The following is a 144,179-nucleotide window of genomic DNA, read 5'->3' on the forward strand; positions in this document are numbered from 1 at the left end:
AGAGAGATACAACGTAGGTTTTAAATCTAGGATCGAGCACGTTGGCCAAAATGTAGTGCTCTGATGTCAACAGATTGACCACCCGTGAATCCTGGTTAAGCGAATTAAGGGCTCCATCCACAAGTCCCACATGCCTAGCGGAATCGCTCTGTTTTAGCTGCTCCTTCAATGTCTCCAGCTTCTTCTGCAAAAGCCTGATGAGGGGAATGACCTGACTCAGGCTGGCAGTGTCTGAACTGACTTCACGTGTGGCAAGTTCAAAGGGTTGCTGAACCTTGCACAACGTTGAAATCATTCTCCACTGAGCTTGAGTCAGGTGCATTCCCCCTCCTTTGCCTATATTGTGAGAAGATGTATAGGCTTGAATGGCCTTTTGCTGCTCCTCCATCCTCTGAAGCATATAGAGGGTTGAATTCCACCTCGTTACCACCTCTTGCTTCAGATGATGGCAGGGCAGGTTCAGGAATGTTTGGTGGTGCTCCAGTCTTCGGCACGCGGTGGCTGAATGCCGAAATTGGTCCACAATTCTTCAGGCCACCGACAGCATCTCTTGCACACCCCTGTCGTTTTTTAAATAATTCTGCACCACCAAATTCAATGTATGTGCAAAACATGGGACGTGCTAGAATTTGCCCAGATGTAATGCACGCACAATATTGGTGGCGTTGTCCGATGTCACAAATCCCCAGGAGAGTCCAATTGGGGTAAGCCATTCTGCGATGATGTTCCTCAGTTTCCGTAAGAGGTTGTCAACTGTGTGCCTCTTATGGAAAGCGGTGATACAAAGCGTAGCCTGCCTAGGAACGAGTTGGCATTTGCGAGATGCTGCTACTGGTGCCGCCGCTGCTGTTCTTGCTGTGGGAGGCAATACATCTACCCAGTGGGCTGTCACAGTCATATAGTCCTGAGTCTGCCCTGCTCCACTTGTCCACATGTCCGTGGTTAAGTGGACATTGGGTACAACTGCATTTTTTAGGACACTGGTGACTCTTTTTCTGACATCTGTGTACATTTTCGGTATCGCCTGCCTAGAGAAATGGAACCTAGATGGTATTTGGTACCGGGGACACAGTACCTCAATCAAGTCTCTAGTTGCCTCTGAATTAACGATGGATACCGGAATCACGTTTCTCACCACCCAGGCTGACAAGACCTGAGTTATCCGCTTTGCAGCATGATGACTGCTGTGATATTTCATGTTCCTCGCAAAGGACTGTTGGACAGTCAATTGCTTACTGGAAGTAGTACAAGTGGTCTTCCGACTTCCCCTCTGGGATGACGATCGACTCCCAGCAGCTACAACAGCAGCGCCAGCAGCAGTAGGCGTTACACTCAAGGATGCATCGGAGGAATCCCAGGCAGGAGAGGACTCGTCAGACTTGCCAGTGACATGGCCTGCAGGACTATTGGCTTTCCTGTGTAAGGAGGAAATTGACACTGAGGGAGTAGGTGGTGTGTTTTGCAGGAGCTTGGTTACAAGAGGAAGGGATTTAGTGGTCAGTGGACTGCTTCCGCTGTCATCCAAAGTTTTTGAACTTGTCACTGACTTATGATGAATGCGCTGCAGGTGACGTATAAGGGAGGATGTTCCGAGGTGGCTAACGTCCTTACCCCTACTTATTACAGCTTGACAAAGGCAACACACGGCTTGACACCTGTTGTCCGCATTTGTGTTGAAATACATCCACACCAAAGAGCTGATTTTTTTTGTATTTTGACCAGGCATGTCAATGGCCATATTCGTCCCACGGACAACAGGTGTCTCCCTGGGTGCCTGATTTAAACAAACCACCTCACCATCAGAATCCTCCTTGTCAATTTCCTCCCCAGCGCCAGCAACACCCATATCCTCATCCTGGTGTACTTCAACAGTGACATGTTCAATTTGACTATCAGGAACTGGACTGCGGGTGCTCCTTCCAGCACTTGCAGGGGGCGTGCAAATGGTGGAAGGTGCAAGCTCTTCCCGTCCAGTGTTGGGAAGGTCAGGCATCGCAACCGACACAATTGGACTCTCCTTGGGGATTTGTGATTTAGAAGAACGCACAGTTCTTTGCTGTGCTTTTGCCAGCTTAAGTCTTTTCATTTTTCTAGCGAGAGGATGAGTGCTTCCATCCTCATGTGAAGCTGAACCACTAGCCATGAACATAGGCCAGGGCCTCAGCCGTTCCTTGCCACTCCGTGTCGTAAATGGCATATTGGCAAGTTTACGCTTCTCATCAGACGCTTTCAATTTTGATTTTTGGGTCATTTTACTGAACTTTTGTTTTTTGGATTTTACATGCTCTCTACTATGACATTGGGCATCGGCCTTGGCAGACGACGTTGATGGCATTTCATCGTCTCGGCCATGACTAGTGGCAGCAGCTTCAGCACGAGGTGGAAGTGGATCTTGATATTTCCCTATTTTTTTAACCTCCACATTTTTGTTCTCCATTTTTGAATGTGTGGAATTATATGCCAGTATCAATAGCAATGGCCTACTACTATATATAATGCGCACAACTGAAATGCACCACAGGTATAGAATGTAGATGTATAGTATACTTGACGACACAGAGGTAGGTACAGCAGTGGCCTTCCGTACCGTACTGCTATATATACTGGTGGTCTCTGTCAGCAAACTGCAAAACTAAAATGCACCACAGGTATAGAATGTAGATGGATAGTATACTTGACGACACAGAGGTAGGTACAGCAGTGGCCTTCCGTACCGTACTGCTATATATACTGGTGGTCACTGTGTCAGCAAAATGCAAAACTAAAATGCACCACAGGTATAGAATGTAGATGGATAGTATACTTGACGACATAGGGGTAGGTACAGCAGTGGCCTTCCGTACTGTACTGCTTTATATACTGGTGGTCACTGTCAGCAAACTGCAAAACTAAAATGCACCACAGGTATAGAATGTAGATGGATAGTATACTTGACGACACAGAGGTAGGTACAGCAGTGGCCTTCCGTACCGTACTGCTATATATACTGGTGGTCACTGTGTCAGCAAACTGCAAAACTAAAATGCACCACAGGTACAGAATGTAGATGGATAGTATACTTGACGACACAGAGGTAGGTACAGCAGTGGCCTTCTGTACCGTACTGCTATATATACTGGTGGTCACTGTGTCAGCACACTGCACAACTGAAATGCACCACAGGTATAGAATCTAGATGGATAGTATACTTGACGACACAGAGGTAGGTACAGCAGTGGCCTTCCGTACCGTACTGCTATATATACTGGTGGTCACTGTCAGCAAAATGCTAAACTTAAATGCACCACAGGTATAGAATGTAGATGGATAATATACTTGATGACACAGAGGTAGGTACAGCAGTGGCCTTCCGTACCGTACTGCTATATATACTGGTGGTCACTGTGTCAGCAAACTGCAAAACTAAAATGCACCACAGGTATAGAATGTAGATGGAAAATATACTTGATGACACAGAGGTAGGTACAGCAGTGGCCTTCCGTACCGTACTGCTATATATACTGGTGGTCACTGTGTCAGCAAATTGCACAACTGAAATGCACCACAGGTATAGAATCTAGATGGATAGTATACTTGAGGACACAGAGGTAGGTACAGCAGTGGCCTTCCGTACCGTACTGCTATATATACTGGTGGTCACTGTCAGTAAACTGCAAAACTAAAATGCACCACAGGTATAGAATGTAGATGGATAGTATACTTAATGACGACACAGAGGTAGGTACAGCAGTGGCCTTCCGTACCGTACTGCTATATATACTGGTGGTCACTGTGTCAGCAAACTGCACAACTGAAATGCACCACAGGTATAGAATCTAGATGGATAGTATACTTGACGACACAGAGGTAGGTACAGCAGTGGCCTTCCGTACCGTACTGCTATATATACTGGTGGTCACTTTCAGCAAACTGCAAAACTAAAATGCACCACAGGTATAGAATGTAGATGGATAGTATACTTGACGAAACAGAGGTAGGTACAGCAGTGGCCTTCTGTACCGTACTGCTATATATACTGGTGGTCACTGTGTCAGCAAACTGCACAACTGAAATGCACCACAGGTATAGAATCTAGATGGTTAGTATATTTGACAACACAGAGGTAGGTACAGCAGTGGCCTACTGTACCGTAATGCTATATATTATATACTGGAGGTCAGCAAACTGTGCAAAACTGAAATGCACCACAGGTATGGATGGATAGTATACTTGATGACACAGAGGTAGGTACAGCAGTGGCCTACTGTACCGTAATGCTATATATTATATACTGGTGGTCAGCAAACTGTGCAAAACTTAAATGCACCACAGGTATGGATGGATAGTATACTTGACGACACAGAGGTAGGTGCAGCAGTGGCCTTCTGTACCGTACTCCTATATATTATATACTGGTGGTCAGCAAAATTATGCACTGTACTCCTACTATATACTAGTGATGAGCGGGTTCGGTTTCTCGGAAACCGAACCCCCCCGAACTTCACGCTTTTTACACGGGTCCGAGGCAGACTCGGATCTTCCCGCCTTGCTCGGTTAACCCGAGCGCGCCCGAACGTCATCATCCCGCTGTCGGATTCTCGCGAGACTCGGATTCTATATAAGGAGCCGCGCATCGCCGCCATTTTCACACGTGCATTGAGATTGATAGGGAGAGGACGTGGCTGGCGTCCTCTCCGTTTAGAGTAGACTAGAGAGTAGTAGAGACACTTGATTTACTAATTTTGGGGAGCATATTAGGAGTACTACTTGCTGATAGTGTGACCAGTGACCACCAGTTTAATTAATCCGTTCTCTGCCTGAAAAAAAACGATACACAGTGTGACACAGTCACATACCATATCTGTGCTCAGCCTCAGTGTGCCCTCAGTGTGCTGCATCATCTATGTAATACTGTATATCTGACTGTGCTGAGTGCTCACTGCTCACACAGCTTAATTGTGGGGGAGACTGGGGAGCAGTTATAGCAGGAGTACATATTTTAACAGTGCACACTTTTGCTGCCAGAGTGCCACTGCCAGTGTGACTGACCAGTGACCACTGACCACCAGTATATTGTGATTGTCTGCCTGAAAAAGTTAAACACTCGTCGTGTGGTGTTTTTATTCTATAAACGCATTCTGCTGACAGTGTCCAGCAGGTCCGTCATTATATAATATATACCTGTCCGGCTGCAGTAGTGATATATATATATTTTTTATATCATTATCATCCAGTCTATATTAGCACTGCAGCAGACGCAGTACGGTAGTCCACGGCTGTAGCTACCTTTGTGTCGGCAGTCGCTCGTCCATCCATAATTGTATACCACCTACCCGTGGTGTTTTTTTTTCTTCTATCTTCTTGATACTAGTAGCTTACTTTAGGAGTCTGCAGTGCTGAGCTGACAGTGTCCAGCAGGTCCGTCATTATATAATATATACCTGTCCGGCTGCAGTAGTGATATATATATATTTTATATCTCATTATCATCCAGTCTATATTAGCAGCAGACGCAGTACGGTAGTCCACGGCTGTAGCTACCTCTGTGTCAGCAGTCGCTCGTCCATCCATAATTGTATACCACCTACCCGTGGTGTTTTTTTTTTTCTATCTTCTTGATACTAGTAGCTTACTTTAGGAGTCTGCAGTGCTGAGCTGACAGTGTCCAGCAGGTCCGTCATTATATAATATATACCTGTCCGGCTGCAGTAGTGATATATATATATATTTTATATCTCATTATCATCCAGTCTATATTAGCAGCAGACGCAGTACGGTAGTCCACGGCTGTAGCTACCTCTGTGTCGGCAGTCGCTCGTCCATCCATAATTGTATACCACCTACCTGTGGTGTTTTTTTTTTTCTATCTTCTTGATACTACTAGTAGCTTACTTTAGGAGTCTGCAGTGCTGAGCTGACAGTGTCCAGCAGGTCCGTCATTATATAATATATACCTGTCCGGCTGCAGTAGTGATATATATATATTTTATATCTCATTATCATCCAGTCTATATTAGCAGCAGACGCAGTACGGTAGTCCACGGCTATAGCTACCTCTGTGTCGGCAGTCGCTCGTCCATCCATAATTGTATACCACCTACCCGTGGTGTTTTTTTTTTTTCTATCTTCTTGATACTAGTAGCTTACTTTAGGAGTCTGCAGTGCTGAGCTGTCAGTGTCCAGCAGGTCCGTCATTATATAATATATACCTGTCCGGCTGCAGTAGTGATATATATATATTTTATATCACATTATCATCCAGTCTATATTAGCAGCAGACGCAGTACGGTAGTCCATGGCTGTAGCTACCTCCGTGTCGGCAGTCGCTCGTCCATCCATAATTGTATACCACCTACCCGTGGTGTTTTTTTTTTTTCTATCTTCTTGATACTAGTAGCTTAGTTTAGGAGTCTGCAGTGCTGAGCTGACAGTGTCCAGCAGGTCCGTCATTATATAATATATACCTGTCCGGCTGCAGTAGTGATATATATATATTTTATATCTCATTATCATCCAGTCTATATTAGCAGCAGACGCAGTACGGTAGTCCACGGCTGTAGCTACCTCTGTGCCGGCAGTCGCTCATCCATCCATAATTGTATACCACCTACCCGTGGTGTTTTTTTTTTTTTCTATCTTCTTGATACTAGTAGCTTACTTTAGGAGTCTGCAGTGCTGAGCTGACAGTGTCCAGCAGGTCCGTCATTATATAATATATACCTGTCCGGCTGCAGTAGTGATATATATATATATATTTTTTATATCATTATCATCCAGTCTATATTAGCAGCAGACGCAGTACGGTAGTCCACGGCTGTAGCTACCTCTGTGTCGGCAGTCGCTCGTCCATCCATAAGTATACTAGTATCCATCCATCTCCATTGTTTACCTGAGGTGCCTTTTAGTTGTGCCTATTAAAATATGGAGAACAAAAATGTTGAGGTTCCAAAAATAGGGAAAGATCAAGATCGACTTCCACCTCGTGCTGAAGCTGCTGCCACTAGTCATGGCCGAGACGATGAAATGCCAGCAACGTCGTCTGCCAAGGCCGATGCCCAATGTCATAGTACAGAGCATGTAAAATCCAAAACACCAAATATCAGTAAAAAAAGGACTCAAAAATCTAAAATAAAATTGTCGTCGGAGATGCGTAAACTTGCCAATATGCCATTTACCACACGGAGTGGAAAGGAACGGCTGAGGCCCTGGCCTATGTTCATGGCTAGTGGTTCAGCTTCACATGAGGATGGAAGCACTCAGCCTCTCGCTAGAAAAATGAAAAGACTCAAGCTGGCAAAAGCACAGCAAAGAACTGTGCGTTCTTCGAAATCACAAATCCACAAGGAGAGTCCAATTGTGTCGTTTGCGATGCCTGACCTTCCCAACACTGGACGTGAAGAGCATGCGCCTTCCACCATTTGCACGCCCCCTGCAAGTGCTGGAAGGAGCACCCGCAGTCCAGTTCCTGATAGTCAGATTGAAGATGTCAGTGTTGAAGTACACCAGGATGAGGAGGATATGGGTGTTGCTGGCGCTGGGGAGGAAATTGACCAGGAGGATTCTGATGGTGAGGTGGTTTGTTTAAGTCAGGCACCCGGGGAGACACCTGTTGTCCGTGGGAGGAATAGGGCCATTGACATGCCTGGTGAAAATACCAAAAAAATCAGCTCTTCGGTGTGGAAGTATTTCAACAGAAATGCGGACAACATTTGTCAAGCCGTGTATTGTCTTTGTCAAGCTGTAATAAGTAGGGGTAAGGACGTTAACCACCTCGGAACATCCTCCCTTATACGTCACCTGCAGCGCATTCATCATAAGTCAGTGACAAGTTCAAAAACTTTGGGCGACAGCGGAAGCAGTCCACTGACCAGTAAATCGCTTCCTCTTGTAACCAAGCTCACGCAAACCACCCCACCAACTCCCTCAGTGTTAATTTCCTCCTTCCCCAGGAATGCCAATAGTCCTGCAGGCCATGTCACTGGCAATTATGACGAGTCCTCTCCTGCCTGGGATTCCTCCGATGCATCCTTGCGTGTAACGCCTACTGCTGCTGGCGCTGCTGTTGTTGCTGCTGGGAGTCGATGGTCATCCCAGAGGGGAAGTCGTACTCGTAAGACCACTTTTACTACTTCCACCAAGCAATTGACTGTCCAACAGTCCTTTGCGAGGAAGATGAAATATCACAGCAGTCATCCTGCTGCAAAGCGGATAACTGAGGCCTTGGCATCCTGGGCGGTGAGAAACGTGGTTCCGGTATCCATCATTACTGCAGAGGCAACTAGAGACTTGTTGGAGGTACTGTGTCCCCGGTACCAAATACCATCTAGGTTCCATTTCTCTAGGCAGGCGATACCGAAAATGTACACAGACCTCAGAAAAAGACTCACCAGTGTCCTAAAAAATGCAGTTGTACCCAATGTCCACTTAACCACGGACATGTGGACAAGTGGAGCAGGGCAGGGTCAGGACTATATGACTGTGACAGCCCACTGGGTAGATGTATGGACTCCCGCCGCAAGAACAGCAGCGGCGGCACCAGTAGCAGCATCTCGCAAACGCCAACTCTTTCCTAGGCAGGCTACGCTTTGTATCACCGCTTTCCAGAATACGCACACAGCTAAAAAATTCTTACGGCAACTGAGGAAGATCATCGCAGAATGGCTTACCCCAATTGGACTCTCCTGTGGATTTGTGGCATCTGACAACGCCAGCAATATTGTGTGTGCATTAAATCTGGGCAAATTCCAGCACGTCCCATGTTTTGCACATACAGTGAATTTGGTGGTGCAGAATTATTTAAAAAACGAGACGGGCGTGCAAGAGATGCTGTCGGTGGCCAGAAGAATTGCGGGACACTTTCGGCGTACAGGCACCACGTACAGAAGACTGGAGCACCACCAAAAACGCCTGAACCTGCCCTGCCATCATCTGAAGCAAGAAGTGGTAACGAGGTGGAATTCAACCCTCTATATGCTTCAGAGGTTGGAGGAGCAGCAAAAGGCCATTCAAGCCTATACAACTGAGCACGATATAGGAGGTGGAATGCACCTGTCTCAAGCGCAGTGGAGAATGATTTCAACGTTGTGCAAGGTTCTGCAACCTTTTGAACTTGCCACACGTGAAGTCAGTTCAGACACTGCCAGCCTGAGTCAGGTCATTCCCCTCATCAGGCTTTTGCAGAAGAAGCTGGAGACATTGAAGGAGGAGCTAACACAGAGCGATTCCGCTAGGCATGTGGGACTTGTGGATGGAGCCCTTAATTCGCTTAACAAGGATTCACGGGTGGTCAATCTGTTGAAATCAGAGCACTACATTTTGGCCACCGTGCTCGATCCTAGATTTAAAACCTACCTTGGATCTCTCTTTCCGGCAGACACAAGTCTGCTGGGGTTCAAAGAACTGCTGGTGACAAAATTGTCAAGTCAAGCGGAACGCGACCTGACAACATCTCCTCCTTCACATTCTCCCGCAACTGGGGGTGCGAGGAAAAGGCTCAGAATTCCGAGCCCACCCGCTGGCGGTGATGCAGGGCAGTCTGGAGCGACTGCTGATGCTGACATCTGGTCCGGACTGAAGGACCTGACAACGATTACGGACATGTCGTCTACTGTCACTGCATATGATTCTCTCCCCATTGAAAGAATGGTGGAGGATTATATGAGTGACCGCATCCAAGTAGGCACGTCAGACAGTCCGTACTTATGCTGGCAGGAAAAAGAGGCAATTTGGAGGCCCTTGCACAAACTGGCTTTATTCTACCTAAGTTGCCCTCCCACAAGTGTGTACTCCGAAAGAGTGTTTAGTGCCGCCGCTCACCTTGTCAGCAATCGGCGTACGAGGTTACATCCAGAAAATGTGGAGAAGATGATGTTCATTAAAATGAATTATAATCAATTCCTCCGTGGAGACATTCACCAGCAGCAATTGCCTCCACAAAGTACACAGGGAGCTGAGATGGTGGATTCCAGTGGGGACGAATTGATAATCTGTGAGGAGGGGGATGTACACGGTGATATATCGGAGGATGATGATGAGGTGGACATCTTGCCTCTGTAGAGCCAGTTTGTGCAAGGAGAGATTAATTGCTTCTTTTTTGGTGGGGGTCCAAACCAACCCGTCATTTCAGTCACAGTCGTGTGGCAGACCCTGTCACTGAAATGATGGGTTGGTTAAAGTGTGCATGTCCTGTTTATACAACATAAGGGTGGGTGGGAGGGCCCAAGGACAATTCCATCTTGCACCTCTTTTTTCTTTCATTTTTCTTTGCGTCATGTGCTGTTTGGGGGGTGTTTTTTGGAAGGGCCATCCTGCGTGACACTGCAGTGCCACTCCTAGATGGGCCAGGTGTTTGTGTCGGCCACTAGGGTCGCTTAGCTTACTCACACAGCTACCTCATTGCGCCTCTTTTTTTCTTTGCGTCATGTGCTGTTTGGGGAGTGTTTTTTGGATGGGCCATCCTGCGTGACACTGCAGTGCCACTCCTAGATGGGCCAGGTGTTTGTGTCGGCCACTAGGGTCGCTTAGCTTACTCCCACAGCTACCTCATTGCACCTCTTTTTTTCTTTGCGTCATGTGCTGTTTGGGGAGTGTTTTTTGGAAGGGCCATCCTGCGTGACACTGCAGTGCCACTCCTAGATGGGCCAGGTATTTGTGTCGGCCACTAGGGTCGCTTAGCTTACTCACACAGCTACCTCATTGCGCCTCTTTTTTTCTTTGCGTCATGTGCTGTTTGGGGAGTGTTTTTTGGAAGGGCCATCCTGCGTGACACTGCAGTGCCACTCCTAGATGGGCCAGGTGTTTGTGTCGGCCACTTGGGTCGCTTAGCTTAGCCATCCAGCGACCTCGGTGCAAATTTTAGGACTAAAAATAATATTGTGAGGTGTGAGGTGTTCAGAATAGACTGAAAATGAGTGGAAATTATGGTTATTGAGGTTAATAATACTTTGGGATCAAAATGACCCCCAAATTCTATGATTTAAGCTGTTTTTTAGGGTTTTTTGAAAAAAACACCCGGATCCAAAACACACCCGAATCCGACAAAAAAAATTCGGTGAGGTTTTGCCAAAACGCGTTCGAACCCAAAACACGGCCGCGGAACCGAACCCAAAACCAAAACACAAAACCCGAAAAATTTCCGGTGCTCATCACTACTATATACTACACAATGCAGCACAGATATGGAGTGTTTTTCAGGCAGATAACGTATACTGGTGGTCACTGGTCAGCAAAACTCTGCACTGTACTCCTCCTATATAATATTATACTGTTGGTCCCCAGTCCCCACAATAAAGCAGTGTGAGCACAGATATATGCAGCACACTGAGCACAGATATGGAGTGTTTTTCAGGCAGACAACGTATACTGGTGGTCACTGTCAGCAGAACTCTGCACTGTACTCCTCCTATATAATACAGCTGCTCCCCAGTCCCCACAATTAAGCAGTGTGAGCACAGATATATGCAGCACACTGAGCACAGATAAGGAGCTTTCATTTCAGGCAGAGAACGGATAAAACTGGTGGTCACTGATCAGCAAAACTCTGCACTGTACTCCTCCTATATTAATATACAGCTGCTCCCCATTCCCCACAATTAAGATATAAGCAAGCACAAATATTTGCATCAACGATAAATAAACGGAGAGGACGCCAGCCACGTCCTCTCCCTAACATTTCCAATGCACGAGTGAAAATGGCGGCGACGCGCGGCTGCTTATATAGAATCCGAATCTCGCGAGAATCCGACAGCGGGATGATGATGTTCGGGCGCGCTCGGGTTAACCGAGCCATACGGGAGAATCCGAGTATGCCTCGGACCCGTGTAAAATGGGTGAAGTTCGGGGGGGTTCGGTTTCCGAGTAACCGAACCCGCTCATCACTACTATAAACATAGTATGACATCAACCTTTAAGTTTAGGTGAGTACAGATACCTTTTTTTCTGAGTATTGGTTCCTTTTTCATGCAATTTTATTTTTTAAAAGCTCTGATTAGTCTTAAACATTAGTGCCACAAATAACCAATTCGTACACAATATATTATTATAATTAAATGTCTGAACAGATATTAATATAAGTGAAAGACATATTTACCATGTAAAATACACTTAAATGAAGACAGAAACACACTTATACTGTAAAACTACAAATTAATTTCAATTAAATACAAACAACCATTGTCTTTCATTTAAAAAATCAAAGACGGTTATTCTCAGCTGATGTGTTGTGAATACAAGTATCAATGAATTCATGCAAATATATCAGTGTTTTATATACATGTCAATCTTTATACATTACTCCCTCATCTAGCACAGGCAGGCGGTAGTTTTTATGGTGCGACTGAGGGTAGCAACTCAAGACACACCAAGCAGGATTGTTTGCTCTAAAGATGCACAAAGTGGGCATCTCAGTCCTTGCACATTCATATGGCACAACTGTACACCGGGGTAAGGGCTATTACAAGTATTAGTATAAAGTCGCAGACGTGACTGTTGCAAAAGAGATTGTGACTCTGAATCAGCACCAATAAATGCTGATTTGATTTACAGACCTAATTCAGAGATGCACAAAAACCCAACGTACAATTATAAGAAAAGCCTTCTTCGGCTTTTGCATTTTTTAGTCAGCTGCTGCATACAAAGATGCAACTGCTGTGCTATAGCATGTGTCTCTGAATCAGCCCCAGAGCACCATTCCTGCTGGGATGGGACAACATGGGACATTTGATTTGCTATCCCCTTAGGTTTAAACAAGCCTAAATAAATGTTTTTAAATACAGTATTAAGGCCTCCATATAATACCAGTGCTTATTATCAGTGGCAAATTTTAGTCCACCCCCACCTAGTAAAATTTGCCACTCCCCTGTAAGCCCCCAGTACTGCAGTATGTGTAGCAGTGGTTTCTCCCCCTGTGTATGCCAGTCAGAACTGCCAGTAGCACAAAGCACTTCCAATGGGAAGCTGCGTCTGCTTTCATTACAGCAGTCTATTTTGGATTCTAGGGGCTGCAGCCCCTAGCCGGTGCCATTTTTCTGTACATGCATCAATTTTTATTGTGGGTTTTTCCCCTGTGCTTTTGTTGTACATGCGCAAAGGAAAGGGACCACGTGCCACCACTGTTGAGCCAATGGACTGCAGCCCGTGCAGCCCCCTTGTAGTAAAAAGGTAAGAGTCACCTGTGGCATATTTTGTTCAGTTTCACTATAATGCTAACGCATGTACCACCGGTTTGTAACATAGCTGACCTCTCTGGAGAAGTCTAGCAATGTCATCCTTCTTGATGGCCTCCACTCTGTTGCTGGCAGCCTATCACTACCAGTGATGGGCTGCTGTGTAATGCACATGTGTCACAGCAATCTGTGCATGCGTATTGCACTTTCACCTGGCATGGGCTCAGCAAAGGCTTTAGAGTAGTTGGAAATGCTTTTGCTAGGTACCCATTCCCGGCAGCCGTGCCTATACCACTACTGTTATCTGTAAATGGTGCAAGTGGTAAAGTGGTAACTAAGATTACTGCTGCCTGATAAGCACATAACAATAGCTCTTTTTATTGATTGCTCATTGTTAAGTGGATCCAAGATTCCAAGGAACCAAGACATGTTCGAACAGTTGGCCTACAGCATGATCAACATGTCAACAGTGATCATGTTGACATTCATCATGTCTACCCAGATGATATGTCAACATGAGTTGTCAGCAAACCATTGTTGGTGGTCTAGTGTCCTCTCACCTTCTAGCGGTGGCAGCAATGGGCCCAGCAAATTTTTCTGTGACCCAGAGGTGCTGTCACAGTAACTTCCTGCATGGACCTATGAGCCGAAAGCATTCAGATATTTATTTATTTATTTATTTATTATGTATTAACAGTTTCTTATATAGCGCAGCATATTTCATTATGCTCTACAATTTTATTATTATTTATTTATTATCAGTTATTTATATAGCGCACACATATTCCGCAGTGCTTTACAGAGAATCAGAGCCGGCCCTAGACATAGGAAAACAAGGCAAATGCCTAGGGCATATGGAATGCCTAGGGGCATAAGCAGCTTCTGCTGATTAAAATTATATGCAGCATGCCTATATTCTGTGTGTGACTGCCGCTTTATCTGCATACGAAATGGTACGTTACAGTATATTCCTGGAAAACACCGTAATGTAGCATTTCATATGTAGAGACAGCCACAGTTGCAAACAGCATATAGGCATGTTGCATATCATTTTAATAAGCAGAAGCTGCTTGTGCATCCTAGTCACATAGTAATGCAAATAAGACGCATTTTCATCAAAAAAAGGCACCCAACGTTAGCAGAGCTGCCAGCTGACTCATACCAGGTATCTCCTGCTACATGGCATATTGAGGCAAGATGTATGAGGACACATCTGTATGCAAGCAAAGGCAGAGGTCACAGTGTTAGTGGCTGTGTGAGTGCTGTGTGCAGGAAGGTTGGTTGTGCAATAGTGTACAGCATATGTGTAAGGGACATTATGGGGTAAATTTACTAAGATGGGAGTTCTATTTAAGATGGGATGTTGCCCATAGCAACCAATCACATTTCAGGTTTTATCTTCTAGAAGGTGCTAGATAAATGAGAAGTAGAGTCTGATTGGTTGCTATGGGCAACATCCCATCTTAAATAGAACTCCCATCTTAGTAAATTTACCCCTATGTGTGTCATTATGTGTATAAGGGCATTAATAATGTGCGACATATGTGAAAGGGACATTATGTGTGTCATGTGTATAATGGCGTTAATAATGTGCGACTTATGTGTAAGGGACATTATGTGTATAACAGCATTAATAAAGGTTGGCATATTGTGTAAGGTGCATTATGTTTATAAGGACATTAATAATGTGTGTAAGGGGCATTACTGTGATATTATGTGTATAAATGCATTACTAATGGATGACATTATGTGTATAAGGTACACTACTGTGTGGCGTAACATATAGAAAGGGCACTGTGTGGTATTATGTGAATAAAGAGCAATATTGTATGGTGTAATGTGAATAAGGAGCAATCCAGTGTGATGTAATGTTAATAAGGGGCAATACTGTGAGGAGTAGCATATATCTGGTAAAGTGATACTACTGTGTGATGTAACATGAATTAGGGACACTCTCGCATGATAAAATGTGAATATAGTTGGTACTGTGTGGTGTAATTTGAATTGGGGGTACTATTGTGTGGCCATGCCCCTTCAAAGCAAGAACCCTTTTTTGGGCTGTGCACTGAATATGCGCACTGTACCTATTTAAAATATAGGGGGTAGGAGCACCAAAATGAGGACTGCTGTGGATGAGGGATGATGGTGCTGGGAAAGGGGTGCAGGGTCAGAGGCGGAACTAGCGGCGGTGCTAGGGGGCACCAGCCAAAATCTTGCCTAGGGCATCATATTGGTTAGGGCCGGCTCTGCAGAGAATACTTGGCCATTCACATCAGTGCCTGCCCCAGAGGAGCCAATTAACCTACCAGTATATTTTTAGACTATGGGAGGAAACCGGAGTACTCGGAAGAAACACACGCAAGCACAGGGAGAACATACAAACTACACACAATTCGAGCCATGATGGGAATCGATCCCATGTCCTCAGTACTGTGAGGCAGTAATGCTAACCATTACACCATCCATACTGCCCAAAACAACAGTGATAAAAACAAAACTGGGTAATAACAGACAGTCACAGAAGTAGGAAAGCACTGCTCACAAGCTTACAATCTATAGTGAATTACATTGATATTGACACACAAGGATAGGTGCTATCTAAAAAATAATACTCCAGCCAGATTGCAGAGTCTCTTGGTGGGCTGCATGATACAGTCACACAGCAATGTTAACCAGGTGTCAGGAGGATGTCAGATTGAAGAAAAGAAAATATGTAGGGATATGTGAGGACTAACCAGTGGAGATGTAATTAGATATGAATGTTTATGAAGGTAATATTTGTAAATCTGGAATTTGATAAGCTTGCCTGAAGAGATGAGTTTTCAGGGAATGTTGGAGGTTTGGAGACTAGAGGAGAGCTTTATTGTGCGTGGAGGGTTAATCCACAGAGTGGGTGCAGCCCGAATTAAGTCCTGCAGTCGTGATTGGGAGCGAGTAAAGAATGTCATTGAGTTGGGAGATATTGTATATTGATATAAGGAAACAGATGTATGTTGGCGTAGCTTGGTTAATAGCCTTATATGTAAGTAAAAGTATTTGACATTGAATATGGTAGAATACAGGCAACCAGTGGAGGGACTAACAGAGAGGATCAGCAGATGATAAACATCTAGCAAGGAAGATCAACCTTGCAGCTGCATTCAAAATGGATTGCAGTGGTGAGAGTCTGTTTTTGGTAAAACCAGTAAGGAGACTTTTGCAATAATCAATGCGGGAGAAAATGAGAACATGGAGTTTTTGTTGTGTCTTTTGTAAGGTATAGTAATATTTTGGATATGTTTCTTAGATGTACATATGTAACATGATTTAGAGACAGATTAAATGTGGGGAACAAAGGACAGGCCAGAGACAGCAAGCTTGTGGGGTAGACTTGATTGTGAAGTTACAGTATCAACAGTGATAGAGAGATCCGGTTGGTAACTACTTTTGGCCAAAGGGAATAAATTAATTCTGCTTTGGAAATATTAAGTTTGAAGTGGCGAGATGACATCCAAAATGATACAGCAGAAAGACATACAGTGACGCGTGCCAATACTGATGGTAACAAATGTGGGGAGGATAGGGAGACTTGAGTGTTATCCGCATACACATGAAAATGAAATCCAAACATGCTGATTAGTCACAGCTCAACTATTGCCTCCCATGCTCCCATCTTGCTCCATTCCTATCTGTTCTCAGCTCCGCAGCTCGAAATATCTTCATCTCCTGACGCTCCACATCTGCCACTCCCCTTTATCAAAACTTGCAATGGCTCCCATTCCCCTATACTGTAGTATCTTCCTCAAACTCCTCACCCACCCTGGCATACAAGGTCCTCTCTAACTCCACTGCTCCCAACATCTCCAACCTCATCTCCCTACATACTCCCTCCCGCCCTCCCACCCACTCCGGTCAGCCAATGACCATCACCTCTCCTCTACCCTGGTCACTGCATCTTATGCGCAAGTGGTGCCCCCTTCACTTGAATGAGCTCCCTCACTTTATTAGACGTTCCCCAACCTTGTAAAGCTTCAAATGGGGACTGAAAACGCACCTGTTCATCAAAGCGTACCCTTCTGCATAACCTCATGCCTTGGCCATCTATGCCTTGCTTACTTCCTACCATCAGGCTGCCTTTTGCTTGTTTGCACCTCATGTCACTTGTCTGTCTCTCCCCACCCCCTAGATTGTGACCTTCATGGAGCAGGGCCCTCTGGCCTCCTGTTCTCATAACCCTCTTCTCTCACACTTCAATTACAGGTCTCTCATACGTAGTGAATGTATATACCTGCATCTCCTCTCATTTATTATTGTTTATCTCTTCCAGTGGCTGCCTGCCCCCAATAGTATGCTGACTATTCCTTTGCTTGCTTTCATCCTGGCTGTAGTGTGTTCTGAGAATTGTGTCGCTAATTGTTAACTTTGATCTGTTTTAGTGTTTCTATTACTGTAATGTTAAGTTCTGTGTACCCTGTATTGTTCTAATGTCTAGTACAAAAAGGACCAAAAGGAGAAATTTGGAAAAAAGACTCTTTTGTGGGAGCACTCTATTTCAGAGGTTATTAGTATAGTTTGTGAATTATTAATAAAAACAATTTAATTAGCGAAAGTCAGATTCTGGGAGTGACTGTATGTGAAAACAGTAGCTTAGCGAAAATATTAATCAATTAAATTATTCGTGATCTCCAAATTCACGATTTACAAATTGCCAGGAGTAAAATTCTGTGATGCTTGTGTCACCATAATTCTGCATAATATATCTTATGAAATGTATGACCATCATTCATTCTGCTAATATCCATTACGGATTTTTATAGATGCAGAGAATAAAATCATTGGTCATGCGAATCCCAATATTGGATGACATAAAGTTGAGTGCCACTGTGTCCAATAGCCAATTTATTGCAGTACCAGGGTGTTCAAAGGAGGTCTCCCTTCCTCACACTGACTCGGCCTTTCACTGCTTAGCTTCCAAGTTCAGAAGAGATTGGGCATCTCCAGTGAAGTGTGACCACAATTATTGGACTCCTCTCTTTGGTCACTCCAAATATATGCCAAGAGGCTACTATATGTTGGGAATGGAGAGTATATGTGATTCGTAACAAATGGGTTACAAATGAAAAAGATTACATGCAATCAGCTGATTAGTCAGCATGTGACACAACGATCACTGAGGTTAATTATATATATATAATCACTTAGATATGTGGAAAGAATTCAAATGTACCACATATAAGAAAATATGTGACACGGCGGTCACAAAAAAGAGGAAAAAAAATGCGTACAATCACAAATATTCAACAGCTGATGAATCAGTATGCGACATGGCGGTCACAGAAGAATGATCATAAGTGCAATCCCTAAATTTATACAGCATGTGGCTAAATTTTTAATTAACGTGCAGTCAGCTGATAGATAAATATGTGACACAGCGGCCACAAAAAAAAAAGGATTAGATGCGTACAATCACCTTAACAATCACCAGCTGATTAATCAGCATATGACACAGTGGTCACAAAGAGATAATTATAAATATAATCCCTCAATTATACAGCATGTGACATGGCAGTCACAGAAAAAATATAAATAGGTTATTAGGAATAATATATGTGGGAAAATTCATAAACGCCACATATCATCACTAATTGGTTAATCTTATATCTGAGCTTAGAACAGGTCACCAGTACGGCCGTACCAATTAGCTTAAGTGCCTAATTCAATTTATGCTGTAGAAGACAGCGTGAAATTATGGCAAAATAGCAGACAAACGGACACATATCAAACGGATACCAGCTCTTTGTGGTGGACCCCTCTGGGTCACAGAAGGGAAGGGAGGGAAAGGGGAGAGGGGGGGGGTGGGGGGGAGGAGGAGGAAGGAAAGGGGGAAGGGGAAAATATATGTATCACAGCAGGTTATATATGAACCTGCAGGGAATGCTGCAATGAACAATTAATTCTTGAATAGAAGATAGAGGCTGAACATATATAGGATGTCTCTAATATTCAGAGTTCTATTTGAAAGATGTTTGCAGGAGAGGATAAGAAACAAATGGCTGTTCAGTCAGTCAGTTGCAGCCTTGCAAATTTAAACTATAGAGTGAATAGGTTTCACATTGGTGTGGGGTATATACGATACCAGTGCTGGTGTATATGCTGTCCGTTCCGCTTTTGGCCGTGTAGAAGCTCCGGAGACTGCAGCGGCGCGTGTCCGTAATAGCACTCCAAGAGAGCGGTGGTTTGGGGCCGTTGCCGTGGAGATACTCCGGAAGCTGCAGCGGCGTGTGTCTGTGGTCTCGCTCTCGGAGAGCGATGGCTTGGGGCCGTTGCCTGGTGATAGTCTAAGCGCTCCGGCTAGCGTGGTCACGTGTGTGCATCACGTGATCGCTATGATCGCCCTGTGACCAAGCTTATCTTGCGAAACGTACGTCAGGAATAGCGATCACGTGATGCGCACACGTGACCGAGCTCCAACTCTATGTTTCATGGACACGCACGACTGTCAGCAAATTAACTGCATCCCAGCAGTGTTTGTATGAGAAGCGAGTGGTCAACAGTGTCAAATGCAACAAAGATCTAGAGATCTAGAAGAATAAAAAGTGAGCAATGGTCCTTATATTTCATGGTGACCAGATCATTCACTACTTTAGTAAATGCTATCTCGTTTATGTGAAGTGTTGGGAACGAAAGCCTGACTGAAGTGGATCCAGTAGGTGTTCATGTTAAGAAAGTGTGTGAGGTGAGTGTAGACAAGTATCTGAAGTATCTTGTAGGTGCATGGGAGCTGAGAGATGGGATAGAAATTTGGGAGAGAGTTTGGGTCAGAATTTAGTTTTTTCAGAATGGGAGTTATCACTGCAAGCTTGAACAGTGAAGGAAAGATACCAGTAAAGAGAGAGAGTGAGAGAGAGAGAGAGAGAGAGAGAGTACATATTTAAGGTTGGGATGAGCACAGGAGACAGATTTACTGATTTCTGAGGGTATAGGCTCAAGAGGAGAGGTAGTGGAGTAGGAGGATGAGAAAAGATTTTATAATTCATCTTCATTTGTGGGATCAAATGAAGAGAAGGTGCCAGAGGGTTCTGGTAGGGAATTGAGAAAGTCACTGGCTGAGGAAGAGCATACCATTTCATTTTGGATACTGTCAAGCTTGTCTGTTAAGTAGGAAGCAGGTTCTTGTGCAATGTCACTGGTGGATTGGGTGAGGGAGGGTTAAGTGATTTAAATGTTTTAAAACGTTTCTTTAGGTTATTGGCTTGAGCAGAGATGAGTGATTGGAAATATGTTTGTTTGGCAGTGTCCAGGGCATTATGATAGAGTGGTACTGTAGATAGTCTTATACATGATGAAGTTGTTTGGAGTAACAGATTTACACCACTGATGTCCAACTTTACGTGAATTTTTGTAGGTGTCTTATTAATTTATAGTTCCATGGTTGACATCAAGGCCTAGTGGAGTGTGATGGGTAGCTGGAGCCATTTCATCAGGGCTAGTTCCAGAGTCTGGTTCAGGCGTGATACAGCCAACTCAGGAGAAAAGAATCAAGAAATACTGTAGGTGGGTGCACTTGTTGCAAAAAGGTGGAAAGTTCTTGAAAATTAATAGCATTAATATTTCTGGTGATTTGAGGAGTCTTGGAAGATTTCCGTGACAATGAGTTTGAAGTAAATGGAGGAGAGCATGCAGGTGAAGAGGTTGTGATCTGAGAGAGGGAAAGGACTGTTAGCTAATTAAAAAACTGAACATAGGGGGTCATTCCGAGTTGAATGCTCGCTACGGATTTTCGCAGCGCAGCGATTATGGCAGAATGGGGCTAATCTGCGCATGCGTATGCACCGCAATGCGCAGGCGCGTCGTACAAGTACAAAGAGCTTTGTGGTTTTGCACAGGTTCTAGCAACGCTTCCAGTCGCACTAGCAGATGCAAAGAGACTGACAGGAAGTGGGAGTTTCTGGGTGTCAACTGACCATTTTCTGTGAGTGTCTTGAAAAACGCAGGTGTGGCCGGGCGTTTGCTGGGCGGGTATCTGACGTCAATACCGGGACCTTTGCAGCAGCAATCATCGCACAGAATAAGTAACTACAGGGCTGGTCTTGTTCTGTACAAAATGTGTTTTTCTGCCGCTCGGCTGCACAGGCATTCGCACTCCTACAAAGCGAAAATACACTCCCCCATAGGCAGCGACTATGTGTTTGCATGGCTGCTAAAAGTAGCTAGCGAGCGATCATCTCGGAATGAGGGCCATAGTCTGGCGAAAAAAAGATCAAGGTAGTGGCCCTACTGATTAGTACAGGAGTCAGTTTATTTGGAGAGGCTGAGAGAGGAGGTTAGAGAGAGTAGTTTGGAGGCATGAGAAGATTTAGGACTATCGATATTGAAATCAACCATGAAGATGGTGGAATTGTCAGAGGATAAGAGCTGAGGGATTTAAACAGAAAAATCTTCCTGAAATTGTTTCCCAACTGCAACAGATAGCTGCAACATGCAGAGACAGGAGTTGAGATAGGTTAGTATTTCTTACCTATCTCTAAACTTAATCCCTAGCCCTAATGCTAACCTTTCACCCAGTGCCTAATCCTAACCCCCCACTCCCCGCAGCCTAACCCTAACTGTCCCTCCTGCAGCCTAACCATCAGCATCCTGAAACTGCTTACACTTGACATGCTGACATTTCAGATATCCACTCTGTGAAGAGTTTGAGGATGTTGACCTGATGCTTGTTGACAGTTTAAGCCATATCAAAGTTCTAATGTGGGCAGTGTGGTATAGGATTTATGAACATCAACTGGGGCATTTGCCATGGCCGTCGCTTCCATTGGGCTTAATGTTTAGGTGCCCAAGGGCTACAGCATTGTAAGAGCCTAAAAGAAGGCCCCTCCATTGCTGGACAGCCACCATTGAAAGCACCCTTAACCCCCCCCCCCCCCCCCCTTAACTTCTCATTTGCCAACATGGATAGCATTCAAATCCCCCTCTTAGTAGAAAACTGAACCCGCTGCTGACAGCACCTCCCAGCGCCTGGATATTACTGCCACTGATAGCACTCCCCAGACATCACAGCCACAGCTGTGGCACCAGTAGCACCTCCCTTTCCCCCTGGACATCACCAGTACCACCACAGTAGGCACCAGTTGGTGCCCCGGTGCATTGCTTTGCCCAGGGACATTCTCTGCTGTAAAGATGGCCCTGGCACTTGCCCCACCTGCCCCCCATTACCCGGGACTCTTGCTGTGCTTATAATATTATAAACAAGCAAAATGAAAATCTGCCAATGCTAGCTGACAATTGTTGGTTAGAATTTTTTTTAAAGTAACATGAATAACATGGTAATAGTCAAGTATATCGTAAGAACACAAAGGATTAGTTAAGGTTGTCAGGGAACATTGATCTTCGTCACTTATGTGAAAAGCCATCATAGTTTTGTTTGTAAGAAACCAGGAGGACCTGACAAACCAGATGCCACTAACTAAAATAAAAATGAACATGTTAATTATACAGTGCAGCAATTGTTTTCCTTACTGGTTGTGATGAGAGACACACTGATTTACGTTTTCATTTTTTTAATGGGACTGAAGCTGCACATGATGAAAATTGTAAAGCACAAACAGTAAGTTTCCAGTCATTGTCATTTAGTTTTACTGTATCAAAGTTAGTGATCACTACCGGGAGCATTATGCAGAAGGAAAAAATGCAGTAGGACACATCCTAATGAGGTAAAACTGCAGAAATACAGAAAAAAATATCTACAGTAAAAGTTCTGTGTGAAAGAAAATGAGGTTGAAGCGTTATCCATAAGTCACCCATAACTTTATTGTGACACACTTAAACATATATATACTTCAACTAGCTTAGCACTAAGAAATAATGACATGGACACCACCTGCTAGATTTAAAAAGGTCAACAGGCATTTATTGTTTGATGACCTAATTTTAACTATGTATTGGAGGATGGCAAAGAATGGCGCTACAAACTCACCAGCACTAGTCAACTAGAATAATACCAAATAACCTTGGACGGGACTTACCACCGCCTCCTACCAACATAACCCGCATTGTGTAGGACTCACCACCCTTACTCTAGCAGAGCAATGGATGATACCACATGGGAACATCCGTAGTCTACCCGCAGGGGGAGGACACACTCGCCGTCTTACCAAAAGGGGGTGACGCACAATGACCACTTATGCAAGCTTTTGTCCGCTGGCTGGTAGCGACTTTCTGCCCATCTAGCTGTCAAAGCCAACTACGATAATGAAATAGAAGCCAAAATAGCGAACCAAATATCAAAGTGTAAAAATTGCCGGGTGGATGGGAGAGGCTTCCAAAATGGCAAAGAGAAAGATGGCCCCCAGGACCTGCTTAAAAGTACTGTATCATACACTCCTCCTGCAATCTCCCTAATAGGCAGACAAGAGCAACTGACCCAATATGACATCACTAAGCTAGCACTGTCATGTCTTTAACCCATTAGTCACAAAAACTAGGTCGCTCATGTGGCTTCAGGCTTAGGCAGCCCTCATCTTGCTTAAGTCGCCCATAACTTTATTGTGACACACTTAAACAAATATACATAAACTAGCTTAGCACTAAGAAATAACGACACAGACACCAAGTGCTAGATTTAAAAGGTCAACAGGCATTTATTGTTTGATGACCAAATTTTAACTACTGTATGTATTGGAGGATGGCAAAGAAAGGTGCTACTAACTATCCAGCACTAGTCAACTAGAATAATACCAAATAACCTTGGAGGGGACTTACCACCGCCTCCTACCAACATAACCCACATTGTGTAGGACTAACCACCCTAGCAGAGCAATGGACAAAAATGCACGGGAACGCACTGGCCGTCTTACCAAAAGGGGGTGCCCCACAATGACCACTTATGTAAGCTTTTGACCACTGGCTGGTAGCGACATTCCGCCACAACAAGGTTTTCCTAAACCGCAGACGTCATACAAACAAAAGAAAACAAAAAAAATCCAAAACTAACTATCCAAACAGTTTATTTATTTTTTATTATTATTACCAGTTATTTATATAGTGCACACATATTCTGCATCGCTTTACAGAGAATATTTTGCCCATTCACATCAGTGCCTGCGCCAGTGGAGCTTACAATCTATATTCCCTATCACATGTACACACAGACACATTCCCGCCAGGGTTAATTTTTTTATTATTATTATTTTTTTTTTTTTTTTTTTGGGAGCCAATTAACCTGCCACTATATTTTTGGGATTGTGGGAGGAAACCAGAGTACCCCAGAGGAAACCCACGCAAGTACGGGGAGAATAAACAAACTCTGCACAGGTAGGGGCATGGCGGGAAACGAACCCATGACCTCAGTGCTGTGAGGCAGTAATGCTAACCATTACACCATCCGTACTGCCCAACAGTTAAAAATGCTGTCCAAAAACACACTAATGCCTGCCGGGGAAAGGTGAACACCATCCTCCCTATAAAAATGGCAGTTACAAAGAACCATCAGGGGATGCCGAACTACCAAAACACCCATGGCCTTCACATACACAGACACCGCAGAATTCACCTTCTTACAAGCCTTTTCTATGGCAGAGAAGCGAACAGCACCCCGCCAGTGAAAACGAGGTACAATATCTGACCACACCACTCTCACTTGAGGCCAAGGGGCTCGCAAAGCCACCAAATCCGTCTTGACACTTAGGATGAGGTTGATGCCCTTAACTCGACCCAAGTCATTCCCGCCAAGGTGAATGACGATCCAGTCGGGCCGGCCCCACCTTCGTTCATGTTGAAAAAGAAGCCGAAGCAAACCTACCCAAACTTCTCACACCTAACCATCGGTCTACCCTGTCACCAAAAAAGTCAGATGTTTGTCCTGACATAGGATGCCTCTTCGCCCAAAAAATGTATGAATTGCCAACTAGCCAAATCTGTTCCGAAGTATCCAATGCTGCTAAAAGAGAAACCCTAGCATCAGCAACAATTCAAACTTAGACAAGTACAACAACAACAGAAAGGAACCCAAGTGAAGGAGAAAACTCAAAAACCTCCTGTGGACCATAAGAGTGCCAATTGTAATAATGCCCCTTTGGAGGAAAATTTTAAAATTCACTTCACACCCTCAATTAATGAATGCTAGCCATTCAAAAACTAACAGGTAAACTACGTTTTTAGGTTAGTACAACAGGAGCAACAAACATAATCAACATATAGAAAACATTGAAGCCGAACATTTCCAGCGGCCAGGCCCCTGAATAGCCGACGCTGGAATACCTCTGATGCAGCCAGAGCAGCTGCCCCCATCTGCAAGGAATATGCCCCACTCTCTGCAGCACTGAAACTAAAGAAATAAAATGAACCCAAACTGCGAGGCCCAGATTAATAGTCAGCAGCCAGCGCCCTCAGCTGGACCCCGGCGATCCAGGCTGGATCGAGTCGCCCCGTATCTGTGGCCAACAGAGAAAAACCCCGCAAACTACACAACACGCCCCTAATAGTTTACCCAGAAAACGACTCGATGATCCGAGGAAAGTTGGGCACCGCAAACCAAAAGCCTCCGTCTCCGGAACAAGCTCTCGAAACCTTGCAAACTCAAAATGGGAAAGAGAGTCCTCTATCCCATTGTCAACTCCAGGGACATGTTGAACCGTGAAATGAATATTGTGCCTCAGGCACTTGTGCACCAAATGCCGAAGCAAGCGCAAAGCTTGGGGAGAGGAGGAGCACTGGTTATTAACAGCATGCACGACCCCCAAGTTATCACAGCAAAAAAACAATATTCCGGTCGGACAAACGAGCAGACCACAATTCCACCACCACGATTAACGAGAATAGTTCCAGGAGAAGCAAGTTCTTAGTAAAGCCGTGCGCTATCCATGAAACAGGCCAAGGAACCACACACCACTCGTTCCTAAAGAAAGCACCAAAACCAGAACTACCGGCAGCAACCGTAAAAAGTTGAAGGCAACTATTAAAACAACGCTCGCCCAGCCATAACACCTCACGATTGAAGGAAACCAGGAACATAGACCAGACCCGCAAATCATCCCTGATCTCACGGGACAAGTATACAGTATGATGAGGTTTAGAAACGCCAGCCGTGGACCTCTCAAGCTTATGGAAAAAAACAAGCCCCATGGGGATGAAACTACACACAAAGTTGAAAGAACCCAGCAACGATTGGACCTGTTTAAGCCGGACCCTATGTTTATTCAAACACTCATCAATAAGACCCAGGAGTTTCTGAACCTTGCCAGCAGGCAGGCGACAACAACCGGCAGCATTATCTATTTCAATCCCCAAATAACTGAGACAGCAGGTGGGACCCTCGGTCTTATCAAAGACTACGGGGACCCCCAGTGATCTGAACAAACTACTCGCGATGCCCAAAAACTCACTACAAACTGAACTGCCACCTGGACCGACAAAGAAAAAACCATCCAAGTAATCAGCAACCCCACTGGACATACCAATGCAATAAAGAGCTGAATAAAGGTGCAAGAGACCGAACACCCCATTGGCAAGCACCTATCAACGTAAAACCCCACTCCCAAACGGAAACCCAGAAACCGCAGGGGATCGGGGTGAATTGGTAGAAGGTATGATGGCCAATCCCGGGATCGGGATAGGCGGGATTCAATCCCAGGATTGGAAGCTTCAATCCCGGGGATTGAGGGATCAGCGTTGAGCATCCACAGGATGCTCAGACGCTGCCCAGCTTCCTTGTTCTGGCTCCCCAGCGCAGCGAGAGTGGTCACGCTGCGCCATCAGCTGCTGCTGGGCGCCGCCAGCAGCGATCAGAATTTGTTCCCCACCTGCCCGAACCCAGAATATGGTGAGTTATGTGTGCGGGGCGGGGTGGGCCGAGGGGGCAGCCACATAGCTAAAAGCCAATCCCGGGTATCCCGGGAATTCCAGGATTAACCATTTTTCAATCCCGATACCTGGGATTAAAAAAATGGCCCGGGATTGGCTTCCTAAGTAGAAGGCAAAAAGCAGACACAATGTCCAGCTTGGCCATCAGAGCCCTGGGTCCAAAACCATGAACGACCTGCAGAGCCTCGTCAAAAGATTGGTATCGAACCCTACAGGCGTCTTCCGTGATAGCGTCGAGAACCAAACCCCCACGTGGGTGGGACAAGTGCTGAATGAGGCGGAATTGTTAGGGTCTCCTGCCCTGTGCTGCCACGTCGTCATGGCAACCGGGAGACAAGTGCTAGCGGAGTAACCTGAGCGCAGCTGATACTCCGGTTCGGGTCTTTTGCTGTGCAGTGGTTACAGGCATGGGATCCGGTGCTGGTTTTTGTGCTCACAGTCTGTGAGGTCTGAGGGGGGCGTGGACAGCACCTGCTTTATAAGGCCTCTTCTCAGGTTAAGCAGATGCTGCTGAATCTTTGTTGGTTAGTCAGTTCCTGAAAGTTAGCCAGTACTGTGTAGCTTTGTATTTTGTTGTTGCTTACTGCAAATAGGCCTGGGCATTTGGTACTACACTCTGCCAATCCAGACCTAGCAGTAAGACTGGAGTCAGTCGTTTAGCCTGCTGAGGTTCTTTTGCTATCCTGTGAACCCAGCAGGTTTGTGGCTGTACTTTCAGACCTGCCTGCATAATCCTCTCTCACTGTGCAGGGCGTCCATGTGTCAGTTTAGTGGCAGTAAGCTGAACCTGTGCCCTGCAAGTGAGAATTAGGATTGTGGAGACTCTCCTTGTGTCTATTATTCCATCTCTGACCAAGGAGTTTACTGCCACACCCGTTGGTAACCCTTTAGGGTTTTGCTGTTGCCCTTAGCAACTGCATTTCGGGTTCTCTACGTATTAAAACACAACATCTTGCTTTTTCCATCTGAGCATTTCTAATACTAGGGAGACACCCAGTTTCTTAGCCTCTGGGCTTCTCTGTTCACTCTGTGTTGGTTTTGTTACCCTATCACCTTCTGTGTACGTTATGTCATATTTCCCAGTCTGTCTGTGAGTTCATTTGTTTTGCATCCCTCTCTGTTCAGACACCAGTACATTCCTGCAGGCACTGGTGTGTATAACAGTTCAAACACCAGTACATTCCTGCAGGCACTGGTGTGCATAACAGGAATTTACCCGGGGCCTTTTTGGGAACCATCCCCGGAGGGGAAACACACAAACAAGGCAAAGGGGGGTAAGGGAAAGGGCCGCACATGTGACACAAAAGGACCTCCAATTCAACCTTCTGGGCGACTATGTGAGGGAAACCCCGAGCGGATCTTAAATTGCGACAACGGTAACAGGACCAAAAAAAAACTAAACGAAAACCCTCCAATAAAACCTTCCCGAAACTTCATCCAGATAAGAATGCACCCACTTAACCAACTCAAAAACCTTAATGGGGGAAAAATGCCTTACTTGCTACTTCCGGGTAGAACGGGCGTATCGCAGGTTCTAACACCTGCAGCGGAAGTGCACTCTTTAGCCAGATGCCCCCCCCACCACCACCACCACCACCACCACCACCACAAACTTTACAGGAGTGGAGAAAATGACAACTGCTACCACGGGTGCATTTACTGTCATTATAGGCAAAACCCTTACCATTAGCCACCAGGGTCGCACCCAGGCGGACTCCCAGGGTAGGTTTCTTGCCATAGAACTCTGCCGGGGGCTTACCATGTGGAGTGACCTCAAGCCACACTTTAACATCTTTAAAACCCATGGGCAATGGCAGGTTACCATCTTGATTCTGCCGAAACATCTTCTTGTAATCCCGCCAAGCGTAACCCTTGGAGTTCAAGTACATATCGTGTACGAGAAATAAATACTTGATCGCATTATGATATTCGGACGGTCTAGTATCCACGTAGCATGCCGAAAAGACCACAAACCACGGAGCCACTGGTGAAAATTGCGATAAGCATTTTCCCAAATGCCCCCAACTTTCTTAGCCTCATCAAACGCTTTTATCATGTCGTCCGTAAGGGTAAACATGTCAACGTATTTGCCCTTCCTAATTTTGTTCTCGTTTTCTTATGCAAGCCCCTAGTAACTGCCGTGTTGGCACAATGGACCAATTCCGTTAACAAAGGAGGGTCAGCTGCAACGGCACTGCCCTGCCCTTTGGCCTTCCTATCCTTCTTGTGTATGCGGTGCACTATGAGCCTAGCCAACTTAAGCGGGCGCCTGGGGGATCCAGACGACACAGAATCGGAAGAAGAACTAAAAGAAGAACTGGCAGAAGAGGAATAAGTAACAATATGCTCACCAGTCCCAGAAGGGCCTGTGACATCTTCGGCCCCAGCCACAGCTCCCGGCAATCCTCTTCAAGGACCCTGGATCCCCCAGACATGGCAGTCCCAGAAAGCCCGGTCCTCAGCGTCGACGACACACCCTCATGTCACTAGAAACAAGATCAGCTACAAGCTCGGAAGAAACAACAGGAGGTGAAACACTAACAACGACACCGATGCCCGAGGGGGAGTCAAAGAGGAGGGGGAGGAACCCTGACAGATGCGGAGGGGGGGAGGGGAGGCAGGTGGCATGGGGGGAGTGGGGTCTGACTAGGCAAAATTTGAAGAAGGGGCTTGTGTGCCCGGAGCAGCCACATTCGGCAATCTGACAGCTGCGTAGGCGGTCAGCCAGGGGGGTCGGGCAATATAACTCGGAGGCAGGGAATTAGGAGCAGAAGCAAAAGGTGACTGCCAATATGGCGCCTGCTGAAGAGAAGCATGCGCAAAACCCCCAGGGTAAGACCCTGTAAACGAGGCCGTGGGAACCGACACAGGAGTTATCGCGTCAGATCACGAGGGCTGCACCCCTTGCGTAGAAGATACCAACGCAGAGAAATAAGGGGAAAACACAGAGGACCTAGGCACAGGAAAAATGGGCGTAATGGCTGTACTCATGATAGGGCCCAGCTGGGCCCCAGACCAAGCCCCAGACACCATAGTAACTGAAAACAAACCCGGGGAAACCGGGTGAGAAACATTGCCCGGCACTGTAAAAGTGGTGGAAAGAGCACTTTGAGCAGAAACTACATGCAATATTCCGGGCTGGCCAGCAGATGGCGCACCAAGCCCATGCAACAAACCCCTCAAAACAGGCAGCACAATCTGGGAAACAGGAAATGTAGTAAGACCATCCCCAAGGGACTGTTGGGCCGGGAAAGGGGAGGACACAAGCGAGGTAGGGGCAGTATTAGAAGAGCCTGCGCGGAAAACTAACGGGTCGGAAACGCCGCTGCCAGACTGCACCAGGCCACAAACACCAGCCGGTATTGTGGCCGTAACCACAGAGGGGAAGTAAAACTAGTCCCCCAACACTCCAGGCACCCGCATGGGAGCCCATGTGACCCACGCAAGCAGCGGCCCCAGTACTCAGCGTGCCACCCACGGCACTGCCCAGGCTTGCCACTGGAACCACTAGAGGAGATGATGCCCCCGCCTCCCGAGCCCCTTCCACAGCACGCATGGCAGCGACACCGCAGCCACTGCCGGATGGAGTAGTCAGAGGAGGGGAGCGGACGTCAGCGGAGGGCTCCAACAGAGACCAAGAGGTAACAGCGGGCGAGGCGGGAGGGGAGGCAACCACCCGAACACAGGGACGCCTATAGTCTGCAGCTGCAAGTGGGTGAGCCACATCAGCCAGACGGCAGGGGGGATGTAGATGTGCTAAATTTAGCACATCTATGATCAGGTCTGAATTAGCCCCCATGTGCACTGCAGGTGTGGCAGATATAACATTTGCAGAGAGAGTTAGAATTGGGTGGGTTATTTTGTTTCTGTGCAGGGTAAATACTGTCTGCTTTATTTTTTCACTGCAATTTAGATTTCAGTTTGAACACACCACACCCAAATCTAACTCTCTCTGCACATGTTATATCTGCCCCCCTGCAGTGGACTCTAGCATTGCCTTCTTGGTGCTGGTGAGACCGGGGAAGCCTGCACTAAGACTTCACAAGGAGGCTCCCTCCTCTCTTAGGGGTATATTTACTATGATGTGGGTTTTTAGAAGTGGAGATGTTGCCAATAGCAACCAATCAGATTTTACTTATCATTTATCTAGCACCTTCTAGAAGATAATAGCTAGAATCTGTTTAGTTGCAGTGGGCAACATCTCCACTTCTAAAAACCAACACCTTAATAAATATAACCCTTAGACCTACCCTGGTTGTAAATCACTTGACAGTGATGCATGATTGCCCTAATATGCAGTCTGATGAGGCACTTTTCATATTTAAGAGATTATGGGGGCATTCGATTTGGTGCAAGTTTGATTCCCTAAGGAGAATTCTTAACAAATTTGCATTACGAATTACAACTTTTTCAGAGTATGTGTAAAAGTAGGGAAATCATTATTTTAAGGTAAAAATGTTGGGACTTGCTTTAGAACCCTTTGGGTACCCCATCTCACCCCCCTTCCCTCTCTGATGACAAGTTAGACATTTGAAAGTTTTTAATTAGCTTAATTGGGCAATTAATTACAGTACATGTAATTTTTGGAGTAGAAAAAAAAATAGCTTCAAATTATTCCAATACTAACCTTTTTGTTCATTTCTGCATGTGAGAATTAATGAAATTATGTATATCAATGAAAAATAATTGCTGTACTGTAGCTACAGTATGTTACCCCTGCTCAAAGAATTTACATTTACTGTCTTGTTGTATGTTAACATATCTTGTCTTGTTGGGTCTCCTCACTGTAACTGTCCCCTGCCTGTTTGGTTTTGCAGAATTGGTAGTGCCTTAGAAATAAACATTCATTATGATGAATTATAACCAAAATAGGTGGTCAACATATTGAAACATAAATATCAGATTACAGTAAGATTTCCAAGTCTCCCGAGGGAGCAGAAAATTCTACAGGATGCTGCCTGTCTACAAGACAGTCAGGATCATATGATGATGTCTATGTAGATGCAATTTGTGTCTTCAAGCTCATCAATCTTAGAAATCACTGATTGGACAGATGCAGTATAACAAAATAATCCTCTTGTATGTCTTATCTGATCCATTTGATTATGCTGATAACATCACGTCCAACTCTTCTTTCCATACCTTGCCGTGCTGACACACCACCTAAAGTTTAATAAGTTTATCTTGATATGAGGCAACCATTTGTTGGTCAACCAGCTCTACTTATCAAACTCTATACATATTGTAATACTGCACAAAAGCTTTAATCCTGTTTGCATAGTAATATCAGATATTATTTACCATAAAGCTTTTCCGACCATTTCCATACTGTGTATCAGGGCCGTAACTAGGTGTGTGTCTGAGGTGCCTTGCATACAGCACATATGCTCTGTGGGCGCATCACCCAGCACCACCCACAGGGCTGCTCACCACCGCTAGATGCTGCACTGCCCGCTGTCATGTGTGTATTGGTGCTCTCGGATTCTTCTCTGCCGAGCGCACCACTACATACAAGACAATGGGCAGTGCTGCAGATTTCACCTGTTTGCTCCACCCCCATTCAGCATGAAGAGGATGTAGCCACTATCGAAATGGGAGCGCAATGCCAAGAGTACTGACTGTGACGCCTGCTTGGCTTCACAGTCTGTGACTCACAGAGAATCACATGTGAGAATGGCAGTCAGAGAAGGAAGGGGAGGAAGGGACGACAGTTGCTGAGTGACACAGTGTGACAGAGGGGTAAAGTGTTGCTGAGTGACACAGAGTGTTGGGGGGGTTTGCTGACAGACACATAATGGGGTAAATGTATGAAGCAGTGATAAGAGTGGAGAAGTGAGCCAGTGGAGAAGATTGGCAACCAATCAGCTGCTCTGTATAATTTTATAGTATGCAAATTAGAAATGTTACTTGAATGCTGATTGGTCGCCATGGGCAACTTCTCCAGTGACTCACTTCTCAACTCTTATCACTGCTACATACATTTACCCCAGAGTGAGGGGAGGTGGGAGGTTTGCTAAACTAGCTGAGAGACACATAGTGATGGCAGGGATGTTGCTGAGAGACACTGAGAGATGGGGGTGGCGGGAGGGTCCCTGAGAGACACAGAGTGATGGGAGTGGTGGTAGAGTTGCTGAGACACTCACAGTAATGGGATGTTTTGCTGAGAGACATAGAGTGAGGGGGGGGTGTTGCTGAGAGACACAGAGGGACGGGGGTGGTGGGAGGGTTACTGAGAGACACAGAGTGATAGGGGTGGTGAGAGGGTTGCTAAGAGACCCACAGTGGCAGGGGGAGGGTTGCTGAGAGACACAGAGTGACAGAGGTGGTGGGAGTGCTGCTGGGAAACTCACAGGAGGAGGGTTGTTGAGAGACACAGAGTGGTAGTGGGGGAGGGTTGCTGAGAGATACAGAGTAGAAAGGACAGGTAGAGAGAGTGACACAGAGTGATGGGGGGCAGGCAGGTTGAGGGACAGTGAAGGGTATGAGGCTGAGAAACAGAGTGAGAGGGCAGGCTGGGAGACACAGAATGAGAGTGGCAGGCTGAGAGAGTGACACAGAGGGAGGCGGGGGCAGGTTTAGAGACAGTTAAGGGTATGAAGGGGAGGAGGCTGAGAGACACAAAAGGGGCTCTAGCTAGTGTAATGTGTGGTGTAATTTGAATATCTGTCACTACTGTGTGGTGTAAAGTGAATTAGAACTATACTGTTCCTTTCTTGTGAAGTCACACCTCTACATTTTGGATGCGCATCTTCACCGCGCACGGTCCCATTTTAGATTAAAGAGGGGTGGGGGTACCAATTCTCTTCCTGGCACAAGGCACCAAAATGTCTAATTACAGCCTTGCTGTACATCATACAATATATTACACCATCATCTCAAATAAATGACCTCCATACTGTTCTTTCTATAGGGTATCCTTGCAAACACCACACACTGGGAATTTTTCCATAAGTGTAAGCAAATGCTTTGTTTTGTTGAGCTTTTAGTCTCATACCAAATAAACAAACACTTGTATTGCCCAACAGTTTTGTGTTTGTACATTTTGTTACCTTGTAAGCAAAAGGCAGGTTTCTACTATTTGCCTCTGTAATCCAACATTCTCAAGGAAAAGAAAGACAGAGCTCCTGTTCAGACAGGCACACCCAACAACACTAGGAAGAAAAGGTATATTTAATAAGAGAAAATGTATCTCTTGTGCAGCACTTCATGTGGGATGAAAGTATAAAACATACTCTAATAACAACTTGTATTTTGCATTGTGATAAAATTGTATATTGTAAAAAAAAATCTATATAATGCTATTTGTGTATTAGGGGGGAATTCAATTCTATTAGATAGGAAAAAACAGACTCCCAACAGACTTTTCAAACAATTGAATACCCCCCTTATTGTCTATGTCTAAATTAAATGGGCTATGGTGGTCATTCCAAGTTGTTCGCTTGCTGCCGTTTTTAGCAGAATAGCGATCAGGCTAAAAACCGGCAGTTATGCGCATGCGTATGGGCCGCAGAGCGCACGCGCTAAGTATTTTCACACAAAACTATGCAATTTTACACAGGTCCGAGCAACGCTTTTCAGTCGCACTGCTGATCGGTGAGTGATTGAAAGGAAGTGGGTGTTTCTGGGCGGAAACTGACTGTTTTCCAGGAGTGTGCTAAAAAACGCAGGCATGTCAGGCTAAAAGGCAGGAGTGGCTGGAGAAATGGGGGAGTGGCTGGCTGAACGCAGGGCGTGTTTGTGACGTCAAACCAGGAACTAAACGGACTGAGGTGATCGCAATATAGGAGTAGGTCTGGAGCTACTCAGAAACTGCAGGGAAATATTTAATAGCAGAACTGCTAATCTTTCGTTCGCAATTCTGCTAAGCTAAGATACACTCCCAGAGGGAGGCGGCTTAGTGTGTGCACTGCTGCTAAAAGCAGCTAGCGAGCGATCAACTCGGAATGAGGGCCTATATGTGTTTCCGAAGTAATACTTATTCCAACAATCACAAAACAATAAATTATAGAGCTACAGCATAAATAAATAAATAAAAAAATGCAAATTGTAATAATGGCATGGAAAAAAACATTACATTGATGATGACTGAGTTTTTTAAATCTCCATGCACAAATAATGCTTTAGTTAGTAAATTATTGAAAAGATCTCAAATGCAGTACACAATACTGTTCAGTTTGCTGATTACAGAAAATTTGTTTTAAAGCAAGATCTGTCCCATCAGTGTTCTTCTAACCATTGCTGAACATCATTTAGTACAAGTGTTCCGATGTAACTTGTGCAAACAACTGATGAGACATTTGGAAAAGGCCATCAGACCTGTATTTGTTACATGAGTCATCATCATACACGAGTCATCATCATATATTTGAATTACTTTATTAAAACAAAATGCACCCATAAAAATAGTTTTCTGTATAAAGCATGCCTGAAAGGTATAGAACACATTTGATTTAAAGTATAGTCTAGGGCAGTGGTACCCACATGCGGTCCTCAAGGCACCCCATCAGTCCAGGTTTTAGGGATATCCCTGTTTGTGTAAAGATAGTATAATCAAACTCACTGAGGAAGTGACTTGTGCCTAAGAGTACATTTTAAATGTGCAGAGATATGTACAGTTGGAAAGGGGTGTGTTCTATCTCAATTCTATATTTCAGTGTTACTGTAAACAAGGCCGAAACTAGGATTTTCGTTACCTGGGGCAAGGCAGTAATTTGATGGCCACCCCCACCCCAAAAAACAACAAACAAACCTTGTCTGGCTTCAATAATCAAATTATTAAAAATGTCAAAAAAAAAGTGGATACTATTGGACAATATTCACCTACAGTATGTGTCCTAAATGCCCTAAGTGTCACATGCCTCCACGGCAGCGTGTTCCACTACATGTGACTCTGTGTGTACCCATACATTGCAGTATATCACTGCATTATGGGGGTAATTCAGACCTGATCGCAGCAGCAAATATGTTAGCAGTTGGGCAAAACCATGTGCACTGCAGGGGGGGCAGATATAACATTTGCAGAGCGAGTTAGATTTGGGTGGGCTATTTTGTTTCTGTGCAGAGTAAATACTTCCTGCTTTATTTTTACACTGCAATTTAGATTTCAGTTTGAACACAGCCCACCCAAATCTATCTGTCTCTGCACATGTTATATCTGCCCACCCTGCAGTGCACATGGTTTTGCCCAACTGCTAACAAATTTGCTGCTACAATCAGGTCTGAATTACCCCCTATATCATAACACTTCATCACTGCACTACATTCCCCTATACACTGCACTACATCACTACACTTCATCCCCCTACATGCTGAACTACGTCACTACACTACATGCCCCTATATACTGCACTACATACCCTTTATGCTACACTACATAACTACACTACATCCCCTTATATGCTACACCACATCAGTGCACTACATGCCCCTATATACTTCAATACATTACTACACTACATAGAATATATGGTACAATACATCACTACACTACAACCCCCTATAAGCTACACCAAATCCTGCCATCTGGGAGGCAAAGTGGAGGTTGATACTGCTAACTGGGAGCACAGTGCAATAATAATGTCTGTCTTCAAACTCACCACAAAGCTACTGTAGTGATACTCGGTGAGAGTTGGAGGTTGTCCAGGCTCTTAGTTGTGGTGTGTAGCCGGCAGCTTGTTATTGGTTGGTGCTTTGCAGGCAGCCGGGATCATAGCCTGCTGAAAAACACATCAACAACAGCTCGCTTCTATAGCTTGCATGGTGCACCGCATGCTAGTTGCTGCACTGCATGGCAAAGAAGAGAGTTTAAGACAGTAGCCGGTATAGGAGAGATTCCAGGTACTGGAGCTCACCTGCACAGCATTGGAAGCAGCTGCAGGCAGACAGGTGGGTCAGAGACACTGCCCCGGGAGCCATCTGCTATCTCGCTGGAGCAGCACAGCACTGCTGGTAAAATAAAAACCTGCTCCTCTGTAACTCCTCGGCGCCCCCTCAAATCCTGCACCTGGGACACATGCCCCCTTATGGCCCCCCCAGGTTGCGGCCCTGCTGTAAAGAAATGTGAAAAAAAATGTGCTAATGTACATGCAAAAGCAGTTATGGTGGGGAAGATATACTATAGGGGTACTTATTGTACTGCTACAACTCTTTCTGCTTCATCTCTAGGTGAAGCAGGAAGCAATAACACTGAAATGTATTAACGGGATCAGGTCAGTATCCCAGCGGTTGTAATGCTGACATTGGCATCCTGAATGGGGACACGAATCTGGCACCACAATCCCAAACAAGCATGTGTCGGCCCACCTGACAGGTAAGCTGCTGGGGGTGAGGGAGGTTAAGTTTAGGTTGCGGGGGGAGGGTTAGGCGGTGGGGAGGGGGGATTAGGTTTAGGCTGAGGGGACGATTAGTTTATACACTCTCGGGGAGGGTTAGAGTTAGGCTGCAGGGGGGGCGGGGTTTGGTTTAGGCTGCAGGATGGGGGGGTTAGGTTTAGGCACCACCAGGGAGGATTATGGCTAGGGTGCCAGGTGAAGACTGGGGTGGTTAGGTTCAGGATGCTAGGAATAAGGGTTAGGGGGGCACTGGAGGGAGGTAAGTATAATTACATTCCCCCTGTCAGGATTTTCAACATCGGGATGTTGCCGTCGGTATTCTGACCACTGACATTTCAATCCTAACCTGTATTAACATCTCAGCCACCAGAGTGAGGGAGCGAAAACTCCCCCCTCCCATGATTTGTGCAAGACCCAGAGCGCAACTGCTTTCATATATACCAAGGTTTTATATATATAAGTATAAAAAATCTCTGGTTATAGCACATTTGGCACTTACAGTACCACCTTTTATTACATATCCCCCTATGTTCCTTGCAGGCAAAATAGTAAATGCATTTACACCCCTTGTATTAAAACATTGTTTATCTAGGAGCAAGTTTATCCTATTTTGCACTGTCTATTTACTTGCTCTAGACGAAGAACCAGGCAAATTGTAAGACTACTGTCAGGGCCGGATTAAGCCTTGGGGTTGCCCAGGGCACTTAAGACAAGGGGGCCCCCGGTGGAAGGCAGGGGAGTGTATTTTAGATTGTACATACCCCCCAACATGACCCATTCCAGGAGGGATAAAATGCTGTTTACCTGGACTTCCTTCTTAATATATGATTGGTGTAACCTGTGTTGAACTGTTTCATAGATATGAAAGGTGTTTCAACACACATTATTGCAATCATAACTTAATATACAGTAGCATCTTATCCCTCCAGGACTGAGTCATGTTAGGATGTATAGATTGTGTATACTAAATTTAATCCAATGGGGTATATTAGATATAAACTAATAGTTGAATAATGCCAGGTTACATAGGACCCAGACACCCAGGCAGGGAGAAGGAGAAGATGGTATCCCTATGTCACTTACAGCTCTCTCCACCCTCCTATCTCTCCTCTGGTTGGAAAGCTCAATCGGTAGCTCATAAAACCTGATACTCTGCCTGCAGTGCATACTGCCCTGCTGGCATTCTGGCTGTCTGGTTCTGCTACTGCGTGAGAGGGAAAGCTAGCGATGTTGGTGTGCTCTGCATTGGGGGCCCCCTAACAAAAGGGGGCCTAGGGTACTGTATGCCCTGCGACCCCCCCTTAATCTGGCTATGGCTACTGTAGTATGCAGTTAGGCAGGTATAGCTGATACACCACCTTCTATCAGATTAACGTTTCATTATGTTAAACTATATTTCATCAGTCATTTTGATTGAAAAAATTGTGTAAGATTTTAGCAACATGTTTCAACCTTATCAAAACATATTAACCCTTGAAAAACGATTATGCATCATGGAACAAAACCTTGTGCAATGGATGTAAACACAATGAAGCAGATAAACTGTGTGTAGGAAGAGATGCATAAAAAGCAAACTCACATATTGTGTTGGATGCATCACAAGCAGCAGCACCGAGAGGGGTGGGCAGTGGGTATTAATTGCCCCACCTTGGGCTTGTTGGAGGGACCCAGAAGGGGTTTTGGTCCTCCCACACACACACACACACACACACACACACACACACTCACACACACACTCTCTCTTCTTACCTGTCAGTGGGAGCAGACCCTAGGCCCAGCACATGTTGCCGGTGAGCAGCAGCAATCTTCTCGGCCTGCTTGATGTGGCGATTGCTCCCCACTCCAGGATCTGCCCCTTGCTGAGGGTTGCACAGTATTCCTATGTGCAGTGCAACTTACTGTTTTGTTTTGTTTTTTCCATATGTATTTATTTTTTAGTACAGGGGTGTGACGCCTCTACAATGATGTCATGCCCCTACAATGCCTGAGCCCAGCTCTAAGATCCTGATAACAAGATGGAACTCAAAAACTGTGATTTATTTTTCCCATTACTGTACTCTGCTTATACTGTACTTGCCTGAACGTACTGTCCCATTCTGCCTCTCCAGGCATAATGAGATAAAAGACAACAATACACATTTTTGGTGCTGTAAGGAACTGTGTATCATAAGTTTAAAAAAAATACTGTATGTACATCCCCCTGTAAAGGGCTGATTTGGATATATTATAACACTTTCTGTGTAATTGAGAGTCTTTTAACTTACACAGTCACGGTGTGCTATGGCAACTCCAAATTTGCGGATTGTGGCTCTCTAAATAGAGTAATTAAAGCTGCAGAGAGAGTCATTGGTCAACATTTGCCAAGGATGGCTGACATATTTCTTAAGAGGAGTTTAGCTAAGGCAAACAGGATAATCGCTGACCCTAGCCACTCATGTAATTCATTTTTTTCTCTTTTGCCATCCAAGAACTGTTATACGTGTCTAGGTTACCAAACAAGCAGGGTGTGGAACAGCTTTTTAACTTCTGTAATTGTTAGTTTGAATTCTTAACTATGTTGTTTTAAATGTGTAGTTATTACTGGAGTATGTAGTGACAATAAAACATTTTAATTGAATTGAATAAAAAAAACTTATTTCTTATTTAAATTATTATTATTTCAATAATTATTATATTATTAGATACTATTTTAGCATGGCATTTATCGAGTGTCTATTGCCAGGTGAGTAGCTATTGTAATAGTAAAGTGATAGTGTAGGTTTACTTTAGGAAGAACTTAATTTCATAAAATAAAACATGTTCTTCCTTTCTATGTTCCATTTTCTGGAAACACAGGTGTCTCTGATAAATCTAACAGTTCCATGCTACACTTTACTCTCACCCACGTGTCTGTCATCTATGAAATTACTATTCACCTGTAAAATAAAATGCTCATTCTAGAGCCTCAGCTGTTGTCCATTGAATAATGAGAATGCTTATGAATAGATGGTAGACAAAAAAAGGCACTATAGATTCAGCATGTAGCATTGAAGGGCTTCTTTAATGTCACTAAGCCAATATCTTGACTAATATTTCATGTCTTTTTTTGCTGGAAAGATGGCTAGTTCTTTTCAAGAACAATGAGGCTCTCAATTCCATTAGAGGGAACCATTGCAAAAAGATTTGATTAAAACTCTACTACGGATATATAAAACAACCATCATTCCACAACTACTTATCACCCTTCTTCAGGAAGAGCCAAGATGACACTCAGACATTCATTAAGTAAAAAAAACAAAAAACAGCCTGGATAGGATTTTAGTAAACATCTTTAAGAAAATTCATGACATTAGGATTGTTGAAAAATGTGAATTATTTCTGCTACAGTATTGTAGCAAGTTGTTATCTGTGGCTAACATAGTGATACAGGCTAGTGGGGATTTTGACAAACAAATGCACAGAGTATTTGTCAATCACAAAATTCAAATTAAAGCAAGACTTTAATTGTCTGACTTGAGTGCTTATATCTTTTCCATATTGCAGCAAAATCTACACAATACACTTCCAACATGTCAGATGGTAGAAATTTACCAACAGAAGTGGCTTTGAAAGCTGTATAAGGGAGGACTGTTGTATAGTACTAAAGTCAGTAGAGGGATAAAATACTGACAATATTAGTACAATTGTCATGAAGTAATATATGTAAGCTTTTAAATTCTGGTGTTTGACACATAATCCAAAACAGATGGTCAGGTAAAGAGGAACAGCTTGACTGAGGAACACAAAGTAGTACTTCAAAGACAGCATTAACAACATCTTGAAAAGTGTCAAGTTGCTAATTTCAATTTACACCAAATGACCCAAAATAGGGAACAATGGGGAAGAATTCTGTTTAAAAGATCAGCATAGTACGAGAAAGATCTCCATTGTTTGGCCTTTTCTGTCCTGTGTGTTATCTTGTTACCTTGCCCTGCAACCTTGGCTGTAACTTGCAGTTAATGCTTGGATTTCCATATCTATGTTATCTATTCATGGAAGAGAGGGACTGGGGGCATGACCAGCAGCTCACAGAGCGCTGGCTATGCCCCCTCTGCAGCAGATTGGCCACAGGGGAAGGTCCCGCTGGGCTGGGCCCATGCCTCCTTCCAGGCGGGCTACCAGGCCAGCTCACACTGAGAAAAAAATGTATTGAGAGTTTGTCCTGATTCTTCTCACCGTGAAGTCTGATTTGAGGAATAAATTCCACACAACTACAATAAAATACAGGTTGAGTATCCCTTATCCAAAATGCTTGGGACCAGAGGTATTTTGGATAACGGATTTTTCCGTATTTTGGAATAATTAGATACCATAATGAGATATCATGGTGATGGGACCTAAATCTAAGCACAGAATGCATTTATGTTTCATATTCACCTTATACACACAGCCTGAAGGTCATTTTAGCCAATATTTTTTATAACTTTGTGCATTAAACAAAGTGTGTCTACATTCACACAATTCATTTATGTTTCATATACACCTTATATACACAACCTGAAGGTCATTTAATACAATATTATTAATAACTTTGTGTATTAAACAAAGTTTGTGTAAACTGAGCCATCAAAAAACAAAGATTTCACTATCCCACTCTCACTCAAAAAAGTCCGTATTTTGGAATATTCCGTATTTCGGAATATATGGATATGGGATACTCAACCTGTATTTAAAAAATATATACTTGTTGTGTATTTATTTATTTTACATAATATACTGCAAATTGTAACAATGTTTTAAACTCTTTGTAAACAGTTACAATAATGTCAATGTCATGTACGGTTAACTACATCAAATATAAGACAAATATTTCTCTCAACTGACTGTCCCTATATGGGTATTTCATGCTATATATTTAATCTCTTGCTCCAAACAATGCAGACTTCCAGTCTCACAAATGCTTTGTATAAACTGAAGATAGAAAAGTTAGTGTTCCTCTGTAAAGTGCTGCAGCACTAAAGTTCATATGGAATTACTAGAATGAAAGGAAAAGTTTCTTTTGTGTCCAGAATGCTCAAATAACAGAACTGGAAGTGTCTGTAGTTTTCCAGGTGTTACAATTAAGTGTGTTCTTTCATACTCACAGAAAGCCTCAGCCTGCTTATTTATAGATTGTCCAGATCTTTCCTCACTGCACTTCTACCAATATACCTGTAATCCGGTCGGAAAGATGGCGGCAGGCCCAGCAGGAGGCAACCGAAATTTCTGCTATCAGTGATCACAATTTCTGCTTGATGCCGGGGAGAGGTGGCGGTCAGCATGATGGGCGGCCTTGCCCCGCGATGGGCGGTCCTCAGCATGTGATCCCATGAATTGCAAATTCTGCTACTTAGAATTTGCAATCAAACCTGAATCAGGCCCTATAGGCAGTTCCGGATCCCAACTCAGATGACGATATAAGTGGCTGGCTGTAAGTCCGCTTGGGGTGTTACCATATAGCAGGCCACAGGCAGCCTGCATGACTGACCTGGGTGTTCTGCTGTGCTGACGGACCACTGTAGGCAAAGTGGTGATCCACAGTGTAAGCACAGGTGAGCGACCTCTAATTGGTCTCAGTACGTTCCAACTTCCAAGGCTTACATTCCAAGGCTGAAAATATGGGATACAACTGGAATATCCTGAGATAATGCTGGGTCGGAAAATAAAGTGGGGTTTCTTTCTCTTACGTGTTTCACTCCAAAGTACTAGGAGCTTTTTCAAAGAGCTAATATTGGCAGAAACCACGATCAGAGCTCAGCTCTAACCAGACAGCACAGCGGGCAGTGGCAGGTTCTGCACATGCACAGAAGCTCCATGTGCACTGAAGTAAGGTGGCTACAGGGGGTTTGCTGCCAGAGCCGGATTAAGGGGGGGGGGGGTATGTACCCCGGGCCCCCTTTTATAAAAGGGCCCCCCCGCCACCCGCACACAGATCGTACATCCGATCTGCGGCGCTGCGCTCCTCCGGCGGCTCCCTACAGATTGTCCTGGCAACCAAACAACAGCGGCTCCAGCGCCGCATAGAAGTTCAGGACAGCTGAGCGATGACTCAGCTGTCCAATGGTGTAAAGGTGCACTAAGCCTCCCCCCGCTCACCACCCGCCCGGGACAACCTCTTCTTCCGCGTCTCAGACCAGCATATTATAGATTCATAGGGCATCGCAAAAGCCCTTTCTGCAAGAGCCCTCCCCCTGCGCTGCGTAGTGTGTCTGAGCCCCGCTGCACCGGATGATGTCACACACAGTTGCTGGCGAGCGCTGGATCCTATGTGTGCCATTGACACAGTTGCTGACTGAAGAAACGACCCTGTATCCTGACTATCACAGCGCCGGGAGCACCCAAACTGTACTGATGGCAGCAGCCAAGTTTGACCTGCCAGCTCATGTCGGTGAGGAGAAGACCCGCAGAAATGGAAGACTGAATGGGGAGCCGAGACAGAGGAACAAAGAAGAGAAAAAAGGGTAAGTAAACTACAGTACTCTGATGGAGAGAGTAAAACATAAAGGACACACACTCAAACTCAGTAATGGACACAGATTTGTTGGGGGGGGGGTGAGACTAATGGACACATGAGGAAGAAGGGGGAAGAGAATATAGATATGGAGATATGGATGCAGAGGAGAGGAAGGTGGACATCATAATGGACACACAACACACAGGAGGTGGTGGGAGAGAACACCACAATGGACACACGGGGGGGGGGTGCACACAATAATGGTTACTACAGAGAAGAGGGGATAAACATAATAATGGACAGTGGGGGTTGTAAGGGAATACCAAAATAGAGACATAGGAGGAGCAGGGGAGGGAGAGAGGACAATAATGGATACAATGGAGGGAGAGGGAATATAATAAAGGACATAGATTATCAGGAGAAGGTGGTACAAAAGCATAAAAATGAACACAGAGGAGAAGAAAGGAGAGAGAAACACAATAACTGACAGAGAAGTGGGGAAGAGATCATAACAATGGACACAGATGAAGAAGGGCAGGGGGTGAGAGCACAATACTGGGCACAAATGAGGAGGAAATTGGGACACAATTGTGAAAATGGATATAACAGTGGACAGACACAGATGAAGAGAAGGGGTAAGGGAGGTACACAACACAGAACAGATGAGAAGAAAGGGGACATTAATGGAAATACAGATGAAAGTGGGAAGAGCACAATACAGTATTTACAAATGAGGAGGTACTGTAGCATAATATAAAACATACAAGGGACAGGGAAAGCAATACTGGTAAAAGAGTGAAAGCAACACACAACAAATAGACATAGAGGGAAGCAATCAGACAAATGAAAGGACAGAGGACACGTAAAAAAAAAATGTCAGCAGTAGTAACATTAGTATAAAGGCTTCATGTCAGTGGATCAGGGAGTGTTTGAGAGATGTTATCTAATCATTGTAAAAAGTTCTGGATACAACACAGATTGATGGGCAAGAGGTATTTCAATGGGTGGTAGGTGAAGTACTGTAGTGTAGTGTATTAAAGGCAGCAACACATGTGCATGAACAAAGGTGATGTAATATATGACCACCCCATGGGTAACAAATATTGGCCTACCAAAATGTGTGTGTGGTTAACAGGGCCTTTTATATGTGAAGAGGTGAGGGAGGTTGCGATGGTTGAACCTCACCCCTACAGCACTGGTCGCACCCGCTGCTGCACACAATAGGCTCTTCTTAAGTTTCAGCTCCAGGCCCATGTGGACCTTAACCTGGCACTGAGTAGAGTGTGGAGCCAGCGTGCATGGAAGAGCAAGCTCCCTTGTGTCACAAGCAGCGTGCCAGCTGCAGAGAAAAACAGTAAGCTGGCTGTATTTTTTTTTTTTAATCATCATGCTGTCATAATGTTGTTTTTTTATTATGCTGCTGTTTATAAAATTGGCTCTGTGTGTGTGTGTGTGTGTGTGTGTGTGTGTGTGTGTATATATATATATATATATATATATATATATATATATAAAATTGCCTGCCCAATTCTTAGGGGCCCCGCTGTTTGAAGTGCCCCGGGCCCCCCATAGCCTTAATCCGGCTCTGTTTGCTGCGCATGCCCTGCCGCATGCAGCTCCACCCTAGGTACTTTGCGGGGCTCATAAATCATACCACATGCTTCCACCTCCAGCAGGCAGCAGCCACCAAGTCTTGTCTCCTGCAAAAGTGCTTTCTGCATCACAGGAGCCGGGATAAGCAGGTGCATCCACAGCTATAATTTACAGTAAGTGCGTTACAGCCTGGTCCTGGTCCTGATATGAAGTGTAAACAATATGTAGTTCACTGTGAGTAATATGTAACATACTGTAAGTGATAAACAGTATAATTAATATTCAGTGCGCTGCAAATAATATGCAGTGTAGTTGATGTACAGTGTACTGTAAGTGCAGTGTATGTGATATGCAACATAAGTGATATGCAGTGTAAATTGTATAAGATTGATATGCAGTGTAAATGATTTGCAGTGTAAGTGATGTGCAGTGTAAATGATATGCATTGTAGTTTAAGCAATGTGTAGTGTAAATAATATGCAGTGTAGTGTAAGCGATGTGTAGTGTAAATGATGTGCAGTGTAGTGTAAATGCTATGCAGTGTAGCTTAAGCAATGTGTAGTGTAAATGATATGCAGTGTAGTATATGCAATGTGTAGTGAAAATGAAATGCAGTGTAGTGTAAGCAATGTGTATTGTATGCAGAAAAGGATTAGGCTGGAAATTTCCAGGTATCAGTAGTAGTTGGAAGCAGGGTTGCTTTGCAAAGTAACTGGCTCTAGTTGCAGGCATTAAGCTAACCAGCCATGCTCCCTTTACTGTACACACAGTACCAACCCTAACTACCACTTCCCCCTCCCCCCACCCCTCTCCCCCCTCAGAACCAGTGTGCATCACACAAAGCATGATTGCAACATCTGTAGACACTGACAGTGGGTGTCTCAGTCCTTGCATATTTGGAGGCATAAATGTACACGGGGGAAGAGCAGTGTAGCGGCATTAACATAAAGTCGCATACACAACTCTATCCAATGGGGCCCGGATGGAGGAGACTGAACACAGACCTCCTCCTCTAATAAAACTCCTCCTCTATTAAAACCATTCGGACAGAGAGCCCTGGTCTCAAGAGTTTACGTTCTAGAAGGGAAAGGGAGGGAGTGGTGGTTTAGGGGAGATACAAGGGTTAGCGATGTGGGAGAGAAGGTCGAATTAGTCAGAGATCCGGCAAGCAACTGTGATTAAGTGAGTTTGGAGGGAGTGTTTGAAGCAAGGAATATTAATCTGTCCAAGTCTAGCCTAGTGATTTTCCTTTTTTTTTGTTTTTCCATTAATATATTTTATGTGTTCGAACTTGTGAATAATAGCTTAATTAAGATATCACTTTACAAAAAGTAATGAAGGTTATTATTTAAAAGATCATGTTCATACTATATAGTACAATATACTGTCATTAAATAAAGTATAAACCACTTAAAAAATGCTTTTTACAGCTTATTAACCACATCATAAATGATGATATGCCTAAAAGCCATTTTATTTATAGTATATTAATTATCATTTATGAGATTTTTCCCATTGGTACCTGCACATACAGTATACAGTGTTTATAGATAAATAGTCCAATATGTTACAGACTTAAATAAAAATGACAGAATATTTATCCCTTAATAAATTACTTTATTAAGTGAATTGAGTCTATATGAATGAAAGACATATAAAGCAAAATCAGAAATCACAGATTTTGTGGTTGCCAGATAGCAATTAAAGGTATAAGCAAATCCTGAAGACAAACCTAAATGAAACAAGTGTGTTTTAGTTCACTGGTGTACCTTACATACTGTAATCTAAAAAAAAAAATGCTATATTCAATAGTTTATAATGTATACATGCTCATATCATGCTAAATGTCCATTAAATTCTCCAACACACTGTACTGAGGTGTATCATACAGTGGAAGGTGCATAGCTCATGTGCATTGTGCATAATGTAAATGTGCAGTGGAAGCAGAGGTGGGAGGGTGGGGGCATTGCAGAGATAACGAGGTGGAGTTGTATGTAAAATGACACTTACACATTAAACCCTCTCTTGCTGGGAAGGGCTTGAAGGCTGAGTCAAAAGCCAAGAAATCTCCTTGTTTACGCCCATTTCCCTGCTTCTAGCAATCTGACTAATAGTAATCTGAGCTAACAAGAAAGACTAGAAAGAGTGGAATGAGAATAGAGAAACTGACACAGGCTACATCTGCAGCTCAGTGCAAGTGTCACAAACATTTATTTGCTGCAAAGCAGCTGGGCGAGAGTTAAACTCCAAGTAATGTCAGGATAGTCTGGGTATCTGCTCAGAATTTTAACTAAGAAAAAGAATACGTGGTACTGGAGAAGCTGCCGTGCAGTGTACCAGAGCAGCAACAAACCATATAGAGGGATCGTTAGTGGGAGCTACAGCTGATATCAGGGATCGAGGTGGATGTGTTGGAGCTTGCACCAAAGTTAATTTTGAGATGTCAGTGTTTATCCCTGTGAAAGGGCTTGCTTTCATAGAAGACGAATACCAGTCAGATTGTTGGGACTTGTATAACATCTGATCTGATCTTGCTGATTTTAGCTCTTCACAGGTAAGACTGTATCCCAGTTCATTTGACTATAGTGGAAAATGAAAGCTAAAGAGTAAGGTTTATATTTGCAGTTGTGCATGAATCACTTATATCATATTCTATTTTGTTGCTGTACATGTTGAGTTCTGACAATTATTAAGGATCTATCCTAACATTTCAGGATCTGACTTTTATTAAATGCATTTTTGTGTTGAGGTACCTACCTGTACGTTTTGACAGCATTGTTATGTTGTACACTAAGTATGCTTTCTACATGTACTGCAACATCTGAATAGGTTAGTAGTTGTGTGTTGTTACAGTTAGAGTAACCTTTTCCTTATGCAGCTAGAAATCTCAATGCAATAGTTGTGATTAAAGTAGGAATTATACGTTTTAGTTAGATCTTGTTGTAGATATATAAAATATAGATGTTTATGCCCAAATAAAGTCTTTCTATAACTTGTTTCCCCACATATTTATAGTTTACAGAGTTCAAGTACCCCTGCATAATGTAAATATTGGTTTAAATTGTTGTGTACACTGTATTAGCCACACACAGTTATTATATAAATATGGTGGATTTTGGTAAGTCTTTAGCTTGTTGTTGCACTTTTTAACATATGAAGAGTAACCTTTAGAGACAATTAACATTGAAGTAGTAAAATGGTGCTAATTGCAGTGTTCTAGATTAATATAATGTTACTGTAATGACTTATTACAGTTCTAGCCATTACTTTTATATTGTTTTTATTAGTGCATGCATTATACTGCAAACAAAAATGACAATACTACTTCTGATCAGAATGCATTTAGTTAGTGTTTATACATACTATATCCTGTGTATACATACTGTAACTATTGTTTATAGTTTTGTAAAATTGTATTTATTACTTTTGTTGACTATGTGTCTCTTTTCACAAAACATCTGCTGAACTTTAATTCAAATCATAGATTTTTTTGTAAACTGAAAAGTCCATTCTAATTTTGAGACATTTCCAAGAATCGTACAGACACATTTTCTCCATTTGCATAAACCACTTTTATTTCAAACTCCCAAGATGTACTGTTAATAATTAGTACAGTGAAAAATCTCTTTTAATTCCTGGCATCTGTTATGAGTTTAGTACTGTACTCTGGCTAATTTTGACTTAATAGTCTTGTCTTCTTTGCATGATTTATAAAACTCTAACTTAAAGTAAACAACCAAAGTGCAGAAGATTTAGGATTTAAAAAGTATTATGAACTAATGCCATCATTTGGTAGACATTTAAACTGATTTAAGAACATGACTTATAAATAGCTGTGTATGTATGTCCTACATATAGAAGAGCTCTGAGCAAAAAATGATAGCAAATTAAAAAAAGTTAATTAGCACAATATGTCCACTTTTTTTTAATATGCATAATTTGAAATTCATGTTGTGTTTTCTGGGATTCTATCTGGTCATTGTGTCAATTATGATATGCATTTTCTGATAGGTACAAAAATTCACCAATAATTGTTACATATTTGGGTACCGTCTTCTGATAGGACAGATAAGTGCTCTACTAATTACTTACAGTAAATGGATGTTTGAGACAATGCTGTATTAATGCTTTTCTAAAAGCATATTGTAATGCAGCAGGAAAATAAGGGTCATCACAATGGACTGTGTGCTTGCAATAAACAGACAATGATAATTAAGCTGGCTTGATATGGATAAATGATCTTTATTAAGAAATGATCATTGATTAGTATTGCTACTGCAGTACAATCTCAACAAAGGTCACCAGCAGCAGTAGTAAAGTATATTGAGGAAGTTAAAGTCAATGTGGAAAAGATTGAAAACTAAGATGTTAGATGGCATTTGTGGACATTTTATTAAATGATAGATAACTGATGTAAAGGGTTTATTTTACAGTGTGAATTACAGTTTAGATTTTACTGCGGTTACACTATCTAACAAAATGTATCTTGCATTGCCTGTATCCGACAATGATCCATTTCTGTGGGATCACATGAAATCTTCTGCCTAAATCCAGCCATTTACAACATCTTTGCATTTGAAATAAACAGCTCAAATAAGTTTTCACTTCAACATATATTGACAGTCAAATATGTTATAGAGAATGATGGCTTGCATGAAGAAAAGAAAGGTGCCATGTCCCAGCAGGGATAAACAGAAAAGTGCATCAGAAAATACAATTAAACGACAGTGAGGATTAGGATGATAGGGACAAAGAACTGGTAAATGTGCTCAGGTAACCCTACAATGCTAAATACATCATACAACAAAAAAAGTAAGACTAGCAGTGTAATGACAAACGTGAATTTGATGAAGTAATGAAGAAGTCAGTGATATATACTCATGATCTCATGTCAACAGACACATTATTTCCTGTTTACTCAAGCATTTCCATAGTGTCGCTTTTAGTATCTTCATGCTTCTGTATTTTATGAAAATGTACTTCATTATTTTCTGTACTATATTATGCTATGTATCTGTTAAGCGCCTTGAGTCCTATTGGAGAAAGAGTGCTATATAAATAAAATTATTATTATTATTATTATTATTAGTAGTATTATTATAGGCATCAAAAATATATGCATGCACTACAGACTGCATCCAAGAAGCTCCACCTCTTAAAAAGTAATTATAAAGGCACAGAAATTTTTCTTAGCACACAGTAAGGGAAACCTCAAATGCAGTGCCAGGCTTTGCCAGTTACTCATTGCCCACAATCATCACCTACAAAGAAGTCCAAAGAATACAAGAATGTTGGGAATCATCCAATGTAGAGAAAGGCGTTATAGTTTCTTTTGGAGGAACAACACCACACCTGAAAATCCAGTTGATAGTACAAATATTGTACATCATGTTGTTAGTCTTGCTGTTGGTGATAAGATTGATGATGTAAATGTTAATCACTATGGGAAAAAGAATACACCTGATAACAATTCTGAAATGTGAACTATAGGATTGCAGACATTGCAAAATCATGTTTGTAATTATTTTACTGAAAAATCCCAGTCCAGCCACCATAACTAATGTATAAGGTAAAGAAAAAAATGTAAGTAGGATGCATCATAGAGTGCTCTTTGTAAATGCACAAGAAACTAGTATGGTAGCTTCAGACAGAATGCTTCTCAAGTTTGTTACATCGGCATCATTTCCGTCAGTAACATCTTGTGCTGAACAGAAGTGGCAAATCCATATTATTTAAAAAAAAAAAAGCCATGTCAGCTTTATGTGCTAATATTGTGGTCTTCATAGAATGACAAGGGTCAATGTATGTCTAAATTCAATGGGTGATTCTAGAGTGTCCAAAATAAGGTCAAGCAATAGGTTCTTCAAAGTTAGATTCATCATCATCTACATCATCACTGTAATTGGCAGAATACAAAATGCTGCCTTGAAAACAACAAAATGTTCTTTGCTTACCTTCAAGAGAATTTGGAAATATCTCTCAATAGTTTCATTATGTTGCAGGGCAAAGGCCACACATCCCAGTTGTGCACAAGTGCTTGATATAATAATATAGAGTCTTGCCAATAAATGTAAAGCAATAGAATGTTATGGAATATGAATGCCAATGCTAACAGCTATACATTGTCAGTGACATAACAGGGCTCTAGAGTGCACTGTGAAGGCACCGGGAAGTGTAGCACTCCCCAGAGCACCCTGAGGATGCGTCAAACAGCTGCACAGACTGCAGGATAACTGCCTGGAGCTTCCACAGGAAAGGTTTGTGCAGTTTCATCCACCCTGCTTAAAGCTCCACCTGCATTGAAGCCTTTAGTTATGCACCAGTCCTACACTCAGTAACAGAAGGGACATAAAACTGATCCCCTTTATTCTCTTTCACTCTAGTAAGGAGCAGGACACAAGAAACTAGAGAAAGACTTAACTACTACAGGAGTCAACATGTCTGTGACACTGGTAAATCCTCTGGAACTCTGCTCCATGTAGGCCCCATACTCCACAATATATTAGGTTATAGACATGGGATGATTGTTCAGTTGATGCTTGTTTTTTGATCTCTTTACGTGCAGTGTACTGTCTTTTTGGTAATGATTCCAGTATTGTCTAGGGTTCATGCCGGGTTAACATCTATTCTTTATTTCAAAAATTACATAATTGCCATACTTGCCAAATGCTGGTAAAATAGGGTGTGGTATAAAATATCTACAGTTACTATTCCTAATCATAGTCCACGTGAATGGTAAATCAAGCAAAAGTTGAAAAATATGTGAAAAAAAACCCCAAACCATATGTGTGTTGACCATTGTCATGTCAATGTTTGGAATATGCCAATCTTCCTGTCTGGTCTGAGCTCACAGAAGAGCTATTGTAGCTCAAATTCTAAGAAGCTAATGTTGGTTATGATAGAAAGGTTTCAGTACACACAGTGCATCACAGCTTGCTGTGTATGGAACTGGATAGCCACAGACCGGTTATAACACACATGCAGACTCCTACTGTAGCTACTGCTTAAAGTGCCTGCAATGGGACATGTTTATAAACACTGGACTATGAAGCAATGGAAGAAGATGGCCTGGTCTGATGACTCATGTTTTTTTTTTACAATATGTGGATGGCCAGGGGCATCCGAGAGAAGAGATGGCACCATGATGCACTATGGGAAGAAGGCAAGCTGTTGGATGCTCTGGGCAATGTTCTGCATGGAAACCTTGGGTCCTGGCATTCAAATAAATGTTACTTTGATACACACTACCTACAGTACCTAAACATTGTTGCAAACCTAGCACACCCCTTCATGGCAACTGAATTCCCTAATGGCAGTGGCATTTTCAGCAGGATAAAACACCCTGCCACACTGAGGAATGGTTTGAAAAACATGACAAAGAGTTCAAGGTGTTGATTTGGTCTTCAAGATTACCAGATCTCAATCTGATTGAACTCTAAACCATGGAGGCTCCTCCTCACAATTTACAGGACTTAAGGGATCTTCTGCTAATGTCTTGGAGCAAGATACCTCAGAACACCTTCAGAGGTCTTGCGGAGTCCATGCCTCATTGGGTCAGTGCTGATATGGAAGCAAGAGGAAGTTCTACATAATATTAGGCAGACGGTTTTAATGTAATTTCTGATCGGTATAAATATAGTATCTATCTACCTCAAAAATCTGATGTTTCAATATTTACAAAGATTTTCCTCAGGGATACAAAAAATGTGACATGTGCGCAATGTGCTAAACATACTATCATTCCTCAGACTTCTGGGTAGTGGATGTTATTCACTATCTCTCCGGTATTTGTTGCCAGGTGATGTGAAGACTCAAAACACTGCAGGTTCTCTTCCACCAACCTTTCAGGCACCTTTATTTCCTGTACATGTCTCTAACGGCAGACATAAAGTCTTGTTTGAAAGAGGGCTTCCACCTAATCCATATAACAAGGTTATACTTACCTACAATTTTCTTTGTCCTTCCAGTTGAGTTTCCAGAGTAAAAATGTAGGTGACCATTGTATGTTTGGATTTGTGTGTGCATGCATGCTTGTGAGGTAGTGTGTGTAGAGGGAGATCATGGAACTGGCCTCACCCCATGGAGCAGAACTTGTGGATGCACACAATGATATTATAGCACAATTCACTGAGAATCGCATCGTCATGCACCTTGTTCCACCCATTTTACTAGTAAGTTAGTGAGATGCAGGAGGGTGACCTAGACTCTGGCGAATCCATGGGAAGTCTCATGGAGAGTTTGGGCCATTAAGCAAGAATAATCAAGTGACAGGTGATTGCTGTCTCATATCGATTAAGTGAGATGATTAGCTCAGGTCTACATCTTGCCCTCTGCCTACAGACTTTAAATGCTGGGTCTGCTGCACCATGAGGAGCTTTCCTGCTATATCTCTGATCCTAAGTGACAAAATCTATGTCTATCTGTCCAGTTTACTAGCCACTGAATAGTCCAGTATGATAACATCTGCACAGGCTCTTGTGTTTGTGTTTCCGATATCACATTTTGCAGAGATGCGAGCAAGACTATACTTTCAGAAAGTCGGAAGCCTAGATTAGCAGCAACCAAATCTCACAAGGACCGGCAACTCGTAAATCCCATTTAGCTGTGCTTTCAGACACAAATAGGCAAATCTGAGTCAAACTAAGGCTCAAGTTGGATATATAAACCCCAGTTTGTCTGATTAACCTGAATCTGAACTCCTAGAGGTGACACATCTTGTATGGATTGTTTCTCAGAAATGATGTATTATTCATGATATCAAGGACAGTAGTTCTATTTCGTTCAGAACAATCCAACCATTTGTTATTATAAATTCCAGCAGGCTATGTATACTTAGCTTAAAGACATTTAAGGATTGAATACTTGTGATAGCCACATATCCAAGTGTGTGCTAATTACAGTATGTCAATCTCTCCTCCAGTGAGAAAAATGTGGGTCTTAATACCTGAAGGTTCATGCTGTATTTACAATTAAGAGTTATTATCCTTTGTAACAGAAAGGAGATCAGTCTCATTTAATAAGAGTAATAAGGAATTTTCATTTCTGCTCACTCTTTATGGCAATGGAAATGATAGAGTCCAAACGGGATGCAGTTCATTGTTGCATGCAAATCATGCAAATCTAAATTAATATCATCTGCTTTTTATGACTGACAGACTTGAATAAACAATGAAAGTACTGTATCTGTGTTAGTGAGAAATGGGACTTTAAAAAGAATGAGGTATAGTCATGAAGTATATTCAATAGAATGGATGCTGTGTTAGTAATATTTTGCATATGTTCATGGTAAGGTGTTTTGAAGCGGAAGTCACAACTGGAACATACGTGATAATACTTTAGAATATGTATTGATAAAATAGAATAGAGTGAAATTGTGAAAGGAAAAACATTTGGAGCCCAACAACACTTTTGGGAACCACTTGTGAGCGCTGAACCTCAAGATTGATTTTGATGTGAAGCTAGAGAGTGCTACTGTACATACTCCATATTGGATTCTTCAGGGATGTTTCAATCCCAAATTATAATGTCTGCCGACCTTAGTTCTGTGCATGTGCGGTGCCATCTTGTCACTGCGTCAGAACACCACAGTGGGAGATGGACATCTTCCACTTAACTCAAAGAGAGACGCTGTAAGTTAACGTGAACCACAAAGCTAGAGATGCAGGTACCACTTGCATCCTACACTGCTACCCACATACTTTCACTGGCTGGTGACCTATATGCTCTGCTCAAGGTCCGCTCCATGCGTCTGTATTAGCATAACTGTGAGTACAGCTGTACAATTCACATTACTGCACATTAATAATTAAGTACTGGGCTGTTCGTTGACTGGGGCCATCCGTTGGTGTGAACCTACACTCTCAATTTTTTAAGCTTGAAAATGACATTAAAACTAGACACAGCTTAATGCAGTGCTTCTCGAAGCCTGGCCTCGTGACACACTACCAGCATAGGCATGCATAGGTATGCGCAACACATTTTATTAGGGTGTGCACTGTTGGAGGGGTGTGTCTAGAATGACCTACTGGGTGTGTCTAGCATTACCTATTGGGTGTGTCTGGCACAGCCTATAGGGTGTGTTTACCACCGCCTATTAGGTGTGTCTAGCAGAAAAGAATAAGAGTGCAAAAAATAGGGGGGACACAGAATGGGATGGGTAGAAGGGACTGACTCTAACTATGTCATTCTCAGAAAGCAGGCACTGGCACGTGAACAAGATTAACAACATAAAAAAGGGTGGTATTGCTGGAAGGGGGCGTGTCCACACAGTTGTACCCCCAATTCAAATTCTGCCCCACAGTAGCGCCCTTTAGTCACATCACACCACACATTAGTGCCCATAAATCATGTTACGTCATACAGTAGTGCCCCTTATTCACGATATACCACAAAGTAGTGCTATTCATGTTACGTCACACAGTAGTGCCCGTTCTACACATTATCATCAAACTAAAATCTATACCTGTGCACTGAGAAAAATATATAGGTGATAATAAGTGAGCAGCTGATGAGGGTAGCCCAACCTTAAATGTTATATTAAATATAGATGAACTATCTGAATACCTGTGCTTCGCTACGGAATTTCAAGTATAATCACAAAGAGATGAAAAGTGCTGGTATTTAAGCAAATTTAATACTGATTTTAACATAGGCTCACTTGTGGTAGGATGTTGTTGAGAACTTTAAGCATCTAAGTGCCCCTCCTTAAAACCGCCCATGAACAAACCAAAACAATAAATGGATTTTATTGTACAGGTATCTGTAGTCTCTGTGTCTTATTTTCTGGACAAAGGGATATACTTAAGTTAACTGGTTAGTTTATCACAGAAGATCAGCAATTAGACTTACAACAGGACATGCTCCACCCGCCGCTGCCAATCTTTGCCAGGCTTTCCCTCGGAGTGATGCTGTCAAAAGGCTGGCAATGAGGAGAATAATCCGCCTCATTCTCTGCCTAATCCTGCCTCTGATGCTGCCCTGCTCAGTGCTGTAAATGCTGGGACAACAGGCCAAGCTCCGCCTGCTGTATGTTAAATATGTAAGGTTTTCAGGGATAGTCTGACTCTACTCCAAGGGCCCTAGGTCTCCTTGCTTAGCTTCTCATTCTCCTTAGGGTTCCTCCTTTGGGATAAAAAGGTAATTTTTGTTGCACAGCACTGAAGGTCACTGGGAGAGCCGTCTCCTTTTTACAAATCAGATAAGCTTTCCTTTAATGCATTTAAGAGTCAAAATATCTATCTCTGCTATCCTCCTATTGCTTTTTGAGAGGTTGACCTCTGATAATTGAGACACTATCCCCTCCTGACTGGAAACGGGTCGGTTAAGTACTTATATCTGATATATATATATATATATATATATATATATATATTAGGCATTTTTAGGTGTTACAAATGAATAATTTTACTAGTTTGATTTAGAGCAGGGGTTCTCAACTCCAGTCCTCCTCTTCCGCAGACTGGTCATATTTTTTGGATATTTCAGATGCATAGGTGAGTTAATGTACTTTGTTGGGTTAGTAGTTATCCTACATGTTTCCACATGCAAAAAATTCAAACAAGACCTGTTGGGAAAACGTGAGGGTTGAGGTTGAGAAGCACTAAGACTGAGGGGGTAATTCAGATCTGATCGCAGCAGCAACTTTGTTAGATAGTAGGCAAATCCATGTGCACTGCAGGAGGGGGGGGGGGCAGATATAACATGTGCAGAGATAGTTAGATTTGTGTAGGTTATATTGTTTCTGTGCAGGGTAAATACTGTCTGCTTTATTTTTACACTGCAATTTAGATTTCAGTTTGAACACACCCCACCCAAATCTAGCTCTCTATGCACATGTTATATCTGCCTCATCTGCAGTGCATTACGAGTTGATTGCTCGCTAGCAACTTTTTGCAGCAGTGCGATCAGAAAGTCGCCGCCTATGGGGGAGTGTATTTTAGCTTTGCAAGTGTGCAAATGCTTTTGCAGCCGACAGCACAAAAAAGTTTTTTTGCAGTTTCTGAGTAGCTCTGGACTAAGCCGCTGCGATCACTTCAGTCTTTTTGGTCTCGGAATTGACGTCAGACACCCGCCCTGCAAGCGCTTGGACATGCCTGCGTTTTTCCAAACACTTCCAGAAAACGGTCAGTTGACATCAACAAACACTCTCTTTCTGTCAATCACCTTGCGATCAGCTGTGCGAATGGATTCTTCATTAAATCCATCGCCCAGCACGATCCTCTCTGTACCCGTACGACGCGTCTGTGTATTGCGGTGCATAAGCATGCATAGTTTTGCCGAGATTTAACCTGATCGCAGCGCTGCAAAAAGTTGCAAGCCAGCGATCAACTCGGAATGACCCCCATGGTTTTGCCCATTAGCTAACAAATTTGCTGCTGCGATCAGATCTGTATTAGGCCCCCACTATTGAGTACTACACTGATGAGAGTAGCAAATACAATATTGTCCTTGACATTTAAGTTTTATTTGCAGCGTAGATTACAGTATTGCGTGATATGATGAAATACAGAAAGCATTTCACAATACAACTAATTCATAAGCAAACACTGTAATTAAAGTCACGGATTACTTTACAGCAAGGCCATGCCTTTTTTGAAGTGTTATTACAGGTGACAGTTTCAGTACCATATAACACCTGTTTAAAGGGAATGACTGGAGGGTTTTTTTGTTTTGTTTTTATCTGGAATTGTGTAAGACAGTCTAAAAACCAATATGAACCTACGTAGTTAAGTTTAAAAAAAACATGATGTAAATTTGAACTCAGTTTACATATACTGTAGAAAAATGTTTGACAGATCAGTGGGAACACAGTCACAATTTTATATATTAATATTGTGACTATTCTGTAGAGCATGTCTTTCTTGTTTCTTCACCACAAATGCTCCGTAAATGAGCGCCCACTAGTATGGAAGATGCAGAGTTGTATGCACTTCAACACCATAACACTTATGACTGTAGTGCAGTGGTGGAATTAAGGGTCAGGCTACCTCTAGGGACAGCATTATTGCCGCCCCCCCCCCCCCCTCCCCCCTCCATCTCCCCGCAGGTGCTGTTATTGCTATATAAAAAAGATACGCAGATGCTATGACACAGAGGTGGGGATGAAACAGGGCCGAATCTAGGATTTCTGTCACACAGGGCAAGGAAGTAATTTAGCGGCCTCACCCCCTGCATTGTGTGGGCCCTGCCATCACCAGCGCTATTTACCCGTTTTATATGTCATGATCCCACCAATAAGATCCCTCCTTCTATTAAAGCTACACCCCTCTTTTGAGCACCAATATTTTGTATGTTTTATTACAGTGTGTGTGTGTGTGTGTGTGTGTGTGTGAGTGTGTGTGTGTGTGTGTGTGTGTGTGTGTGTGTGTGTGTGTGTTGGGCAGTGAGGGAGGTATTGCGCACAGCGGTTGGAGGCTGCTGGCTTATTATGTTGCTGGGGATTGCATGCTAGCAATTGGAATAAACAAGTTATAATTACATTGTGTCACCTTGTAAGGGGCACAGCCAGCAGAATAACCATTGCAAGCTCCTGTGCTGCCCCAGCCTACCTTACATGTGATATTGAGAATGAGTATAAAATGAAGGTATAATAATTAGAGATGTGCGGTGGGCACTTTTCGTGTTTTGTGTTTTGGTTCTGGTTCCATCCTCATGATTTGGATCTAGATTGGTTTTGCCAAAACCACCCTTTCGTGTTTTGGTTTTGGATCTGGATGATTTTTGAAAAAAAAAGATAAAACAGCTAAAATCACAGAATTTGGGGGTAATTCTGATCCTATGGTATTAACCTCAATAACATTAATTTCCAATCATTTTTTATATCGAGGGGCGTGGCTTGGCTGGAGAAGAGAGCAGACGCGTGTCTGCTGCTTTCCTCTCTCCAGTGCTCTATATTAGTGTTTTCTGGGTGCTCACCCACTGGATATCCTCTCTGGGGGCTCCCCATCCCTCCCTGTGGGTCCCCTCAGCCCTGTAGCATTTGCTGCGGAGCCGGGGAGTGGTTTTCACTGCTCATGTAGGTTGAGGCCCTCGCCCATACGGAAGCCGGGGACTCACGTACTCCCGGCGCCCGCGTCTTGAGCTCCACGGCGGGAGGGAGCGCTGCCCCGGGAAGCGGCGCGGACCCCGCACTCAAGCTCCGGATCATACAGGGGCCCTCCCCTGACCTCCAGGGTGGACAACCCCCGAGGCAGAGGATCGGAGGGAAGCCTGGCAGCGGGAGACGGAGGTGAAACAGACAGCCAGGGAGATGCGGCGGCCATCTTAAGTCCTTCTGGTGGAGCTGGAATTGAGGTAGCAGGGTGCTCTTGCAGCTGTGGGAGTCTCTGGATTGGGGCTACCTTGAATCTGGTGGCCCTCTGGTATTGATCCCTCCCTGCTCTTGCTTTAGGGTCCCTGTAGTGGGATTTGTGCATATACCTATAAGTGCAGAAATAGACTTACACTTGGCACTATTCTTTTCTACTGCACGTGCCCCACCTGGTAGCCTCTAGCTGCAATAGCCCACATTTCCCTCTCAGTGTGCTGGATATATAATACATAGTGTTCTGCAGACTTCATTGGACTGCAGATTTCCCGGCTCCCGCCGAGACGAGCGGCCGCGATGTCCACATGGCTGAATAACATTATGTTCTGATTGCTCTGAGAAGGCCCCGCCTGCGCCCGAATGCTTTTATGACATGATATGACAGCCCGACAAGACTGTGGATCCTTCCTCGACTGATGCTCCAGACGCCTCTTGCCTCTAGTTCCTCTACCTTTGTCATGCAGCGTTGCAATGCCTCCCAAGAAAGATAAGGCTGCTAAAACTGTTTCCCAGGTGGCGTTCTTTAAACCTTCTCCCCAGGCCGCTAAAGCAAAGGACACACGGGGTGGCGCCTCTAAACCCGCTGCTCTTGTGTCCTCACCACTTAGAGATACGCCGTCCCTGCAACTACACACGTCTGCTCCATTGCTGACAGCGAAGCGCTTACGGTGGGTGCTATGAAGCAGCTCCTAACGCAATTTAAGGATGAAGTCGCTGCAGAATTTAGAGCGACTATGAAGGAATTCCAGCGATCTATTGACGACATCGGAGGTCGCACCGATCACCTAGAAACAAAAATGGGTGAAGTTGTGTCGTCGCACAACGACCTAATCTCTTCACATGAACTGCTCCAAACTGAGGTCACGGCGCTGAGACAAAATCTCGGATATAGAAGACAGATCGAGGCGTAATAACTTAAAGCAACGGGGTGTTCAGGAAACTGTCGCTAATAGCGCTTTAAACGACTTTGCAGTTGACCTCTTTAGCAAACTCCTTCCTTCGAACCGCCCCATGGACTTCCTAATTGATCGTATCAATAGGCTTCCAAAAGCCAGGAATGCTCCCGATGGTGTCCCCCGGGATGTCCTTATGAGGCTACACTATTACCATGTGAAGGAGGCAATCTTAAAAGCTGCTAGACCCTCGGATGCTGCGTCAGAGGCTTTGGGTTCACTTCAAATTTTCGGAGACTTGTCCCCTGCTACTTTAGCGAAACGGCGCTCTCTTTACCCCATCACATCAGTGCTACGGAAAGAGAACATTTTATACAGATGGGGATTTCCTACGAAGCTGCTCATCTCTCGAGAGGGGTCCACAGTTGTTATAACGAACGTCGAGGAGGGTAAAAAGATCCTAGCATCATGGAACTCTGCAAGTTCTCCTACACACACCTCTCCCGAACGGGGCCTTCAGCGGGACTGGGCCTCCTCGGCTGCAGAACTTTGAGTATTTTTTGATTTACTATACTTGCATTGTTTTCATGTTTCCTAATCAGTTTGTCATGTCGTATATTCCTACGTTGCATCAACTCCTTGGCGATTATCTGAGGAGGTTGTTTATGTGATTTGTGAGTGTTTCTAGAATGTCTTTCAGTGTTACCTCATCACCGGTATTTCTCTGTTTACTGTCTGTCTCTGCTGCCCCGACTGCCATCCACATTTCTTTGTTGGCTGGGAATTCTACCTGAGTTTCCTTCATTTTCGGTGGCTGTCGGGGGCCCAGAGCTAGGGTGATGAGGGACTACTTTTAGTTAAATTTAGGTTCGGGTACGGGCGGATTGCCACTACCCCCCACTGTTTAACTCTGAGACGCCATGGTTAGGCGTCCAAATGTGCCCCCGAGAGGGGTTAATGTTCTGGGGTTTTTTTCTGTTTTTCTTTCTGTATTTCTTCTTCTCATTTGTCCTTTTTTCCCCCTTTCCTCTCCTTTTGTCCGGGTATGTTCCACACACTTTTTACCTGCCAGTTGGTTGTTGATAGATACGCATTCCCCGACAGTTTTACATTATGGTTAACATTGTCTCTATAAATGCAAAAGGGATTCCCCACACAAGAGGAGATTAGCGCTTAATTATTTTCATAAACTTAAAGCTCAAATCACTGGAGTCCAAGAGACTCATTTTATTAAATCCGCCCCTCCACGGTTTACTAATGGGAGATTCCCCCATTGCTATTTGGCTAACGGGCCGGCTAAGAAGTCGGGAGTGGCAATCTTGATATCTCAGCACTGCGCGTTCTCCCTCACCTCGCAATATTGTGACCATGAGGGGAGAATCCTCATTCTAGTTGGTACTCTTGAAAACAAAGAGGTGACATTAGTTTCTTGCTATGCCCCTAACACCAAGCAACTAGCATTTTGCAGGAAACTCTGTGCTAAGGTGCAACAATTGGCTAAGGGTGCTTTACTCTTAATGGGGGACTTTAATTTGACTCTGGACCCTTTAGTTGATAACTCTGGCAAGTGACCCTCACTCTCCAGTCAGCTCCATAGGAATGCACAGGGCTTTAGTCAGCTACTGGCGGAATATGATCTTTTAGACCTCTGGCGCGTTAAGCATCCAATGGATAGAGATTACACATTTTATTCCTCAGTACACGCATCCTACTCTAGAATAGATCTAGGATTAGCAGATAAGTGGACTCTACAGTCCATTCGTAAAATCTCCATCCTTCCCATGTCCTGGTCGGATCACTCCCCACTATTCATCGAATGGGATGTAAATAATAGAAAGGTTACGCCGGCCCCCTGGCGTTTGGGTAAACTCAATCTTCTTCAGCCGGAGACCATGCAGGCGATCCAATCCACCTTGGATTATTATCTTTCTGAGAATTCTCCTCAGGAGACGTCTATCTTCACATTCTGGTGCGCCCTCAAAGCAGTGACACGAGGGACGGCAATTCAAACAGCGGCTAAACTTAAACGGGCATATCGCAAAAAATTTGAACAGGCTGAGCTTACAGTCGCCTCCCTGGAGAGTTCTCACAAGGCACATCCGCACGATAAAGCCCTTCTTAAGTCATTAAAAGAAGCAAGGGAGGCGGTGAATGTTTTCTATCTAGCAGAGGTTCAACGCAACCTACATAGACTGAAACAAAAATTTTATGTTTCTGGTAATAGGGCGGGTAGACTGCTGGCGAGGAAGCTGAGGGGTAAGAAGGCTAAGGAAAAAATCCACATTGTCCATTCGGATAGGGGTAAAAGAGTCTACGATCCTGATGAAATTGCAGATGTCTTTGCATCCTATTACTCCAAACTATACAACCTGAAAGGGGACTCTTCTGCCTTTCAACCTAAAGACGTAGATGTTCAGAATTTTCTATGCAACCTTCCTCTCCCCTCGCTATCGTTGGAGTCGTGTAGCTCTCTAAGTGCGCCTTGGACTTTAGCTGAAGTCAAAAAGGCTATTGACTCCCTCCCAGCAGATAAGGCCCCAGGTCCCGACGGTTATCCTGCCGGTTTCTATAAATCCTTTAGGGAGAGCTTGGCCCCGGTGCTCTTGTCGGTGTTCAATGAAGCCTCAGAGGCAGGCCACTTCCCTAAAGAGATGCTGGAAGCTAAAATCATTACCATTCCCAAACCAGGAAGAAACCCCTCCTCCGTCCAAAACTTTAGACCAATCGCTTTACTAAATACGGATTTAAACATTTATGCCAAATTAATTGCCAACCGTATCAGCCCTCTGCTCCCCTCTCTTATCAACTCTGATCAAGTGGGTTTCGTATTGAACAGACAGGCCCCGGATAATACCCGCCGGGTGATTAATGTGATTGAGCATTCTGCCGGTAAAAGAGAACCCCTCCTAGTCTTGTCTCTTGATGCCGAAAAGGCGTTCGATAGATTGAATTGGGATTTTATGAGATTAACTCTGGACAAATTTGGCTTCTCTGGAAGTATCTTGGACTCTATCTTGGCCCTTTATTCCTCTCCTAGTGCACGGGTCTTTGTTAATGGATGCCTTTCATCACCTTTCAATATCTCGAATGGCACGCGTCAGGGATTCCCGCTATCCCCTCTTATTTTTGCGTTGGCGATAGAACCCCTGGTTGCTTGCATTAGATCTCGGGATGCGATTAGTGGACCTATTATAGGGGGCATTTCTCACAAAATTAGCTTGTTTGCGGACGATATTCTGCTATGTCTAACTGACCCCGAAGCTTCCTTGCCAGTTTTGCATGAGGTCCTTTAAAGCTATTCAGATGTTTCTTTTTATAAGTTAAATACAAATAAAACTGAAGCCCTCCCACTCCATATACCTCAGAATGTGGTCTCTAAGTTGAAGGATTTGTATAAATATGCCTTGAAGTCCTGCTCCTTGAGATACCTGGCTATAAACTTAACCAGGGAAGATAACTTGATTGAGTGTAATTATGCCCCGTTGTTAAAAGCGTTTACTGAGCTGACCGGAGAGTGGATGTTGCAGGAGGTGTCTTGGTTGGGTAGGATTGCTGCTGCTAAGATGGTTCTATTGCCAAAATTAATGTACCTGTTTCGCGCCATACCAAGGCCAATTCCCAGACTCTTCTATAATAAATTTAACCAGTTCCTGACCAGATATGTGTGGGGAGGATCTAGACCGAAAATTGCTAAGAAGACTCTTGTTCGGCCTAAACTGTCTGGGGGGGTTGCTTTCCAAGATATAGAAAAGTACCATGCAGCATGTCTGATAAGTCAGTCTAGGGACTGCTTTGACACCTCAAGTCTGAGTTATTCTGGAAGCCTCATGCTTGGACGTGGTTTCTCTCCCTGGTTTGTTTTGGTTACCACTGCATGCTGCTCGGTGTAGGGCCGAATCCTGCAAGTCTATTAAAACGACCATAGATTCCTGACATAAATCAGTACTCTCTTCAGAAGAGCTTAATTTACCCGCCCCCTGCCTGTCGTTAACTGCTCTTATGTCATGTATTGTTTTTAGGGCAAAAGGTTGCACCGAGGTGGCTGGATGACTAAGCTAAGTGACACAAGTGTGTGGCAGACAGGATGGCAGATTTAAAAAATAGTCTCCAAACAGCACATGATGCAAAAAAGAAAAAGAGGTGCAATGAGGTAGCTGTATGACTAAGCTAAGTGACACAAGTGTGCAGCACAAACACCTGGCCTATCTAGGAGTGGCACTGCAGTTACAGACAGGATGGCACTTAAAAAAAAGGCCCCAAACAGCACATCATGCAAAGAAGTAAAAGAGGTGCAATGAGGTAGCTGTATGACTTTGCTAAGCGACACAAGTCTGTGGCATAAACAACATGGGGCATGCTAGAATTTGCCCAGGTGTAATACACACACAATATTGGTGGCACAGGAGAGCGTACCACCAAATCACACACACACACACACACACACACACACACACACACACACACACACACACACACACCAAGCCTGTAAAATTAATTTGGATAATAATAACCCTTTTATTTGGAGCTATTATAATAATATGCAGCACAGGCGAGCGTACCCCTACACCACACGGGGCAAACCCTGTAAAAATGATTTGGATAATAATATAAGTAATGTATATAACCCTTTTATTTGGAGTAAATAATATACAGCACAGGACACCACCACTTGACTTATGGCAGCACAAGACACCACCACTGAACTTAAGCAGCACAAGACAGCACAACGGGACTGGACTTATACCCCTGAACTTATACGACAGTACCCCTGGAGTTGTATGGCAGTGTCAGACAGGATTGTACTTTAAAAAACTAGTCCCCAAACAGCACATGATGCAAAGAAGAAATAGAGGTGCAAGATGGAATTGTCCTTGAGCCCTCCCACCCACCCTTATGTTGTATAAACAGGACATGCACACTTTAACAAACCAATCAATTCAGCGACAGTGTCTGCCACACGACTGTGGCTGAAATGACTGGTTTGTTTGGGCCCCCACCAAAAAAGAAGCAATCAATATCTCCTTGCACAAACTGGCCCTACAGAGGCAAGATGTCGACCTCATCCACCGATTCCTCAACCCTTTCAGTATGTACATCCCCCTCCTCACAGAGTATTAATTCATCCCCACTGGAATCCACCATCACAGGTCCCTGTGTACTTTCTGTAGGCAATTGCTGGTAAAGGTCTTCCCGGAGGAAATTGTAATTCATTTTGATGAACATCAAAATCTCCACATTTTGTAGAAGTAACCTTCTACGCTGATCGCAGACAAGGTTGCCAGCTGCACTAAACAGTCTTTCGGAGTACACACTAGAGGGGGGGAAACTGTCAGTAATCGTTGGCTGGTCCTTCAGTCTGGACCAGATGTCATTACTCGCTCCTGACTGCCCTGCATTTCTGCCAGCGGGTGGGCTAGGAAATCTTATCTTTTTCCTTGCAGCCCCAGTTGTTGGAGAAAGTGAAGGAGGAGCTGTTGACTGGTCACATTCCACTTGACTTGACAATTTTCTCACCAGCAGGTCTTTGCACCTCTGAAGACTTTGTGTCTGCTGGAAAGAGAGAGAGAACATAGGCTTTAAACCTAGGATCGAACACGGTGGCCAAAATGTAGTGCTCTGATTTCAACAGATTGACCACCCTTGAATCCTGGCAAAGCGAATGAAGGGCTCCATCCACAAGTCCCACATACTTTGCAGAATCGCTCCGTCTTAGCTCCTCCTTCAATTTCTCCAGATGCTTCTGCAAAAGCCTGATGTGGGGAATGACCTGACTCAAGCTGGCAGTGTCTGAACTGACTTCACGTGTGGCAAGTTTGAAGGGTTGGAGAACCTTGCACAAGATGGAAATCTTTCTCCACTGCACTTGATTCAGGTGCATTCCCCCTCCTTTGCCTGTCGTAGGTGGATGTATAGGCTTGAATGACCTTTTGCTGCTTCTCCATCCTCTGAAGCATATAGAGTGTTGAATTCCACCTCGTTACCACCTCTTGCTTCAGGTGACGCAGTGGCTGAATGTCGAAAGTGGCACAGAATTTTTCGTGCCATGGACAGCATCTCCTGCATGCCCCTGTCATTTTTCAAAAAGCTCTGCTCCACCAAATTAATTGTATGTGCAAAACATGGGACGTGCTGGAATTTGCCCACAATATTGGTGGCGTTGTCTGATATCACAAATACCCAGGAGAGTCTAATTGGGGAAAGCAATTCTGTGATGACGTCCCTCAGTTTCCATAAGAGGTTGTCAGCTGTGTGCCTCTTTCGGACAGCGGTGATATATAGCGTAGCCTGCCTAGGAATGAGTTGGCATTTACGAGATGCTGCTACTGGTTCCGATGCTGTTGTTATTGTTGCGGGAGGCAATACATCTACCCAGTGGGCTGTCACACTCATATAGTCCTTAGTCTGCCCTGTTCCACTTGCCCACATGTCCGTGGTTAAGTGGACAGTGGGTACAACTGCATTTTTTAGGACACTGTGGACACTTTTTCTGACATCTCTGTACATTCTCGGAATCGCCTGCCTAGTGAAGTGGAACCTAGATTTGTTACCGGGGGGACACTGCCTCAAACAATTCTCTAAGTCCCACTGAACTAATGGTGGATAACGGACTCATGTCTAACACTAACATAGCTGTCAAGGCCTCAGTTAGCCGCTTTGCAACAGGATGATTTTTGTCATATTTCATCTTCTTCACAAAGGACTGTTGGACAATCAATTGCTTACTGTAATACAAGTGGTCATTTGACTTCCCCGCTGGGATGACGATTGACTCCCAGCAGCAACAACAGCAGCGGCAGCAACAGCAGCAGTAGGCGTACCACTCAAGGATCCTCTGGAGGAATCCCAGTTAGGAGAAGACTCCTCAATATTGCTAGTGACATAGCCTGCAGGACTACTAATGTTCCTGACTGAGGAGGAAGTTGACACTGAGGGAGTTGGTGGTGTGGCTTGCAGGAGCTTGGGTACAAGAGGAAGAAGGGATTTAAGTGTCAGTGGACTGCTTACGCTCTTACTCAAAGTTTCACAACTTGACACTGACTTCTGATGAATGCACTGCAGATGATGTATAAGGGAGGATGTTCCGAGGTGGTTACTTTATACTTATTCTATTATGGTAAACAAAAATATTAAAATTCATCCTCTCACTACTCGTTAAAAACAGCTTAGCCGTGTTTTGCATGTTGTGCCAAATTTAACAAAATAGCAAAGATGTAAGTGGACACATCTGCAGCACAAGGACACCACCACTGGACTGATGCAGGATAACACAGCACCACTGCAATGGACTGGACTTATACAGCAGCACTGGACATATGGCAACAGAGGACACCACTACTGTGACTGGACTGATGCAGCACAAGACACTACCATTGTACTGATGCAGCACAACACAGCACCACTGCAATGGACTGGACTTATACAGCAGCACGGCACATATGGCAGCAGAGGACACAACCACTGTGACTTGACTGATGCAGCACAAGACACTACCACTGAACTGATGCAGGACACTGGGGATGGAGACATGTCCTCTCGCTACATTCTCCAATGCCAGAGTGAAAATGGTGGCAATGTGCGGCTCCATATATGGAATCCAAACCCCCGCAAGATTCTGAAAGCGGGATGATGACGTTTTTCCTCGTTCTGGTTTCTGAGTCAGGTGGGGAAACTCGAGCCAGGCTCGGATCCGGGCTCAGGTAGTGACGTTCGGTAGGGTTCAGTATTCTGAGAACCGAACCCTCATCTCTAATTTTAGCTGTGCAAGTGTGCAAACGCATGTGTAGCCGAGCTGTACAAAAAGATCTTTTGCCGTTTCTGAGCTGCCCAGGACTTACTCAGCCGCTGTGAACACTTCAGCCTGTCCATTCCCGAACTTGACGTCAGACACCCGCATTGTAAACGCTTGGACATGCCTGCGTTTTTCCAGCCACTCCCAGAAAATGGTCAGTTGACACCCACAAATGCCCTCTTCGTGTCAATCTCTTCGCCTGGGCGAATGGACTCTTTGTTAAACCCATCGCACAGCAACGATCTGCTTTGTACCCATGTGGCCCGCCTGTGCATTGCGGTGCATGCACAGTTCTGACCTGATCGCAGCGCAGCGAAAAAACCTAGCATGTGATCAGGTCTGAATGACCCCGTAGTGCATAGGAGTTTATAAGTCATTACACCATCTGTCCCAGTGGGAAAAATTGAAATAGCCTCAATATATGCGGACTATATCAGTGTCTGTTTTTTTTTATAAATTTTTAAAAATGTGGATTATAACGGCAGCTGGCGTTTGTTTTATTAATGTGTTGTATTAATTTGTATTTAATAATAGTAAAAAAAACCTAATAATAAAAATATATATATAGATATATATATATATATATCCTATTGGCAGTGTCTTTCTGTGTATGTCTAGTTTGTTAAATTCAGGGAAGAGTATTGTCCTACAATAGACAGCTGCAGATAGGGGATTGGTGTTGGAAATTATTATTTTCACACACATAAGTATTTCCCATTATCTGTGGGTGCAGAGTCTTCTTTTTTTTTTGTCGTCCCATGTTTTGCACACACAATTAATTTGGTGGTGCAGAATTTTTTGAAAAATGACAGTAGTGTGCAGGAGATGCTATCAGTGGCCCGAAAAATTGCGGGCCACTTACGACATTCAGCGAATGCGTGCCGAAGACTGGAATGCCAGCAAACACTCTTGAACCTGCCTTGCCATCACCTGAAGCAAGAGGTAGTAACGAGATGGAATTCAACACTATGTGCTTCAGAGGATGGAGGAGCAGCAAAAGGACATTCAAGCCTATACATCCACCTATGACATAGACAAAGGAGGGGAAATGCACCTGAATCAAGCAAAGTGGAGAATAATTTCCGTGTTGTGAAAGGTTCTCCAACCCTTCAAACTTGCCACACGTGAAGTCAGTTCAGACACTGCCAGCTTGAGTCAGGTCATTCCCCTCATCAGGATTTTGAAGAAGCAGCTGGAGAAATTAAAGGAGGAGCTAAGACGGTGCTATCCTGCTAAGTATGTGGGACTTGTGGATGGAGCCCTTCATTCACTTTGCCAGGATTCAAGGGTGGTCAATCTGTTGAAATCAGATTACTACATTTTGGCTACCGTGCTCAATCCTAGGTTTAAAGCCTACATTATATCTCTCTTTCCAGCGAACACAAGTCTGCAGATGTGCAAAGACCTGCTGGTGAGAAAATTGTCAGCTCAAGTGGAACGTGACACATCAACAGCTTCTCCTTCATTTTCTCCCGCAACTGGGGCTGCAAGGAAAATAATAAAATATCCTTGTCAACCCGCTGGCGGTGATGCAGGGCAGTCAGAAGCAAGTTTGGACATCTGGTCCAAACTGAAGGAGCTGCCAACAATTACTGACATGTCTACTGTCACTGTATTTGATGATGTCAGAATGCTATTGAAAGAATAGTGGAGGATTATATCAGTGACATCATCCAAGTGACAGTCTGTATGTATACTGGTACGAAAAAGAGGCTTTATTTTATGGCTATTTTATGATTTTATTTTACCTAAGTTGCCCCCCCTCCAGTATGTACTCCAAAAGAGTGTTTAGTGTAGCCGGTAACCTTGTCAGCAATCGGCGTAGGAGGTTATGTCCACAAGTAATTTCAGCCACAGTCGTGTGGCAGACCCTGTCGCTGAAATGATTGGTTTGTTAAAGTGTGGATGTCCTTTTATACAACACTACTTTTTATTCTTTGCATCATGTGCTGTTTGGGGACTGTTTTTTTAAAGTGACAACCTGTCTGACACTACCATACAGGTCCAGGGGTACTACCGTATAAGTCCAAGAGTACTGCCATGTAAGTCCAGTCCAGTGGTGCTGCCTTGTGCTGCATCAGTCCATTGGTGGTGTCTTGTGCTACCATAAGTCCAGTGGTAGTGTCCTGTGCTGTATATTATTTACTCCAAATAAAAGGGTTATATACATTACTTATATTATTATACAAATAATTTTTACACGGTTTGCCCTGTGTGGTGTAGGGGTACGCTCACCTGTGCTGCATATTTTTATAATAGCTTCAAATAAAAGGGTTATTATTATCCAAATTAATTTTACAGGCTTTGCCGTATGTGTGTTTAGGGGTACGCTATCCTGTGCCACCAATATTGTGCGTGTATTACATATGGGCAAATTCCAGCACGTCCCATATTGTTTGTGCCGCACACTTGTGTCGCTTAGCTTAGTTATACAGCTCCCTAATTGCACCTCTTTTTCATCTTTGCATGATGTGCTGTTTGGGGCCTTTTTTAATATCTGCCCTCCTGTCTGACACTGCAGTGCCACTCCTAGATGGGCCAATTGTTTTTGTCGCTTAGCAGAGGCGTCACCGGGTGTGGTGACACCCGGTGCACACTACTGATCTCCTTCTGTGCTCGCAGCAAAAAGAGATGTGGTCTTACACATATGGGGCGTGGCTTCACGGGGATCCCGGAATTGTCACTCTGGTGGCATGCCCAGCATCTCCGGAGATGCTGGGCTTCCCCCAGAGACAGTCTCCGTGTGCTGACGGCTCCTCTTCTATGACAGGAGCTGGGTGCTGTAGGAGACTTTCTCACTGCAGCACCTGGCTCCTGACACTGCGAAGGAGCTGACATTTGGTGTCACCCCCCTTCCGGTGTCACACCCGGGGGCGGGCTGCACCCCCCTCACCCACCTTGTGACGCCACTGACGCTTAGCTTAACCATACACCTACCTCACTGCACCTCTTTTACTTCTTTGCATGATGTGCTGCTGGGGCCTAGTTTTTTTAAGTGCCATCCTGTCTGCAACTGCAGTGCCACTCCTAGATGGGCCAGGTATTTGTGCCGCACACTTGTTTCGCTTAGCTTAGTCATACAGCGACCTCGGTGCAACTTTTAGGCCTAAAAACAATATTATGACGTGTGAGATGTTCAGAATAGACTGGAAATTAATGTTATTGAAGTTAATAATAGTATAATCAAAATCACCCCCAAATTATGTGATTGTAGCTGTTTTTATGTTTTTTCAGAAATCATCTAGATGCAAAACCAAAACACGAAAGGGTGGTTTTGGCAAAACCTACCCAAAACCATAACACGAGCGGCCAAAAACAAAACACAAAACACGAAAAGTGCCCGCTGCACATCTCTAGCTACAATACACTCCCCTGTAGGCGGCGACTATCTGAACTCAGTGCTGCAAAAAATGCTAGTGAGCGATCAGTTCTGAATTAGGCCCTACATTTCTTGTGCATTAGCAAGCACCAAAGTCCCACAACAGTCCTTCGTCCTGGTCAGGACTTTAGTTTAATTAAAACTGTCGGCATGTGCCAACTCACTTCCACCTGAGAGGTCCTGATATCTCCCGCCTCCTTCTGGATTCAATTCAGTCACCTGGTGAGGTAAATATTTCAGGAGTATTCTCCTCAGCATGCATGATATGTTGTCGGCTTGTAAAAATGATCAATATAGGGGTCCTATTTAATAATAGTAAAACAAGGGAAATGTTTGGCCAGATGTAATGCTCGCACAATATTAGTGGCGTTGTCAAATATCACAAATCCCCAGGAGAGTTTAAGTGGGGTAAGCCATTGTGCATGATGTCCCTCAGTTTCTGTAAGAGGTTCTCAGTGGTATGCCCCTTACGGAAGCCAGTGATATACAGCGTAGTCTGCCTAGGAACGAATTGGCTTCTGTAGGATGCTGCTGCTGGTGCCGCTGATGTTGTTGCTGCAGAAGGCAATACATCTACCTAGTGGGCTGCCTTAGTCCTTAGTTTGCTCTGCTCCACTTGTCCAAATGTCCGTGGTTAAGTAGACAGTGGGTACAACCACATTTTTTAAGACACTGAGGACACTTTTCTTAATGTCCCTGTACAGTCCGGGAATCGCTTGCCTAGTAAAGTGGAATCTATAAAGCATTTGGTACCGGGGACACAGTACGTCCCATCAACCGTCTAAATCCCACTGCACTAATGACAGATACTGGACGCACTTCTAACACCAGCATAGTTGTTATGGCCTCAGTAATCAACTTTGCAACAAGGTGACTGCTGTTATATTTAATTTTCCTCTCAAAGGACTGTTGGACAGTCAATTGCTTAGTTAAAGTAGTACAAGTTGTCTTCCCACTTCCTCTCTGGGATGACGATCAACTCCCAGCAGCAACAACAGTAGTGGCAGCAGTAGGCATAGCACTCAAGGATCCTCTGGAGGAATCCCAAATAGCAGAGGACGCGTCAGTCATTCCAGTGACATGGCCTACAGGACTACTTCCGATCCTGATTGAAGAGGAAATTGACAAGGAGGGAGTTAGTGATGTGGATTGTAGGAGCTTGGATACAACTGGAAAAAGGGAATTAGGTGTCAGTGGACTATTTACACTCTCACCCAAAGTTTCTGAACTTGACAATGACTTCTGATAAATGCGCTGCAGGTGACATAGATCGTTAACGTCCTTACCCTTACTTATTATGGAATGACAAAGGCAACACATGGCTTGACACCTGTTGTCCGGATTTGTGGAGAAATAATTTCACATTAAAGAGGTGTTTTTTTTTATGTTTTGCCCAGGCATGACAAACGTTTTTTTCATCTGATGGACAACAATGGTCTGCCTTATTCAAACAAACAACATCACCATCAGAATCTTCATCGTCAACTTCCTCCTCAGCGCCAGCTACACCAATATCCTCCTCATCCTGGTGTACTTCTACAGTGACATCCTCAATCTCAATATCAGCAACAACGACTGGCGGTGCTCCTCCCTGCACTTGCAGAGGGCATGTAAATTATTAGAACAGGAAAGAAATGGGTAATACACTATATAGGGCACCAAATGACAATGAATATCAATGTTGCGTAAATGTATACCAATTATAACAATAAATCAATTAGTTTAATACATCCCTTGACAATACTTGAGTTCAAGCATGTATGGAGTTCTCTGAATTCCTCATATGTAGAAGGACTTTCACAGCAGGACCTCAATCAACGGTGTCATATGGAACAAGAAAATATGGAATATCTCGTGTAACACAGTTTTATTCCTTCACATAGAACTTCATACAAATTTAATAAAAGGTGTCTCATTCAGATAAAATCAAAATCCAGATAAAACAATGTTCCATATTACAACATAGAGCTCATGCAGCATAAGTGATGATCCCCAGGCTGTGTGTAAAGGTACAAAATTACCGGATGGTCTGAGGATAAAATAATCCTCAAACAAGCATGTTCTTAATACCAGGCAACCTCCCGGGAAATGGCGTCCTGGATTCTCCGGCAATCCTCCTTCCACAACCAGCAGGGAGACACCTTTAGCTGTACCGACGCGTTTCAGGCCTTTCTAGGCCCTTTTTCAAGGCTAATGTGCTCCACATAAAAACCAGAATGCTTTTATTTCCAAAATCACCAATAGCAGCATTGATTAAATATAAATGATAAAAACCTGTGCAAAGCATGGCCACCTCCATATGTTTACTCCTATTACCATGGCCACCACTTCCTGTTAAATACCCCACAATTCCCCTGGAGATAAAGGGAATCTAGATAAAGTCTCTATTAGACAGCATTGTCTCCTCCTAATTAGTCTCATTCACTGTAAATGGGCAGCATTCACTGAGATTTCAATCGGCCGCTATTGTGAGTCCAATCATAGCCAGTCTCCGCCAATCATAATTTGCAGGTCCCTCCGGTTGCTAAGTGACGGTCCGAGTCCGTTACTATGAACAGGACGTCACTTCCGCCCTCAGAGTCCGCTCTCCTGGACAGAACGTCATTTCCGCCCTTAACTTTATTACACACCAGTGTGAAAAGACGTCACGGGGTGGTGCTTCTTCTACGTCCTGGGTCTCCTTTCGATGTTGATGCGGGTTGTTATAGTGATGAACGTCCTTTATAATTTTAACCACATTTAAAGATGCAGTCCATATAATGTGAATAATGTCCATTTAAAGATCTATAGTGAAACCTAGTAATCAAAAACTGGTACTTTAATATACAGCCCTCATCATGGGGATAAACTAAATAATAAAGCAAAAAAAGCATCCTATATTGTACTTCCTTACACCTTAATGGAATACAAAGCATACATGGACAGAATACAAAAGGAGAATGGAAGAATGGATCCAAAGTAATACAAATTCATAAAAACCACTTAACCTCGAAATCTGAATTAAGGCCCCTAGGTATCAATGTATTGCATTTGTAAATTAGCTGCATTTCCATCTTAGCTAATAATTTAGGAGTATTTTTCTGGCGGTGGTTTGCTTCTACCCGTTTAATGCCTACAAAACGTAAGATATGTCCTGGATCACAGTTATGATTTTTTTTTTAAAGTGATTAGATAATGCATGGGTTTCCAGGCCTTTCTTTATATTTCTCAAATGTTCGCCTATGCAAACTTTTAAAGGCCTGGATGTCCTGCCTATGTAGAACATATGGCAAGAACATTCTACAACATACACAACATTTTTAACGTTGCATGTGATAAAATCAGATATTTGATGTGTCTGTCCGTTAATATCTAATTTTTCTAGTTTCTTTCCACTGTCTGTTTTCACTGTACTGCATCCTAAGCATGACCGGTGAAAACCTTTAGTATTAATCTGTCCCTCTTTTTTTAAAACTGGTAGGTCGCTTCTAACAAGACTAGTTCTTAAGTTAGGTGCCTTTTTATAGACTGGCGGTGCTCCTCCCAGCACTTGCAGAGGGCATGTAAATTATTGATAGTAGCGTCCTATTCTCATACAGTGTTGGGAAGGTCAGGCCTAGACATCGCAACTGCAGACACACTTGGACTCTCTGGATATCTCTGAGTCTGAACGCAGAGTTGTTTTTTTACTGTGCTTTAACAAGCTTTATTTTTTTAATTTTTAGAGAGGGACCACCAGTCATGAACAGAGGCCAAGGCCTTAGCCTTTCCTTGCCCTTTGTGTCGTGAATGGCATATTGCCAATTTTACATTTCTAATTTTTAATTTTTGCTTCTTGGATTTGACATGCCTTCTATGACATTGGGTATCCACCTTAGCAGACCACGTTGATGGAATTACATCATCAATGTCATGACTGGTGGCAGCAGCAGCTCCAGCACTAGTACTAGGAAATGGTTCCTGATCTTTCTCTATTTTTTCCTCCAAATTATTGTTCTCCATTTGACAGGACAGTGCCCCTTTATTATAACAGCACACAGAACAGTGCCCCTTTATTTTTACAGTAAACAGAACAGTGCCCCTTTATATTTGCACGAGAATCCGAGAGTGGAACGATGACGTTTTGCCTCATGCTGGGATCCGAGTCTGGTGGGAACTCCCGAGCCGGGCTCGGATCCGAGCTCGGATCCTGAAGTCCAGAGGGGTTCGGATCTCAGAGTTTCAAACCCATTCATCTCTACTGCAGAGTCACCCAGTAGCTGCTACAGCTTGTCTCCTGACCCCATTTCTTAGTGTCTTACTAGCCACTTTCTGTCTCAGCAACTCCAGCCCCCTTCAGACATTACAGGTGCTTTTTATCTCTCCAGAACATACAGAGGACAGCATGAGCCCAGCAGTCAGGTCATACAGTACAGAGGGCATATATTTATATACCCTGCCCAAACTGCACAAAAAACGGACAAAGCCTCCGGGACGTCCAATTGTTTCTGCTCGTAATTCCATATTTTACCAGGTAGCAAGATACTTAGATACTAAGACCATTACCTGCAACCAGTGATTCAGAATGAGCAGACATATTTGAAGGACACGTCAACTTTTTTGTGTAAACTGCGTAATCTTGACCCTATTACTTTAGAGACATGGTTGTGTACAGCTGACGTTGTAAGTTTATACAATTGGTTCTCACACGTAACTACTTCCTATTCAACAAGGAATATTACTTACAAACTCTTGGCTGTGCCATGGGGTCTCCGGTCGCACCGGCGAATGCCAATGCCTTTATGTTCAAAGTTGAACATGATCTGTTCTTTGGTAAACCTGAATATGCAAGCAAAATCATTTTCTACACCAGGTACATAGATGACGTGTTCCTCCTTTGCGAGGCACGAGGTGTGAGTCTTTGAGCATCATGGCTTACATTAATACCCAAGATAACAATATCAAATTCACTTTTGATATTCAGGAGAAAGATATACATTTTCTTGATGTACTTGTGAGTCGAGATGGTGAGGTGTTAAGTACCTCTCTTTACACTAAGCCTACTGACTGTAACAATTTATTATTAGCTTCAAGCCATCATCCTGCTCCACTTAAAAAGGGTCTATCGTACTCTCAGTTCTTGAGAGTACATCGCATCTGTAGTAATTTTGATGATGAATGTAAACAGCTTGATATGATGACCACTAAGTTCCTAGAAAGGGGATATTCCAACAATGCACTGACCAGTGCTAGGAAAAAGGCGCTCGCAGCGCCAAAGGTTAAAAAAACAGACATTTCTAGTCAGAGCCGCATAACAAATACTATGATTTATGTAAATCAGTATACAACTGCCAGTACTAGATTAATGTCAAAGGCGAAGGGTATTTGGCCTATTGTTCAAACTGACCCTGACCTACCATCTTTATCCAAGAAACTGATAATACCTTGTTATAAACAAGGACGTAGTATTCGTGACATGATTGTGCACAGTGACATTTCTGATTTTGACTCCCAGGCACCCCAACATTTTCTTACCAAAAAAACGGGTAATTATAAAAGTTTAGGGTGTACCACTTGCACATACCTAAAACAGAAGACACTATAGTACATCCACACTCTGGCAAACGAATCAAACTGCAACATTGTTTCACATGTACCTCACGCTATGTGGTGTATTGTATCATTTGCCCCTGTGGATTATACTACATAGGGAAGACCACATGCATGTTTAAAGTACGCATGGCCCAACACAGGAGCACTATTAAATCCGCGCTTGAAGGCAAACCAGCCGAACAACCTGTTTCTAAACATTTTAAGTTACGAGGACACACTTTGTCTTCATTAAAATACAAATTGGTAGACATGGTCCCGGAAAGCAGGAGACGTGGTGACAGATCTAGGCTCCTGCTACAAAGCGAAGCACAGTGGATTGACAGGCTCAACACTAACACCTAAGGGGTTAAATGAAACACATTCTTACAGCAGTTTTCTGTGATGTTTTTCTTCATCTCTACATGTTGTTTTCATTGATTGATCTAATTGATTCCCCCTGGTTAACCATTTAAGTCAATTGTGATGTGGTGTTGTATAATCGCCCGATTGCTATACTCATATATAATCTTTGATATAACTTGTTGCATTTTATCCTGTGTATGATCATTGTATTTACAAAGTATCGTTTGAATATTATACGTCTTTCATTCATTTCCATGTCTGTAGTGTGGTGAAGGGTTAACACTCTCTTGTTACATAATTAGTCCATGCTGCATGACATCAGCTGGAAGTCTAACTCTGGGGCTTCCTGGACTGCACTGCACCTGGTGATTTCATTTGTTATATAGTAAAGACTTTCTCTGTTGTATGTATATACCTGACGAAGGTTTGTGATTAAAACCGAAACGTTGCACATCAAAATCGGGAGACTGGACCCGTTTATTTGAATTAAGTCCTGGAGTGCCGCTTCATTGTGCTTATATATATATATATATATATATATATATATACACACACACACACACGTAGTTAGTTGCATGGCAGGGGTTTGCAGACATCACATGCTCTATGTACATGTTCTCTCACATCAGTAATGAGTGAGAGTCAATGGGTGTATCTTACCTGCAGTCTGCACAATTGCTGCCCAGTAACAGGCAAATGCTGTTTGTCCCATCCTTTAAATTATAGGCACTTTCATATAGACACAGGATATAGGGCATAATTGAGACCTGATTGCAGCAGCAAATTTGTGAACTAATGGGCAAAACCATGTGCACTGCAGGAAGGGGCAGATATAACGTGCAGAGAGAGTTAGATTTGGGTGGGGTATGTTCAAACTGAAATCTAGATTGCAGTGTAAAAATAAAGCAGCCTGCACAGAAACAATATGCCCCGCTCAAATCTAACTCTCTCTGCACATGTTATATCTGCCCCCCCCCCCTGCAGTGCACATGGTTTTGCCCATTGGCTAACAAATTTGCTGCTGCGATCAGGTCTGAATTAGGCCCGTAGACGTTATCAACCGAGTACAGGTCCAGACTACTTCATTTGTATGATCACCTGCCACTGATCCCCGTAATGAATTAGCTATAAGAAAATCACATTTGCATAGCTACTGATTAATGTCACATATCACCACATAAATGAATCTAGTCCATAGAGTGGCTACAAATGTGGGGATTTGACACTCTGACAAAGGGGTCTAACTACAACTTTTTGGAAATTTGATTGGCTATCCCATCCTCGGGTGTGCCTGTGTTGAATAGTCCTGGTTTTTAGGACAATAAAAGAGGTCTATGTATGTTTTAATAATACCATCTATGGTTATCTTATGCACTGGGGTTATTGTACCTATGTTTATACACGATGTATCTTTTTGAGACAAGTTTCTAACTCAAAGGTAGTAGAAACTTAATCATTACGGAGTGGAGTATCAGTTATTTTTCGGTTACTAATTAAGCATATATTGATTCCTCCTTTTTAGAGGAGTGAGATCAGTCAATTGTGTCCACCCATACCCAATAAATTAATTCTATTTGTGATTCTGTATACATGGTTCACAGTAGTAATAATCATTTGAAATATTTATTATTTTGTCTGCAATTTTCCCTCACTTACAGTTCTTATGAATATAATCACAAGAGACAGTGTATCTATTATCTGATCTCTTGTATGAATTGTTGTGTCAGCCATATATTTGTTGCGAGCTGGTGGACATAACTTTGTATCAATTTACATCTGCACTGTTACTGCAGTCTTGAACAGTAGACTGGTGTAAAAGATGGCTTTATGTTACAATACTTTCACACTATCCTTTTAGGTACAAGCCTCGTTTGAAAACAATTAGTGTCCTAAGAATCATAGAGACTACTAACGTACTGAGTCTCCCTAATTAAAATTCCTTGAATTAATAGCCTATCAGCAATAATAGTTTTGGAGTAATAATTCACTTATCTTAAATAATTTTATTTAATATTTTTGTATTTTTATAATTCTCTTGCCCTAACCATATTGTATAATCATATATCATCAAGGTACTTTGATTTTAGGGCAATTACTTCATTATTTCGCACTCTCAGGCTATCAGATGATTTGCTTTGCCTGGTTATAGAGATTTATTTTAAAAAGATTGAATAAAAGTTATGTTTTAATACTGTATTAACATTTCAAAAGAGTGCGCCACACACTAAGCCTTCCTTTTAGTGATAAACCCACTAGTAGTTTACACTAATAACTTCCAGAAAAACACTGATCCCCGTAAGCCCTGCCCAAAAACCATCTGCTTATGTTGTCCCTCACCTGTTTGTGCAGTCAGACTCTGCCCCTCCCTCTGTCATTGGCCCTCCATCACACTGGCCAATTGAACTGCAAGCTTTTACCCTCCAGTGTGCCGCCTACTCTCTTTGCTCTTGATGTGAGAATATTTATGTCAGTGGCAGCAAGGCAAAGTTGACTGGGGTAGAGAGAGAAGCGGAAAACGCTGATCAATGCTTATTGAGTTGAACATGCCTGCACCCTGCTGATTACTGCAGCAATGCAGAAAGCTGTTAGTGATTACTTTATCACTTTATCGTGCCGCCCCAGCTGGTGGTCCCCCTAGGCACATGCCTTATGTGCCTAGTGGGAAATAATGCCACAGCTGTAGTGGGATACATATGAAATCTCGGCAGACTGGATGCCGGCTGTCACTATACCAACAGAGATATCCTGTCTTCTGGAGTCCAGGCAGCGAGTCCCCTCTCCACGCATCGGGCCTGTTGGCTCGCATAGCTCACCATCCCACTTGGTTGGTGACTTGGACCCACCAACCAAGTGGGAATAGTGGATGGGTATCGGGATTCAGAGCATCACTAATATGCCAGCTGTCAGTATTCCAGCGTCGGTCTCCAGGTCTCCAGAACAGCTGGTATATTGACCCGCTGTAGTGGCATAACTGGATTGGAACAGGTCATCTTCAAATAGGTGAGCTTGAGTAAAGGCCCGTACACACTGGTTGATACATCGCGGGACCGTCGGCCAGTGTGTACGGGCGATACGTCTGTGAACTCCGTCGTTCACAGACGTATCGCGTCGGCCGCGCAGCACAGCCGACAGCCAATATATCTAACGATATATTGGCCCGTCGCTGTGTGTGTACGGGGCGGTCGTCCGACCGCCCGTACACATGCTGCGGCGGCCAACGGTGATTGACAGGTGAACTGGGCGGGCGCGAGCGCCCGCCCGCCCAGTTCATGACGTCAGTCTCCCGACGGATCGGGCTGTGTGTATGCACAGCACACTGCCCGATCCGTACATAGATATATCTGCAGATCAATTGATCTGCAGATATATCTAATAGTGTGTACCCACCTTAAGGGTGTGCAGATCTGGACGTAGGACACTGGCTTATTTCCATGCACATCTGTTTTCACATAAAGAGTTGTATGTACTGTACCATTATTCTACAAACAGACCTTTAGTTTCCAGTTTTGCATTTGCAAATTTTGCCTGCTTTTTCTTTTTGCATTTTATTATATTTTTGTTGCTTTTGGCTCTAAGCATGTGATAACTGTGCATACACTAAGCTTACAGTGTGTTTATATATATATATACATATATATATATATGTGCACCGGACATTTTTCGGGTTTTGTGTTTTGGTTTTGGATTCGGTTCCGTGCCCATGTTTTGGATTCGTACGCATTTTGGCAAAACCTTCCTGAAATTTTTTTGTCGGATTCGGGTGTGTTTTGGATTCGGGTGTTTTTTTTCCAAAAACCCCTCAAAAACAGCTTAAATCATAGAATTTGGGGGTAATTTTGATCCTATAGTATTATTAACCTCAATAACCACAATTTCCACTAATTTCCAGTCTATTCTGAACACCTCACACCTCACAATTCTATTTTTAGTCCTAAAATTTGCTGGATGACTAAGCAAAGCGACCCAAGAGGGCGGCACAAACACCTGGCCCATCTAGGAGTGGCACTGCAGTGTCAGACAGGATGGCACTTTAAAAAATTGGCCCCAAACAGCACATGATGCAAAGAAAAGAGAAAAAGAGGTGCACTGTGGTCACTGGACGGCTAAGCTAAGTGACACAAACAACTCAATATCACAGGAATTATTCGTTCTAATCAATGGTATTATTGGTCCAAATCACTGGAAGAAAATGACAAAATCACTGGAATTATTCGTTCTAATCAATGGTATTATTGGTCCAAATCACTGGAAGAAAATGACAAAATCACTGGAATTATTCGTTCTAATCAATGGTATTATTGGTCCAAATCACTGGAAGAAAATGACAAAATCACTGGAATTATTTGTTCTAATCCATGGTATTATTGGTCCAAATCACTGGAAGAAAATGACAAAATCACTGGAATTATTTGTTCTAATCAATGGTATTATTGGTCCAAATCACTGGAAGAAAATGACAAAATCACTGGAATTATTCATTCTAATCAATGGTATTATTGGTCCAAATCACTGGAAGAAAATTGAATGGATGGATACTTGCAGTGACACAGAGCTGCAAGATACAGCAATGGCCTACTGTACAACTATATACTGTTAGTCACCAAAATGCTGCACTGTAATACTAGAAGCTATAGAAAAGTATATATATTATTGTATATATCAGTACAGACAGAGCGGTGTAATTGTGACACGTGTCCTGTAAAGCAGTACAGAAGCTATAGAAAAGTACATATATTATTGTATATCAGTACAGAGCAGTGTAACTGTGACCCATGTGTCCTGATAAGCAGTATAAAAGCTATAGAAAAGTATATATAATATTACTGTATATCAGTACAGAGTGGTGTAACTGTGACACATGTGCCCTGACAAGCAGTATAGAAGCTATAGAAAAGTATATATATTACTGTATATCAGTACAGAGCGGTGTAACTGTGACACATGTGTCCTGACAAGCAGTATAGAAGCTATAGAAATGTATATATAATATTACTGTATATCAGTACAGAGTGGTGTAACTGTGACCCTTGTGTCCTGACAAGCAGTATAGAAGCTATAGAAAAGTATATATAATATTACTGTATATCAGTACAGAGCGGTGTAACTGTGACACATGTGTCCTGACAAGCAGTATAGAAGCTATAGAAAAGTATATATAATATTACTGTATATCAGTACAGAGCGGTGTAACTGTGAGACATGTGTCCTGACAAGCAGTATAGAAGCTATAGAAAAGTATATATATTATTGTATTTATCAGTACAGAGCTGTGTAACTGTGACCCATGTGTGTCCTGACAAGCAGTATAGAAGCTATAGAAAAGTATATATTATATACTGGTGGTCCCCAGTCCCCACAATGCAGCACACTGATCAGATATTTGCAGCACACTGAGCACAGATATGGAGCGTTTTCAGGCAGAGAACGTAGATATTTTCAGCACACTGAGCACAGATTATTTGTAGCACACTGAACACAGATATTTTCAGCACACTGAGCACAGATTACGGAGCTTTTCAGGGAGAGAATGCTGCCATGTCCTCTCCGTTCAATCTCCAAAGCATGAGTGAAAATGGCGGCGACGCGCGGCTCCTTATATAGAATACAAATCTCGCGAGAATCCGACAGCGGGATGATGACGTTCGGGCGCGTTCTGGTTAACCGAGCAAGGCGGGAAGATCCAAGGCTGCCTCGGAAACGTGTAAAATGGGTGAAGTTCGGGGGGGGTTCGGATCCCGAGGAACCGAACCCGCTCATCTCTAATATATATATATGTATATAAATGTGCATATATATTGGGGAAAGATGGCCCAGACTGCACACCCTAGCTACTTATAATGGGGTTTGCTAGCTAGCTGAGGCTTAATACTACAACATAGAAAAAGAGAGCAGGTGCACCATACAACCATTGATTTATAATAAGTGTAATAATTTTACATCATATCTGAGCTTTTTGGCCATAAAATTGGCCAACATTATGAGCCTGCCCACCAATCATCAAGGTGACCTCATCAGGCGGTTCCCTAACATTATATGGTGCAGTGCACCCCCAAACCCACTCCAGGGCACCACACAAATAAACGATAATCGACTCCATCGCAGGCATGCACTCCCAGCGTGACTAGGCAATCCGTCCACCTAATAATGCTGGGAGTGCACAGAGGCGCGCTCCCATTCACTAGAATAGGGCGCGTCTCCATCAACATCTCCATCATGGACGCACGTGCGACGGGGACGCTCTCATTGTTAGGGCGCACCCAGGCACAGATGGAGCCATATTAGCGTGACACCATGTGTATCCAGGGCCGGCCTGAGCTTAATTTTTTTGGTAAGCGAGTTTAGACTTTGGCACCCCTTCATGGGATCAAATTTTAAAAGGGGTGCAGTGATCGCGCTGAGCCCCCAAAAAAGTGGGTCCCGCGGACCCCTCACTTTTAAAAATTGGGGTCCTATCTGTCCTTTTCTGGGTCCCATCGGAATGAAGGTTCATATTAATCTTATTAATTATTCAAATCTAAAAACAGACTTGATTTGGACACTACAAAAGTATTGCGAGGGGGAGGATGAGGTGACAGTGCTGCTGGGCTGTGTAGCATACAGGACACTCTGCCCCAGAGCTGTAACTAGACATTTCAGTGCCCTTTGGCAGAAAGTATATTGGTGCTCCCCCTGCCATACATTTAAACCACGGACAGTGCGCGCCAAAGGCGCGCACCCAAAAATTAGGGTCTTCATGGGGAAAGAGCACGGCCACATAACAGTACCAATTCACATTACACTACACAGGTAGAGCACGTTATATACACATTGCGCCAGGTAGAGCACGTTATACACACTGCGCCAGGTAGAACACATTACACAGATTGTGCCAGGTAGAGCACGTTACACAGATTGCGCCAGGTAGAGCACGTTACACAGATTGCACCAGGCATGAAGGGTGAGGGGGCATGGGGAGAGGGGCATGGAGAGGGGGGGCATGGGGAGAGAGAGAGGCATGGGGGAGATAGAGAGAGGGGCATTGGAGGGAGGGGGCATGGGGGAGATAGAGGGGCGTTGGAGGGAGGGAGCATGGGGGGAGATAGAGAGAGGGGCATTCGAGGGAGGGAGTGGGAGAGCAGTTTACCTGGAAGTTGAGAGGAGGCTCCATGGACCTTCCAGTCAGGCGCTTTGGGGGGAAGTAGTCTCCGGTGGGGTCACTGCTGCAGCCGGGAGGAGGGAGGGAAATCAGAGACGCAGGAGCCCCTCCTCCTGCATCTTAAACTCTGTATCGGTAAATCCGCGCTGCCAGTAGCGGATTTACCGGTATGCTTGCTGACCTTGTGGGACGCGCAGCTGGAGGAGCTCTCAGCTCAGGCAGTCTGGGCAGCGGGCTTCTCTCTTACATTGTACTGCATAAACCGCTGCATCTCTGCTTACCCCCCTCGATAACTGCAGAGACACGGTGGCAGCTGATGCAGTACGGTGTAAGAGAGAAGCCCGCTGCCCAGACTGCCTGAGCTGAGAGCTCCTCCAGCTGCGCGTCCTGATACTGGCAGCGCGGGATAGGAGTCAGGAAGGACTGAGCAGCAGGCGTAGCGTGTGGGGGTGCTGGACATTAGGGCATGCCAGTGCCCCCGTGCGCACGCCTATGCTTACAACTATGCCCGGCTGCATGGGGACCCAACCAGCCTATCACTCACCGTCACACAGTCCCCCTCACCAGCTGGCGCTTCTCACGCTGGTCTCTGCCAGGAGCCACCACTGGAAAGCTATGTGTGTATGCAGCTTGAGCTTCCGCTTCCGGGTAGCCATAATCCACTCCAGGCTGCCGGCGGCGGCGCCCTGCTCACTGTGGCACCTTACTCGGCCGAGTAACCCGCGTAACGGGCGGGTCGGCCCTATGTGTATCTGCCCTTGTATAGAATGCTAGAGAATTGCACGTTGCTGCAGGGCAGATCTATGTAGTGTGTGGCTGCACACTGCATGGATCTACTTGACTATGTGTGTGTGTGTGTGTGTGTGTGTGTGTATGGGAAGGGGCATCATAGTAGCATGGGCTTTTTCTGGGGTCAATTTTGTCATGCCTCTTCCCCTGTGACGCGTGTGCTTTATGTCCCTACTGGAAAAATGGGGGATGGAGGATGGGGCGCAAATTCTCTTTCTAGCACAGGGCACCAAAAAGTCTAGTTACGGCTCTGGCGCTGATAAGGTAAGTGAAATCAATGGGCCCACATCCAGCTGTACAATGCAATAAACATAGCAGTGTAAAACAGAGGTAGGGCCATGATAACAGCATCACGTTCCCACACCACCAACTTTGCTGTGGACCACCCCCACACACTTTGCCACCTCCCTCAGTGCAACTCAGCTTTACACCAACCTGTGCACTGCTGATATGGCTAACCAATACCAGAAGGAGCAGCCCAAGAGTTGGCAAGGATGACATTACTTTAACAAGAGACAAAGGGGGTCATTCCGAACCATTCGCATGCTGCAGTTTGTCGCACTGGTGCAAACGGATCAGAACTGCGCTTGCGCGGCGGTCGCATTGCGACGCTGCCAGAGGAAAAAGTGATCTCAGTGACGACCGCAAGAAGTCTGACAGGCGGGAAGCAAACCGGGGCGTCAACTAACCGTTTTCCAGGCATGGTGAGGTAACACAGACGTGTCCAGGCATTTGGAGGGCGGATGTCTGATGTCAATTCCGGGACCTTCGTCGCTGGATCCGTCGCACAGGGTAAGTAAGTCTGACCCTGGTCTTTTTTTGCAGGAAACTTTTTTAGCATAGCAGGTCAGCACAAGCGATCGCAGCCCTGCTATGCTAAAATACACTCCCCCATAGGTGACGTCTAGTTGATCGCACAAGCAGCAAAAAGATGCTACGTGTGATCAACTTGGAATGACCCCCCAAATCTGCACTTAGAGTACATCAAAGTTTAACCCTACACGTAACCCAAATCAAAGTCCAAAACCTTGGTTCTAGCTCTAATATTTTTTTTACATATCACGCAGACTAACTTGCGCTAGTGGATATGTTTTTGCTCTCAAGAAAACGTACTCATATTTTTAAAAGAAGAAAGCTTCACCTCATGCTTTGCAAATTGGTTACTTTTATTCTAGGCTCACTAATATCTTAATGCAGCCAAGAGTGTATCATTATCCATTTCTTGTTAATATTCACTTACCAGTCACCTGTGTCACATCTTGGCCTTTTGTATCCATAATTCTGCAATCTTAATGGTTCGTAATTATGTCTCATCTAGACAGCTATATTTTGTAACCAGTAAGAGTTTAAAACCAATTTGTAAACCCCAATTAAATTATCACTTTCCTTTAATCCCTTGGTTATTTTGGAGGTTTAGATTATTTCATGATTTCCCAGGAATAAGATTTGAGTGCATACTTGCAGCATTAATGTTGAATGACACTGTAGGTTACACAATGATGTGTGCCTAAGGTGGCAGTCTTATTTGGCTGTTTACAATATTCCACCTAAATGACCAGATTGAAAAATCCAATTAACACTAATGAGCAATTTACATGTGTTAAAACAAGAACAGAAATAAGACATTCCAGCAAAAATGACCTCAATAGCACATTATATATATTTTGCACATATGGAGATTTTACATGTTTACCAAAGAGACCAAGCTTTCTCTTCCAAGTCAATATAGTGGAGCAGATGGGAAATAAGAACTGGTTTCAAGGTGAAAATTAACTAGTATTCTGAAATGTTACAGTAACCAAATAAAGCAGAGGTCAAAACAGAAAACAATTAAATGAACCACACATACTATAGAGGCAGTTTGTAAGATGTGTATACCCATATATTCCTGCACTGGGTTAGATTTATTGACACTTTACCCTCTTTATCCAAATAACTGATTCTTCCAAAATGTATCTATAAGTAACTAAATGGATTTGCTGTTATTCACTTGTTAAATAGACATACATTATGGACCTTATTCATCAGTTGCAGTTTTGGTAAATTAGCAAAACTGCTACCACTTGCATGCTGGGGTCCCATCAGCACAGGGCAAGGCCACCTAGCATGCAAGTTCCTGCAAGCGATGTGATTGCAATTCAATTGCGATTTCATAGTTGAATAAAGGGATACCCCTGTCTGCGAAGCCTGGCTGTGAAGGCAGACGCAGAGGAGCCATGTTTACTGATGCATAGGCCACATGGGACATCACACGGCTGCCCCGAAAACGACCCAGACCAACTACCATTTTCACCCACCACCCCGCAATGCTGCGTCGCCACCCCACAAACAGCTTCGCCTGTCATAAAGGCAGTGGTGTTTGCATCGCTGAGATGCAAATTCATCTTCCCGGTCATGCACACGTGGAACAAGTGCCCCGTTTGAGATCTGGAACAAAAATCGTTAGTATGTGATCCATACTGAATAGGGTACTATATACACAAAAAAGAAAATAGTGTAAAAAACAAGCGCACTTGAGGGTTGACATATAATAATAATAATAATTATTATTATTATTATTATTATTATTATTATTATTATGTAAAAAAATAATAATACTGTATTAGTGATTTCTATTAGTTGGAGATCTGACCAATAACATTTATTTCCAGTCATTTGCTGCTAATTTTGCCCACTTCACCGTACACTCTCCTAAGTGAAATGGCACCTCAAATCATGAGGGATTTCAAATCTTAGTTCAAATTCAAGGGAAGTCCTGATTCGAGACTTGGTCCACTTCAGTCCCCAAAATTGATCTGAGCCGGACTCGGTTCTACTAGAATCCCCCGGGTGTGTTCAGCTTTAAACAGCATTGCCCCTGTAGTTGTGCCTCCTGCAGATTTGCCCCCAGTAGATGTGTCCCTGTAGTTATGCCCCATGTAGATTTGCCCCCAGTAGATGTGCCCCCAGTAGTTATGCCACCAGTAGATGTGCCCCCAGTAGAAGTTCCCCTGTAGTTATGCCCCCTTAGATGTGCCCCCAGTAATTATGCCCCTAGTAGATGTGCCCCCTTAGATGTGCCCCCAGTAGAGATGCCCCCTGTAGATTTGCCCCCATTAGATGTGCCACCAGTATAGATGCCCCTGTTGTTATGCCCCCTTGTAGCGCTGCTTACAAACACAAAACAAACAAAAAATACTCAACAGCCCCGCTTCTGTTTCCCGACCGCTTTTGCTGCTGCTGCTCATCTCTGGCTGCCGCTGGCTCCTCTATATGGGAGAGACGTCATAACATCTCTCCCATAGTGCCGCACAGACACTAGAGGTCAATTATGATCTCTAGTGTCTGTCTGACAATGGAGCCGTCTGTAGCGGGCACCCACACTGCCCACAGCGCTTGTTGCAGCTGGAGTGTGGGATGCGGGGTGCAGGTGGGTGCCTGTGGGGTGACTGCGGCCGTGCCCGCGGGCCGCAGCGACCCGGGCACCCGCCCTGCTTGCCCGTGCCTAGATCCTCTCCTGACACTATGCCAATATTTTCGATTTATTAATAGTAATGTGTAGGTGTTATTATGTTCTTACTATTTTATACATATGTGGGGAAATTATATGATAACACACATTCTTCTGTATTAGTTTCACTATTCTTTACTATTTCTTCAAATATTTAACTCTGACGGTCAGATACAACTAATTGGATTTTAAGGAATCACTAATAAAGTATATGATTTCAAATAATTATTATTATATGATTTCAAATAATTATTATTATATATGTCAATCCTCAAGTGCACCTGTTATTGAAACTTGTCTTTTTTTGCGTAGTTAAAGATGTGTTCACCCCACAGCAAAAATCAACAGGTGAGGAGTGCCTCCTTGCTGCATGATCAGCAGTGTTTGGCTATATGGCAGGAACTCAGGGAGGGTACCAGATATCAGAGTTTCGGGAGGTTCTTGTGAGATTGGCAGCTGCTGGAAAATTATCTTGCTAGGTGACCTGGAAAGTGAGAACTGTTTGGGGTCCTGGGGACCGAATTTGAGTACCACTGTAACAGAAAATAGAGTATTTTTATATATAATGTACTGTATGAGGAGAATTAAATAATACTGATCAAAAATGGTAACAGTTGACTTTTGCTTCAAAAAATGTTTAGCTACAGTACAAAGATAGACTTTCACATAGGTCTAATGCAGTGGATTCCAAACTTTTTTGAATCACGGCGCCCTAGAATATCAGAATTTTTTTTCACGGCACCCCTAGGCCAAAAATTTCTTATTGAGAAATTTAGAAAGAAATATTACATTAAGTAGATTGCGTTTATATGTCATTCTTAGGGTCAGTTGTGTGGTGAGGGACAAGATTTGCTTCTGTTTGGCCACATATTTTATGACTGGCAGCCACCAGCACTGGTTTTGCCTATTATATTGACCAGGAATAATTTGAATTGGTCCTGGACCACCAACCCAGGGCACCCCTGCAAGTGTTCCAAGGCACACACAGTTTGGGAACTTCTGGTCTAATGGTTTTCTGGTTTCTACAGCTTACAAAGGTGGGTAATGATACAAATCTATCTAGGTTATTTAAGTAAGAAGTATACAAAATAAGGAGTGAATTTAGGGATAAGGTCACCATTATGCACAACATTTTGGTCGCCTCCTATCACATCACTGCCACCTTCCATTTCAAAGCCGGTTGTGATGCTTCAAGACTGCAAAATATAAAAGTTAGGCCCTCATTCCGAGTCGTTCGCTCGGTATATTTCATCGCATCGCAGTGAAATTCCGCTTAGTACGCATGCGCAATATTCGCACTGCGACTGCGCCAAGTAATTTAACAATGAAGATAGTATTTTTACTCACGGCTTTTTCTTTGCTCCGGCGATCGTAATGTGATTGACAGGAAATGGGTGTTACTGGGCGGAAACACGGCGTTTCAGGGGCGTGTGGTTAAAAACGCTACCGTTTCCGGAAAAAACACAGGAGTGGCCGGAGAAACGGAGGAGTGTCTGGGCGAACGCTGGGTGTGTTTGTGACGTCAAACCAGGAACGACAAGCACTGAACTGATCGCAGATGCCGAGTAAGTCTGAAGCTACTCTGAAACTGCTAAGTAGTTTGTAATCGCAATATTGCGAATACATCGGTCGCAATTTTAAGAAGCTAAGATTCACTCCCAGTAGGCGGCGGCTTAGCGTGTGTAACTCTGCTAAAATCGCCTTGCGAGCGATCAACTCGGAATGAGGGCCAAAGTTGTTAAAAAAGAAAGAATCACCTGGCCTCAGTCGCCTACAAGGGCTCCCATGCAGGGGAGCATGCTGTACCTCCCCAGCAAGTGTCACCCTAGACACGTGCCTCACATATATGCATACGCATAGGTGCCCATATAGTTATACCAACCAGTGGCATGTACTGAAATATAAATTGTCATATAGGCTTACAAAAATAAATAACAGCCAAAGGAGCCCACATATTTCATATTAAACAACACAATATTATGCAGACCAGCCACAATTACACATATTACTTATCATTAGCCACTTATGAATATCTATGAGCCATAGATACAAAACTTAGTATGCACCATGCCTGATATTCTTGTTTAAATATTTATTAGGCAGCAGAGATGTTAAATAGAAGAAAACATTTCCTACTATATTGAGTTATGCTTTAACATCAGTCCTCCAATATGTCCAAGGAGGGTTGGGTCATACAGTAGGATGGGTAAAAAGGTGTGTGAGTTTGTTGCTATAAATCATGTAATCATAGTCCCTCGTAAGGTGATGCAATGTTGTGAATCATGGTGGTGTGAGTATGGGACGTTAATGACGTGTTATCTATTACACAATTCATAGCAATTCAGTGCCCCCCACCCATGGGAGAAGTGGGTACAGTGAGGGAGAATTTCCTTTTTCCCTAATAGCCAGGAGAATTCTTGCAAACTTGTGACTCTCAGGAGAGGTGTAAAAATTGTCGATAATTAAAATTGGCAGTAATTAAACTCACAAGCAAGCAACTGAACACACAAGTGCTGTGAATGAACAATGTATTACTGAATCCAAGTATACAATATAATGTATATGTTTGGCTAAGGAGTTTAATGCATTTATCTGGAAAATATTCTCATTGGGTTACTAAACCTATTTTCTGTACACCAAGAACGTATAACACTATGACAAAAACTTATAATGTTAACCATTTGACACATAAGTATATTACTTTTTTATTCTAGTAGTAATTGTGCTTCAAATTTTGCCTGAAATGAGTGGTTTACATAGGCCATAGGTTCCCAAACTTAGTCCTCAAGGCACCCCAAAAGTGCAGGCTTTAAGCATATCCATGGTTGAGCACAGATTGATAAAGCAAATTGACTGAGGTACTAATTAAATCACCTGAGACTGTTAAGATGCCTTGAAATTTGGAAATGTCTGTCATAGGCTGAGAGTCATAATTACCTACATTATGGACTTCTCTCTGGGGTAGTGAGGTAGGGTGGCCTACTTGCCTGTGAGACAGGAAGACCCTCCCAGGAGAGTAGGCAAGTATGCTGAGAATTGCAAATAGCTAGTTATGGGTTTTATAGTCAAATATCTTCAAAAACAAAGCTAAATCCTGTGTTAGTTATTTTTACTTTAGCTCTTATGCATCTTGTACCTAAAAGGATTTATTTTACTGTTTTCAGTAATGTCATGTACTTTCTGTTCTTCTGCCAGTAACATTTCAAATTCATATAGTTCTTTGTAGTAATCTACAATGGAGTATCAGATGTTCTCTTTGCTTCTTTTGATTAATAACAGTTTTTGAACTTACTTCATGGGGGTGTTATTCTATACATCCCAAATGTAGAGAAATCTAACAGTTAATTTTCTCTGATAAAAATAGTTTCTGTAAGATTTATTAAAATTCAGTTATGTAACAGTTTTTTTTATTTAAATAACATCTGTTAAGACATATTCACCTCTGGTGTGAAATTTATAACACTTTTAATGATAAATTTTGCTGTCACTTTTAAAAGTGAGCATCCCTGTTGCTACTTTGTTAACAGCAGGAGGGCATTACATAGACAGCATTGAAATGTGTGATCTTTGTTTCAGATGTCACACGACAGCTAGCCATTCGTAAAATGTTACAAAGGATGAGGTATATAAAAGTACAGCTCCTGGAAAGTTAATGCTGCAATATAAAAGTCTGCTCTCATTAACAGTATTTCCGTGGTTAGTAATATTTTTCCACAATGCCATTCAATTTTTTGTAAAGTACAACTAATTAAAATAAATATAATTATTGTCCATTCAGTTAAGAAACATGAACCAATTTCTATTATAAAATAAGGTTGGTTAACCACTAGTGCCAGTGATGCTGTCAAATATAATAACGTTTCATATGTGAGTGTCGGTGACATGTGTTTGCTCCTGTGGTGGGTGGAGTGTCAGAGAATGCAAGCAAATAAATCAGGTCATGTCAAAATCAATGGCTCTGTGTTGCTACCACTACCAACAACAAACACAAGTGCAGGTGGCTAGCGGGTTATTATAAGGTCACTATCCAATATAGTCAATAACCATACCTGTTTAAATGCTTGCACTAGTATAAAAAAAAATTAACTCAAGGGGACTAAGACAGTTTACTACTGTAGCAATAGCAAGCAATTAGCATAAACAGAAAACTCAAGTATTTGAATATATAAGATTTCCTAGTTGGGATTGAAAAGCCGGTGGTTGGGATGCCGACAGTCAGAATACCGACCTTTGCATCCCGATAATCAAAACTCCTGACAGTGGAAAGTAAGTATACTTATTTTCCCCCACTGTCCCACTAACCCTAACCATAACCCTTCTTTCCAGCAGCCTAAACCTAACCCTCCTCCCCTGCAGCCTAAACCTGACCCCCCTGGGCCGCAGCCTAATCCTCCCCCCACGCGGTTTACCTCTCCGGCGGGCCCGTGAATGCTCATTTGGGATCCTGGCACTGGGCTGGTGACCCTTTTCAGGATTCCAGTGTCGCATTCCAAGTAGTGTCAGGATTCTGGCGTCGGTATTCTGACTGCCAGGATCCTAACCAGATCCGAGAATTCCTTGTTATTTAACAATTGAGCTAAAATCCCAACATAAAATTATAACAAACCAAAAAATCAACTTGGTACTAGAGATGAGCGCCGGAAATTTTTCGGGTTTTGTGTTTTGGTTTTGGGTTCGGTTCCGCGGCCGTGTTTTGGGTTCGATCGCGTTTTGGCAAAACCTCACCGAATTTTTTTTGTCGGATTCGGGTGTGTTTTGGATTCGGGTGTTTTTTTCCAAAAAACCTAAAAAACAGCTTAAATCATAGAATTTGGCGGTCATTTTGATCCCAAAGTATTATTAACCTCAAAAACCATAATTTCCACTCATTTTCAGTCTATTCTGAATACCTCACACCTCACAATATTATTTTTAGTCCTAAAATTTGCACCGAGGTCGCTGTGTGAGTAAGATAAGCGACCCTAGTGGCCGACACAAACACCGGGCCCATCTAGGAGTGGCACTGCAGTGTCACGCAGGATGGCCCTTCCAAAAAACCCTCCCCAAACAGCACATGACGCAAAGAAAAAAAGAGGCGCAATGAGGTAGCTGTGTGAGTAAGATTAGCGACCCTAGTGGCCGACACAAACACCGGGCCCATCTAGGAGTGGCACTGCAGTGTCACGCAGGATGTCCCTTCCAAAAAACCCTCCCCAAACAGCACATGACGCAAAGAAAAAAAGAGGCGCAATGAGGTAGCTGTGTGAGTAAGATAAGCGACCCTAGTGGCCGACACAAACACCGGGCCCATCTAGGAGTGTCACTGCAGTGTCACGCAGGATGTCCCTTCCAAAAAACCCTCCCCAAACAGCACATGACGCAAAGAAAAAAAGAGGCGCAATGAGGTAGCTGTGTGAGTAAGATAAGCGACCCTAGTGGCCGACACAAACACCAGGCCCATCTAGGAGTGGCACTGCAGTGTCACGCAGGATGTCCCTTCCAAAAAACCCTCCCCAAACAGCACATGACGCAAAGAAAAAGAAAAGAAAAAAGAGGTGCAAGATGGAATTGTCCTTGGGCCCTCCCACCCACCCTTATGTTGTATAAACAGGACATGCACACTTTAACCAACCCATCATTTCAGTGACAGGGTCTGCCACACGACTGTGACTGATATGACGGGTTGGTTTGGACCCCCACCAAAAAAGAAGCAATTAATCTCTCCTTGCACAAACTGGCTCTACAGAGGCAAGATGTCCACCTCATCATCATCCTCCGATATATCACCGTGTACATCCCCCTCCTCACAGATTATCAATTCGTCCCCACTGGAATCCACCATCTCAGCTCCCTGTGTACTTTGTGGAGGCAATTGCTGCTGGTCAATGTCTCCACGGAGGAATTGATTATAATTCATTTTGATGAACATCATCTTCTCCACATTTTCTGGATGTAACCTCGTACGCTGATTGCTGACAAGGTGAGCGGCGGCACTAAACACTCTTTCGGAGTACACACTTGTGGGAGGGCAACTTAGGTAGAATAAAGCCAGTTTGTGCAAGGGCCTCCAAATTGCCTCTTTTTCCTGCCAGTATAAGTACGGACTGTGTGACGTGCCTACTTGGATGCGGTCACTCATATAATCCTCCACCATTCTTTCAATGGGGAGAGAATCATATGCAGTGACAGTAGACGACATGTCCGTAATCGTTGTCAGGTCCTTCAGTCCGGACCAGATGTCAGCATCAGCAGTCGCTCCAGACTGCCCTGCATCACCGCCAGCGGGTGGGCTCGGAATTCTGAGCCTTTTCCTCGCACCCCCAGTTGCGGGAGAATGTGAAGGAGGAGATGTTGTTGACAGGTCGCGTTCCGCTTGACTTGACAATTTACTCACCAGCAGGTGTTTGAACCCCAGCAGACTTGTGTCTGCCGGAAAGAGAGATCCAAGGTAGGCTTTAAATCTAGGATCGAGCACGGTGGCCAAAATGTAGTGCTCTGATTTCAACAGATTGACCACCCGTGAATCCTTGCTAAGCGAATTAAGGGCTCCATCCACAAGTCCCACATGCCTAGCGGAATCGCTCCGTGTTAGCTCCTCCTTCAATGTCTCCAGCTTCTTCTGCAAAAGCCTGATGAGGGGAATGACCTGACTCAGGCTGGCAGTGTCTGAACTGACTTCACGTGTGGCAAGTTCAAAGGGCATCAGAACCTTGCACAACGTTGAAATCATTCTCCACTGCGCTTGAGACAGGTGCATCCCACCTCCTATATCGTGCTCAATTGTATAGGCTTGAATGGCCTTTTGCTGCTCCTCCAACCTCTGAAGCATATACAGGGTTGAATTCCACCTCGTTACCACTTCTTGCTTCAGATGATGGCAGGGCAGGTTCAGTAGTTTTTGGTGGTGCTCCAGTTTTCTGTACGTGGTGCCTGTACGCCGAAAGTGTCCCGCAATTCTTCTGGCCACCGACAGCATCTCTTGCACGCCCCTGTCGTTTTTTAAAAAATTCTGCACCACCAAATTCAAGGTATGTGCAAAACATGGGACGTGCTGGAATTCGCCCAGATTTAATGCACACACAATATTGCTGGCGTTGTCCGATGCCACAAATCCACAGGAGAGTCCAATTGGGGTAAGCCATTCCGCGATGATCTTCCTCAGTTGCCGTAAGAGGTTTTCAGCTGTGTGCGTATTCTGGAAACCGGTGATACAAAGCGTAGCCTGCCTAGGAAAGAGTTGGCGTTTGCGAGATGCTGCTACTGGTGCCGCCGCTGCTGTTCTTGCGGCGGGAGTCCATACATCTACCCAGTGGGCTGTCACAGTCATATAGTCCTGACCCTGCCCTGCTCCACTTGTCCACATGTCCGTGGTTAAGTGGACATTGGGTACAGCTGCATTTTTTAGGACACTGGTGACTCTTTTTCTGAGGTCTGTGTACATTTTCGGTATCGCCTGCCTAGAGAAATGGAACCTAGATGGTATTTGGTACCGGGGACACAGTACCTCCAACAAGTCTCTAGTTGGCTCTGCAGTAATGATGGATACCGGAACCACGTTTCTCACCACCCAGGATGTCAAGGCCTCAGTTATCCGCTTTGCAGTAGGATGACTGCTGTGATATTTCATCTTCCTCGCAAAGGACTGTTGGACAGTCAATTGCTTGGTGGAAGTAGTAAAAGTGGTCTTACGATGACCATCGACTCCCAGCAGCAACAACAGCAGCGCCAGCAGCAGTAGGCGTTACACGCAAGGATGCATCGGAGGAATCCCAGGCAGGAGAGGACTCATCAGAATTGCCAGTGACATGGCCTGCAGGACTATTGGCATTCCTGGGGAAGGAGGAAATTGACACTGAGGGAGTTGGTGGGGTGGTTTGCGTGAGCTTGGTTACAAGAGGAAGGGATTTACTGGTCAGTGGACTGCTTCCGCTGTCGGCCCAAGTTTTTGAACTTGTCACTGACTTATTATGAATGCGCTGCAGGTGACGTATAAGGGAGGATGTTCCGAGGTGGTTAACGTCCTTACCCCTACTTATTACAGCTTGACAAAGGGAACACACGGCTTGACACCTGTTGTCCGCATTTCTGGTGAAATACTTCCACACCGAAGAGCTGATTTTTTTGGTGTTTTCACCAGGCATGTCAACGGCCATATTCCTACCACGGACAACAGGTGTCTCCCCGGGTGCCTGACTTAAACAAACCACCTCACCATCAGAATCCTCCTGGTCAATTTCCTCCCCAGCGCCAGCAACACCCATATCCTCCTCATCCTGGTGTACTTCAACACTGACATCTTCAATCTGACTATCAGGAACTGGACTGCGGGTGCTCCTTCCATCACTTGCAGGGGGCGTGCAAATGGTGGAAGGCGCATGCTCTTCACGTCCAGTGTTGGGAAGGTCAGGCATCGCAACCGACACAATTGGAGTCGGACTCTCCTTGTGGATTTGGGATTTCGAAGAACGCACAGTTCTTTGCGGTGCTACTGCTTTTGCCAGCTTTAGTCTTTTCATTTTTCTAGCGAGAGGCTGAGTGCTTCCATCCTCATGTGAAGCTGAACCACTAGCCATGAACATAGGCCAGGGCCTCAGCCGTTCCTTGCCACTCCGTGTGGTAAATGGCATATTGGCAAGTTTACGCTTCTCCTCCGACAATTTTATTTTAGGTTTTGGAGTCCTTTTTTTACTGATATTTGGTGTTTTGGATTTGACATGCTCTGTACTATGACATTGGGCATCGGCCTTGGCAGACGACGTTGCTGGCATTTCATCGTCTCGGCCATGACTAGTGGCAGCAGCTTCAGCACGAGGTGGAAGTGGATCTTGATCTTTCCCTAATTTTGGAACCTCAACATTTTTGTTCTCCATATTTTAATAGGCACAACTAAAAGGCACCTCAGGTAAACAATGGAGATGGATGGATTGGATACTAGTATACAATTATGGACGGGCTGCCGAGTGCCGACACAGAGGTAGCCACAGCCGTGAACTACCGCACTGTACTGTGTCTGCTGCTAATATATAGACTGGTTGATAAAGAGATAGTATACTCGTAACTAGTATGTATGTATAAAGAAAGAAAAAAAAACCACGGTTAGGTGGTATATACAATTATGGACGGGCTGCCGAGTGCCGACACAGAGGTAGCCACAGCCGTGAACTACCGCACTGTACTGTGTCTGCTGCTAATATAGACTGGTTGATAAAGAGATAGTATACTCGTAACTAGTATGTATGTATAAAGAAAGAAGAAAAAAAAACGGTTAGGTGGTATATACAATTATGGACGGGCTGCCGAGTGCCGACACAGAGGTAGCCACAGCCGTGAACTACCGCACTGTACTGTGTCTGCTGCTAATATATAGACTGGTTGATAAAGAGATAGTATACTCGTAACTAGTATGTATGTATAAAGAAAGAAAAAAAAACCACGGTTAGGTGGTATATACAATTATGGACGGGCTGCCGAGTGCCGACACAGAGGTAGCCACAGCCGTGAACTACCGCACTGTACTGTGTCTGCTGCTAATATATAGACTGGTTGATAAAGAGATAGTATACTCGTAACTAGTATGTATGTATAAAGAAAGAAAAAAAAACCACGGTTAGGTGGTATATACAATTATGGACGGGCTGCCGAGTGCCGACACAGAGGTAGCCACAGCCGTGTGAACTACCGCACTGTACTGTGTCTGCTGCTAATATAGACTGGTTGATAAAGAGATAGTATACTCGTAACTAGTATGTATGTATAAAGAAAGAAAAAAAAACCACGGTTAGGTGGTATATACAATTATGGACGGGCTGCCGAGTGCCGACACAGAGGTAGCCACAGCCGTGAACTACCGCACTGTACTGTGTCTGCTGCTAATATAGACTGGTTGATAAAGAGATAGTATACTCGTAACTAGTATGACTATAAAGAAAGAAAAAAAAACCACGGTTAGGTGGTATATACAATTATGGACGGGCTGCCGAGTGCCGACACAGAGGTAGCCACAGCCGTGAACTACCGCACTGTACTGTGTCTGCTGCTAATATATAGACTGGTTGATAAAGAGATAGTATACTCGTAACTAGTATGTATGTATAAAGAAAGAAAAAAAAACCACGGTTAGGTGGTATATACAATTATGGACGGGCTGCCGAGTGCCGACACAGAGGTAGCCACAGCCGTGAACTACCGCACTGTACTGTGTCTGCTGCTAATATAGACTGGTTGATAAAGAGATAGTATACTCGTAACTAATATGTATGTATAAAGAAAGAAAAAAAAAACCACGGTTAGGTGGTATATACAATTATGGACGGGCTGCCGAGTGCCGACACAGAGGTAGCCACAGCCGTGAACTACCGCACTGTACTGTGTCTGCTGCTAATATATAGACTGGTTGATAAAGAGATAGTATACTCGTAACTAGTATGTATGTATAAAGAAAGAAAAAAAAACCACGGTTAGGTGGTATATACAATTATGGACGGGCTGCCGAGTGCCGACACTGAGGTAGCCACAGCCGTGAACTACCGCACTGTACTGTGTCTGCTGCTAATATATAGACTGGTTGATAAAGAGATAGTATACTCGTAACTAGTATGTATGTATAAAGAAAGAAAAAAAACCCACGGTTAGGTGGTATATACAATTATGGACGGGCTGCCGAGTGCCGACACAGAGGTAGCCACAGCCGTGAACTACCGCACTGTACTGTGTCTGCTGCTAATATAGACTGGTTGATAAAGAGATAGTATACTCGTAACTAGTATGTATGTATAAAGAAAGAAAAAAAAACCACGGTTAGGTGGTATATACAATTATGGACGGGCTGCCGAGTGCCGACACAGAGGTAGCCACAGCCGTGAACTACCGCACTGTACTGTGTCTGCTGCTAATATAGACTGGTTGATAAAGAGATAGTATACTCGTAACTAGTATGACTATAAAGAAAGAAAAAAAAACCACGGTTAGGTGGTATATACAATTATGGACGGGCTGCCGAGTGCCGACACAGAGGTAGCCACAGCCGTGAACTACCGCACTGTACTGTGTCTGCTGCTAATATATAGACTGGTTGATAAAGAGATAGTATACTCGTAACTAGTATGTATGTATAAAGAAAGAAAAAAAAAACCACGGTTAGGTGGTATATACAATTATGGACGGGCTGCCGAGTGCCGACACAGAGGTAGCCACAGCCGTGAACTACCGCACTGTACTGTGTCTGCTGCTAATATAGACTGGTTGATAAAGAGATAGTATACTCGTAACTAGTATGTATGTATAAAGAAAGAAAAAAAAACCACGGTTAGGTGGTATATACAATTATGGACGGGCTGCCGAGTGCCGACACAGAGGTAGCCACAGCCGTGAACTACCGCACTGTACTGTGTCTGCTGCTAATATATAGACTGGTTGATAAAGAGATAGTATACTCGTAACTAGTATGTATGTATAAAGAAAGAAAAAAAAACCACGGTTAGGTGGTATATACAATTATGGACGGGCTGCCGAGTGCCGACACAGAGGTAGCCACAGCCGTGAACTACCGCACTGTACTGTGTCTGCTGCTAATATATAGACTGGTTGATAAAGAGATAGTATACTCGTAACTAGTATGTATGTATAAAGAAAGAAAAAAAAACCACGGTTAGGTGGTATATACAATTATGGACGGGCTGCCGAGTGCCGACACAGAGGTAGCCACAGCCGTGAACTACCGCACTGTACTGTGTCTGCTGCTAATATAGACTGGTTGATAAAGAGATAGTATACTCGTAACTAGTATGTATGTATAAAGAAAGAAAAAAAAACCACGGTTAGGTGGTATATACAATTATGGACGGGCTGCCGAGTGCCGACACAGAGGTAGCCACAGCCGTGAACTACCGCACTGTACTGTGTCTGCTGCTAATATAGACTGGTTGATAAAGAGATAGTATACTACTAATATTATATATACTGGTGGTCAGGTCACTGGTCACTAGTCACACTGGCAGTGGCACTCCTGCAGCAAAAGTGTGCACTGTTTAATTTTAATATAATATTATGTACTCCTGGCTCCTGCTATAACCTATAACTGGCACTGCAGTGCTCCCCAGTCTCCCCCACAATTATAAGCTGTGTGAGCTGAGCACAGTCAGATATATATATACATTGATGCAGCACACTGGGCTGAGCAGTGCACACAGATATGGTATGTGACTGAGTCACTGTGTGTATCGTTTTTTTCAGGCAGAGAACGGATATATTAAATAAAACAAACAACTGCACTGTCTGGTGGTCACTGTGGTCGTCAGTCACTAAACTCTGCACTCTCTTCTACAGTATCACAGCCTCAGGTCAATCTCTCTCTCTCTCTCTCAACCCTAATCTAAATAGAGAGGACGCCAGCCACGTCCTCTCCCTATCAATCTCAATGCACGTGTGAAAATGGCGGCGACGCGCGGCTCCTTATATAGAATCCGAGTCTCGCGAGAATCCGACAGCGTCATGATGACGTTCGGGCGCGCTCGGGTTAACCGAGCAAGGCGGGAGGATCCGAGTCTGCTCGGACCCGTAAAAAAAACATGAAGTTCGTGCGGGTTCGGATTCAGAGAAACCGAACCCGCTCATCTCTACTTGGTACTGTATCTTGACCTCACTATAGCAAATTACAAATATGTATGTTCTCTCTAGAAGTGCTGCTTTATTACCACTAAACATCTTCAAAGATATCAGAAGGCAGGCTTTACCAACATAACAGGAGTGCAGGAAGCAGGTAGAAAAGACCTGTCCCGAGTCTGGACTGCTGAAATGTTGTACACATATTTCCAACATTACAGGGTCCAAAATGTGAAGAGGGGGGATTGCAGGAGGGCAAAGCAATATTTGGAATAAGGCGCATGTGTACTAGTCTCTTCAGCTCATGTGCTACTATGGAAAAATAGACGTGGTACAATTTTAAAAAAACATGCAGGGATTTTCTATAAAAAAGACCTATAATCAATTAACCTCATCTAACTGTTTTGCAGTAATTCACATATTTTTATTGTACATTTACTCATCGTTATTGTTAACAAATGTATAAAATTTTAAAGTTACTGTAGAGAAAGTAACTCAGAAGGTACACAATTAAAGAGGGCTGTGCCCATGCAGAGTTTTTTTCAGGCAATTTCCATTGAACATTACCCCTGGAGGCTTTCTTTAAACAGAACAAACTGCACAACACCATAATCCTTCCATATAAACTAGCATGGATATACCTTATTGCTAAAACAGAACAGAATAATGTAACAAGTTTTATTATTTTCAAGTTGAGTGATGATACAGCTGCAGCAATAGCTCTATCTTCTAACATCTTGTCCATTAGTGAGCTACAGTATATAGGACCATACTGCCATTGACTAGGTGCATAGAGAATTAGTCTATGGTTTTATGATAGCAAGGGGAGAAAATAAGAGTGCCATGCTGTATTTATAAATAATAAGGCTCATCCATAGCCATATTTAGGTTATTTGGGGCCCTAGACAGTATACAAACTGTTCTACTTCCCATCCTTTCATCCATTCCTCTCAACACCTTTCTCATGGCATTCCTATGAAACTGAACAACAATCCAATTACTGCCCTCCCTTCTCCACAAATAAATAATAATTGTCAAATAACTTGAAAGTTCTTCCAAAGGAGTTAGTGAGGGAGCCCACTCTATTGAACCACCAATTTTTCATTTACCAGCGTAAGCTTAAAAGTTTAGTGCTGGTTATCAATTTGTGGAGGGGACATGCATTTTCTTTTTAAATTCAGTTTTTCACAAAATAAATAATACATATTTAAATACAGTATTTATAGCTGCATGCATAGATTCTAGGGATCTGTGTAGCGCTTAACCTACAGTTACACGTCTCTCACAGAAAATACATTTTTGGTTACAGCTTAGTAAAGCTGGTGGTTTGCAACCTTATGTATGATTTGTATATATATTTATGGTGAGTGAAATACTTTTTCGTGGTTTTGTAGTTAGTGGGACTGCGTTCCATTGGAAAAACACTGCAATTGTGCTGAAATTGAAAAAGTGACACATACTATACTAAATTGACAGTACAGTTGAACAATTTAAAAAAAAGGACATTTCTGGCAAGAAAGCATTTCTGTGACAAATCTATTGATATTTTAAATCTGAGACTGTCAATGAAAATTAGGTGCAGATGACAAATACTGTATGATTTAAGAAGTATAATATACAGGTTGAGTATCCCATATCCAAATATTCCGAAATACGGAATATTCCGAAATACGGACTTTTTTGAGTGAGATAGTGAAACCTTTGTTTTTTGATGGCTCAATGTACACAAACTTTGTTTAATACACAAAGTTATTAAAAATATTGTATTAAATGACCTTCAGGCTCTGTATATGAGGTGTATATGAAACATAAATGAATTGTGTGAATGTACACACACTTTGTTTAATGCACAAAGTTATAAAAAATATTGGCTAAAATGACCTTCAGGCTGTGTGTATAAGGTGTATATGAAACATAAATGCATTATGTGCTTAGATTTAGGTCCCATCGCCATGATATCTCATTATGGTATGCAATTATTCCAAAATACGGAAAAATCCGATATCCAAAATACCTCTGGTCCCAAGCATTTTGGATAAGGGAGACTCAACCTGTATATAGCATGTATAGATTTTATTTTATAATTATTATGTAATCTATAGTAAAAACAAGTGGCAACATTTTAAGTATGTCTATGACTATAGGGCATTTCCCATAAACTGGAAGTTAAATATGTCAGCAAATTATGCAATGCATAATGAAACTGTCGCTTATGCATATGTGGATTTACAGAGAAATTAAATCCTCAGGCTCATTCATCCTTAGAAACTCACTTGTCCCCACGTGTGTCTCAGACAAAAATTATTATCACTATTATTATTAGCATTTTATTTTAGTGTGAATGCCTGAAGATGTTCTACTTTCTATACATTTTGATATTTAGGTGGAATATGTTTCTAAGAAGAGCAATATTAAAGAAAGAGAACATAATGGTTTATGTTATTTTTAATTTTTTTACTAGTACGTTTCTGTAATAATGAATTTACACAATAATAACTTTGTTTTGTTCTGTCTGTTTTATAATATATATATATATATATATATATATATATATCAGGTTTGGCCGGTTTAAACAGCCTCGCTTTATACCAAATAGTTGGAAAAAAAACCACTCTGGGTTTTTTATTATGCTGTGACTACAGTCTGGATGCTGCAACTTCTTAAAAGGAGCCTATTACACTAACACATTGTATTTTTTATTCAAAACGTTAAATGCCAGTGGCATGCCTAGTGCTAATTTTTAACTACCGTGTGTGTGTGTGTTTCTCTGAAAAGTGCTTTTGCATATTCCATTTTGTATTACTATTCAGATGTATTTACTTATTATAAGTAATAAGTAATACTAATGCTTAACATTAACTTGTTTTTATTTTCAATTGCATCTATTTCTGAGTGTACATAGTATGTAGTAATACAGGTATGTTTAGTCAGGATGCGGTTATGTTACCACTGATTGGGATCCCGGTGGTCAGCATGAAGATGCCTGAATACTGAACACTCTGAATACCGCCAGATGCAATGCTAACCCACAGTGACTATTCCCACTTGTGGGTTTCCATGACACCCATAGAGTGGGAATAGAACCTGTGGTCAGTGTAGCGAGCCACCGAGCGGCTTGTTGTGCTCGACCCCACACCGGTATTCTGCGGCCAGGATCCTGGTGTCGGTATCCTGAACGCAGGGAACCCAGCCACCGGTCTCCCCTACCCAACCCGTTTAGCCTATCTACATATATTCAGATGTAATAGGAATAATACGCTGTAAAAAAAAATTATTGAAAGATGTAAAAAACATCAAATCAAAGCCTAATAACATACTTAATGTTAGAAAGCATTAAAACAGGGTTGATCAAGGTTTCTAATATATGATTCAATTTTTTTTTTCATTGTTAAAAAAAGAAACCCTGGCTTAAAAAGAAAAAAAAAACAGTTAAAACTAAAAAAAGCATTTTGTTTTATATCAAACTTATATATACATATATTTGTATTCTGCATACAGTATACTGTCCTGTCTCCATTTACATTTATCCATGCATGCATAAAATGATAACACAAGAAATCACATTAGTGGTTCAATTTTTCTAGAAGCACATTTCCTATTTCATGAACATAACAAAATAATTGAAACATTGTCATACATATATAGTTAGAATCAAATTTTGTACAGTTGCGGGAAAAACTAAAAATACTCGGAATTAACTTGAGCATGCAGATTTGTAAATGCACAATTATCCATTCAAACAGAAGAATATATTTAGAACAATATAAATGGGTTTTTGCAGAAAAAATGGTTGTCCTGTGTTATCAGATGAGAAATTATTGGGGTGTTATATAATTAAAAGCTGTAGGCCAAAGTCTTCTGATATCCAACCTTACTAAAACAGTAAAACATTATTTTATATCAATCTTCATAACAGTAACACACCAGAGATCATAATAACCAAGCCAGCACTATGCTTACTTGATAATGACAAAGTGTCACTCAAATGTGTTATATAATTGTAAATTTATCATAGATACCCACACATTTATACGGTATCTTAATGATAGATAGACAGTGTCAAGTTAGACAATCATAGATAGACACCATATGTTATACAGACATTAGGTCGACAGGGTCAAAAGCTCAACAGGGTCAAAAGGTCGACATAAAAAGGTAAACAGTACAAAAGGTCAACATGGTCAAAAGGTCGACGTGAAAATGACATATACGAGGAGAAATGTTTTTTTTGTACATGTTTTTGTAATTTTTCATACCTTCTATATCCTTGTCGGCTTAGAGTTGGTTATAAACCTTGTGGTGAGCACAGCGAGCCACCAAGACCGAAGAATGGTTAGTGAATGCCATTCTGCAATTGGGGGTCCCAGATGACAAAACTATTCACACAAATCCAAAAATGCAAAAAAGTTGTCTACTTTTTTATGTTAACCATTTTCATGTCGACCTTTTGACCCTGTCTACCTTTAGGCTCTGTCGACCTTTTGTACTGTCTACTTTTTTCATGTCAACCTTTTGACTGTCCAACATGTGGTGTCTTTCTATTGAATATCCAACTAGACACTGTCTATCTATTATACCACACTCCATTTATACACTATCTAGCAGTTCATGAATAATTAGTTAACAGCCAAAAGTTATCACAGTACTATATACTGTACAAGATGGCAACATGATTATATATACTCATTAGAGTTACCCAAATGATAACTTTATAGCCAACAAAAATACAAACTTGATGTATATCAACCAAAAGAGTATCCATAATATTACACATCTGGCAGCACTGATACCTACATCATGATATAGCATCCAGAAGGTTCCAGTATTTTCAAGCCCCTTTTCTACTATAGTAAATGGTCTTGTCACACTAGCTAGAGTAAGGAATATCCCCATAGTCATGACAATATATGCCCACCTACCATAAAAATCCCACTACCGTGAAGCCACTATGATTAAAATTTGCCAAATTAGTTATGGTTGGTTTCTTGCAAAGCTGCTGTATTTATCCCACAGATTAAATAAGAAACAGGATGGCCTCCAAACAAGATACTTCCCTCAGGTTCAAGTCTGACCAGCAAGGTTTAAGTGGAACTATGCTGGTGGGGGGAGTAATAATTTTACAGTAATTACATTAACCAAATTGTGATATTTATTATTTCTGAAAAGGAAAACATTGAATAGGTGGTGCTCCCTAGAGTCAGATATCAGGTATCTTAATGTATCCCACTCATCCAAACATTAAAGATAGTTTCAATGTTGATTTAAAGATAGGGCAATTATTAAAACAACTCAGCTTCTAGACAATAAACAGGGATTCCAATGTTGCAGCCATTGGTTATAATCTGCAGCTTTCATACATTGCCCTTACTGTAGAAAGTACACTGATCCAAGTTAGCTAATGAATTCTAATAACTATCTACAACTTACGAATAGAAATTCTAGATTATATTTATATGTTGTACTAATAATGTAACAGAATGTATTTAAGCTATTATTCATTTTTTAAAATGTCTTGCATGGTTTGACAGTTATAATGTTAATGTAGTATGCATTCATGCTAACTGCAATTTATAATATATTTACCATAACAATACAATACATATTTTTTATGTTTAATTTAAACTATGTATACTAGCTGAATCTTTATTAAATTGTTCCTTTTCTATTTCAGGAAGAAGCTATTTTTGACAATATGAATGCCTTAGTTGTCCTGCTATACTTATTTCTATTTCTTATATCATCAAGGAGAACAACAAGTGAATTGCTGGGATCATGTACAAATATGTGCTTGTGTGAGGAAAAAGATGGTTCATTGTTTGTGAATTGTGAGGAAAAGGGTATCACAAAATTGGCAGAGATAGAGATACCTCCATCTCAGTACTTAGAACTTAATCTCTTGAATAATGGATTATATAAACTACATGTGAATGACTTTTTAGATTTCAATAATTTAATATCTTTACATCTTGGTTTTAATAATATTGTGGCAATTGAACCAGGAGCATTCAATGATCTCCGCATGCTTAAGAAACTTCATATTAATCACAACTCTTTGGAAATACTAAGAGAAAATACTTTTATGGGACTGGAGAAACTGGAATTTCTTCAAGCAGACAACAATTTTATTACTACGATTGAAGCAAATACATTTAGTAAACTTAACAGATTGAAAGTTCTTATTCTCAATGATAATGCAATCGATTTCATACCTGACAATATTTTTCGTTTTGTACCTCTTACTCACTTGGATTTAAGAGGAAACCAGTTGCAAACTCTTTCATATGTTGGATTTTTAGAACACATTGGAAGAATAATAGAACTTCAATTAGAAGATAATAAATGGGTTTGCAACTGTGATTTGTTACAGCTGAAAATCTGGCTGGAGAACATGCCTCAACAATCCACAATAGGTGATGTTGTTTGCTATAACCCACCAGATTTGAAAGGTGCTGTTCTCCGAAAATTAAAAAAAGAAATGTTCTGCATCACAACCCCCAGCAGTGATCTTGAAGAACCTTCAGTACCACTATCATTGTTGGGTACTGCATCAATAAGTGATGGTAGAGTACCAACAAAGATAACATCACTTCAAATACCAACCAAGGAAACATTTGTTCTCACAAAATCAACAACTCTACTTCCAGGCTTTTATTGTCCAGTTCCATGCCATTGTTCTAGTTACAGTTTCTCTGGAACCTTGATTCACTGCCAAGAGCGGAACATTGAAAGTGTATCTGACCTGGAACCTCCACCTCTAAATCCAAGAAAGCTAATTTTGGCAGGAAACATTATTCATAGAATATATAAATCGGATTTTACAGAATATGGAAGCCTAGAAATGCTTCATTTAGGTAACAATCAAATTGAGATAATTGAAGAACAATCTTTCCAGAATTTGACTAAACTACAGAAGTTGTATTTGAATGGAAATCATTTAAAAAGTTTAAACCCTGGCATATTCTTTGGAATGACAAATATTGAGTACTTATACTTGGAATACAATGCAATTACTGAAATTTCATCTGGAACATTTTCTGTAATGCCGAAACTGAAAGTTCTTTATTTAAATAATAACCTTTTAAAAACATTACCAGAACATATATTTTCTGGAGTTCCATTAACAAAGGTAAATCTTAAAAATAACCAGTTTGTAAATATTCCAATTAAAACAGTTTTAGAAGAATTGAACTTGGTGACACAAATTGAAATTCAGGATAATCCTTGGGACTGTACATGCAGTATAATTGGGCTTAAACACTGGATCCAACAGCATAAAACTGTGGTTGTTGGGGAGATTCTTTGCTACTCTCCCAGAGAGCGGGTAAAAATGGAATTAAGGTCCCTTGACAGTGAAGATTTGTGCCCTGAACTAATAAATTTTAAAGATTTTGCCACACAACCAAATTTCAACAATCTTACACCAACATTCACATCCACAAATAAAGTTGATACTATATTAAAATCACTTTCTGATTACATACCACTTTCTGTTTTAATTCTTGGTCTCCTGATTGTGTTAATTACAGCTGTGCTTTGTTCTGCAGGAATTATAGTTCTTGTTTTGCACAGGAGACGCAGGTATAAAAAGAAACAGGAAAATGGACAAATAAGAGAAAATAGTCCTGTTCATATTCAATACAGTATCTATGGTCACAAAACAACGCACCATACAACAGAAAGACCAGGATCAGCTATGTTTGAACAACGGATAATAAATCCGGTTGTTCAGGTTTACCAAACACCTCCATTTACACCAAAACATTCAGAACAAGACCAGGAGGAAGACCAGGAGCTCAACGATTCAAAGAAACTGTGTAGAGGACTCATAGAAAAGGAGATTAATTCATTGCAAGCACCTTCAAACATAAAATTCAAAGATCCATCTACCGAATTTATTTCTTTTCAGGACGCAAGTTACCTTTATAGAAATCTCATTGAAAAGGAACAAGAAATTCAACAGCTTGGAATTGCTGAGTATTTGAGAAAAAACATAGTTCACTTGCAGCCAGGTATAGAGGTGCATTATCCTGGGACTCATGAAGAGTTAAAATTGATGGAATCCCTTATGTATAGTAAGTCAAGGAAGGTTCTTGTTGAACAAACCAAAAATGAATATTTTGAGCTAAAAGCCAATCTTCATTCAGAGCCTGACTACTTGGAAGTTTTAGAACAACAGACGTGAGCTACCATTATTCAGAATAAACAATACAAAATACTGAATTATGAACTCAAATGTATTATCTGCTGTTATAATATGAAGTGCCTCACTAAACTGTCTTAATAAAAAAACCAAGCAAAGCACACTCATAATTGTATATAAACTCAGGGACATATAAATTTAAGATAAGCGTGTAAAAAAAAAAAAAAAGATTCCATGTTATAAAGATGTAAATATGATGTTGATAAAAATGCAATTAAAACATTATTTATATTTTGTAACAAGAAAAATCAATAAAAAAATATTAATGTACAGATTTGTCCACTTACATCTTTGCTGTTTTGCTCAATTTGGCACAACATGCAAAACACGGCTAAGCTGTTTTTCATGAGTAGCGAGTGGATGGATTTTAACATTTTTGTTTGCCATAATAGAATACAGTATGTATAAAGTAAAATATTAAAAAAGTAAATTAAGAAAAATCACAAGGCATGGCTAAATCTCTGAGTCTATGGCATGCAAAACCGTGCTATACATGGCGAGATATAGCAAAGATGTATGTGGACACTTCCGTACATTGGAAATTGACTTTATGAATACAATACACTTGTATAACATATGACACCACAAGGTCATTTCAGATAAACTGCAACGTGACATCTGGTGGCATAGAGAAAATGTGTTTGTCATAACATATTATCTCCATGTACTCTATACAGTAAATTATATATGGGTGTTTATAAGCGTGCTTGGAGCACTGTGTTCTTCATGTTACAAATGCCTGATCAAGCCACTTGCTTGCAATAAACATGCTTCATCTGTAGTTTAGTTGACAATGTGCCATGGGGGGAATTTACTAAAATATTTAATATTGGATTATGGCATGTTTGTGACTTACTTCATTTGCAGTCTTATAAGTAACTTTATAATTTAAACAACAACTGTGCAACCTAGTGAGTTATGTATGTACTATTTCACTTCACAAGTTGCATATGTGTGTCAGTATATTTTGTATATACAGTATATATATATGTATATATTTATGATTTCCAGAATCATTGTAATAATTCTTCATATTTAAGCTTGGGAACTGTACAGTTATATAAAAGCTCTAGACAGCTGTTTGTTGCAGATGTTTAGAATTAATATGTTTTAACCCCTAGCGGTAACAGCAAAATCACTGAAAAAATAATATTTAGGGGCAGATTCAATTAGCTGCGGAATTTACCCCACAGCTATTTGTCAGCCCTGAGCTATTCAATTATGGGCCACTAACCTGAGTGTTAAGTCCCAGATGGTGCACTTAATGCAGGTTTTTCCTTGTATCCTCAAGAGCTGCAAGGAAAAATCTGCATTAAATGCACCTTCCGGAATTGAATGTGTGGGGTAACTCATAGGTCAGCACATAACGTAGAATCTATGGGTTAATGTGTGTTACCCATCAGGTTTACTGCACAGATAAAGTAACTAATAATTGAATAGCTAGGGAGTTAAATACGGAACATTTCCTATGTGGTAAACGATGCGGGTAATTAAATCTGCCCCTTAAAATGAATAAAAAAGGAACAAAAGTCTGTGACTCATTAAAAATGTAAGCATAGAACAATAAGGGAGAATATCTATCTTAGGGAGTCATATCTGCTTAAGGGATTGTGTCTAAAACAATTTAGAATAGTACACCTACTTAATTCACCCAATATAAAATTCACACTGAGAACCATCAGTCAAGTAAATTAACCACTAATGACTATAATCTCTAAAAAAAAAAAAAAAAAAAAAAAAAAGTTTATACTGTACATAAATAAGTGGCAGTGAAATTAATGAATATAATGAATAATGTATTTTAATTTACCTATAAGTTCTAACGAGTACACTTCACAGACTTTAAATCTTTCTTATTAATACTGATAACAGTTATTGCTTATCTATATTAAAATCTCCCTTTGTTTTGTCAGTGATTTAGTACAGGTAATTATTACACTTGTAAATACTAAATGTCTGTTTGGAATTTAAAAATGTAACACACATGTGGTTACATTATTCTCTCAATGTGAATATTCAGTTTTCAGAATATTTATATTGTCATGTTAAAATACAGTTTCGTTTGTAGATTCACCTTCTACTTAAAGATGTCACAAAACAGCAGAATTGTAATGATTTGTAATGTAATGCACTAAAGCTTTATTTTACAACAAATTTTAAATTTAGCTAGGTTTGTGTAAACTATTTATTGTGTTTTATATATTAATTTTCTCACATACAATCTGTGCTTTGAGTGCCTTTAAGAAAATTCAAATAAATCAGTTCAACATAATAAAAGCAATGTTCTGTTAATTGTCATAAATGCTTTTTTACTGGAAATTTAATGAAAAACTTTTGTTTTAGGTATTCTGTACTATGAAGATGGCAATGCAACTCTACTGATGAACAGGTATCCTCTCTAATGCATTTTCACACCTTACATGTGGGACTTAATAAGTATAATGTATCAAAGTAATCTGATAAAACCCACCATGCATCTCTACAAAGTCAGTTATTCATCATTCTCGTGAGAGTTACCTCATTGCCAATATTTGGTATGTGTAAAAAAAACCTGTAAAAACCTTGGAGTCTTGATGTAGCATGTCAAAACATCACAGTTATTGGTCCCCCTTAACTCTTTGTGCCTTCAAAACATAGAATAGAATCCAGCACCAGCAGATGACTGCATTAGGAAGCATGGCCTGGGTTCCTGTTGTTCTGCGGGCAGAAGTGGGTTTGGGACAGCAAACACATTGCCCCGGTACTGTGACGCAGGTACAACTGGTTTACCGAATTCATACACAGACTCTATAAGGATGAAAGGGACAGATAGGGATGCCAGCATGGTCTTTTCCAGGGGGGATTAGGTGTGTATAAAGCTGAAGGGCATGTTCACTATCTCTTCTTTGCAGCACAACAAACAGCAGTAACAGAAGCCTTCCAAGGACAAGTGCAGTATTTAAGTGTGAACTAAGTGTGAGAGGATGATTGTGCAAACATTGACCACAATTTTAAAAAGAAAAACTTAACCTGTGTCATGTCTAAATAAACTCTATTTTAAATTAATATTAATAAAAGATTAAGTTTTAAGTTAACATAAACACATTATACATCACAACAAAAGAGTGCGCCACCAAGGAAGCCTTTTTGGCAGAGATCCCCTAGTGATCTTACCGAACCTCCTCAAAATTTTAAAGACTAAAAGGGGAAAGGCCAATAATCCATTTACACATTGGTATGATGGGTTATATTTATATATGTACTGCATGATTGTCAAAGAAATACATGGAAGGGGACTGGACATGTAATATAACATTCATTGTGGAATATTGCATACAGACCTCCTAATAGTATGGAAATACAGATGGAGCCATGCTAATCATGGCTCCATCTGTGCCTAGTCACACCTGGTGAGGCGGACCGTCCGGAGCGAACGGGACTCGCATGCATCATCTGCGATGTTGCCACGCTTAATGAGCGTGGCTCTATCTGTAGGTGGATCTCATATATACATACATACATAAATACATACATACATAAGACTAATATAAAAGAGGCATTGATTACAAGCAAGTAGAACTACAATGGATTCCATTAAAATGAACATAGATGGGCCTTTAAAGTGGCAATCAGATGCGATTGTAATACATATTAATGGAAATGATATGGGACTGATAACATATGAGAAGGGTTATATGGTCGCTCATTTAAAGTTGGGATTGTATAGGTATTTGGGGGGAACTCCTGTATTGGCTGGGTGGTGGTTCAAAATGGGTTTATTATCAACATGGTTGCAATTATCACCAGAACTCAAGGTCAGGTGGTATGTTTGGTTGGACATGGTAGATGCGCCCCTTAATTTTATTACAGAAAGGTTTACACATGACCTCATTTGGCATTTGGTTGCCTGGTATGACCCCCTCTCCTCCACTTTAATATAATGATAGACATAGATTATTGGCTGTGTACATATTCTCTATGCTATCTGGTTCAGTGTCACTTTTTGAGCTTGTCATTTCATGTGTATATATGCTAGTATTCTGACTACTGTATATGCATTTGTATATGGATTTGTGTATTTAATGTACTGTAGTCATGTTAGTGAGGTTTTTAGACTTTTTTATGTCACCCAATTACATTGATTTATATGTGATTGTGCAAACATTATATATTGTTATTTTGTTTCAATAATATTTTCCATTACATATAGATATTATGCTCATATTCATAATGCTAACACTGACAATAAAAGATAAACATAAACAGTTAGACTGTCGACACATGAAACTAAGTTTAGTCTTAAAATTAGGCTACTATAAGGTAAGGGTTAGGCTGCAATTAGGGTTAGGCTACAATTAAGCTGCAGTTTGGTTTAGACTGCAATTGGAGCTAGGTTTAGAGTTAGACTGCAGTTAGGGTTGAGTTGGGGTTAGGTTTAGGCTGCAATTATTGTAGGTTTAGTCTAAAATACAGTAGAAGTGTCAACTGTTGTTATTCAGAATATTAAAATTCTATGAATGTTGACATGTTGATTTAGGGTTAGACTTATGGTTAGGCTGCAATTAGAGTTAGGGTAAAGGTCCGTACTGATGTGGAGATTTCCCCAGAGATGTGAGCTGAGTGGTCTAGTACAGACCACTCAGCACACATCTCTTCCCCCGCTCAGCACAGCGCGATGTGCTGAGCGAGGGGGGGATGCACACTGGGGGCCGCTCATTTCACCAAGCGGTGAAATGAGTGACCTGCTAGATTGTGCCTGCATGCTTCGCTGTCGCCGGCACCCCTACACACGGAGCGATGTTCAGCTAATTTCTAAGCAATCTAGTCAGATTGCTTAGAAATTATCTGACCATCGTTTCGCGTCCCCCCCCCCCCCCCCCTCAAGTCTTAAATGGAAGTGCAGACATAATAATGTAAAGTGAACACTGTGAAAGCTGACATACAAAATATCAAACATGTTGACATGCTGAAAATCAACATTTTGGTGTCACTATAAAGAATGCAGAAATTTCAAATCCCACTCATATGATAGTCCTGATCTCAAGTTTACAGTAGAATGTGAGGAGTTACATATATGAGGTTAAGTGTTTTATATTCCATATTGGTCCACGCAGATTTCTAGTGCAAAAAGTGCTTTGTGGGCTATATGACGTTTTCATACTGCAATGAAGATGTAGGATCAGAGAGGTTTTGTGTATAGCAAGAAAACACATGCACATTTTGTGTGAATTATGTAGAGAGGCTGGGCAGAATAGCAATGTGAAATTAAATAAGAGGTTAAGGAATTTGACTAGCTTGCCTGTATAGTTCAGTTTTCAGATTGTAGGCTAGGAAAGTTTTGTGCGAGGAAGGGCATTTCACCAACTTGGTGCAGCCTGAATAGAGTCCTGTAACTGGCAACGACATCAGGTAGTGACTGTGGATGACACAAATCATGCACAGAATAGAAGGGTCGAGTTGGGAGACATTTTGAGACAACTGACAAGAACAATGTTTGTGAACAGATGTGTCCTCATACACTGTGGCTTCAGTCACTCCAAACAGTCCCTCTTGGTACACCAGGTCCTTGGCAACTTGACCCCACCGAGTGTCATTTTTTATGTGCAACATTTGTACATCTGTGTGCAAATGAATCTGAATCTATATGTGAAGAGCTAGGATTCAGCAGCCGCTGCCTTTTCTAACACAAAGGGCCAGATGTAATAGTGCCCGAGTTCAGCGGCCATGAGGTAAGCCAGCCAAACTGGGATGTTATTTTTAAAGGGGCAATCACGTGCTAGGTTAAATCATGCCTTGTACATTATTATTATTATTATTATTATTATTATTATTGTTACATTTTATTTATAAACTGTCACAAGTGTTTTGCAGTGCTGTACAATGGACAGTACAGGGAGACAAAAATTAGTATTACAGTAAATAACAAAAATAGAGTACAGGTAACAAAGAGCACCACAATTCTCAAAACATAATACAGCTTAAGTGTAAGTAGTGAGGGAGTAATCACCGTACTACTTGGGGCTGGCGGCCATAGATAGAGATGAGCCTTTACCAGCAGGAGAAAAATCGGGTAAAGATGGTCACCCCTTTAAAAAAAATGTCCGAGGTCGGCTGGCATCACACACGCCCGCTTAACTCGGGTGCTATTACATCCGGCCCCAAGTTCCTTTGTGCTTTATCTGCAACTTTGTACATGTTTAAAACAAATTAATACCTGTGTGTTTAAAGTTGCAGCCAGCATCTGTAGTACACTTTTAGTGGGGATTACCTGCAACTGTGATGCAAATAAGATGCAACATTTAAAGGAAAAGACTTAGAATATAGGGGGTAATTCTGAGTTGATCACAGCATCAAGTTTGTTAGCAATTGGGCAAAATCATGTGCACTGCAGGGGAGGCAGATATAACATTTGCAGAGAGAGTTAGATTTGGGTGGGTTATTTTGTTTCTGTGCAGGGTAAATACTGGCTGCTTTATTTTTACACTGCAATTTAGATTTCAGTTTGAATACACCCCACCCAAATCTATCTCTCTCTGCACATGTTATATCTGCCCCCCCCTGCAGTGCACATGGTTTTGCCCAACTGCTAACAAATTTGCTGCTGCGATCAACTCAGAATTAGGTCCATAGTCTGTTTGTTCCTTCTAATAAGTCAAAACTTAATCAAAGTGCTTTTTACTGAAATTACGGAAAGTGAACTAAAAGCAAAAGTTATCTTTTTCTGTAAACATCACAAATAAACCCTCTGTGGTTCTTGCTTTGGCAGTAGCCATGCCAAAATAGTAATTATACATGCAGGTTTTATCCCTGGATAGATGTAGTAGTGGGTTAATATCTGGTGATTACATTGATTATCAGGCAATAATTTCTATGAGGCATCAAACTAGGTATGAGACACCTAGTTTGGGGTGACTCTTTCTAAAATGAGGGTACCCCATATTTCTAAATGTTAAGTTAAGCAAGATAGGGGACTTACAAATGTAAGTTGTGTCCTCACTAACCTATACTTAAATCATGTCCACAATTGCAATAAACCTTCAAATCCTAAGCACCCAGCACAAATTTGCTGGATATCTGCTCAAAACACCCATTTTCTGGGAGTCACCTGCAAATATTTAGGTTCCCCAGGATTTACCATTTAGGGTCTGCAGATTTCTGTTATACAGTATATGCCACAGCCCCTTGAATTCCAATCATAAAACAGCCCCCATAGAATGGATTTGTCAAGCTCCAGAATGTGAATATGGCATTAGCCTACACTAGCCTATGGGCTACTTGTTCAGGGATCAAGCTAGCACTCTGCTTCCACATCTTTGCCGTGATGGGCTCTTATCGGATACCATCTCTGAGCAAGAGCATCAGAGCCGGCCATAGGCATAGGCAAACTAGGCAATTGCCTAGGGCATTTGATATGCCTAGGGGCATCAGCAGCTTCTGCTGATTAAAATTATATGCGGCATGCCTATATTCTGTATGTAGCATTTCATATGCAGATACAGCCACAGTCTCACACAGTATATAGGCATACTGCATATCTGTTTAATCAGCAGAAGCTGCTTGTGCATCCTAGCCACATAGCAATGCAAATAAGATGCATTTTCATAAAAAAAGGTGCCCGACATTAGCATTGATGCAAGATTTGTGAGGACACATCTGTATCCAAGCAGAGGCAGAGGTCACAGTGTTAGTGGCAGTGTGAGTGCTGTGAGCATGTGAGTGGGTTGGTTGTGCAGTAGTGTTCAGAATATGTGTAAGGAGCATTATGTGTGTCATGTAAAAATGCATTAATAATGTGCAACATATGTGTAAAGGGCCACTATGTGTGTCATTATGTGTATAAGGGCATTAATAATGTGCACCATATGTGTAACAGGGTACTACTGTATGTGTGTCATTATGTGTATAGGGGCACTAATAATGTGCAGCAAATGTGTAGGGGGCACTATGTGCGTCATTATGTGTATAAGGGCATAAATAATGTGCGCCATATGTGTAAGGGACATTATGTGTAAAATGGCATTAATAAAGGTTGTCATAATGTGTAAGGTGCATTATGTTTATAAGGACATTAATGTGTCTCATATGTGTAAGGGCATTACTATGTGGAATTGTGTATAAATGCATTACTAATGTGTGGCATTATGTGTACAAGGTGCTCTACTATGTGGCGTTACATATAAAAAGGGCACTACTGTGTCGTCTAATGTGAATAAAGAGCAATAAGGTGTGGTGTAATGTGAATAAGGAGCAATTCAGTGTGATGTAATGTGAATAAGGGGCTCTACTGTGAGTAGTAACATTTATAAGGTAAAGTGACACTACTGTGGGATGTAATATGAATTATGGACACTATAGCAAGATAAAATGTGAATAAAGTTGCAGTACTGTGTGGCGTAATTGGAATTGGGGTTACTATTGTGTGGCCATGCCCCTTCCCAGCAAGAAGATGCCCCTTTTTGGGCTGTGCGTCAAATGTGCGAACTGTTCCTATTTAAAATATAGGGGGTACAAGGACTGCTATGGGTGAGAGGTGATGGTGATGGGAAAGAGGTGCAAGGTCAGAGACAGAAACAGTGGTGGTGCTAGGGGGCACCAGCCAAAATCTTGCCTAGGGCATCATATTGGTTAGGGCCGGCTCTGAAGAGCATAATGGTAAATGTGCATGGAAATATTAATTTCCATAGTGCAAATTTAGGAAAAAGATATTTATCTCATCCATGTAAAAAACTTACTGTAGATTGTGATAAATACCTTAACATAACCTTCAATACTTCCCTATCCAGTTATATCCTCTCTGTACAGTCCACATAACCTCACATATTTTGTCTTCCAACATTGCTGGGTGATCATAAGTCACCCATATGTTTTATTTATTACACAAACTAGTACCAATAAACCTAGAAATAATGACACAGACAACTGTATAAATTGGAAAAAATGGAGGTCACAGCCAGATTTATTAAATTCTAATCAGAATTGAAAATATTATTCACCGGTGGCGAAAAAGCAGTGTCAACTCGGCCATGGCTTAAAACTTTAATTTTTAAACAAATGGGGCGGAGTTTCCGCCCCTTGCGCAATCCGTCCTGGGTAGAACCATCTCCCCTTAATTAGCACAGTGCTGGTCCCTCCATAAGATGGTGACCTGGTCCTCCCCTGAGGTAGTGACCGACTCACCTTTTCTCAAAGGGGAAATGCTAGCCAAGCTCTGCTGCGCTAAATTAAGCCGCCGAATAGCACTGCTTTCCGCCAAATTCGGAGGCTCTAGACTACGAAAACCGCCACCACAACCTAAAACCTCAAACCTCCTTTCAACACCTCAATAAGGCTGTGACAAATAACTCCAAACCACTCTCAGATAAATGCACTCCATCCAACCTATATAAATATTCCTACTCGTAACGCAAATCTGGGTGTTTAACAACTTTTCCACCTAAACTAATGACATATCTGGAGGTTGGGCGCTGAGTTTCCTTCTTACTTTATCTAAAGCCGCTCCCCCTTGGGTGCCCCTCCAAAATCTACACGGTACCACTTCTGACCATACCACCTTAACCAAAGGCCAATGCTCTGTGATTATCTGAAAATCCTTTTTTATGGCGTTAATAAGTTCTATACCTTTAAATCTACCCAGATCATTGCCACCTAAATGTATCACCAAACAATCAGGGACACCCCATTTTTCTTCGAAGTTCCAGAGCACACTTAATAGGTTGTTCCATCTCATTCCCCTTAAACCTATCCACCTCACTTCAAAAGGGAACAACTTGTACATCCTGTGCCTACTGGCCCAATAAATATATGAGTAACACACAATCCACACCCGGCTTGATAATGTCAAACAAAAACCTGTAGAAAAAACAACAAAACAAAGAACATTTTATTCAATATTACTATAATCTTTAACGAAACTGCTAAAGAGAAACAGGGATGGATAAAAACTTAGTTGTTTAGGCGACCCAGATGGAGGTGAACAACACCAAACCTCAAAAATGTTGTGAGGAAAAAGGTGAAAAGAACTCCAATCCCCCTTTAACGGCGGGTGGCTTATGGCCCTGGGATTCCGAAACAACAAACTCGCAGGACGCCTACCACTAATGCAACTTATCACTCCTAATATATCCCTTATAAACATCCGACTTCCAGCGCCCTAACCTTTTAATATCCTCGCTGGAAGAACCTGTCAATGCTGCGCAAGTTGCTGCACCTATCCTAAAAGAATTGGTCCCATAACTCTCCAGCGGAAGGTCCAACGCTATCAAACACATATTGAAGACACTTGTGCATTGAAATTTGGATAAAGGATTAAGATCCTTATGACCCAACCATTGCTCCCCCCCTTTTGGACGAAACTGACCATAAGTCTCTGCTAATCTTACTGGGCAAATGCTCGGCTCCTTATGCATAGGAAAAGAAATCCATTTACCTCTCCCTAGTTGATCCGTTTTTTTGAATGGTGTATTTTAATAAGCAGCTTATTATCCTTTAACACTACATTATTTAACAACATGCCTGAATCCACTGAACTTTTGCTTTTTGCCGCTATCTCACCTAATCTAACAGCGCCACAAAAAAGCTATAGCAAATGCTAAACTAAAAAAGGGCGACCACAAATTCTCCTAATGCAATACCAGAAACCGCGATAATTAACTCTTTCAATAACTCAATGTCGATTGGTCTACGTGCGCCACTTACACCTGCTTGCTCCTTAGCCCAACCCCTCAAAGCCTTTGATAAAATAAAAGATTTAGTTGGGTCTGACAACCCTTCCAAACGCAAAAAATATGAAATTCCTGCTAAAGCACCCAACATCGCTGCTTTATAACGACCCCTCTCATGCCATAACCATACAAATTCTAATATAGCATCGTGGATACTCTTACCCCTACCTCCAGAATTCAAATACGCCTGCCAATCCTCCCAAGCTGCAGAATACGATCTCAAAGTTCCCGGGGCCAACGCCGTCAATGCTAAAGCTTTCATGCCGGTTTGATGATCTTCCATACAAATTCGGGACATGATAAACCTTCCATTTTTGCTGCTGGGGCTAATGCTCTAAATCTATCCCATTGAAAACGAGATAAAAGCATCCGCTATCCCGTTCTCAACCCCAGGGACATGCCTAGCATTCAAATCTATATTCAACTGTAAAAACCTAACGGTCAAATGCCGTAGCAACCTCAAAGCGTGTGAACACGAAGATTTTTGAATATTAATCGCTTGAACCACCCTTAAATTATCACACCAGAATAAAATCCTCTGATTCCTAAGCCTAAAACCCCATATCTCAATTGCGACAATTATTGGAAAAAGCTCAAACAACAGCATACTGTCAGTAAACTTCCTTGTGCGCCATTCCTCAGGCCAAACTTCGGCGCACCATTCCCCTTCAAAATAAGCACCGAAACCTAACGACTCTGATGCATCTGTGAAAAACTGCAGCTCACGATTACTCATTTCTTCATGCAACCAAATGCGTACACCATTGAACTCACTCAAAAATGTTACTGCAATAAAATTTTCTAACAAGATCCTTAAATTATTCACTTTCTCCGCTGGCTATCTACAAAGGCCTGCCTCAGTATCAATTTCTATGCCCAGATAAGATAAACGGGTCACAGGCCCCTCTGTTTTATCTTTAGCTATCGGTACACCCATAACCGAAAAAAGCGCTTGAACTAGAAAAAAATATTTCCTGGCGCACTGAGCTACCCGCAGGACCTGCCAACAAGAAGCCATCCAAATAATGGGTGACTCCCAACTGACCGGTGCCTGCCCGCACACACCACTGTAGAAATTAACTAAAACCTTCAAAATAAGAAACACAAAACTGAACAGCCCATAGGCAACACCTATCTACATAAAATTGACCATCCATCTTGAAACCCATAAACTTAAACGAATCAGGGTGCAGCGGTAACAGTCTAAAGGCTGATTCTATACCCACTTTTGATAACAATGCTCCCGAACTAAAACCTTTAACCATAGCCACAGCTTCTTCAAAAAGACTGATATTTTACGCTATACAAAGAGGGGTCAAGAGCCTCGTTTATTGAGCCCCCTTCAGGGTAGGAAAGGTACTCAATTATCCTACATCTTCCTGGCTCTTTCTTTGGAACTACCCCCAATGGAGAAACGCAAAATTCAGCTAGAGGTGGACTTTCAAAAGGGGCCACACATACGCCCTAAAACAACTTCAGCTGCAATCTTCATTCTTACTTTCCCTGGAAAATCTGTAGCTGACTTTAGGTTTCTCTGGCCAAAACTATAACCGGCCTAACTACAGGTAGATTGAAACTGAATTTAAAACCTTGCGATAAAAATGCTGCCTCCTCCCTAGAGGATAGCAGCCTAACCATCGTTCTAAAACTTCTAAATTCACTGGTGACTCCGCTTTATCTAGGACCGGTTCTCTGCTCACCCCTACCCGCTGACTGAACTGCGGGTCTGTTGCAGTCCTTTGCTGGGTGATTTCCTCCACACAGCATACAGACGTGCCTATATCGACACAATGTTCCCCTATTACATTGTGCGTTATTAAACGCGTAACATTTTCCTCCTCCTGCCGTGTTAAAACCTGGTCTGACCTGAAAGGGCTGCCTTCTACCCGTCTGTTCCATAGGAAGCCTATTGCTTTGAGTCACTTCTAACCATACCTCCACATCCTTAAACCCCAAACTTAAAATCTTTTGGCCATCCTGCGTTTTCCTAAATAACTCATCATACTGCCTCCAAACATTTTGCCTCGCCGTAAGATACATATTATGTACCAGGTGAAAATACTTCAGAATATTCATGATTTCTGATGGACGAGACTCCATATAGCAAGCCCAAATATATAAATCCCCGCAAGCCAGTTAGGATAATTCCTTCTAGCTTCTTCAGCAGCCGCCCCCCCAGCCTTTGCTGTGCCCAACGCTCTTTTTGCGTCATGCGTAATCGCAAACATATCTACAAATCGGCCTTTCTTTATTCTTTCCCTAACCTTAGACCTAACTCCTCTTAGAATTGCCATATTCGCGCAATGTACGCTATCACCTGTTGCATCAGGAGCCGAGCTGCTCGCTACGCTACACCCTCCCTTTGAACTTTTACGCTTCCCTCTAAGATGCTGAATGAATGTCTGCATAAATTTGCGCGGATTCTCCAGTGAACTAGACGTATCAGATGATTCGTCGTAATGAGAAAAAAAAATTTGCGCTAAGCTGAACTTTTGAATTTTTCTCACCAGTTCCAGAAGTAGAAGGACCCGCGTCCGCGTCTCCTGCGTCCAGTGGAATCTTGCCTGCTGCTGATGTGTGCAATGAAGCTGTATGAGATGCTAAAACCTGCGGACTCAATAAAACAGCATTACTTCCTGCTTGACCGGCCCCTTCTGACCAGCCGGTCACTACCGACGCTGCTCGTACTTGAGATTGCGCACGTGCAATATTCACCTCCAACTGCCGTGGTGATGGGGGTCCGGCCGGTGGAGGAATTTGGGGCAGGGTCGGCAAACCTATCTGATGAGCGCTCATGAATTGATTAGGTGCAGGCTGCAACCAATGTGCATATTGATTGCCTGCCTGCTGGGGGGGGGGGGGAGGGGGGAAATTGCACAACTTGAAGTACGACACAGGGTTGGTAAAACTGTCTTAAATGAGGCATTTGAGTATTAAACAAATGCTGCTGCCCTGCCACATGCAGATGCATTATATTCTGTGGAGCCCCTTGGCTGAAATATGGGGACCATGAAACCTGCGGGGGCTGAAAACCCCCCACCCGCCTGCATTTGTAATTGAGAGGAAGGAGCGGGAGGGGGGGGGGGATTCTAAGCAATCCCCTTGCCAAATCTGAGCCTGCCACTGCAGGCCCTGGAGAATTGAAATTCTACCTTATTATATTTTCCTGCCTAACATTCTGGGCTCCTGATATGGGAGAGGCTAATATACTGCCTCTCCCCTGGAGCCCTGCTGGATAAATAATGATGCCCCCTGCAGCCGTGCTTTCCCCCCCCCCCCCAGCTCCTGAAGCTGTGGGAGGAGGGCTAATGGCCGCCATGTTATTTGACATGGCGACGGGGGCGGGGCTTTTAGCAGCAGGGGCCGATGCACCTAACCCACTGCTTGCTATTAATGGAGGCCGGGGTGTGTGCTCGTGGGGCTGGCCGTCATGCCTGACAGCCAGGCCCGCAGCACAGAGGGAGAGAGAGGCGGGTGAGCCTGGCTCCCCTCACAGCGTAATGCCGTGCTCCTCTCAGCGCCGGAGAGGCAGCGGCTGCAGTGAGAGGCTTAGATGCCTCAAACAGCCAGCCAGGAGGGGGCGCACTGCGGCGGGGCGAGGTATACTAAGTAAATAGAAGCTAACAAAGTTACCTCAGTACAGGACAAGAAAATTAACAGCCTTGACTAAATTAAACACTTATGAAATTAACTAAATAAAAACCAGCTAAACCACAATAATAACTAAACGAATAACAAAAACCTTAGCTATAATAACAACCTAAGCTATAATAACAACCTAAATAATATTGATAACCCTGCAGAGTGATACCAGTTACATTACCAGTCCTGGGATCACAAAAATGGCAAGAGGAATCAGATTACCTCAGCCCTCACTTAAATAAACTAATAGAACCCGCCTACCGAAACCCTTCTCATTGGATAACTTATTTGATTGACAAACTTCAATGACCTATCAACTAATATCAACACAAAAACCAGATCTATCTAGCTTAGTTACATAAACAAACAGGGTGCTTATATTCACTCTATCCTATGCAGCCTTTCGTTCCTTTTATCATACAACCCATTAAGAACCTAGCAATCTGGAGGACCATTATGCAATAAGTAGCATCTATCCTTGTGTATCAATGCCTATTTCCCTATAGATTGTAAGCTTGCGTGCAGGGCCTTCCTACCTCTATGTCTGTCTGTCTTTGCCCAGTTTTGTTCTATAACTGTTGTTCTAATTGTAAAGCGCAACAGAATATGCTTTGCTATATAAGAAACTGCTAATAAATAATAAATAAATAAATAAATAAATATGTTCCTACGTTATATGAATGGATTTAATAATAATAATAATCAGGGCCGTAACTACGTGTGTGCCAAGTGGGCTTGGCACACAGCGCAGTTGCCCTGAGGGCGCACGGCCAGCGGCATGTAATGAGTCAAATTGACTCATTACATGCCGCCTCTGCTCTGCGCCGTGCGCCGCGCTGTGGAGGGAGAAGAGACCAGCGCCGGGCAGCGGAGAAGGAGGAGGAGGGAGGGGGAGCAGGGAGCCGCAGCAGCGCTATTTCATTGGTAGTAAGCGCTGCTGCAGCATCCCCCTCGCCTTCTGTATATTTGCTGCCCAGCGCTGCTGTGGATGCTGGGATGCGGTTCCTGCATCCCAGGATCCACAGCAGCGCCGGGCAGCCAATACGGAAGGAGAGGGGGATGCTGCAGCGGCGCTTACTACCAATGACATTGCGCTGCTGCAGCTCCCTGCTCCCCCTCCCTCCTTCTCACCTCACTGCCTGCACCGAGGAAGCTGCACGAGGAGCCTGACTGCCAGTAGGGAGGTGGTAAGTATATCTCTCTTTCTCTCTCTCTCTCTCTCTCTCTCTCTCTCTCTCTCAGGGGGACACCGTCTGCCGCAATGTGTAAAAAGGGGGTCTGGCTGCCGCTGCCGCAATGTGTAAAAAGGGGGACTGGCTGCCGCTGCCGCAATATGTAAAAAGGGGGACTGGCTGCCGCAATGTGTAAAAAGGGGGACTGGCTGCCGCAATGTGTAAAAAGGGGGACTGGCTGCCGCTGCCGCAATGTGTAAAAAGGGGGACTGGTTGCCGCAATGTGTAAAAAGGGGGACTGGCTGCCGCAATGTGTAAAAAGGGAAACTGGCTGCCGCAATGTGTAAAGAGGGGGCCTGGCTGCCGCAATGTGTAAAAAGGGGGACTGGCTGCCGCAATGTGTAAAAAGGGGGACTGGCTGCCGCAATGTGTAAAGAGGGGGCCTGGCTGCCGTAATGTGTAAAAAGGGGGACTGGCTGCTGTAATGTGTAAAAAGGGGGACGCTGTCTGCTGTAATGTATAAAAGGGGCTCTACCTGGTGTAGTGGCGCTACTGTGCAGCGTAATTTTAATAATGTAGACTACTGTGCACCGTAGTATGAATTGCTATTATTTTGTGACCACGCCCCTTCCCTGTGAAGCCACGCCCCTATAAATTTTGCGCGCGCCTGCGGCGCGCACTGCCCCTATCTTACATGCGGGGTGAGGGGGGCGCCACTGTCGTTTCTTGCACACAGCGCTAAAATGCCTAGTTACGGCACTGATAATAATAATCATTATAATAATAATAATAATAATAATAATAATACCTGTTTTTTACCATCAGATAACTATCTTTTAAATATGTGGGAGCCTTTCTTATTAAAAAACAAAAAACATTTTGGCATTCTGTTTATGGAACATGTTTGTAGAAGTGAATCATTTATTTTCAAAAGACAAATATTTCTAAAGCCCTTATCAAGTCACAGTCAGCCAAATAGTACACATATAGAAAATGTAACATCACGCTTACCATTTCTTTCTTTCAACAAAAATGTGACAATGTTAAAGTATACAATACATTGGAAGAACACAATCCCCAGGGGCATAACATTAGGATCTGCAAGTATCTTTTACGTTGTCCACTAACAGTGTATATAAATCTATGAGATCACTTTTCCCTAACATGAATAGTTCCATCTCCAGATTGTCAGTAAACTGCTGCTTGATCCAGAGGCGTCACTAGGGTTGTTGTCACCTGGTGTGGTAACTCATGGTGTCACCCCCCCCCCCCCCCCCCCATGGACCATATTGTGCATGCTCATAAGGCAAGATGCAATCACATCCAACTTATGTGAATGCTTCTGCCTGATTTGACAGGCAGAGGAGTTCAGGGGGTGGCGATGCGGTGTTTTGGGGTTATCAACTCGGCATTGCGGGGGAATGGCATCATAAATGGAGATGGGTTCGGGGCGGCCGTGTGACATCACACGCGGATGCTGCGATTGGAAACATGGTGGCGTGTTACCCTAAATCAGCGATCAGATCACAATTGTATTCTTGACCAGTATATCACTGGCCACCAACAGCATGCTGGGAGGCTTTGCCCTGTGCTGGGCATCCACAAGAATGCAAGAGATAGCAGTTGCAGTTTTTTTTATTTTGGCAAAACTGCAACTGAAGCTTAATAAGGCACCTAGGCCAGTATACAATTACACGCGAAGAAACATCGGGAGCGAGAAACTCTGATGCTTCTTTGATATATTTTTTGGGGGGGCTATCCAATTAGGTCACCTGAAGTACAAAAAGTACATTTTCTCCCCAAAACACACAGGTTCAGTGAAACCTGTGTTTTCAACAGCCCTGTTTTCGGACAATAACTGGGCTGTTTTCAGGGATTTTGCTTTGCCTGCCTGAGGGATGTGCTTAAGTGTAGTGTACCACACCATATACCCCTTATACACATTATGCACCACAATAGTAGGACCCCTTATATTATCTAGTACTGGTGCTCCTTACACATTATGCCACATGGTATGAGCCAACATTCACATTATGCCACATAGAATGAGCCAAAATTCACACGGAATTAGCCAAAATTCACATTATGCCAAATGGAGTAAGCCAAAATTCACAAAGAATGAGACACAATTCACATACAGTAAGGATAGGGAACCTTTGGCCCTCCAGCTGTTGTTGAACTACACATACCAGCATGCCCTGCAACAGTTTTGCAATTTGGCCATGCTAAAACTGTTGCAGGGCATGCTGGGATGTGTAGTTCAACAACAGCTGGAGGGCCAAAGGTTCCCCATCCCTACCATACAGTATGAGAAGAAATTCACATTTTTACACACAGTATGAATCAAAATTCACATGGAATGAACCAAATTCACATTATGCCACACGGAATGAGACAAAATTTACATTATGCCACACGGAATGAGTCAAAATTCACATTATGCCACACAGTATGAGCTGCAATTCAGGGACAGGGAGAGTGACAGCAGGGATATAGGGACAGGGACCCAGAGACATAGGTACAGGAAGTGTGAGAGGGACATACAGACAGGGAGAGTGACAGCAAGGACATAGGGACAGGGAGAGTGATAACAGGGACATAGGTACAGGAAGTGAGAGGGACATATGGACAGGGAGAGTGACAGCAAGGACATAGGGACAGGGAGAGTGACAGCAGAGACGTAGGGACAGGGAGAGTGACAGCAGGACATAGGGACAGCGAGGGACAGTGACGGAGAGTGACAGCAGGGACATAGGGACAGGGAGATTGACAGAGAGAGGGACAGCAACAACATACAGAAGGGAGAGAGAAAGGCAACAGTGTAAAATTACCTAATCCGCAGCGGCGGTGTGGAGGAGGCTGTGATTGGCGGCGTGGAGGATGCGGAGGTTGTGGTCAGCAGTGGTGCAGAGTTGGTTGTGGTCGGCGGCAGATGAGGCTCTGCTGTGGGAGGTGGCAGTGCGGAGCAGGAGGCTGTGGGCGTGGGTGCGAAGAAGACAGCAGGCAACAGCGGTGGCCTTTGGCGCAGCTCTGGTCCGCCTATGACCACCACTATATCAAATCTGCCACAGACCAGCAGCCAATCAGGAGCGGCTTTGCAGCCACTCCTGATTGGCTACCGGTTCAATAGTGCTGAATTTGAAATACTGTGGCGGCAGGGGTCTGAGTCAGTGCTCGAAGTGGCAGTATGCCATAACGGTGTATACTGGCTCACTTTGAGCACTTTATAAAAAAATATATATATACACTGTATATATATATATATATATGTATATATATATATATATATATATATATAAAACATATTTGATTAACTTAGTAAAAAAAATAACACTGGATTATACTGTAATAATAAACTGTAAATACTAACATTAGATCACAAACACACCTTCTGGCAGCTGAAACAGCCCACAGCCAGCCAGGGAAGAAGAGACAATGAGGTCCGCACAGTCACTTCACTCACTGCAGTACAGCCAGGTTCTCCCTCTCTGGTTACACTGCACACTGCAGTGCATACTGCACAGCACTCAACTCGAGCTCCTCCCTTTCTCCTCCCAGAATGGCCTGCGGTGTCGGCGTGTGCAATGACAGTACTGACCCCGCGGCGTTGTACATAGGCAGGCCAAGCGGATGTCTAATTTACTCTGAATCAGGCTTATGAAGTCTGCGGGAGTGCGGGGGCTTGATGCCGGGAGTGAGTGTGGGTGCCGCTGCGGACGTGGATGGGATGGGGGTGCGGTGGTGCAGCTATTTTTTGGTGCATACTTGCCTAATTTTGAAAAATAGTTTCAGGGAGATTGTAGGTGTTAGCAGAAAGCGCTGCATGCCGTTGAGGGGGCATGTCATGTTCCACCCAAAGGGCGTGTCTCACTCCACCTTTACATACAAACACACTGATGATGTATGTCCAGAGCAATAAAGCTGTCACAAAACTTTGTATAGCAGGCCATACAACACTTTCACATATAGAGTCGGTATATCCGTCGTATTGTCTGTTAATATGCTGCAGAAAATATAAACTCCAGAAAATTTTAACTACATGAATACGCCAGAGGTGCCATTCATATAAAGCGGCAAGTATCAATCCTGCATTCACATATCAGTGCCCTAATAATTGCTGTTCATACAAATAAGTGTGTGGTATGACGAGATTCATCTCAGAGAGGATGCAAACTAAGAATTCTACTAACCATTAGCATAACAAGGGTCAATGGTGCCAAGGGCAAATAAAAAACATTTTGCCCCTTTAAAAGGTGTCTTGTGTTGTGGTCCCTCTTGTATTTTCTGTATAACACCCCCATGCATGTATTTTCTGTATAGTGACCACCTCTGTTCGCATATTCCCTGAAGTGAACACCTTGTCTGCATATTCCCTGTAGTGACCCCCTTGTCCGCATATTCCCTGTAGTGAACCCCCTTGTCTGCATATTGCCCATAGTGACTCCCTTGTCTACATATTCCCTGTAGTGACATCTCTTGTCTGCATATTTCCTATAGTGACACCCCCCCTTGTCTGCATATTCCCCGTAATGACCCCTTGTCTGCATATTTCCCGTAGTGACCTCCCATGTGTGCATATTCCCCGTAAAGACCCCTTGCCTGCATATTCCCCGTAGTGACCCCTTGTCTGCATATTCCCCGTAGTGACCCCTTGTCTACGTATTCCCCGTAGTGACCAATTGTCTGCATATTCCCCGTAGTGACCCCTTGTCTGCATATTCCCCGTAGTGACCCCTTGTCTGCGTATTCCCCGTAGTGACCAATTGTCTGCATATTCCCCGTAGTGACCCCTTGTCTGCATATTCCCCGTAGTGACCCCTTGTCTGCATATTCCCCGTAGTGACGCCTTGTCTGCGTATTCTCCGTAGTGACCAATTGTCTGCATATTCCCCGTAGTGACCTCCCATGTGTAAATATTCCACATATTCCCCGTAGTTACCTCCCATGTGTGCATATTCCCTGTAGTGACTCCTTGTCCGCATATTCCCCGTAGTGACCAATTGTCTGCATATTCCCTGTAGTGACCCCTTGTATGCATATTCCCTGTAGTGACCCCTTGTCTGCATATTCCCTGTAGTGACCCCCTTGTCTGCATATTCCCTGCAATGACCCCTCCTTGTCTGCATAGAGTATGCCCTGTAGTGACACCCCGAGTGTGCACACAGTATGCCCTGTAGTGACACCCCTAGTGTGCACACAGTATGCCATGTAGTGACACCCCTAGTGTGCACACAGTATGCCCTGTAGTGACACCCCTAGTGTGCACACAGTATGCCCTGTAGTGACACCCCTAGTGTGCACACAGTATGCCCTGTAGTGACACCCCGAGTGTGCACACAGTATGCCCTGTAGTGACACCCCTAGTGTGCACACAGTATGCCATGTAGTGACACCCCTAGTGTGCACACAGTATGCCCTGTAGTGACACCCCTAGTGTGCACACAGTATGCCATGTAGTGATACCCCTAGTGTGCACACAGTATGCCCAGGGCCGGATTAACAATGGGGCGGATGGAGCTGCAGCTCCAGGCCCCCACTGAAAATAGGCCCACTGGCTCTCCTGCAACGCAGATAGTGTTGACAGGAGAAAAAAAACGTTTCTCCTGTCATCACAAACAGCATTCCCCCAGTCCAGTCCAAAGCTTTGCCCATTCCCTCTCAAGCCAATAGCAGCCCTGCACAACCAACCACTCACCCTCCGTGTCTACCCAAGGCAAGTTCCACCGCAGATCTGTGATAAGCTCCACCTCCAGGTCACAATAATCCCCGCCCCCTTAGTCCATCTGCAGCTGTACCTGAATAGTTCCTCTGCTCTCACATAGCATCCAAAGCTGTGTACCCGGACCTTAAGCTCCACCCCCTGGTTTTTCCACTCTATTCCCTTTCACCTGAAGCTCCACCCCTGGCTCATGTTGAGCTCCGCCCCCTGGTCCAACGTTACTGAGCACCCCATCAGCCGGAGCTCTGCCCACTGGACCGCGCGCAGCGTTGTCTCAGTCTCACGCTCCCTGCTTCATCTGAAGTCCCTGTCCTGCTGCTTTAGCAGCCAGTCCTCTATTTAAAAATATTTAATATGCTGCCAAACAGTGGTGTGAGGTGTTCTGCAGCTGCTGTTTGTCACTGGCTGCTCTATGCCCCGCGTCTAGAGGTGTATCTGGTGGCAACATCATGGCAGCAGTGGTGTAACGATGGCAGGGCATAATCCCTGGGCGCCGGCCTGTGCGGGATGCTGGAGCAAGGCTTATTAAGCATACTGATCACCCACCCAGGGCCGGTGCAAAGCAGCAAGCTGGGGTATGCATCGCTCCTCATTCAATGTCCGCAGACCTGTGCACCCCGAGAGGAAGGGCAGTCATCAGGCAGAGTGGCGGACGGAGGGGAGCTGCTGAAAAAACGTAAGAAATGTGCTGAGACCTGGAGGAAGGGGAACCGCTGACTGTGCTAGTGTCCTGACTCCTCAGACACGCCCCCTCCACTGGCATGGCAGAACCGCGGAAGGCTTTGGCGATAGAGCGTGGGAGCTGCTACAGCCAGGTATGAGGTAAGCAGAGCATGTGTTTGTGTACAAGGGGTCAGCGCCGGCATTTATCGGGCCCCCATACAGCCGTCACCCCCCTCCGGTGTCCTGTCCACTCCACCCAGCCTGTCACACTCCCAAACACTCTGCCTGCCATATCACTTGTCATTATCCCATCCCTCATTTACTGCCTCGCCTACACTCCCAAGATTAATTTCCTCATTCACTGCCCCTCTCTCTCTCTCTCTCTCTCTCTCTCTCTCTCTAACTGCCCCAGGTCTCTCTCCTTGCTACAAGTGTCTCTTTCTCTATCTGCTCCATGTCTATCTCTCTCTCTCTAATGTAGCCCATACACTTGTGAGATATCAGGTACAATACTTCGATTCATCCGCATCCACCAGGCCACTCCCACTCAGTGGTGACGTGCCCATCACGTGATTACCATGCGACCTATTGCATGATAATAACTTTGGCAGTTCAGGTGCGATTTCATCGCACCTGAATTACCGTTGTGATGCCCGGCAATGTTGCGGGGCATCGCACAAGTGTATGGGCACCATTACTGCCCTAGGTCTCTCTCCCTGCTCCAAGTGTCTCTTTCTCTCTGCTCCAAGTGTCTCTCTCTCTATTTCTGCTCCATGTCTCTCTGCTTCAAGTGTCTCTTGCTCTCTCTCTTTCGGCCCCAGGTCTCTCTCTCTGCTCCGTGTTTCCTTCTCTCTGCTCCACGTATCTCTCTCTGCTCTATGTATCTCTCTCTCTTCTCCACGTATCTCTCTCTCTGCTCCACGTCTCTCTCTCTGCTCCACGTCTCTCTCTGCTCCAGGTGTCTCTCTCTTTACTCCATGTCTCTCACTCTCTGCTCCAGGTGTCTGACTCTCTCTCTGCTCCAGGTGTCTCTCGCTCTCTCTGCCCCAGGTGTCTCAGTTTCAAGGTGCATGATGGGAGAGTTGGAGGAAACCACTGAACACATGGGGGCTGGCCATTAGGCTATTGAACATCTTCATTAAAAAAGAAAAATATGTTCAATCGGCTGGTGGTTGATGGCAGGCACGCGGGCCCCCGAGAAATAATGCACCCTGCCTACCCCCCCTTAATCTGGCTCTGCTGCATTGACACACAATAGGACCTTCACGAATTTCAGCTCCAGGCCCATGTGGACATTAATCTGGCACTGAGTATGCCCTGTAGTGACACCCCTAGTGTGCACACAGTATGCCCTGTAGTGACACCCCTAGTGTGCACACAGTATGCCCAGTAGTGACACCCCTAGTGTGCACACAGTATGCCCTGTAGTGACACCCCTAGTGTGCACACAGTATGCCATGTAGTGACACCCCTAGTGTGCACACAGTATGCCCTGTAGTGACACCCCTAGTGTGCACACAGTATGCCCACCTCTATCGGCATATTCCCTAAGTTACCCCCTTATCTGTGTGTTGCCTATAGTTTCCACCCTTGCTTGCATTTTTTCTATAGTGACCCCCCCTGTCTTTATTATGTTTACAGAGAACCCCCAACCCCCCCCCACTCCCCCCCCACACACTTACCCCCCATGTTCCTTACTGGGCCTCCTTCCTTCCCTCCGTACAGTCTTGGCTCCTCTCTGACAGGCAGCATGATGACTCACCAGCACTTCCTGATGCTGCCGGGGGATGAGTCATTGCTGTAGCTGGGGAGGATTCTTTTGCCTTCCTCCTTGTGTGCCTCCCGCAACCAGCAGTGTAAATGCAAAGAGCAGCTGCGGGTGGCCCTGAAGCCCAGGCTGCCAGTACTGCGAGTGCACGGCAGGTCCTGGATGGCCACCGCTGGATCCGCCCCCCGGCATTTCCGGACCTGCGCATGCGCAGTCCGTTTTTTCAGGGAAGGGCGAGCAAGGTTCAGGGAAGGGCAAGCAGGAGGGCAAGCAAGGTTTGCGGGGCAGTGGGAGGCCTGTTCTGGCATGATCCCATTGAAGGGTGACACCTGGGTGTGGGCCGCACCCCCCTCATGACGCCACTGGCCTGATCCATAATGCTACTGAAAAAATGTTCTGGGGAAAAAAACTTGATCAAACTAGGACTTTTACCATTTACTGGAGCCACAGCAAAGTATTTAGTGTCAATATCTGCAGTAATATGACAGAACTCTAATTAGTTTAGCTGTGCATTGCCCAGGATATGTCATCTGTTCAACAACACATCACTCATTGCAGTAAACTTGATTCCATCTGTACTATAGGTTGTTCTCAATTGTTTAGGCTTAGTACCATTTTAATAATGATATTTTGCACTAACCATGCAATGTATTATGTCCTTACTGGATCCTCTGTTGTGGAGGAGAATACTTATGTAGCGTAAGTAAAATATTTCCAGACAACATGCTCTTCATTAAGGGACTACAGAAGGAAGTGTAGTCACTGTACAACTCCTCCTCCATCAGTGTATGGAATGAAATAACTAAAAGTGGAAGTAGAGGAGAACAATACCCTGAATGCTGGATTAAACCCTTCGGAAGCCCCTATGAAGTCGAAATCTCGCCCCCCTCACAAGTTATCTCCTAATATGTTTTTAATTTTACCAACCAACAGTCTATGATGTGGAAACTGTAATGTGAATCTGATGTCTGTGGTTTATGGACTTTAAATTAATAATGGGTATTAATACAGTATGTTCTCTATAGAGCCTTTAATGTAAAGTTTTAGTTTTTTGAGTTGATTAATTTTTTCTATCTTTTGGAAACAATTTAAGAAAGCTTGATTATAATTTTCTTTCATGAAAAATCAATATTATTTTGATCTGTTGTCGCATAGCCCCTAAAATGTGTGGGGCCCATAGGCTGATGCCTACTCTGCCTATTTGGTAATCCTGCTGCCTGCGATAATACCCACAGGCAATGAGTAAAGGAAAATGTTTGTGTACTGGGGAAGACGGGGGGGGGGGGGTGGGGGGGGGATTTTGGAGGGAGATAAATCGGAGATAGATAAAATACAAATCAGTCAGCTCCTACTGTAAGTGTCATTTTACAGGCTGTGTTTGAAAAATGACAATTAGGAGCTGTAATTTGATCTTCAACAATACTGTTGAAAAGGTCACAGTGTCTGTTCAATGATAAAGGACTAAAGAAAGGAATTTATACGGAATATACCACAGTATTTATATTTTTGCTTGTGTAACAAAACAGACAGCTGAAAACAAGACTTAATAATTATTTCTATCTCAGGTCTCAGCAAGAAGAAAAAGCACATAAATAATTGACAATTACACATTGCATTAGTAACATTTCCCATAACACTTACATAATACTGCCTTGTAAATAAAGTAAAATTGTGTAAACAAAACTTCACCAGCTTATTCATAAAGCACTGCAAAACCTTTGTTACCTTAGTAACATATTTTTGATCAGTTAAAAGTGAAAGAAAGAAAGAGTTTCCATGCCTCAGGTAATTCTACATTTTACTCATAGCATTTTTGGGTGTGTCTATAAAAATGAAAAATAATTTTGTACAGAACATTGTCTGAATAATGAACATTGTCTGAAATGAATAATTAACAGAACCATCCAACCTGCCAAAACTGGTCATAACGCAACCAGTTATGCTTTTAATTGCATTAAAAATAATGTTTAGTCAATGTTTTACACCAACATGCCATATGTTTTCCTATGTTTGTTGTTAAGGCCCATACACACTAGAACAATGGTGGCCAAACAGTCGATCGCGATCGACTGGTCATCGCGGACATGTGACCAGTCGATCGTGATCCGCCGCCCATCCACCCGAAGCCGCGCCTCTTCTGCCTGCCGCCCTGCCCCTCAGTCTGGTCTCCAGCAGAGACGGCGGAGTGTATAGCTCAAATCAGGCGCCGGTTCGTTAGCCAATCAGAGCTCGTAGACCGTCGCCTGATTTGAGATTTACACGCTGCTGGCACCGCCGGAGATCAGACTGAGGGGCAGGGCGGCAGGCAGGAGAAGCGCGCGCTGCACTCTCCACACACAGCACGGTGAGCAGTACTATGGGGGCATATCTGGCACTGTGGGCACATGGAACAGTGGGGGCTTATCTATAATCTGACACTGTGGGGTCATATCTGGCACTGTGGGCACATGGCACTGTGGCGGCATATCTGTATCTGGCACTGTGGGGTCATATCTGGCACTGTGGGCACATGGCACTGTGGGGGCATATCTGTATTCTGGCACTGTGGGGGCATATCTAGCACTGTGGGCACATGGCACTGTGGGGGCATATCTGTATCTGGCACTGTGGGGTCATATCTGGCACTGTGGGGGCATATCTGTAAACTGGCACTGTGGGGGCATATCTAGCACTGTGAGCACATGGCACTGTGGTGTCATATCTGGCACTGTGGTGTCATATCTGGCACTGTGGGGGCATATCTGTAAACTGGCACTGTGGGGGCATATCTAGCACTGTGAGCACATGGCACTGTGGTGTCATATCTGGCACTGTGGTGTCATATCTGGCACTGTGGGAGCATATCTGTAATCTGGCACTGTGGAGGCATATCTAGCACTGTGGGCACATGGCACTGTGGGGGCATAGCTGTATCTGGCACTGTGGGGTCATATCTGGCACTGTGGGGGCATATCTGGCACTGTTGGGGCATCATAGGCGTGCGCAGCACATTTTATTAGGGGGTGCACTGTCGGAGGGCTGTGTCTAGCACCGCCTTTTGGGCATGTCTAGCACCATTTATTGACGTCAACGCAATATAAAATATCCACCCTTGTGCCATTCCTAATAAAGCAGATACATTGTCAGATGTTGTGGTGTGCTCCAAACAAACACCCATGATGGCACTCACTGCAATTACACTACTCCTCCTCAGCCTGGTCTGGCTGCCCCTCTCTTTCCCCTGCAAGCTGCAGCAGCTTACTTACAAGTCAGTCACTCACTGACACTGACAGTCGCAGACTAGTACTGCTGCTGCTGGAAAAACGAGTGACATGTCAATGCTGCTGCCGGCCGCCTGCCAGTATTGAATTTGTCTTCCTAAGAGGAACGCTGGCTGCATGCTGATCCTCATCAGTGTCTGGAGTTGGCATAGCATAGAAGGAGAGAGGTGGGCATGTGGCGGGTGTGACGGGTGGGCGGTGGCATCCTTGTTTAACCCAGGCGTCTGGTCAGTAATGCTGTCCTGACAGGGTGCAGCGCAGAGGGGACAGTAATCAGCCTGCTCGGCGATCGCTGCATCAGGCATGTGAGATCGAGGTGCCAGACATTAGGGGGTGCCTGTGCGCACCAGGCACCCCCCCTGCGCACACCTATGTGGGGCATGTCTGTAATCTGGCACTGTGGGGGCATATCTAGCACTGTGGACACATGGCACTGTGGGGGCATATCTGTACCTGGCACTGTGGGGGCATATCTGGCACTGTGGGGTCATATCTGGCACTGTGGGTACATGGCACTGTGGGGGCATATCTATATCTGGCACTGTGAGGTCATATCTGCCACTGTGGGGGCATTTCTGGCACTGTGGGCACATGGCACTGTGGGGGCATATCTGTATCTAGCACTGTGGGGTCATATCTGGCACTGTGGGGTCATATCTGGCACTGTGGGGGCATATCTGTAATCTGGCACTGTGGGGGCATATCTAGCACTGTGAGCACATGGCACTGTGGGGGCATATCTGGCACTGTGGGGGCATATCTGGCACTGTGGGGGCATATCTGTAATCTGGCACTGTGGAGGCATATCTAGCACTGTGAGCACATGGCACTGTGGCATCATATCTGGCACTGTGGGGGGCATATCCGGCACTGTGGGGGCATATCTGGCACTGTGGGGGCATATCTGTAATCTGGCACTGTGGGGGCATATCTGTAATCTGGCACTGTGGAGGCTGTCTAACACTGTGGGCACATGGCACTGTGGGGGCATATCTGTATCTGGCACTGTGGGGTCATATCTGGCACTGTGGGGGCATATCTGTAATATGGCACTGTGGGGGCATATCTAGCACTGTGGGCACATGGCACTGTGGGGGCATATCTGTATCTGGCACTGTGGGGGCATATCTGGCACTGTGGGTACATGGCACTATGGGGGCATATCTGTATCTGGCACTGTGGGGGCATATCTGTATCTTGCACTATGGGGGCATATCTGGCACTGTGGCTGCATATCTGTATCTGGCACTGTGGGGGCATATCTGGCACTGTGGGGGCATATCTGGCACTGTGGGCATATGGCACTGTGGGGGCATATGTGTATCTGGCACTGTGGGAGCATATGTGTTTGAGGTTTTTACCTGTGGGGGCCAATATGTAATTTTGCGCGACACAGTCATTACACTCTGTGCAGCAAGGCTACGTCCCTTTTATTGTTATACCACGCACACTTTTGTCATACCACGCCCACTTTTTGTTATGTCACACCCAGTTTTTGGGGCGCGCGCCTGCGGCACGCACTATTATTCCACCTGGGTAGATCACAAAAGCTTTTCAGCTTTCAAAGTAGATCGCCGACTCCAAAAGTCTGGCCACCTCTGCACTAGAAGATATGAAAGATGAAAGATATTAGTGAACAATTTTTCTTGAGCTCCCAGATATAGGCCCTCATTCCAAGTTGTTCACTCGCTAGCTGCTTTTAGCAGCATTGCACACGCTAGGCCGCCATCCTCTGGGAGTGTATTTTAGCTTAGCAGAATAGCGAACGAAAGAGTAGCAGAACTGCTACTAAATATTTTCTTGCAGTTTCTGAGTAGCTCCAGAGCTACTCCTAGATTGCGATCACCTCAGTCCAGAGCCGGCCATAGCTATAGGCAAACTAGGCAATTGCCTAGGGCATTTGATATGCCCAGGGGCATCAGCAGCTTCTGCTGATTAAAATGATATGCGGCATGCCTATATTCTGTGTGTAGCATTTCATATGCAGATACAGCCACAGTCTCACACAGTATAAAGGCATGCTGTATATCATTTTAATCAGCAGAAGGTGCTTGTGCATCCTAGCCACATAACAATGCAAATAAGATGCATTTTCATTAAAAAATGTGCCCGACATTAGCACTGAGGCAAGATTTATGAGGACACATCTGTATCCAAACAGAGGCAGAGGTCACAGTGTTAGCGGTAGTGTGAGTGCTGTGTGCATGTGAGTGGGTTGGTTGTGCAGTAGTGTTCGGAATATGTGTAAGGAGCATTATGTGTGTCATGTAAAAATGCATTAATGTGCAACATATGTATAAGGGGCACTATGTGTGTCATTATGTGTATAAGGGCATTAATAATGTGTGGCAAACAGTATGTGTAACAGCGTACTACTGTATGTGTCATTATGTGTATAGGAGCACTAACAATGTGCAGCAAATGTGTAGGGGGCACTATGTGTGTCATTATGTGTATTAGGGCATTAATAATGTGCGGCATATGTGTAAGGGACATTATGTGTAAAAGGGCATTAATAAAGGTTGTCATAATGTGTAAGCACATTATGTTTAGAAGGACATTAATAATGTGTCTCATATGTGTTAGGGGCATTACTGTGTGGAATTATGTGTTTAAGGTGCTCTTCTATGTGGTGTTGCGTATAGAAAGGGCACTACTGTGTCGTCTAATGTGAATAAAGAGCAATAGGGTGTAGTGTAATGTGAATAAGGAGCAATTCAGTGTGATGTAATGTGAATAAGGGGCTCTACTGTGAGGAGTAACGTTTATAAGGTAAAGTGATACTACTGTGGGATGTAATATTAATTATGGAAACTATCGCATGATCAAATGTGAATAAAGTGCAGTACTGTGTGGCGTATTTGGAATTGGGGTTACTATTGTGTGGCCATGCCCCTTGCCAGCAAAAACACAACCCTTTTTGGGCTGTGCGCCAAATGTGCGAACTGTTCCTATTTAAAATATAGGGGGTAAAAACACCAAAATAAGGACTGTTATGGCTGAGGGGTGATGGTTCTGGTAAAGAAGTGCAAGGTCAGAGGCGGAACCAGGGGTGGTGCTAGGGGGCACCAGCCAAAATCTTGCCTAGGGCATCATATTGGTTAGGGCCGGCTCTGCCTCAGTCCGTTTAGTTCCTGGTTTGACGTCACAAACACGCCCTGCGTTCGGCCAGCCACTCCCCCGTTTCTCCAGACACTCCCGCGTTTTTACCTGACACGCCTGCGTTTTTAAGCACACTCCCGGAAAACGCTCAGTTACCACCCAGAAACGCCCCTTTCCTGTCAATCATTCACCGATCAGCAGTGCGACTGAAAAGTGCCGCACAAACACCAGCAAATCTACTAAGTTTTGTGTAAATATCTATAGTAAAGTGTTGCGCTCAGTCCTGACTAATATTCTTGCTTACCTATGCTTATATATAAATATTGTCTGTAAGTACCCTTGGGTTGAATGTGACTATGGCTGTATACTAAGGGTGATGCCTGCTATCTAGATCTGTAAGCTAATAGGTTGGTATTGCTGACTCTAAAATGACACCCACATGGTACTGGTATTATGGGACAATGACTGGTCTAATGGTTAACCTGGGTATTAACTGTACCACTGTGTTTGATGCAATATGAATTAATGCAAATGGGAATAAATGTAATGAAATAAATTTAATGATAGCTAATAAATAATGAAGCAGTCCTTGCATTAGAGTTCGTTAGATCTGTGCTGCAGCTTGCAGCGTCCCGCACAACTGCTGATAAAAGTCACTCTTTGTAATGGTAAAGTTCTCTCTTAGTGCTGCACTGTTAAGTCTGAGGGATAATAAGTAAATATATATCAAATTTCTCCTGTGTTTTCACGGTGTAGAGTATCGGGGACTAAACAAGGATAGGGTAAGGTTGCTCCGGACTAGTCTCCTTCTCTAGCCTCAGCTCCCCGTGGTGCGTCCTGGTACAGACGCCCCCTGAGAGCCAGAGGGTTCGAGTGGCTGACCTGTCTAGGGTGAGGGGGAAACTCAGTTAGCGCTCTATGGGGCAGCTTGCTGAGTAACCCCCGCCGCATACGGAGACTCACCTTGTGCCTTCTCCTGTTCTCTGCCGCGCTCCGTCACCGGCTTCCTCTCTCTGTCCTCCGTCTGTTGCTTAGCAACGTTGCTTGTTTCTGGGTTTCCCCGATCACGTGACCGGGTCTTCGTTCCGTAGTTAGAGATCTCTGTAGTTCAGTGTATTGTGATCCCAATCAGCATGTAACGTAGCTCCAACGCGTTTCAGCCTCTCAAAGGCCTTCCTCTGGGAGAAGTGGATGCTATGAGGTCACAACATGATCCTACAAAAAACCTAGTCAGGACTGAGCGCAACACTTTACTATAGATATTTCTGCAACCAGTAGGTTGGCCGCCTGCCAGTGTAGCAGCTCGTCCGCACATTAAGATCTCAGTGCGCAGATAACCCAATAACAATACTATAAGTTTGTGTAAAATAACTTAGCGCATGTGCTCTGCGTACCATGCGCATGCACATTTAGCAACAAATCGCAGCATAGCGAAAATCGGCAACGAGCAAACAACTCGGAATGACCACCATAGATCATGAAATATATTGTACATACACACTGAAAGATTTTATGAAAGATAATAGGCCCTACACATTTACCGATAACAATGAAAGATATAAACAATCTTGTTCATTAATGAACAAGATATCGTTCATATCTTTCAGTGTGTATGCACCAATGATGAACGATGCGTGGCCCTGTGCTCGTTCATCACTGGCGCCGGCTCGTTTAAATATGCAAGCTAATATTGAAAATCACGTCCATATTAGCATGCAGGTCTATGGGGCCGGGTAAAATTTCACTCCCCCCATTACACCCCCCCTCCTTCCCCAGCGTCACCGGGTCGGCCTTATCGGCTGTTGGACAACTCGGCGGCCGGTCGGCCTGTGTGTCGTGCACTTAAGAAAGATAAAAGATATTGACTAAAGCTTCTGGGATACCTCATTTAAATAATGGGCTGGTATGAAACTTTAAATTTAAATCAACGGCTGGCATTTAAAAAAATATATATTCAAAAATTAATTTTCTGCAGAAATAATATATTGTAATATGAGTGACATGCTAAGTTGTTCTAAAATTTCCAGGCTTTAAATAGACAGTGATTTAAAATTAAACATAGCAAAGTTAAATGCTGGTACCCTGTACCCTATATGTTTTTCCAGCCCACCTAGCCCCTGTCCAAAGAAAAACACAACACAATAAGAGTCAATTTTTTACTAAATAAATTATTAAGATAATAGAACTCTGGAATGGATTTATTGACTGAAATGAGGCCAATAATTGCCTCTGTAGCAGGAATTACACCAACCGGTCAATGCAACAAATAATTCAGTACAGTAAAGGCCATAAATGCCAACCTCATTTGGGTAAAAAAGAATAAACAGAATTTTAGAACCGTCTTTTTTCAGGAACATAAGAAATATAAACAATTTATAACGTTCCTTCATAGGGGCAAATTAAGTACATTCAACCATCATTATGGTACCAGCAATCAAGACCAAAATACTCAAGACCAAAGCAATTTTTAAATATTATTAAAAAAACAACCAGATTTAAAAAAAATTACATATTTAAAAAACTGGCCATGGTAAGTGGATTGTGTACTCATATCTGAGTACATGCCACTGCTGCTGGGATAGAAGGGTGAGTGATTATATCTGAGTCCCGCCGCTTATGTGTTGGGAATCGGAGGAGGAACTGGCACAGAATATGTGGGTGGGTAAGGTGGGATAGGGACATTGAGGGACCTGATGTTGTTGGATGCTGCCTTGATTGGAATGCTATGTGGCATCCTTCAACCAATCTTCCATGAGAGGCATGCTGCACAACGTCATGTATGAAAGACTTGACACAGGCAAATTGATCTTGGGCCCGGTCACTCATCACACTAGCCAAACCTGAGGCAAAATGGTCAAATTTATCAAGGGGCTTTTGCAGAATCCTCTCCGCATGTTTTAAAAAACGTTTGGATCTGTACTTGGATGAACTGGATGCCTTCTCCGAAACCTTCGCCTTCTTTGGTGGTGGCGGAGGTGTCAGCTCCGGTTGGGCACGCAGTTCAGCACCTTCCACTTTGGGCTGTTTGCTCAGGGTGGTGTCCAGATCCAGAGTCTTGTCCTGTAAAAACACAAACTACATTAGTTTTATGTAAAAATTTAGCAGGGTGTATTTATTACTATGTGTGCCTACTTACCTGATCCAGACTCTCCGTTTCTTCCACTGCTGCCTCTGGCACAGGAGAGTGGGGATTAGTAGAACTCCGAAAGTCTCTCTCAGGTTCTTGATCAAGGCTAAACAGGAGCATGTCGTAGTACCACAACGACGGTTTACGTACTTAATCGACCCCCACTCCTGAATGTTGCGACTCTTTATATTTCTTATGTTCCTTCATAAAGACGCTTCTCAAATTTTGTGCCTTCTTTTTCACCCATGTGATGTCGACATCACTGTCATGGTCTTTAATGTACTGGATGAGTTTTTCAAAAGCTGCATTTTTCTTGGACCGGTTAACATAGTCCTTGCGGTTTATACGCCATTAGCAATCGTTGGACCCAAACAGTTCAATGAATCTGGTTTAGAATTATCTGTCAGCAATTGTGGTCCAAAAACAGGATAAGAAATAGTAAAGGTTATTACACACATTTATGGGCAGCATGCTGCTAAAACGGTACATGGGGTGGTCTTCAGTATGCCGAATGTCGGGATCCCGGCGCACAGTATACCGGCGCCGGAATCCCGGCACCCGGCATACCGACAGGTATTCTCCCTCGTGGGGGTCCACGACTCCCATGGAGGGAGAATAAAATAGCGTGGTGCGCGTAGCGCGCCACCGTGCCTGCAGCGAGCCCGCAAGGGGCTCCTTTGCGCTCGCCACGCTGTCGGTATGCCGGCGGTCGGGCTCCCGGCGCTGGTATGCTGGTCGCCGGGAGCCCGAGCGCCGGCATACCGTACTACACCCGGTACATGTGGGCTACACAATGACGGACAGCGTGTACATGTAACATACATGTAGGCTACACAATGGCAGACAGTGTGTACATGTACGATCATGTAGGCTACACAATGGCAGACAGCGTGTACATGTAGTGTACATAAAAGCTACACAATGGCAAATAGCGTGTACATGTTACAAACATGTAGGCTACACAATGACGAACAGCGTGTACATGTAGCATACATGTAGGCTACACAATGGCAGACAGTGTGTACATGTAGCATACCTGTAGGCTACACAATAGCAGACAGTGTGTACATGTAGCGAACATGTAGGCTACACAATGGCAGATAGCGTGTACATGTAGCAAACATGTAGGCTACACAATGGTGAACAGCGTGTACATGTAGAGTAAATATAGGCTACACAATGGCAGATAGCGTGTACATGT

At 43.3% G+C, this 144,179-nt stretch overlaps 1 protein-coding gene across 1 annotated transcript; it reads left to right on the top strand.

Annotated features, from left to right (window-relative positions):
• The first annotated feature begins 47,455 nt into the window (after positions 1–47,455).
• Positions 47,456–111,557, top strand: SLITRK6 (SLIT and NTRK like family member 6). Its single transcript, XM_063953005.1, has 2 exons — positions 47,456–47,907; positions 107,297–111,557. The coding sequence occupies exon 2, from the start codon at positions 107,318–107,320 to the stop codon at positions 109,805–109,807; it is 2,490 nt and encodes an 829-aa protein (XP_063809075.1). The 5' UTR covers positions 47,456–47,907; positions 107,297–107,317; the 3' UTR covers positions 109,808–111,557.
• Positions 111,558–144,179: the final 32,622 nt, after the last annotated feature.

The sequence above is a fragment of the Pseudophryne corroboree genome, chromosome 2 (genome assembly GCF_028390025.1).
Source record: "Pseudophryne corroboree isolate aPseCor3 chromosome 2, aPseCor3.hap2, whole genome shotgun sequence".
In the NCBI taxonomy this organism is placed as follows: Eukaryota; Metazoa; Chordata; class Amphibia; order Anura; family Myobatrachidae; genus Pseudophryne; species Pseudophryne corroboree.

What these genes read in the sequence shown, in the direction of transcription:
- SLITRK6 (XM_063953005.1), top strand. Translation starts at nt 107,318, where the DNA reads ATGAATGCCTTAGTTGTCCTGCTATACTTATTTCTATTTCTTATATCA.